General features: G+C 37.8%; 4 protein-coding genes across 4 annotated transcripts; 3 read left to right on the forward strand and 1 right to left on the reverse strand.

Annotated features, from left to right (window-relative positions):
* The first annotated feature begins 361 nt into the window (after window positions 1-361).
* LOC140153471 (cholesterol 24-hydroxylase-like) lies at window positions 362-22275 on the forward strand. Its single transcript, XM_072176232.1, has 12 exons — window positions 362-567; window positions 1891-1974; window positions 3824-3908; window positions 5373-5533; window positions 6202-6340; window positions 10468-10575; window positions 12284-12509; window positions 16076-16148; window positions 17450-17534; window positions 18155-18354; window positions 19264-19330; window positions 21726-22275. Exons 1-12 carry the CDS (start codon window positions 431-433, stop codon window positions 21861-21863), a joined length of 1503 nt encoding a protein of 500 aa, XP_072032333.1. The 5' UTR covers window positions 362-430; the 3' UTR covers window positions 21864-22275.
* A 7545-nt stretch (window positions 22276-29820) lies between these two features.
* LOC140153472 (uncharacterized) lies at window positions 29821-81773 on the reverse strand. The gene is made up of 19 exons (XM_072176233.1): window positions 81574-81773; window positions 64568-64772; window positions 63793-63953; window positions 62451-62748; window positions 61520-61605; window positions 60625-60744; window positions 58916-59033; window positions 57156-57331; window positions 55769-56014; window positions 54582-54790; window positions 52494-52631; window positions 51350-51490; window positions 42940-43168; window positions 40620-40818; window positions 37916-38122; window positions 35489-35683; window positions 34470-34624; window positions 33098-33314; window positions 29821-30627 (listed from the first exon to the last, which is right to left on the reverse strand). Exons 1-19 carry the CDS (start codon window positions 81733-81735, stop codon window positions 30488-30490), a joined length of 3402 nt encoding a protein of 1133 aa, XP_072032334.1. The 5' UTR covers window positions 81736-81773; the 3' UTR covers window positions 29821-30487.
* Window positions 81774-82050: 277 nt separating this feature from the next.
* On the forward strand, window positions 82051-99064 carry LOC140153474 (splicing regulator SDE2-like). Its single transcript, XM_072176234.1, has 7 exons — window positions 82051-82246; window positions 90773-90890; window positions 92977-93088; window positions 93875-94044; window positions 94849-94966; window positions 96203-96530; window positions 98681-99064. Exons 1-7 carry the CDS (start codon window positions 82142-82144, stop codon window positions 98903-98905), a joined length of 1176 nt encoding a protein of 391 aa, XP_072032335.1. The 5' UTR covers window positions 82051-82141; the 3' UTR covers window positions 98906-99064.
* Window positions 99065-111530: 12466 nt separating this feature from the next.
* LOC140152313 (glycoprotein-N-acetylgalactosamine 3-beta-galactosyltransferase 1-like) lies at window positions 111531-116788 on the forward strand. Its single transcript, XM_072174615.1, has 3 exons — window positions 111531-112222; window positions 114151-114836; window positions 116522-116788. Exons 1-3 carry the CDS (start codon window positions 112000-112002, stop codon window positions 116786-116788), a joined length of 1176 nt encoding a protein of 391 aa, XP_072030716.1. The 5' UTR covers window positions 111531-111999.
* Window positions 116789-124729: the final 7941 nt, after the last annotated feature.

Consider the following 124729-nt stretch of genomic DNA (forward strand, 5'->3'; position numbering starts at 1 on the left):
GTTCAGAAGTAAACACAGCCGATCACGACAGGCGATTGCATCAAAAATGTTGCTAAAATTACACTTCAGCAAAATTTTAGACTGTCCAAAATAGGTAAATCTTGCTTTTAAGGATACAGTTGACTCATTGAAATAACTTTCATCCAAATTTCAACATTACAGAATAAATAACCCACGGTGCAAAAAGGTTGACCCCCGAATGACCCTGATATGTTTTGAATTTGAGCTTGATTGGACCAATTTTGAAATTTGATCTTTGACCCCTAAACTTTTACCTTTGGGGTTATTTGTTTGTAACAATAGAATGTCGTAAGGATCATTTCTGTTTTTCTCATTACCATACTGAAATTTGTGATTTCATTTTATTTTGTTTTTCCGATAACCAGGAGTGGATTCTACTGGACATTAACTCAATATCACTCAACTCAAGATGGTTGTTGGACTTATTCTTAGTTATATCGCTGTGTTTATCATTGTTGGCTTGATGATAGCATTCTTGGCATTCACTGGATACATTTATTGGAACCGAAGAAAGTATGCTCATATACCATGTGTGCCAATGCCCAGGTGGGTAGAATGTAGGGCTGTCGTGTATAAAGCCATAATGTGTGATATGCTCCACAGCAACGCCCTCAATTTTTTTTGAATTTCTATTTTTTTGCACCATTGTAATGGCCATTGGTATACATAAATGCCCGGGTATCCCCTGTTTTATTCTGCAGCTCACCGATCGAGTGCTGCTATGTTGCCTGCATATCGAATCATTGAATAAGTGACTTGATGCATAAACTTTGTGTATATCGCTATTCATCTTATACATCTTGTTTGAACTATAAATATACGCATTGTAGGCACTGGAATAAAATACCAATTTTCTTCGTTTTACCTCATTTGTTTGGCTCAAAATTAAAAGAGGGCAATGTGATCAGTAGCTATCAGTGAAAACTAACATTTAAATAGGAATCTATTTTTTATGTAAATCACACATTATTGCTTTTTAAATGTGTGTACTGTAAACAGACAGGTGGCTCTTTAAACTTTTAGAAAATTTGATAAACAAAAACTATTGGAGGTCCAAAACAAAGGCTGGAACCCTTTTGAAAACAATTTGAAATTATTGAAAAAAGTGCACACCATATTTTTACTGGACTACATTTTAATAGTTTAAATTGTTTTTGTTTTTTTAAATTTTTAAATTTGGAAATTGACAGCGCTAGTAGAATGTATGCAGCTGGGGTTACAAGGCATGAACAAAACTAACAAATATCGTAATGCAGCATAATTTTTCTATGACCACTTCTTGTAAGAACTTTGGGAATAATTAAGTATTGGCTACCAAATTGATTTTTAATTGACCTGACAGTGTCAGTTTGTGAAATTTAAAGCTAAGATTTAGTGAGTCGTGAAAGTGATACAACATCATCAATATTGATTTGCAAAATTTGACAGTAGCAAGTCTGTTAAAATTTCAATTATGATGTAAATAATACCGGGGACCTGCATATATTGACATAAGTCATGTGTCCATGAAGTGAGTCAGTGACCCCATTATTTTTGGCAAATCCTACACCCAATGACTCCGTTTTTTTCAGTAGCCTACACTGAATGACCCCCTTTTTTTTGAACAATTGGTCCTCAAAATTGAAATTTCGGCATGCTTCACGCGCATTTTGAAAAGAAATAAAAGAGTTTTGTCTACTTTGTACTGTAATATTGGGTAAAAAGCTATTTTTGATTGTTAATGATGTGAAATTTTGGGCACTATACCATATCACCCCATTTTTGACCTTGCCCCCCCCCCCCCACCCCCGGAAATAATAGGCCATCTATAAGGATATCAATGCGCTGTCTGTCTGATTGTTTTTGTTTTGTTCATTATTCTTGCAACAGCTTCTATTTTGGACACATGAAATTGTTTAATAAAGCTATACATGGAGAAGATGACCTGTGTATTGATGCATTGATGTTTGAATGGTAAGTACCATGAGTCCACAATGTTTTTGTACATTCTATTAATTACCTCCACGACCCATTATTCAAAATTGCGCACTGTGATTTGTTGAAACGCATCACGTGAAAGACCATTAATTAACAATAAAGTGGCCAGGGCAATGAACTTTATGTTCTTCTCGCATAACAGTGATCGAACAGCAAAGCGCGATGCAGTATATTAGCGCCGTTACACATATCCACAAAGCATTACGCTTGGTTACATGTTCAATACTCGCTGTCAATTATGCTTTGACTATGCATACGCATTACACCTTGAGGTAAACAACTTCAAATATTTGGGCAAAAAGTGATATTTTTCTTTAAATCGCACTATTTTGTGGTAATAGAATAGAAGTAAAGGATGTAGCATTATCCTTTACACACAAATAATGTGTCCTCGGGAGTAAAAATGTTTAAATAATGGGTTCGGCTGCGCCTCACCCATTATTTTCGTTTTTACTGCCTTGGACACATTATTTGTGTGTAAAGGATAATGCATTACCCTTTATTTCTTAATTATAATACTTATTGGAAGAGAGGCACCATTTAGTGACTTCCAGATTTCCCATATCGCACCCCTGTTATTATACCATACCATATGGAAATATGTTACGGTACCTCATATACTGACGGTATACTCACTCGCAAACTTTTTCGGGTGTGTTGTCATGTAAACATAATGGTTTTGCTGAGTTTGCTTTGCCAATTCAGTGCAGGCTGCTATGCTGTATATTATCAACAAATTTGCAAACAAAAACAACAAAATGTTTGCCTACAAAAACAAAGAAGGTAACTAATGTTAAAAGTTATTTTGCTTCATCTATGATCTCATGGTGAGCTTGTTGGAGTCATTTGTAAGCCCACTCTTACTGTGCTTCAAATTTTGGTCTTTGTTTGGAATATACCCACATTTGCTCACCAATGAAAATGAAGTTAGCTTGATGCCCAACTGATTGACCAAAGTTGACTCATATGCACATAGTCTTGCTATTTTGTAGTGCAATATAACATGTTGCGTACTCAAATCTTGGGAGTCACTTGTATTTCAACAGTTATATTTCAATAGAATGCTACAATTCAGTCCTAAAAATGGCAAAAATGGTACCGGTATGAAAAACATTAAGCACATGTAATTTGTTTAGGGTGTGTTTTTACACAAAAGCAAAACCCCATAGGGTACTTTTTGAAAGCCTGTGTATACGGATAATTTACAAGTTGAAATACAAGTGAGCTCCAGTCAAGTTGACTTGCCCTTATCGACCAACCCAAAAGTCTGAAAAAACACCAGTGTCAACGTTTTTTTTCCCTCCAATGTCATATTTTGGTGTATAGTATTCAAAATATGTGTTTTATTTATGTTTTAAATGTGGTTTGTTTTGTTAATTTCGGCAGCGTAAACATATAGATCCCGGCCGCTGTGTATGTGTATATTCCATGCCCAGCACCGTTGAAACGAGTGAGTGTTGGTTGGTCTGTGTCTAAGGGTTATTCACATGGCATCCTGTAACAGACACAGGAATTACACTGTAACTTTAATGGGGAAATGTGGGATGGAAATTGTGTTCAGCCCCATGTCCTACATTAATTTGAATCGCATTATATCCATAGTATTTTCAATAAATACACGTCTGACTGAAGATGTTGAGCTGCAGAAAGTTCAAGCATTATCAAGTCCAAATGGACTATGGGATGCATTAGAATAAATTTGTTAAGTGCACAAACATAAAAATCTCTCAATACAAAGCATTACATGTGCATTACATCATATTTTGCAGAAATTTTGTTAGCCTAATGGGTTTTTTTTATTACTATCTTTTGTTTCATAAAATAGGTACAAGAAAACTGGCAGCCTAGTGTATTGTATGCATGTGCTACATGTGTCAATAGTAATTATCCTTGAGCCAAAAGCATTAAAGGTATGTGAGACCTCAGTGATTGTAACTATACTTTGATCAGCTCGTAATCGGCGGTCCTTATAACATCGCGGATTAATATGAAAATATTTTATTTTGAAAATTGCTTTTGTGACATCTTGCCAGAAGCATCACAAATTATTAATCCAAGTCTTATACTTTGCCTACTTTCTTTGACACACAAAATATAGACCAGACAGGTCAACTTAACGTGGGTCTACTTTTCGGCGTAGTGGGAAAAACCTAACATTTCCCGTCTATTACGAGCTGATCAAAGTATATGTATGTGATTTAACTGTCATTTTTAACTCGGAAGAAACAGCAAGGTATACATACCAATTAACTTGATGTAGGGACACAATTACACAGATAAACAGTAGGGGCACAAGTTAAGAGTCTTGTACAGCTGAGTGCGAGTCTTGAAAAAAATGTGGTCCTTCAGAGTGCCCCCTGACAAAAAATGAAAGAAAAAGTGCCCCTCTGACAAAAAATGAAAGAGAAAATCAGGAGGGCAAAGAAAAGAAAAGGGCAAGGAGCCCTTTTCTAACAAAAAATTCAGGGCCAAAATAGTGTAAAACACAAATTTTTTCCCACGCTATGCGTGCACATTGTAACAATAAAGCCCTTTTCAGCAAAAATAGTGTAAAATACCTTTTTTTTTTTTTTGTGTTACGCGCGCACATCATCCAAATAAAGCCTTTTTGGGAAGCTCAAGACATACAGTCTCTATGTATTGTATGACGAACTGCAATTTTTTTCGCCTGTGCCCCGAAATTTTATTTTTTCCCCAACCAAGAAAGCCGGCACGCCCCTCATGGATCGCCCGGGACTTGACATCATGTAACCCGGGATTTGACAGAAAATTTGTCCAGGGGTGCCAAATGTTGGCCAGGAACTGGTGGTATAAGATTGACGCCAGCTAAAGCCCCTGGAAATTGGGCGGGGACTTCAGCTGTGTGAGAGCCAGGGTTTGGTTGTAACTTACCAGGGTTTTTCCAATCAGCAAAATGGGCCGTGGTTTGCATTTAAAGGGGCATTTCGTGATCCACAGCCTCATCCCCCCACTTTTCTCAAAAAAAGGTGAGATTTTTATATCACTGGAAACCTCTGGCTACATAATGTTTATGTACAAAATATTTCTTGCAGATTAATTCGTTTTGCAAAGATATCGTGAAATTTGAATTTCGTTCTGGTGCACCAGAACGAAATTACAACGCATTGTCTATGGAGCAGTGTAATACACATAATCATGCATAACTCGCAAACGCAAAATCGGAATCAACTGAAATTTTGGGAATAGGCTTTTTTCGTGGATATGTACTGAAAAATGTCATAAAAAGAGGATGCTAGGATCACGTAAACACTCCTTTAAGGGCCAGGGTTGCTCTGCACTTGGTCATACTTGAGCTGGGATTTGCCATGGAAATATTAATAATCCACTGAGTATTATGAACTTGTTTGTTTCAGGCCATAATGCTGGATAAAAGGAATCCAAAGCCACCAGAATTCCATGTGTTTTTGCGAAATCTTTTTGGTCAGCGGCTTATGGGTAGGGGGCTGCTGACAGAACCAAACAATGAAGAATGGCATAAACGTAGGGTGATTTTAAACAAAGCCTTTCACCGCAGGTAAACAAATTTCTCACCCTTTTTTGTTTTTGTATTTTATACAGGGGAAGTCAGAAAGATCTGTACTCTTGAAAACTACTTTTTGAAAACTAGAATGGGCAGCACAGCAAAACTTGTGTGCTTTACTAAATTTATTAATCAGGTTTCAGATACTTATTTTGTGTGCGCATCTATTCATTTGTTTTCCCTGTTCTGTGATAAAGTATAATCTTGCAGTATAGCTCATCCAAGAGACTTCTAGCAAGGTAGAACCAAAGAGTACCGATTCATGTTTGCAGGTTGCTCATGGAGGGCAAATAGGGTACCTCTGAATAATGTTGCTATGCGCCGAGCAAACTATGATTTTAAGTAACTTCTTTGTAACATGCAAGCTTAAAATGTGCAATTTTGGACCTTTCCAAAAATGCTGGAGATACAATATTTCCCCACAATGAACGACAAACTAACATGGAAGATTTAATCCATGTTTTGATGCATGTCATCTTGATCAGCCTTCTCTATAGCCTTTCGGACTCACATAAATTGCAAAGCTCCACCAAAATCCATCACCAGACTTGATTTGATTTCTTGAATGTGTACAATAGTGCATACCTTTTTTATTGTATTATACTCTATTCCCTTTGTTTACAAGATATATTCATTATTACTATTTTGGCCATTTTTGTCAGATTTCTTAAAGATTTCATGGACCCATTCAATGCCAGCACTGAGCTGTTCCTTGATAAGTTATCTGAAAAAGCTGACGGGAAAACACCTATATCCATGGTAGAGCATCTTAACAGAGTGACACTTGATGTCATATCAAAGGTAATTTATTAAACACTATCAAAGGCTTCTTGACAGAAATTCCAAATTAACTCAGTAACTAAAGTTCCTTGTATCTGATCCAATTATACACTTACTTGTGAACGTTTCAACAACCACAGTTGCCTTTGTCAACACTTGATGAGGAATGACTGCAGTTACTGACAACCGACGCTAGAGGGATTTCCAGCGTGATTTTTGGGTTGCCAGTTGGTTTTCCTTTTAGGGATTTTCTTGGTCCCTGCTGATGGCAGTCCAACAGAGTGAACCAAAATGACATTATTTATTATTTACCCAGCAAACACAAAACGTTTTCGACATCATTCGCAAAAGGTTATAAAAGGTTGTCAGAAAATGTTTAAATGTCGGGTTATATAAAGGGTATATTAAGAGTATAAAACGTTTTCATAACCTTAAAAAACATTTTTGATAATCTACTGCTCAGCAAACAAAAATGTTTTACAGAAAATGTTTAAATGTCGGGTTATATAAAGGGTATAAAAACGTTTTAATAACATTCCAAAACATTCTTGAAAACTTGATACAAAACATTTTAAACAGAATGTTATTTTGGGGTTGAAAAAATATTTTGCGAAAAAATGTTTGCCCAAAATATTTTCAATAACGTTTTAAAAACGTTTTCATGACCTTTATATATCCCGACATTTAAATGTTATTAAAAGGTTTTGAAAAAAACATTTTAAGAACATTTCTGTGTTTGCTGGGTTCAAACATTTTAACATAATGTTATTTAAGTATTGACACAATATTTGGCAAAAATGTTTGTAAAAATAGTTTACAATAACAGTTTTTGAAAACATTTAAAAATATTGTTGTAGTGTGTTTTCATACAAAACATTTTAAAACGTTATCATGACCTTTATATAACCAGACATTTTAATGTTATTAAAACGTTTTTACCTAAACCAAAAGCCAAAATATAACTTACTTAAAACATTTTTAAAACGTTTTTGTGTTTGCTGGGTATCCCTGATTGTAAGTGGCCTTGGGCTGATGGCTGTCCAACAGAGTGAACCAAAATGACATTATTTATTATTCATCACTGATTGTAAGTGGCCTTGGGCTGATGGCTGTCCAACTGAGTGAACCAAAATGACATTATTACACAGCCGTGACGTTAGTCACGGCTGTGTCTTTTTTCTTACAGGTTCTTTCTTTCTTTCTTCTTTCTTCTTTCTTCTTCTTTCTTCTGTCAACCATTACATTTGCTCTAGCACTCACATGCTTACATCGATTTTGACCTAACTTCGTCACAATGATCATTGACCTTGCCCCTACATGTCACATGAAACTCGTGGGGTCAAAGGTCATGCTGGGAGTCACAGGGGTCAAAAACGTGATTTCAACTCAAAATGCACCTTCTCCTACAAATTACGAGGACAGTGACTTAACTTGCACACATGCATTGTAATTACCCAGTGTCTATAAGGTGTACACATATTTGGGGTCAAAGGTCATTAAGGGGTCACTTCCGCATAAAACGGAATACCTTCAAATTTTGTTATCAGCTCAGGAAAACATAGGACAGTAACGGTATGTTCACATTTGAATTGCAGTTACCCAATGTACATGTGGTATTTTTTATTTGGGGTCAAAAGGTCATTAAGGGGTCACTTCGGTTTAAAACAAAATACCTTTAAAATGCATCTTCTCCCACAAATTACGTAGGACAATGACACCACTTGCACACATGCATTGTTATTAACCAGTGTCAATGTGGTGTACACAGATTTTGGGTCAAAGGTCATTAAGGGGTCACATCCGGTATAAATCGAAATATCTTCAAAAAATTGTATAAACTAAGAAAAACATAGGAGAGTGATGATATGTTCACATATGAATTGTGTTTACCCAATGTATATATGGTATTTTTTTCATTTGGGGTCAAAGGTCATTAAGGGGTCACTTCCGGTTTAAAACAAAATACCTTTAAAATGCATCTTCTCCCACAAATTACGTAGGACAGTGATGCCACTTACACACATGCATTGTTATTACCCAGTGTCTATGGGGTGTGCACAGATTTGAGGTCAAAGGTCATTAAGGTGTCACTTCCGGTATAAAACGAAATAACTTCAAAAAACTTTATCAGCCAAGAAAAATATAGCACAGAGACGGTACATTCACTCATGAATTGATGTTACTCAGTGTTCACGTGGTATTTTTTATTTGGGGTAGAAGGTCATTAAGGGGTCACTTCCGGTCTGAGACATAAAAGCCTTCAAAATGCCCCTTCTGCCATAAATAACATGGCAAAGTGATGCCACGTGCACACATACGTTGACATTAGCCAATGTTTATGGGATTTTCATATATTTTGGGGTCAAATGTCATTAAGGGGTCACAAAACGGCTGTGTTCGTGGTCTTAGACCACAGCTAAGTCTAGTTTATTATTTATCACTGATTGCAAGTGGCCTTGGGCTGATGGCTGTCCAACAGAGTGAACCAAAATGACATTATTTATTATTTATCACTGATTGCAAGTGGCCTTGGGCTGATGGCTGTCCAACAGAGTGAACCAAAATGACATTATTTATTATTTATCACTGATTGTAAGTGGCCTTGGGCTGATGGCTGTCCAACTGAGTGAACCAAAATGACATTATTTATTATTTATCACTGATTGCAAGTGGCCTTGGGCTGATGGCTGTCCAACAGAGTGAACCAAAATGACATTATTTATTATTTATCACTGATTGCAAGTGGCCTTGGGCTGATGGCTGTCCAACAGAGTGAACCAAAATGACATTATTTATTATTTATCACTGATTGTAAGTGGCCTTGGGCTGATGGCTGTCCAACCGAGTGAAACAAAATGACGTTATTTATTATTTATCCCTGATTGTAAGTGGCCTTGGGCTGATGGCTGTCCAACAGAGTGAACCAAAATGACATTATTTATTATTTATCACTGATTGTAAGTGGCCTTGGGCTGATGGCTGTCCAATAGAGTGAACCAAAATGACATTATTTATTATTTATCACTGATTATTAGGCTATAGACAAATCCAATTTCACACACCTGAAATGGTGCGGCCTTGGCAGGGATTTTAAACTGCATTCCATCACCTGTGTTGCACATAAGGCTGGCATTTTACCCGTTTACCCGACCGAGATTACATTACCCGGGTAGGAAATACCCTCCCCTGGTACCCGAAATTCAAAAAAAATTGGAAAAAAAATTTCCTAGACCTAAATGCTAGGATCATTCATGGTTGACCTAAAAAAAAAAAAAAAAAAATCAAGATATTTTGTTATTTTTAATATGAAAATTGATAATTTGTATTCATGTCATAGTCTATTAATGATTTCAAAATGCATTCAAATTCAATACATTTTGAAATCATTAATAGACTATGACATGAATACAAATTATCAATTTTCATATAAAAAATAACAAAATATCTTGAAATTTTTTTTTTTTTTTTTTTTTTTTAGGTCAACCATGAATGATCCTGGCATTTAGGTCTAGGTCCAGAGACACTACAAAACCGAAAAATTTTTTTTTTTTTTTTTTTTTTTGAAATTTGGTACCAAGTTACCCGCCCAAAATTGCGGCGGGTACCCGGTACAAAATTACCCGAAAATGCCAGGCCTAGTTGCACATAGACAAAAGAATGATGAAAGTTCACAACACAATACAATTTAACATTGATTTCTATAGGGGGCTTTAATCCACCCAATTGGGCAGTCACAGCGCCAGTTTGGTGTGGAGGGGACCCAGTAATGGCCGAATGAATTCTGACCATCACTTGGATCGTTGGATTCGTCTATACAAATCGAAATATGTATGTATAAAGGAATACTGCTGCTAGGGTGGGTTTTCATGTTGTTACATTTGGTATTCAACATTATTTGTCAACAATATTTTGAGGGTAATTTCAGGGTCATCTGAGGTACAATAATGCAATATAAGAATTTTGGGATTTTTAGGAAATTTGAATGGAGAAAACAATGTACATGCCCAAGATAAATGCAAAAGCAGCCAACACCTGTGGTTCTCAAACCACCATGTTTACTTATTCATTCTTATAACCGTTGTCACAAAATTTCATTGAGAACAACCTTATCCTTATTCCACTTATTCCATTGATCTCATTATAAACAGGTTGCCTTTGATTTAGATCTTGGCATCATTGAAGATGAAAACTCTTTCTTCAACCAAACTGTGTTGATTGCATTTGAGGCTGCACTTGAAGGGTCATCAATGAGTTCAGTAAGTTTTTATTTTTATGTTTATATAAGTGCCATTCAGTGATTTAGTAAAAAGAAACACACCAAAAAAAAACCTAAAAAGAGTGCCTTAGCCTATTCCTGTGTCATCCATTTCTTTTGATGTCACTGACAGTCTTGGATAGAAGATATTGCAGAAGTAGCATTTGATTTCTTGAATGACAAGTAGAGTTGATTGTTGTCTGCATATTGATTAAATTTAAGCTTCTGATGGCTTAAGTTAATTAAGAGGCAATATGTACATAGTGCATAGTAAAGGGCCTAAGACAGACCCCTGTGGGACACCAAAGCATAAACATTAAGATGCAGAGATTGTGCAATATACAGAAATTGATTGAAGTCTACCTGTATGGTAAAAAACGTAGCCACTTAGGGCAGAGCCTTCGATATGAAAGTTTAACTTACACTAAAGCAATATTTCATAGTTGATGGTGTCAAAGATATATCCAGAAGAACAAGAAGAACAATTTGTCTAGGGTGGTGATGATATAATTATTATGTTCTTAGAGTAGTGCAGCCTCCATACTATGTAACTGTCTATAGGCAGACTGGGGTGCTTTAAGCAATGAGTTTTTGTTCAGGAAACCAGTGAGCCGAAATACTACAACCTTTTCAATTACTTTTGAAAGGAACATCAAATTTTCAAGATTTTTCTATCAAGTGTTTTTATGATATCATAATATGTGACATGATCTGGTTCATGGGGGCCAAAGGAGGCATTTTTGACGATTGAGTTAGAATGATTATTACCTTACACAAACATTAAGCTATCATATACTGAAAACACCAAAGCTCTAGCATACTTGGTTCTAAAGTTATGAAATTTTGTGATGTTTATTTTCTTATGTATTTTATTGTTTTTTACTCCACATTTTTGACTGTATGTATCTGAATTTCATATTTGTTGCCTTTGGCCCCCATGGACCAGATCGTGTCACATATGAGTGCAGCCTTCACAAAGTCAAGTTGTAATTAAGGATCACACAGACCATGTTTCACATTACGAGGGGTATCCAAAAGTTTTTGACATCACCCAGAAGTGAAAGAGCTATACCGATGAAATTTTGTCAGTGTAATCACTGGTCCTTATGTACATTATGGTCCAAAAATTGTCTTATAAGTATGTTTACTTTCTTTACAGGTGGCGCTAGATGGACAGTAGGCACATAACCTGCAAGATGGTGAAAATTGAGGCACGCAGCGTGATTAAGTTCCTGCATTTGAAGGGTTAGGCCTACAATGCTCAGAAAATCTATGATGAAATGAAAGCAATCTACGGTGATGATTGCCCATCACATGGCACTATTGCTTTTTGAAAAAGGAATTTCTAAACTGGCCACATGTCCCTCACAGATGAGCCAAGAAGTGGGCGTCCATCACTTACGGATGATGCGGCGGGATTGCGGCCACAGCAAAAAAACTCAAGAAAGTGGAGGATCTTATCATGAAAAGGTTATGCGCCTACTTCCCATCTAGCACCACCTGTGAAGAAAGTAAACATACTTATGAGACCATTTTTGGACCATAATGTACATAAGGACCAGTGATTACACTGACAAAATTTCATTGGTATAGCTGTGATGTCAAAAACTTTTGGATACCCCCTCGTATATGGTCAATTAGAATTTGTTTTTGATGGATTTATAAAAAAATACAAATAAAATTGAATCAACTGTTTGATTTTATCACAGAAATCTTGGAACAGCAGTTACAAGGAAGAGGTACGGAGAGCCATACGGACCATACGTGAAACAGGTAGAGAATGTCTAAGCAAGCGTATAGATGAGATGAACAGTGGCAAGGAAGTACAAGAAGACATCTTAACCTATATTATCAAATCATCACAGGAAGTGAAGGGTGATGATAGAGAAAAGATGGAGGTGATGATAGATGAATTCATTTTGTTTTTCTTCGCAGGTAGGTAGCTCAGTGCAAATACATCTACCGTAGACGCGTATTTCGTCAAATAGTCGGCCCCACCCTCAAATAAACGCCCCCACCACTTTTTTCAACCAAGATGTTTCAAAAATGCTGATATTTTCATGCTATCTTGTGTAGTAAGCTTACCAAGTTGCCCACATGGTCGATAATAGCGTCACTTTTTGGCGAAAATCTCGATTGGAAACCCGGAAGTGAAGCAGAAGTCAGTGTTTCTAGTTCATAGTTCATCATTTTAGCGTGAGTTTTAAGTTTATACCTAATGATTTTAACGGGAATTATCGTTCTAAAATTGACCTTGAATAAACGCCTCTTGGGAAAGTGTAACCTTCGGGCGTTTATTTGATTTAAATACTGTATTTACCAGTCTGGTCTGCAGTGGAAATACTTGAAATTGATGGAATCTCATCTCGGGTACTGAGTTATATTGTGTTTGAGGCTGGGTAATATTTTTCAATGCAGAGGGACACCATAATATGGGTGTGTATTTATAAGAACCTGCATAGTAATGGGTATATCATTTTAAAGGCCTCATCTTCAGGAGGATCATAAAAATCATCAAAACTTGGCACCTTTATTAGTTTTATACATGTAGATGTGTTAACAGAACCTGCTAGTGGTTAAGCTGAAAGCGGCCGGTATTTAAGACTAAATAAGACATTAGCATGTTAGGTAATAATGGGGTTTCAACTTTGTCAATACTTACTGCTGAGTCCTACACAACCAGATTCCTATTGCCTGCACAGGGCGTCACCAATTAGGTACTTGGCTGGTATTGTGCAGTACCAGGGGAGTACCAGTGCAGTACCTCTGCTGACGAAGCAGTAGCAGCAGTGGTACTGTGCATGTGCTCTGTGAGTACCAGACCAGTACCTTTGCAACAGTGTACCTGTGCAGGCAGCCCCAGTAAGAATCTGGTAGTGTAGTTTTTTGCCAAACTTTTCATTTCAAAAATACCTAATGACAGCTTCAGTGACTTATCCTTTACTTTTAGGCAGTTTATAAAAAATTGTTAAAGGTGAACCTCATTGAAAATAAAGTTATATATCAATGGAAAGCTTATGATGTCAGGATACTAAAAATTATTTTTTCTGATTTTTTTTATGGCCAATAAAGCTGAAAAATTAAAAAAAAGGAATGAATTTTTGGTCTTTTTTAAGGCGCCCAAAAAGCACCCAAATCAATCGTCTATGACCTTGAGAATGCTCGTGACGTAAGCTCAGGGTTCACAGTCACGTGATCCTACTCGGAAACATGTAAACAAGACTTGCTTCCTGTAGTTTGCAAGCTGCCCGGCAAGTCTGATTTTGACAATAAAGCTTGAAATTAGAGGAATCTTCAAGTTGCTAGTTCCTTCTATATATATTAGAAATAATAGAATTATTGTCAACACATACATTTTCCGTAACTTTTTGACAAAATCAGTCATAACTCTGGGTACTAAATTTAGTACGACCATGGTATAACTGGGTAATTGAGTTTGAATTTCGCGCTGGGATCAATCCCATGCGCAAATGCTTGCTGCTACCGTTCATGTCATGGACTGAATAAACATGATCGAATAACAAATTAAATACTTGTTTGTAACATTCCTATTCTTGATTCATTTTAAAATATCTGATTTAAAAAAATATCGTCTTGAAGTAATCAAAAAAATAATAAAAAAACGCCGATTTCATCAAATCCAGCCCATATGAAGGTTTTCATATTTAGCGCATTGCGGTAATACATTCTTTCCACACAATCGCGATTGAAAGAAACAGATACTCGGCAGATACTTTATTATAAAATAAATACAATTTAGGCTTAGTAGACCGTTATTTGATGGAATTCTGAAATCTGAATAAAATTAAAATATTGTCACTTGTGTCACGATTCTTTAATGATAGTACAATCAGTGTACGGTACTGAAAAAGTGAAACATTCATGTTTTATGGATTACCGAACACGATGCGTAAATTGCTGCTGGATGCTGAAGAAATGGCAGGGACGGATATGCACAAACACAGCGACTCGGTTCGGGGCTTCGTCCTCGTAGCACTTGCACTGTCAGGAGATTTTGATCAATCGTTCCCTTATATTTGGAACATTTACAGGAATAAATTTTGCTGATGAAGTAGCAATAAGTTGGAAATATCAGAATGTGAATATCAAATCGGTCATTTTGTCTGCAAGTACAGTACAGTCGCGGATACTGAACACTCGGCGTAGTGAGACTCAGTCAGTCACTGAGCTGAGCTCATCCGGTATATACGAGGTCGCCTATCATACATGACCGGCTATGACCGGTTGTAAAGCTAAGAAATAATTAAAAATCCTGTACATGTACCTTATTCTATGCCTTCATTTTCTCATTGTGATAAGTTCATCTCAACTTGGTGTGACGATCTGAACTGGTAGCACTAGCAGTTATTTTTGCAATCTGTTTTCATTCGCTGAATCTTCGCTCTTCGTGCTTTACTGTAATATTCCCTATGCATATCGTGGATGGCTTGGCCTATCCCAAATCACCCGCCAGCACTTTCCCCATTTTTAAATCCACACACTTTATTCAGGAACTTCATTCTTGATTTGATCATGATATTTCCTTCATGTTATTCTTATTTTATTGAAGATATTTTTCATGTAAAGTAAGTTGACAATGACTGAATTAGTGCATTGGCCCGATGCATGCCACAATAATACGGACATTGTGTTTACAATCAAACCGGAAGTAACTGTGTGTCCCTGTGCTGGCGTCATCATCGAAAGCACCCAATTTGAACGATTTCGTTTTGTAATTTAGGGGGGGTGCCAATATCCAATCTTTGCATGGAGATTATGTCTATCCTGGTGCGTTAGGCAAATAAAAAATATTCTTTTCTGCTTCCTGGCATCATAAGCTTTTCATTGATATATAACTTTATTTTCAATGAGGTTCACCTTTAACACTTTTTCTGGGATCACTGAATGAGCCTTTGATCAGTCAGAATTATTAAGTAAATTTTCACGGGAAAATTTTCTGGACACGTGACACCCATGGGCGCAGACATATTAGCATTATGGAATGTGACCCCGAGCACAGCGGGTGTTCTTCCAATGTATTTGAATAGGAAGAATTCTTCCTTTGAGGCAAAATAAGTGACTTATCGCAAGTTAATAATGTTATGGTAAGAGTTTCCGTAGATAAATATTTTTTACCGTACATAGATATTTTTGAAATTACGTTTTGATGATATTGTGAAAAATTAAGATAACATAATATTCAATAAATTTGCAATGCACAAATTTCTATCAAAATTGCGGTCAAAAATACTATTCCAATTCAAAATTACTAAGACTTGAATAGCGAGGTCACCGCCGGGGGTCAGAGATCAGGCTCGAGGTTACACTCACATTGATACGCATTGGTCATGTGTCCAGAAAATTTTCCCGTGAAAATTTACCTATTAATGTTGACTGTTGATACAGATGAGATGTTAATAGGCACTAATAAGTGATTTTTAGCCATTGATTTTGTTTTGGATTTTAAGCTTTATCATTGCTATTTGTGTGTATGTTTGCAGGTCAAGAGACTACAGCGAACCTGTTGTCATTTACAGTTCTAGTTTTGGGTCAACATCCAAAGATATTGAAAAGGTAACAACCCCTTATATGCAATTCATGTTCATTCTTTGAAAATGGCCCTTTTTTCGTGTTTTTCTGGTCATGCATGTGTATAGATTATGAAACTGCGGGCTTCATTTATAGATTTTTCTCATTATTGATGCCATTTTAAAGTAACAAACACTCAATATCTCATCCAACACAACAGTTGTGAGATCAGTTATGAGGCAGAGTAGATATACTCATGTGGATGATTGCATGGCCCATTCAGTGTGTGTGTGATGGGAGTCAGTGCTGCCGAGAGCCATTACAGGCCCGGGGGTAAAATGAACGCATGGGCCCTCTTTTTACAGGCCCCTGAGGTCTCTTTTCTTTGCTTTTATGGGCCCATTAAAGTATGCTTTCTTCATTTTTACGGACCCTCTCGGACCCCGGGCCCGGGGGTAATGCACCCCCCTTAACTGATGGGAGTCCACTTGATCAATAGAAGCTAGTGTGTGTGTGTCAGTCAGTCAACAATTATGTAAAGCTTTTGGTCAAAATTGGGTCACATGTGAACAGTTCAAATCCTATTGCAGCAATTATTTATAGGTTAATGAATGCGTATTACTTGTTGGGAGAGAAATTAGGTAAAATAACACATAAGTACGTTATTTTGTCTAATTTCTCAAGCAGTAAGTAATACGCATTTATTAACCTATTTCATACACCAGAAGAAAACAATATGTGATTTTTGCTGTTTTTTATAACAAATTATCACTAAAAATGGTGGAAAATAGAACCAAATATAAATGCATCAACCTGCCTGAACAATAAATCAAACTGCACGTAGTACATGGAGTGCACATTATACACAATCAATGCACTCTGCGTACTTTTCTAACCACTTTTCTGTTTGGCTGCTTTGAAATAAGAGTGTATGAATATGTTTTGATGAATCAAAGTGTGTGACTTAGATGTTTTACCCCCAATATTTATTGGGCTCACTATAAACATGCTCTATGATAAAATAGGTTGATGACAATAATTTAGTGGACTGCCCTGCGCCATGATTAAGGTGAAGGACACCGGTTCAAATCCTTTGTTTGGAGCCAATCAATAAAAGCATGCAGGGCCTATAGCTGCCTTTTATGTGGTGTTCACTACCCATATCTTCGGATGACCTCTCTGGGATCCCTATTTTATTTCTATGGGGGTACTCTTGCATAGTTTGGTCCTCATCATACACAACCCCTTTGGTAATCTTTGGGTATCTTTAACCAGCATGATTAGAAAAAACAATTTGTGTGTGGATTGTTGGTTGCATCATAATTGTTTCATGTATCACTTTGCAGGTTAAGAGAAGAAGTGAAGACAGTTGTTGGTGATAGAGTGAATATAACCTTTGATGATATCAACAGACTGGAGTACATGAATTTGGTAAGCTAAGCAACACGTTATTTCTGTGATCATATTGGGTCAAATTATGTTTTGGCAAAAAAATTTTTTTTTAATTAATTGCAAATTAAATCAATTTATTGTGCATGGTGCGAAAAAATCTATCAAATTTTATTATTATTTTCTTTTTAGAATCTTTTACCATACAAATGTCAAAATCTAAGAAAAATTGGAGCAAATGCACATATAAACCAGAAAAAACCCAGGAAAAACCAATACAGGGAGGGGTAGAAGCAGGAACTTTTATTCATTTTCTGTCACCACTGAGCTACACAGACTGTCCCTGATAAACAGGACTCAAGTCTGGTACTTATGGATATGAGCTGTCGGGGTAAACAGTACAAACAACACATTACATACCAGTGTACGACATCAATTAATGATGCTTACCCGCCAGCCTAATAATATATAATCATACAAACAAGGGAAGAGGCTTACGCATCATAAACTGGAACATGGAAACATTCAAACATTACAAACTAGCGCACATGATTACTACCATTTTTCTCTGTTTGTGAAACTAAAAGTAACCAAAGATGAAAGAAGCAATTGTGACTGCCTTATGCTATTATTATTTTTGTATACATGTATTATATATGCAGGTATTAAAGGAAACCTTGCGGCTCTGGGGACCTGCATCTGGCATAGCTCGTAAGGTAACCTATGACTGCAATATAGCTGGTTACAAAATCCCTGCAGGGACAATATGTCAATTCAATGGGTATGCTATGGCACGTATTGAGGAGTATTTCCAAAATGCTGAGAAATTTGACCCAGAGAGATTCAAAAGAGAAGAAGATATGTAAGTGCAAGAAACGAACAGAAATTTATGATATATTTGTAGATGGGATTCTTCTGAAAACTTGACTTTGATATATAGATGTGGCTAATATATGAGTGAACAGTAGCGTAGCCAGTGGGGGCAGGAGCATTGGTATATTGTAGGTTGTCGGAACATGACAGTCCCTGGTGAAATAAATTGGGGTCAACAAAAATCATAATTGATTCCTCTCCTTAAGGGTTTCGCTAGCGACGTTTTCACAGTATTTTTGTGGGACCTGAGAGCACATCAGATACACCAAATTCTGAATACTGCATTCTGAATTCAAGTAATATCCTTCTGATATCAAATAAATTTGATTTTTTGAAATTCGGAATATAATACAAATTTTATGACAATTATTAAAAAATGATATTTTTGACATTTAACGATCCTCAAAGTACACTTTATAAATCTAGTGATATGTACTTAAAGTGTATGTAGCTGGAATGAAAAGCCATTCATCATAGGAAAATGTTGACCTTTCGTAATGAAGATAAACATTTTTCCCCCAAAACACCTAAAAATGTTAGGTCTTCGATACGAAAGGTCAACATTTCATATGGACGAGTTTTCCTCCCAGCTACACACACTTTAAGTACATATCATTAGACTTGTAAAGTTTAATATAAAAAATATGAAAATATGAATTTTTAATAATTTGCCATAAAATTTGTATGTTATCGCAAATATCAAAGAATCTAAATTATTTGATATCAGAAGGACATTCCTCATATTCTCAATGCAATTTGGTGTGTCTGATGTGCTCTTAGGCCCCACAAAAAATACTGTGCAAAGGTGGGTGACCAACCTCTTAATACAAAAAAACTATTCACATAAGATCAAATTTTTATACATATAAAAGTAAATGTATATTTTCTTTTGTTGCAGGACTCCGCACACCTACTTTCCATTTTCCTTTGGACCCAAATCTTGTATTGGTCAACAATTTGCTATGGTAAGTCTCAATGAGAATACATGATCCTAGGTGTGCCAATAACATTGTACTTGCATCCATATGTACTTTGCAATGGGCTACTCCCAAACCTTTGTAATGCTCAAGCTTAAAGCTGCTAGTTATCATTCCCCCAATGTGACAGTCCAATATGGAGGATTTATCAGTGTTACATATATTCTGATTCTGATCTCTTTGATTGCAATTCAATTTGCATAGCAAGTTTGATCTATTAAAGGAGGATTTCGTGATCCTATCATCCTCTTTTTATGACATTTTTCAGTAGATATCCACGAAAAAAGCTTATTCCCAAAATTTCAGTTGATTCTGATTTTGCTTTTGTGAGTTATGCATGATTATGTGTATTACACTGCTCCATAGGCCACTGTTGTAATTTCGTTCTGGTATACCAGAACGAAATTCAAATTTGGTGATATTTTTGCCAAAACGAAAAAATCTGCAAGAAATATTTGGTACATAAACATTATGTAGCCAGGGGTATCCAGTGGTATAAAAATCTCAACTTTTTTTGAGAAAAGTGCGGGATGAGGCTGTGGATCACGAAATGCCCTTTTAATTGTGAAACAAAGTGTGGTACAATATAAAGATGTATGTTCTGATTACCATCCTGTTCATTTCATTATATTCCCTTGAAGGGGCATTTTACCTAAGGTCCTTGACCCGATCAACAGCCTCGTCCCCCATTTCTCTTTATAAAAACTGAGCTTATGATATATGTGACCATCCACCACGAAGTGGTAGTAATAAAGTCGGCCCTAGGTCATTTTCTGTTTATTGCAGATTGTAAAAGAGTGCACTTTTAGCTTTAAAATGACACCTCAACCAGCTTCATCGGACATCTTGAGGTGAAGTTATGGTTCATCAAAGGTCAAATTTCTAATATAGTTTACATAGAAATCCATATACTGTTTTTGATTGTATCTCAAAATGGAAAATGCCGACTTTACGACCAGTTTGTGGTGGATGGGCACATATTTATCCTATTATCCCAGTAAAAATTTAACGCCGAGATATTTTTCGTTATTAATGAAGTGAACAAAAACATGGTGAATTGTGGCAACCACACTGGAAGTGAATGTACCATCCTATGGGGCAGTCAGGAGCATTGCTATTTGCCTATTGCACGGTTCCGCCATATGCGGGGAGAGCCTCGAACTGGCAATAGACATGAAAGGAAGTATTACGTAACTTTATGCAATGTTATATGACTGGTTCATGCATGCTGCCAGATCAAGGCTCTTCTCGCATATGTGACCGTACAGCACGAATGAGCCGTAAATGTCCTCAATTGTATTCTGAGTTACAGTGTAAAATGGGCATGAAGGTCATATTCATAGGTACCTCAATTGGGTGCTACGTGTACCTCATTTAATGAGATACACGTAGCACCAAATTGAAATACCTATGGATATGACCTTCATGCCCATTTTACACTGTAACTCAGAATACAATTGAGGACATTTACGGCTCATTCGTGCTGTACGGTCACATATTGTGGAACCGTGCAATGGGTGAATACTTGTTTTTGCTTATTCATATCAAAACTGCTGGAGCAATACAACTCACAATTTGGAGCATGCTGTTAATGGTAGGCCTCAATGTAAGATAGAAAACAGAACATAAAAAATCGGACCACACCTCTGAAATATTGCAACACAAGTCGGACATAATCTGTGTATGTGCATGAGTAGAATTTAAGTCATTTTGTTTCCCCACATAAGTCAATATCAGATGTGTGTTCAGTGAAATGGTTGGTTAAAAGAATTTCAGTCAAAATGAACATCCCTGTAAGCAGGTGCCAGCACTAATTCATTTGAAATGGGCTGTCCCAGTTGAAATCCATACACCCCTATGGAAGACATATGACTTAAATCACCCACAATGGGAGTGTGAATTACAAATGGAGTCACCCATTCAGGTAACCCCATTTGAAATTTGTTCACACTCCCTGTATAAGGTCATGTCTTCCCTAGTAGGAATTTAACTGGAATAGCCCTCTATTATTACCATTTTGGGTGGTATTGCTTATAGCCTGTCTTATGTAGAAGCTACTCAAATAAGGTTATGCATATTTTTTAATGTCACTATGTATAGCAGAGATGCCAGTTAGTTTCACTCAAAAAACCTGGAAAGGGCATGTATGCAGGCCAAAAAGCCCCAAAACAGGCTGAAAATATATAAAAACACAGGAATTTGAACTCACAAAAAACCTGAATTCAGGTTAAAACCTGAAAACTGGCATCTCTGGTATAGGCACTAGACATCTGATATTTAGGAAATAATGCTGATGAAACTTAGGCCAGACACAAGTAACCTGGTGAAGGGGTCACCGTAGATAGCTTTTTTTGACAGTGTTCCTTCTTCTGTTTTGTTTCAGATTGAGGCGCGCCTTGTTCTCAGCAAATTCCTCCAGAGGTTTAAATTTGAATTAGTGCCAGGACAGAAATTCACAGTCATTCAAAAGATCACCTTAAAACCTAAGGAGGGATGTATGGTATATCTAACTGCCAAGTGAGCAGCAGTTCAACATTTTACTGCAAACTGTTTGCATCTACCAAGGGACGTAGGTAACATGTAAAAAGTGATGGGGTATATACAATTGTGCCTTACTATGAAAGTACTGGTTATCAACTGTGTCATGTTATATGCAACCACTGTATTGGGCTATTCCAATTGAAATTAACACTACCCCTGTGGAAGATTTAGCTAAAGTCTTCCATAGAGGGAGTATGAGTTTTGAATAGAATAGACAGTTGGATAACTTCCATTTGAAATACTCACTCCAGCTGTGGAAGATATAGGTAAAGCCATAATACAGGGGGAGTATAGGTTTCAAAATGATTAACTTTGACCAATTACATTTGAAAAACATACTCCCCTGTGGAAGATATTTCCAAAATCTTCCACAGGGGTAGTGTGGATTTTGAAAGGAATAGCCCATTGTTTGTAATAAATACCCCCTCTCCTGCAATGTTTCAATGACCAATATGCAAAAATATCCATGCCATATCATGTGAGCATGGCGTGAGTAAGCTTAAAACTGGCTGTCACAATCGCTAAATTGCCAGTGGCGGCCCCATGGGGGGGGAGGGGCATGGGGGAAAATGCTCCCCCAGTCAGAACTTGTTGCCCCCCCAGTAAAAATCTGAAATTACAAACAATTCCACTTTTTGCGGCAATTTTGCGCAAAATTTTGTGATTTTGCCCCCCTCAAATTCACTTTTCCCCCTCAATGCCCCCTGCAAACAAATTCCTGGTGCCGCCACTGTAAATTGCATGGAAAACCCTATTCTACCTTAAACTTCCATCCAGTTCATTGCCAAATCATGGTAGAATTTCACTAAGTAAATCACATTCTTGCTTAATAAAATGCACTTACAGATGTAATTTTGTAGTATTTACCACAATAATATGCTATTACATGGGCGCTGTCTGGATTTGAACCCAGAAACAAATTTTCGCTCTGATTTTTTATGTTTTTTCACTGAAAATTTGCTTCTCTTAATTATAATTAAGTAATTTCTAGTCTACGTATAAGGCTTGTTTTCACAAATTTATCAAAATTGTTGAGTACATAAATTGTATTGAGCATAAATTATAAAGTTACCATTAATGTTAAGCAATTCATGTGTCTATTAAAAGTAGACCCTTGAAAGATATTTTCAAAACGTTACATCTCACATATGTAATAGATTGCCAAAGTTATCCGTCACTATGTCTTGCACAGTTATTTTGAGAGCTTTTACCGTGACGTGTACAAACTTGAACGTGGCAAAAGTGGCCCAATTTGGGCGATTAAGTAAATTCGGCATAGCGCTTGAACCTTAACTAGGAAAGAAACCAGTTTAAGTTTTTCTGTTAGCCAAAATATTATTGATTCCACTGCAAATAACATTTATGCCACTGTTTTCTGAAAAGCAAAATTGCAATTGCATACTCATGAAAGTCAATTTTATGTGGTGCAAACATGATATGCGCGAATATGTCAAAAGTGACTCAACACATTTTCTGGACGAATTAATAAATTGCGCATAGCGCTTGAACCCAACCAAACTAGTAAAGAAACCAAGTAAAGTTTTTCTATTAGCCAAAATATTACTGATTCCACTGCATTGCTGTCATGACCCCTTTAATTTTTTTCAGGAAAGCAAAATTGCAACTGTATAATTATTTTTGTTACTGTATTTGCTTTTAAATCATATATGTATTTACTTAAAGGGGTACTACGCCCCTGGCCAATTTTTTGCCTATTTTTGCATTTTTCTCAAAAATTATATCACATTGGTGACAAGTAAGATATGTATATTATAGGGGCAAGGACTACAACTACTCTACTGAAAATTCAGCAACTCAAAGCAAGTAGTTATTGATTTATTGATCAAATATTGGTTTTCCCTCATTTTTGACTGTAACTCCATAACTGTTGTCACACAATGTCTGTGTTGAAATAAAATTTCCAGTGCAGTAGTTGTAGTCCTTGCCCCTATAATATACATATCTTTAATACTTGTCACCAATGCGCTATAATTTTGAGAAAATGCAAAATAGGCATAAAATTCGCCAGGGTGTATATACCCTTAACAAATTGTTATCAATTGCAATTTGAAAGATCTGCAAGTATGCACACTCTATGCAATAGATTAATGGACCAAAATATTGTAGAATTCTATCTACAAGCATGTATGCCTCTAATGAGAGTTTTTATGAGGAAGAGACAAAAGGCAGACACCCAGCACAAAAACATTACAATAGATTGGTCTTACAATAATACATGTTTGTACAACCGCCTGTATCACTAATATAGTTGCTTAAACTCCAAATAATATTTTAGTGGAGGGTATCTGCCTTATGTTAAAAACAAAAACCTTTTTGGAGACATATACCCTTGTAGGTGAAATTTGGGTCTTAAAATATATGTAATGTAAATGGACCCATCTCAAATTGACAGTAAAAAAATTAAAGCTCACAATTAGAATATTAGTCAAATTGTTGTTAAGAACTCGGGGGATTTCACTGATGTTTACAATGCATCTTTTTTAAGAAAGTCTTCAACACATTGTGCATCCATAGGATCTGTACGTGTTATGATTGGATGGACTTACAATGGGTTAAAGCTAGGACTTACAGCGGGCTGCTATTGGGGTATTCCAGTTGACATTACTTTAATCGTCCACACTAGCTGAATAGGTAACTCCATTTGAAATCTACACTCCCTCTGTGGGAGATTAAGGTCACATCTTCCAGGGGGGGGGGGTGGGGGGGATTTCAACTGGAATAGCCAATTGTTAGTCATTTGTAGCAGGTATCTCTATGGTCTAGCCATACACAAATGAAGCTTGTATAAATCAAACAAATAATCAGACAATTGGACTGAAGACAAAAGAAACACCGGTACTGAAATGAAAAAATAATAAGATGTAATGATATTTTTGTATTATTAAATATAAAGTGCAATTTGATATTGAAAAGAATCAACTGATAAAGTGTTGAGAGCATTTCTTTGATGCCTGACTACTAGTTGTGTGATTTGTAGATTTTTACGAACTTGTTGTAGACCTGTTTGTTTGTAATATGTTGGCAGCCAGAGGGTGAGAGTTCATAAGGTCAATGTGGGGTTGAGTGGTTACAACAATGCTCAATTTCATTTTTAAACGAATGCGTGTTTGTCAACCACAGCTTTAAATTTGTCAAGCATTATAATATCTCAACAATTGCCATCATATTCAATAGATTTATGACAGATTCTTAGTCAGTGGGAGTGGTCTAGTTCTTAGACACATAATCTGATTGGACAATCGCAAGATTTCATGTGTCATCTATCAGGCCTTCTATCGACCCCACGTCATCATGAGTGTTGATAACGCGTAACACGCTTGTAAAGGTGCGCGTATGTATCACATTGTATGCGTAGACTAGTGAGGAATATGCGCATGTACTAGCAGTACGCGCAACAGAATATGTGAAGTTGTAAACAAGTTTCGTTCATTTTATAATAAGGGGAGTTTTTATGACTGTTTGTTTTAATAAATAGTTATTAAAATAATATTTAACTGACTAAGAATGAGATTAACAATGGGAATTTTTGTTTTTACTATCCTCTACCTATGAAAGACGACAGGCAGGTCCAATATTTTTATCGTAGTGGATACCGGCTGCGCTGGCATCCACTACTCAAAATATTGGACCTGCCTGCCATCTATCACGCAGTAGAGGATAGTAAAAAGAAAAATTCCTATTGTTTATTCTCTAAATATATTTTATTTAAAATTGTAAACGTATTAACTCATATATTGTAGTATGACAATACATGAATAACATCATATAGAAAGCAAAATGGCTGTTAATGGTGCCTATTGTCTAGACCTCGGATACATCACTAGAATCGTGATGTATTTCTACTCGCCCTTCCCATAATTCAACTTTTCTTGGCTCGAGTTGATTTTGAGAATACCTACCATACAATTTCGATGACCAGCTCTCACAAAATGAGAAATAAAGTTGGCAAAATAACTTTCTGAGATATTCCAGATTTGAAATATATCCTTCAACTTTATACCAAACATGCAAGAATGGCTCCTTTTAGCCTCCAAAAATCAATATTTCCTCCTTAATTTCTTTTGTTTTCTATTTAATTTTTTCATGATCAATGAACTTTAGCTTCTGTAGTGTAATGGCGACTTTGTGCTCATTTTGTGGGAGCAAGTGATTGTGAGTTAATGCGTTCTGGCTCTCAACCCTCGATATGAATTAATGTCAACAGTATTTTAGAAGAGAGGATTAATAATCAACTAGTTCACCTGTTTATATTGTTTGATCCCCTGCATTGGTTTTAAATATCTCATTGGACCATGTCTTCAAAAGTATGCATAATACAAGTATTTATTTTAGAGCTAATTATTTTCTAATCGTCACAGCAATATCACAACCCCAAAAGTAAAATTTTGACATGTTTTGGGTTTTGTGGAAATGGGTCCCATTATCTTCTTTCTCTGTCATTAGAAGACTGTCATTAGAAGACAAACAAAACATTGAATTGCAACTTTCTTGAATTAAGGTTAACCCATTTAAGGGTAGACGAGGTATTGTTGGTCGAAGCAACCTAAAAATCTATTTTCATTATCTAGATCAATATATTGAAAATTAACACCTTGATGTTTTGCAAAAGTTCATTCTACAAATCGTATACTTTGCAAACTTGCTTAATTTGTTGTTGTTGATGAGTTATTTACATATTACAAAAGTGTTGTTGTTTCAGCCCTCTTTACAACGTAACTCAAGAACCGCAGCACCTATAAAAGTATATCTGTGATATTTTAGTTCTTCTACACGCTCGCTATGAATTGAGCAATGCAGTTTTTGCCAAAGCTCAATACCATTCGTAAGATGCTGTGAACTACCAAATCACAACAGTTTAAAATAATTAATAACCTTAAAGTCCACATTCCACCGTGGAAGATTTTGGAAATAATCTTCCACAGGGGGAGCATGAAGTTCAAATGGAATTAGCACATTAACCAATTCTATTTGAAACTCACCCTCCAGATTGAACCGTTCTCCAAATTGATCTGCCTAATGTGTTCATTCCATTTGAAATTCATACTCTCCATGTGGAAGCTATTTCTAACATATTCCACAAGGGTAGTGTGTATTTTAATGGAAGAGCCCATATTTATATCTGTCAAGACTGTAATGCCTTAAATATTCCCCAATAAAACTTCTGCAGTGTGACTCTTAGAACAGATTCTGTTCTCCTTACCAGAGAGTAAGATATCAGTAACTTATGAAGCTATTTTAGTAGGTTAGGCTGGTAATGAAAAGTGAATTGTTTGTTTGGGATTTGGCTAGCCAAATAGATTCATCATGAACATACAGATGATCGATCCGGTGTTGGCCGGTCCAGAATCGGTAGATCGGGGATCGGCCGATCTGGGATTGAATCGGTGTTGAATCTGGGACCCCCCTTAAGTTACCGATCTTCATGCTGCTCTGCCAAAAATATTTCAATCGACTTTCCAGTGGTCCCTTATGCAAGGAGGCTTTTTGTACACCTATTCCAGCAGAAAATAATATTTTTTATGTGTTTGGAGAAAATGAATTCCACCGTGAGGAAGAGATTAATTTGTCTGTGTAGCTGAGGGTGTGTAAGGAGGGAGATTAAGGGATGAATTCGTCTGTGTAGCTGTGTGATTAAGAGATGAATTTGTCTGTGTAGCTGGGTAAACTGAGGATGGACTAGAGCTGATTTGAAAATATTATAAAAATTTATATCTGAATTGGGATCGTATCGGACCAATGTGTGAATTTTGCAATCGGGAGATTGACACTACTGATCTTGGGCTGGATCAGCCAACACTAATTTACAGTCTACATTACTGAAAAAAAACACCACAACTTCAATAATAGTTACAGAATGTTAGTTTATTCTATTTCTGCAAACAATAATTTATCTGCATCTAACACAGTCAAATACATATAGTTGTATTTCTAAATGTGACATGATCTGGTCCATGGGACCAAAGGTGGCAAATTTGAAATCGAGATATAGGCAAGAATATGGAGTAAAAAACAATAAAATACATAAGAAAATGGACCTCACAAAACGTGATAACTTTAGAACCAAGTATGCTAGACCTTGGGTGCTTTCAGTATGATAGCCTAATGTTTGTGTAAGGTAATAATTATTGTAACTCAATTGTCAAAAATGCCTCCTTTGGCCCCCATGGAGCAGATCGTGTCACAAATAAACTATACCACACAAACACACAACTCTTCCCTATTCACACACCCACACCCCCATCACACATTGCAAAAACTTCCATGGAATCATCTAACCATTGGTAGTGACATCAAAATGTGTTTCTGTATGCCAGAGCCCTTGCACACAATCATACATAGTATGCAGACAGAGGATGATTTAAGCACTTCTCACCACACCACTGTGTTGACTTGCGGTTAGCACAGCTGTGTGAGTGAACATGACACCACTGCTCGCACATTGCATTGACGGGCATGGTTAAATTTGAATTTGGACTGATATATTTACAATAAAAAACGCATTCAAAATGCTAGTCGATTTCACATTTTATGTTACCTACAGAAGGTGTGAATTATCCTTTATGCATATGCACCACTTTTGTTCTAAAATCGACCAAGTAATAATGACACACGCACAGTTCTTAAACAACATCTTTTGCACAGAATTCAATGGGATTTGAAATTTAAGTGGCAGTTGAAACTCTAGTGATAACACGTTTGCAGTGCATGATGGGGCTTCCTTAAATCATCCTCTGGTATGCAGATAGCAGCACACATTTTTCACGGCTATGTGACGTAAAAAAATGCAGTGATGTCACTACCAATCTCAATGTAACAAACAATATAATTGTGTGTGGATTTTGACTTTATTAACTGGACTTTGTAATGCTGTCTCAAGTACAACAATCACACTCTGTACATGACATCCACACCTACTATGTTTGGCGTATAATTGGCAAAGACCCCAAACATTATGGAGATGATATAGAATCATAGTTGGGTGCAGCACCTAACAACTAAATATAAGCTGAACAAAGTATACATCCACTTTTGCACTTTCAATATTTTGGAAGACCTTTAAAGAATATCTCAGAAAAAATTTTGTTGCATATATTATGGACGGATTGTTAAAACCTGGAAAGACTTTTGGATGTAATAATAGCTGTACATTTCAAGAGATCAATTTAGATATAATTACATACCTGCCAACTGTCCTTATTTAATAGGAACAGTATGGATTCGCAAGAGAGGAGACAACACCATGAACAGAGACAAGGGGACATTCTTTCTGAGCCACATCTTTGATCCTCTGCTCAAGACCAACGTCAGAGACAGGAGTACTTCTGGTAAAACAATAACATCCGGCCGGGATTCCCGCTTCAAGCAGATGGATCAAAACAACATCAATCACTTTGAGAAAGCCAGAAGGTTTCTGGCCAAACTGTAGCAGAAAAAACATAAGTTTTTCCTTTGGTCTTGACAAAGAACTTTTATAATTAGCTGTTTAATCAACAGACCTGATGAACCTCTTCAGTCATAGAATAGCCCTATGCCTATGAGCAAAATGTGCCTGCCCAATTCACATTTTGAACAAGATTTATTTCTTTTGTCAATATGACAACAATATTTAGCAAACATAAATCACATTTATTTCGTGATCCTAGCATTCTCTTTTTATGACATTTGTCAGTAGATATCCACAAAAAAGGCTTATTCCCAAAATTTCAGTTGATTCCGACTTTGCGTTTGCGAGTTATGCATGATTATGTGTATTACACTGCTCCATAGACAATATCTTTGCTAAACAAATTAATCTGCAAGAAATATTTTGTACATAAGCATTATGTAGCTAGAGGTTTTCAATGATATAAAAATCTCAACTTTTTTTGAGAAAAGTGGGGGGATGATGCTGTGGATCACGAAATGCCCTTTTAATTTCTTTAGTCAAGATGACAACAATATATACACAGTATTTAGCAAACATAAATCATACACTTCTTGTTCACAGCTGATCAAATCAACCATAGTCAAATTAAATTACTACTATATATAGCACACACAATTCAAGGTGTTGAACATATCTTTATAACCTACTATAATCTGTATCCTCACCTTCCAAAGGAGATGACATACTTTCAGATTTTGACCCTCTGCACCAACATAAAGTTTTATTACGAGTACGCGCTGGTGAATTGCGATCGCGTAGAAGTGACAAGGTCGTCTACTATGCGCCGCGCCGACGACCAATGGGTCAACCGGCTTGTTGTCAAGTGCGTTGATCAGCCAATCAGCGTGATTGTTTATTTCTTCTGTGTGTACATTTGTCTATGCTTGGCGCACAGCTCGGACCACGGAAGTAATAAAAAATTAACTTTAGGTTAAGTTTTCTGTGCTCAGTGGATGGGCAGGTAAACATCTTGTTGGTTTTCATTGCAAATTTCTAGACTAACATACAGTCAGTGGATGATAGGCCAAGTTTCCATATTCTGCCTGGCTGAAAAGGATATTCCAAGATTATCCATTTCAACTTGACACAGGAAACAACCTTGATAGTGATACAGCGACTAGATGTGTATCAGTTGTTAATACACTTATCCATCCTATTCACAACCACATTTTGAATTTGAAGAAAGCCTGCATATCGGGGTCATCCACATTCTTGTTATTGACGCCAGCATATACATTTTTCAGTAATTCTGTCTTGAACTTAGAATCCAGGATCTCCACATACTTCTCCAGACAGCCTGAAATGACAATCAATGTTAGCAATTATTGTCACTGGTGATCTCATATATTCAAGGTAAATAAACTGGCCTCAAAAAGAAACTTATAATTTTTCACAAGGTCATATCTTAAAATCCTGTCTATAAAAATGAACAAAATTACACACAGGATTACTTCAATACTCTACTCTAAACACATGTCAGTAACCAAGCAGTTGTCCAACTGACACAACAGCAAAATGCACTGACATGGAACACCTTCCTGGACCACATTCACAGCCCAACAGATTTCTTTTGCTGGGTTCCAATTATTCGCCTGTGAATGTGGTCCCGGAAGCTGTTCCGTGTCAGTGTATTTTACTGTTGTGTCAGTTGGACAACTGCTTGGTTACTGACATGTGTTTAGAATAGAGTATTGAAGTGATCCTGTGTGTAATTTTTGTTAATGTACAGGGGAATAATTGGAACCTAGCAAAAGAAAAATCTGTTGGGCTGTGAATGTGGTCTAGGAAGGTGTTCCATGTCAGTGCATTTTGCTGTTGTGTCAGTTCGACAACTGTTTGGTTACTGACCAGTGTTTATAGGTTAAATACCACTAATAGGCCTGGGCGATACATTGAAATACGATGAGGAACTATTTGTTTTCATGGCATTCAAAAGACTGCATTAAAATCGCTGAAATTGATCAAGTTATATAGCCAAAAAATACTTTTTAGAGTTTGATGCTTCAAAATGGTACATTTTCTCTCATTATATGACATTTTTGATGTAATAGTACCAAAATTCACACGCACGGCTTCGGTTTTTAGTAAATAGTCGCCCTATCATATTGTAACTTTCAGCTTCGAGGGCGCACTGTCATTTTAAGGTGTTTAAAACAAGAAAAGTCTCAGGTCAACCTATGTTGAATTTTTGATCATTTGGCATCTAAATCATATAGTTTCACCTGATATTGGTGGCATTGAACTGTGAGAGTTCTGAATATGAGAAAATTCCACCCGAAATTTGGCATTTTGCCATTTTCCCATTGAAACCCGTGTAATACATAATTAGTGGTATTTAACCTTAGAATAGAGTATTGAAGTAATCCAGTGTGCAATTTTTGTTCAATTTTATGGAGAGGATTTTAAGATATGACCTTGTGAAAAATTATAAGTTTCTTTTTGAGGCCAGTTTATGCTATAATTGAAGACATTGATAAAAAGACTAGTTTGCGTCTGACGTCATCTGTCAATCAAACTCGATCATGGTTTGTTTAAAAGTGTCGTGATGATAATGAGTTGCTGAACGCGGCGGTAAAAGCTAAAAGGTCTTATTGTTAATTTTGCATCTTCAAACATACAAACCATCTCAAAAGTTCGGTCTTTATAGTAGGAAACTTTCTTTCCCGAAGGCACCATGTCAACAATGCATAGAAAAAATGCTTTTTGCCTTGTAAAAGTACATAATTTTTCCACATTTTCTGCTATTCCTTTTCTCCGATCGGCACCAGATAAATCGACCTTCCTTTTACGTGCTATTAACCAATCATGGATCGAAGGGAATTTGATTGACAGTGACGTCAGATGCAAACTAGTCTTTTTATCTCTGTCTTCAGTTATAATAAAAACATTGATGCAAATATATCATCAGGGCAGGAAGCAGCCACACCTGACCATGGTTTCAAAATATGTAACTCAAATCAGCATTTTTTTTTGGAGACTGAAATTTTCAAACATAATAGCTTTTGGAATCAATGAACAACATGTATGAGCCACTGCCCAAGAAATTGAGTATTTGCGATATTGATCAAGGCATTTTGTCTCACCCAAAGTCTACTTAATGATCAGTACTGAATTGATCATTGTCATTAAGAGCATTTTCTCAGGACACATTTTAACCATTTATGTCATTTATGTTTTTTAGTAAAATGAATACGGGATCCGAGAGAAGATTTGAAGCAATTATTAAGGACACCATATTCCATTTAAAATTTACACTACCCCTGTGGAAGATTTTAGAAATATCTGCTACAGGGGGAGAATGAATTTCAAAATTCAAGTAGACCTGCCTAATGTGCTCATTCCATTTGAAATTCATACTCCCCTGTGGCAGATATTTCCAAAATCTTCCACAGGGTAGTGTAAATTTTAAATGGAATACTGTAAAAGTCAATATTTTCGCGAGAAGATATTTTGAAGATTTTGTCAATTGCGCGAGAATTAAATTTTGCGGTTTTGATATTGATACAATAGAAACCTAATGCAAAAGGTTATTTTCGCGAGTTTTTATTTTCGCAATTTTATGTCCACTCGCGAATTTCGCGAAAATAAAAACCTCACAAAAATTTCTACTTTTACAGTAGCCCGTTATAGAATGAGAGCAATGCAGAGAGTAACCAATATCATTTTGTATTGTAAACATATTTTCATTTATATACAACTATGCTCTACAGCAAACTGATGCAAGAGTTTTATCAGTACTCATGAAAAATGTTCCTTCTTCAGCTTACCTATGCCCATAACTCGTCCCCAAGCAATCATATGTTTCTGTAGTTTTGGGTCATCAAACTGTTCATGCTTCATTAACAGTCGTACTATCTCTCCATGTAAGTAAGCATCATCAAATGAAGACGTCTCTTGGAATGGATACCTGGCATATACATCGACTGCTTTGAGTGGTTCACTCTTAATCATCAAGTCAGCAAGTTCTATATACGCATCATGGATCTATATCAAAATTCAATATGATACAAAAAAAATTAGCTAGAACAGAAGAATATTGCTTTTTTTTCTTCCATACTTGATTTTAATTTCAAGAGGGCAGCACGACATCAAAATTGCCAAAACAAGTTGTGTGCCGGTGAAAACAAACTGAATATTTGTAAAAAAATTGTACGTATTAGGGTAAATAAGGCTTGCGCATGCATGCAAAGTGCTTTTTGGTCAGTATGCACCAATGACTAATTGAAAATTTAGGCAAACAGTCTGGAATATGAGTTCTAATGATTTAGACTTTTAAGCAATTTTAAATGTTATTATTTTCTGTATTGCACAACTGGGTTACAAAGATCATTCCTACAAATAAAAGCTTATTTGACACAATCTTATCAAGCATCCTCTTATATTTAGGTTAAAGGGATGCATGTTCTGAATTTGTTTAATTACAGCTTCAGAACTATGCCAGTGACAGGTTTGAATTCGATGAAATAGTACACACTATAGGTTATTTTTTCTATCAATGTGAATTCTGGATGAATCATTCAGTGTTAGAAACTGTTTGCCTCCTGATGCCCAGGGTAGGGATTAGGGTAGGGTTTAGTGTAGGGCTGTCGTCAGCAAGCTTTTGGCTTGGCGACATGTCAGGAAAAGTCAATCCTGACGTCGACACGTTGTTGACAAAGACAACAAATCAGATCAACCAAATCGACCAACGGGAATTTAGCCCCTGGGAATCACGACAGTGCTGGGAATGATCATTCAAGATTTTGGTCGCGCTATGCTTGCTCATTAATATAAAATGCGCTCTCTAATAAGGGCAGTTTGGAAAAGATGGTCGAAGGAGACGATGCAGTGTTCCATTTTTGTTCTCTTATCTAATCTTTATTGCCAATGTGATATTATACAATTTTCTAAACCATTCTGAATCTTGCAAGCATCTGTTTCTGTGACTAAGATTAACCATATCATTATCTCATGACTCAATGGTGCATTGGTCGTATCATTGTACTTACACATGTCACCATAGTAATAACATCGTTATATAACATTTCTGATTCTTTGTCTCCCTTGATAGTGCCCTGGCTAAACCAAGCCTAGCTGGGTATGTCATACGATTCAATGGTGCATTGGTTGGTACCAATTATCTCATATCATTGTACTAACCTGTGGTGCCATAGTAATAACATCATTATATAACATTTCTGATTCTTTGTAGTCTTCTGTCTCCCTCGATAGTGCCCTGGCTAGACCAAGCCTTGCTGGGTATGTTATACGATTCAATGGCGCATTAGCTGGCACAGGTACACTAGGTTTTGAACCTAGAAACAATCAAACAAATAACCTCAAAAACAAATGAACTACCAAAAAACATAAGCATGTACATTGAAAATGCGAGAAGCACCAGCAGAAAAAAAAGGGCAAATCTTTGATAATTTCTTTATTTCCTGATAGTATTGCCAGCATTAAAATTTTTTTTTTTAAAGCGCAGTGATTTATAGTGCGCTACGCACAGGCACAACGCCTAGACGTAGATCCACAAGCCTCAGCACACTTTACTGTACAACTAGTATAGCTTGTAGTTTATAACACACATTTAGGAAAGTATACTATTGGTGGTAGTGACAGGTGTGAAAATCAGATGTATCACATAGTGATGGATGTCAATTGCAAATTGATCAAGAAATGAACATCAGGAAAATGCCAACAAACCGCCCTTGTATGCGTGCATGTTGATCTGCACGATTAACTTTATGTACACAATTTGATACTGCTACTAGCGAAATACGAACCAATGTGACCACCGAACTTGGTGCAAACCAGCTATAGCTATAATAGTCAGACAAGGGCCAAGCAGGACAATCTTGCCAGACACAACAATCTTGCATACACTATGACAATTCCAACTGTTCCAGTAATTGCCCTAATTTTAAAGAAGATTTGTAACAAAATTTTTGATGTTGATCAAAAAAGCTCAGGAGTACTGGTTATTCCTTCATGTAATTTTACACGAAATTAGGGTTAGGGTTAGTTTAGGGTTAGGATTAGGGTTAGGATTAGGGTTATGATTAGGATTAGGCTTAGGGTTAGGATTAGGGTTAGAGTTAGGATTAGCTTACACGAAATAATTACATGAAGGATCGACCAGAGTACTCTTCCAGTCAAACAGCCACAACAGTACTTACCAGCAGGTTGTTCTTGTTTGTTTCCTGGTTCAGGTGATTTAGTAGATGCAGTCTTAGCTGCAGACTTGCCACCTGTTGCTGGTGCGGTTTTAGTAGTACTTGATGTTTTACCAATTGCAACTTTACCACCTCTAGCTGCTGTACCACCCCTGGTGGCTGCAGCTGTACTTCCCCCTCTTGCTGTACCACCTCTTGCTGTGGAGACAATGAATAATGGAATTATCAATTTAATAAGTTTACTAAGTACATTACTGCAATGAGCCTAATTCTATATATATTTAACAATGATATTAAGGTACACTATTATGGACTGAATGATAAATCAGAAAGACTTATTTGGGCTAGTTTGTTCATACACATCATTATCAAAATATGTCTGGGGTTGATTTCACTATTACACCCCATCTTATCTTCAGTATCTTTCCAAGTGGCAAAGGATAGCGCCGAAAATACAGTATTCGCATGTAGCCAGACTTCTTATCAGTAACTGGGGCACATTTTACACAGTTTTTAGTTTGATGTGCGCGTGGTGGCAATAATTGCGTGCACAAGATTTTGTCACAAATTCCAGTTAGAAACAAGTGTATGCATGTACTGTATGCATGGATAAAGCAAAAACTCTATTGAAGCCATAATGTACTACCTTTTAATATATTTTTTTTTTCAAACATGATTTTTTGGCAAATTGTAACATACACACATGTCCCAACTTAAAATGGAATCAGCCAAATTTGTTGCGTTTGTAGGTCAATGGAGCAACAATAAGTCCCCCATTTCTTTTATTTTTATTATACATCTGGAATAGCCCATTAACCCTAACCCCCTAAGGGCTTTTTGGCGACGGGAAGGGAAAGAAGGAAAGAATAAAGAGAGAAAAGAAGGAAAGAAGTTGTTTGCTCTGGGTGGGATTCGAACCCGAGACCCCTCGCATGCCAAGCACTCGGTCGGCGACACTTTGCCACGGGTCTTGGGCTTCACTGGCCAGCGTAAACCGTGCCTATATATCACTTAGGGCGATTATTGCGTCATCACACCACGTGGGATGCATGCATGAACAGCGCATATATCGAGTATTATATACTTCATTAATATATTCTTGTTCATTGATAGGTTAAAAGTGGATCACATGACCAAAAATAGTTCTACCATCAGTACTCCTATCCGTAAATAGTACCTCTAAGCCGTAAATAGTATTTTCAATGTCCCGGATGAGCCGTAAATAGTACCTCCAAGTCAGTAAATAGTACTTTTGACCATGCCTTCAAGCGTATGCGCGCATTCGATGCGACGGAACAGTTCACGCACGCGAAACTGCTATAGCGCCATTTCGCTGCTGTAATTGGTTAGCCCGATTTTAGGCTATTCGATTTTTTGCAGGGTAGGTTGTGCTGAAATTGGTCGTGCTGTTCACTCAGGATAGAAGCGGGAGAGTCAAAACGCCAAATAATTTTCTTTTAACAAATCAATGAACAAAGAACATATTAATGAAGATATAAACAAATATATACTGCCTTTATTCGAAGTTCTGGTTAAATTATGGTCCTCGTTGAGATCTATTATACTATTTTCCTTCGGGCTGCGCCTCAGGAAAATAGTATTATTGATCTCACCTCGGGCCCATAGTTTTAACCAGAACCTCTCATGGCAGTATATATTTGTATAGTATTTTGTAGTATTCAGGCGGGTTAGGGTTAATGGGTAAATTTTCTCGGGAAAATTTTCTGGACACGTGACCAATGCCTATCAATGTGAGTGTAACCTCGAGCCTGATCCCTAACCCTCGGCAGTGACCTCGCTATTTAAGTCTTAGTAATTTTGAATTGGAATAGTATTCTTGGCCGCAATTTCGATAGAAATCTGTGCGTGGCTGATTTATTGAATATTATGCAAACTTAATTTCAAAAATATCTACCTACAGAAAAAAAAATTATCTATGGAAAACTCTTACCATAATATTATTAACTTGCAACAAATAACTTATTTTGCATCAGAGGGGGAATTCTTCCTATTCAAATACATTGGTAGACCACCCGCTGTGCACGGGGTCATATTCCATAATGTCTGCGGTGTCATGTGTCCAGAAAATTTTCCCGTGAAAATTAACCATTATTGTTGACTGCCAGAGATGAAAACAAGCACTGACTTCATTTCCTGAAACTACTTTCCTGAAAATATGTATTTCCTTATTTACTTTGTACAAGGAAGATCCAAGCAAAATTTCCTGAAATCAGGAAATTTCCTGAAGATTTACATCCCCATATACCTTGTTATTTTAGCTTAAAATAGACAGAAACCCATCCCGGCAGTTATTACTAATATTATTTCATCATTTTGGGTAAAGGATAACACGACTAAAATTGGACGGATATGGTACATTATGGCCTTATGGGCTAGTTTACCAGTTGAAATTCTCAATTTGAGTAGTACCTGTTCCCCTTGTTGCTCCTCTTGCAGGTGCACCCCTTGTTGGTGTCCCTCTAGTAGTCCCACCTCTAGCAGGACCACCCCTAGTTGGAGTCCCTCCTCTTCCTCTCCCAGTAGGTTGACCCTTTGATGCAGCAGGTGTTTTGGCTTTCTCTTCAGCTGCTTTCTTTTCTTTCTCCTTCTTCAACTTATCTTGCCACCAAGATGATTCTGAAAAATAAAACAAATCAACATCAACTACTTTTCTCACACTTCCTAAAACAGGCATAAACCACATCAGTCTGTGTGATCAATACAGTTGCTGTAATGTTTGTTGCCTGCCTGTGTGTTTATGATTGATAATTATCTAAATGAGACTGCTTAAATTTTTTTTGAACTAAGATGTCCGGGTCCGGGTGTATGAACTACTCAACTTCAGCAACTTTCTGTAAGATGTCTAAATTTTGAATTTGAAGAAGAACATCTTTAACTTTTCCATGAATCGTAAAGTTAAAAATGTCATAGTGTTTGTTTGTTTCCTTGGTTTTACATTTAACCTCTTTTATCCCTCACCACTTAACTTAAATGGTGGTCTTATCTCAGTCTGATATGCATAAAGTCATGAGCATAATATGCATAAGTGTCCTTCTCCAAAATTCTTCATGCTTCAAATAGTACTCGCTATAAAATTAATAACGCACATATGTGACCATCAGCCGCCATGCAGACGCTCTTAAAATTTTTCATCCATATGCCAGAAGTGACAGTTTTAAATTCACAGTTTTTAACAGATTTCCTGTCTAGTTTGACAATGGGCTGTTCCATATAAAATCCACACTACCCCTGTGAGTTTCAAATGGAGCTGCCTAATGTGCTCATTCTATTTCAAATTCATGCTCCCCCTGTGGAAGATATTTCTAAAATCTTCCACAGGGGGAGTGTGGATTTCAACTGGAATGGCCCAATTTACCCTTTCATGTCAGAGACCAACTGCTGATTGGTCTCTTAATTTTTTAAGAGGTACTAAAAACACTTCACTGTCGGAGGACCATCATGCGCATTTCCTAGGCTATTAAAGGTCAAATTATCAACGACGCGACCTTTGCAAAAATGACCGCGGCACTCTTGGTATGCTTAACGCGGATGTGTACTCTAGACATTGTTTCTTTCGCAAAATTGAGTTTTTTTGATATGTTTGTACTTTGTTATGTTTTTATAAATACAAGGAATACGAATCCAGATTTGTAAACTCCAACTGTAATATTTTAAGGATTTTATTTCCCTATTCCACTCGTGTTTGAAATTGAAAAGGAAAGAAAATCTTTGTTGTACCAGCAGGGTACACGCGTGCAAAACGCATCACGTTGCGTATCGCAAAATTTGTTAACGCACAAATACGCTTACGATACGCTGACGCTTATCTGCATGCTTGTGGCGCATCTTATGGAAACACCACGGAAGCACTGATTTCACAAAACCTAGTGGTCAAATGGCTCCTTTTTAGCTGTTAAAATGTGGGTTTTTTCAAGTTCTTTCCCCGATTTAAATATCAAGTTATGAATGGATTTCGCTCAAACTTCTCAAGGGCTGTGGATTAACCCGATGTTCCCGTAATATAAGGTAGAAAAGCAAAACTGCCGCATTCTCCCTGCGTAGATTCGATGAAAGTGCAAAATGTGACCACTTTAAACTTCAACGGCCATTATTTCAATGTTCATTTTCTCGGTAAAATGACGATTTAGGTACACGATAACTCAATAAATACAGCATCTATAGGTAAGCAAACATGATCATCGTAAAAAGCATGACCGACTCAAGAAACGGTTTTCTAATTTTTTATATTTTGGTCTATTTCCGATTTTAGGCATCATTTTGTGCAAATAGGCGTGTGTGAATTTCAAAAAGTTCAATTTGATGCCTTATATGGTCAATATCAAAAGGCCGATATCAAAAAAATTAAAAAAACGTTTTTGGAATGGAACCTCAAGATTGAGCTAAAAACAAAATAAAATATTTTGGAAAGAGTGTTTTTTTGTTATGATGTACCTAACAAATATTGCCAAAACTCACTTTTTTGTGATTTTCTTCATAATTGTTGTTTTTACCCCAAATCTGTATGTATATTAAGATTTATTGATGTCTTGCCCTTATAAAAATGTATACTTTTATATGTCTTGCGCTAATAATTACAAAGTTATTGCACTTTTACTACAAGCATGTCTGAGAGTACACAGCTGCCTTAATACCTTTCCAACGGAAAACTTCGAAATGTATCATATTATTGTAGCCAATCATCTTGAGCAATTTACAAATAAATTAGATTGACAATATCTTTACAATTCCCTACTTGATTTCCATTTAGCCACTCTTGTCATTAGGATATTCATGATTTTCATGTTTGACATACCTTTTAAATTTATTTTCATTGCTAAGGATTTACAACTGAGATATTTTCTGTCTTAACGCTTCAAACATCAATTTTTAGCCAGACAAGTAATTTCAACCTTATTCTATTAATTAGACTTTGTCCCTAATAGTGACATTGAAATCAAAGCTTTAATAATCATTTTAAAATGGTTACCTAGATATGCCAACAAATACAGGCCCTTTGTGGTGGGATGGCCACATATTCTGTAGATGCTTTTATTGTGTGCAATACAATTTCAAGCTGTTTCAGGGCATCACACCAAAGCTCCCATTCATTTTTAAAGGAATTTTTATTACTTACTACTAAGCTGTTCAGGTATGTGACCTCCTATACTAGGCTTTCCTTCTTGCTCAATACTAGCTCTGAAAGACAGCTTTGCTTCCTGTAATGAATCTTTAGCTCCATCAGGACTGTTGTCATACATAGCTAACTGTGATGTTCCTAACTGACATAAAGCTTGACTACTCCATGGCTGGGCTATCACACCTTTCTCACAGGTCTGTAAAAATTCAATAGAAATAATTATATCACTCATACATAAATTCTAGACAGTTCATTGGTTGATTACCATTTATCATTTTTACTATCAGCCTCTCCGTGTGATAGTCTTTTACCATCATAGTGCCTGCCGTAGTGCGCCAAGCCGTGCGCTGACTCTTAGACTCGCCGATTTAGTTATGGGGTGGATCCCAAAATGTGAAGTATATCATGGCAAAACATGGTGTTATGTTGATGAAAAAATGTATTTCCTACCTTAAATAGTATTTTAGTAATATAATTTATGTATGAGTGATATAAAACAAATATTAACTGTCTTAAATTGTGTAATGGTCAAAAATAATCACTCGGTGAAAGATGTATTGTTCCATTCCACTCGCCGTTCCGGCTCGTGGAATGTGGAATGGAACAATACATCTTTCACCTCGTGATTATATTTCGACCATCACACTCATAGACAGTTAATATCTGTATAATATTCTCTGATGTTAAAATATTATACAGTATTAATTGTATTGTAGAGGGGTGGTCAATATATTTGAAACCAAAATTCACTATGTAATGATACCTCAGATTTTCAACCAGCTGCTGGATTTTACTGTTAATTTTTATATAACAACCTATGATTATTTATTAATTAGTGCAGTATGGCTATCAATCAAATCACTATACAATATCATACAAGAACTTAACTTAAAATTACTACACTTTACTGTTAGCCAGTTGTGGTACAAAAGTTACCATAATTGTGTGAAGTCTTCAAACTATGTAACTTTTAATAAATATTATGGAATATTTCAGGGCACATGACACTTGAAAAACATCAGTAACAAAATGATATGACGCTCCTTCCCCTAATAACTCAGTCAAGAATGATTACACTCAAAATAAAATGGAACCTGCAGCACAATTCTCACAATATTTTGCTGATATAGGACAGGACTGTATAACTGGTGACCCAATTTAAACAATGCCTACTTTGAAGTTTGTGACAGCAAGTTTAGACTTACCAACCATCAATTTCCATGTTTTCCCTTGTTCATGTGGAAAATCAGCTGCCCCCACATACCCAACATTGATTGCTGGAGAAGGGGAGGCTTGTAATACTAGTAACGGGTTCAGCCTTCACACAAAAGAAAGCAGCATTTTGGAATGTCCAAAATAACTTAAATAAAGTTTAAACAGTCATACTTTTATTCAAGAGTTCAAACTGTTTTAGACCAGAATTGTAGATCATAAATTTACCCAGGCCCGTCGGAACCGCTACGGCCGGTACGGCCATGGCCTTACCACTTTTCAGCCTAAAAAAAAACAGTCCATATTTCACCTCATGGAAATATTACCATTGTACTCATAAACATTCAATATTTGTATAATATTGTATAAATATGATAACTTTATAGTTTCGGTGATTTTTGAATGGTTGATTTCACATTTTGTTTTATTTTTTGAGTGACTTTAATATGAATTTAGTATTGTATGTCTTATTCGAGAGAATTTTACGGTTGATCATTTTATTTTGAATGTCCTAGTTTTGAAGTTTAGTCCTATTAACTTGCCGTTGAAATTGTACTTCTCATTTTCAAAAGTGCTTGGGCTTCCAGGGGCTTCGCCCCCTTGAACCCCCATGAGGGGCTCTGACCCTTCAAACCCAGCTGGGTTTGTTCACCCCCAGACCCCCAATGTGGGCTGTACCACTTTTAATTTGCTTCCAACGGGCCTGAATTTACCAACTTAAAAGGGCATTTCGTGATTCACAGGCTCATCCCCCCACTTTTCTATTAAAAAAAGTAGAGATTTTTATACCACTGGAAACCTCTGGCTTTTGTACCAAAAATTTCTTGCAGATTAATTCGTTTAGCAAAGATATCGTCAAATTTGAATTTCGTTCTGGTATACCAGAACGAAATTATAACAGTGGCCTATGGAGCAGTGTACACATAATCATGCATAACTCGCAAACGCAAAATCGCAATCAACTGAAATTTTGGGAATAAGCTTTTTTTGTGGATATCTACTGAAAAATATCATAAAAAGAGGATGCTAGGGTCACGAAATCCTCCTTTAAATCAGACCTAGAAATCATGAAGAGCAGTTATTTTTAGCAATGTTGAAACCATACCTTTTCCTGTAACTTCAATATCTCTATGCTCTTAGGTAAAGTAGAACTAAGTATAAGTGCAGATAACCTCTGGCATCTCTGTGCTATCCATGTAGTGTTGCTAGTTTGTGTTTCAAGTAGCATTTCTAGAAGGTTTGCATGACAATCTAGCAGCACCCATTCCATTGATTGGTATGTATCTCCACGGGAGACAAGGGAACACAGGTTCTTAGAGGCTACCAAGGCAACACTGAAATGTCAACATTTATACAAATGTAATTATAAATAGAGGGGCATCCTATCTACTGTGTCCTAGTAGGACATCAGTCACTGTGACACATTTTTATTAAAATAATAAAAATGTCTCACATTAAGTGATGTTTTGCTAGGACACAGCAGACCACCTCTCTCTTTATACTGTTATTTACTTGGCCGGGAGACATTAATGAGAGTAGAAAATTATTATATATGTTTAACTGTACTTCAATTTGCTGGCAGATCCACTATGATCTATTGTGGCATGACATACAGACTGTATCAAATGATGGGACATGACTGCCACATCAACATGCAACATAGGATCCACATAATTTGTTGATTAATGTCAAAAAAATTATGATAATTTCAAGATCATATCGTGGGTTGAGAACCAGAAAGCATTAACTCAAGAAATGCCATTTAGAGGAAAACAAGTTTGAATACTTTTGCGAACTAAACCTATTTATATAACAATGTAAGAGCAAATTTTTTCTACGTTGACAAACTTTTGGACACGTCATCTCTTGGATTTTGCTACAAGTCTGGGAGATAGAAGCTATTGGGCCCCAATGCAAAAAAAGATATTTTAAAAATTCAGCATTCCTTTGTTGCCATGGTAATAGGCCTACCTTGTTTTTGTTGATTTTAGGTTAAAAAACACCATAATTCCTCTGATTTCACTCGTGAAAAAGTACAAACTTTGCAAAAACCGCACATAAAGGTGGTAGATATTTTGCCCAAACGGACTTCACAGTTGAGTAACCCTAGCAATTGTCTTACAATTACCCAATTTTAATAAGTCAGTGTTGCCAGATTGATACCCTGTTGCCACGCTGAAATTTCACATTTTCAGAAGTTGAAAAACAAGAATTTTCATGGTCAACTTTAAGTTCTTACACCCGCCCTCGAGGTGAATTATTTTTCTTCATTCTTGGTAAATATAACAATGACATTATGCCCTTTCAGGTGATAGAAGAAAAACTTTGGGCATATGCAGAATTACGGCATCACGTGACGTGTAAATAATGCGAACTGATTCAGTAGAAAAAACATGATAAATAGGCCTACATCTGCCTGATCCAATCCTAGTAATGTTGGCATTTAAATGTAGAATTTTGTTTCCAAAATTACATCTGAGATACTTTTAAAACCCAACCATGTTTATCAAAACAAAATGGATGACTTTAAGGTATATACTCCTGGTCATAAAAACCCCCATCTTGCACTACTTCGCTGAAAATGTTAATGGTGTTGCATTAGACCTGTTAAAAATGAGGGAAACACCACTAAGAAAATGAGAAATTCTCATATGGTTTTTTCTGCACCAGTTCTGCATGGGGAACAAGAATTAATTAGGTTAAAAGTCTGTAACCTGAGAATTTTAATGTGAGGGCGCTTTTTTCAAAATGGCCACCAAAATCCAATGTAAAGCAATTATACGGTTAAAATTGTCAGGTAATAGATATAATTGACCACAATTTGGATCAGTATTGATGGCAGTAATGTATAACTATGTCAAGGAATTAATGGGAAAGTGCCAAGAGGTCACAGTTGAGGGCGCTTTTCAAAATGACTGCCAAAACCAATGAAAACCATACATGATACGCTTAAAATGATCACTTCAGAGGTATAATTTACCCGATTTTGAATTAGTATTGTTGCCAGTAAGTATAAATAAGTCACAGAATTATTGGGAGGTACCAGAAGGTCACAGCTGAGGGCGCTTTTCAAAATGGTCGCCACAAGTTTATGAAAAACAAATAATTGTCACTTATGATGTATATAATTTATAATTTCCAGATTTTGGATGAGTATTGCTGGTAGTCAAGTATAAATAAGTCAAGGTATTAATAGGAAGGTACCAAGAGGTCACAGTTGAGGGCGGTTTTCAAAATAGCAGCCAAAATGAAGTTTGTTTCGGGGTCACCTCAGGAACCTAAAAAAGTTGGTTTGGTTCGGTTCGGGGGATGCAAAGGTAATGGTCCTTTTTTCTTGTTTTGGATCAAATATTTTGTAAAATAATTGAATTTGGTATCCTTGCTTTAAAAAGCTAGCACTAAAATTGGATTTTATGGCTCATCATCTACCAGTCACTGAGATAGTTGTCATTCAATAATGATATTACTGTCAGCCGGTCTTGATCTCGGTCTTGGACTGCCTGGTCTCAGTCTCAGTCTCGGATAGGCCGGTCTCGATTACAACATTGTTGTACACATTGTTGTTAGTGTTAGTGTTGTAGTCGAGATCGGCCTATCCGAGACCAAGACCGAGACCAGGCAGTCCGAGACCGAGACCAAGACCGAAACAGGCAGGTCCGAGACCGATACCGGGCTTCAAAATTAATGTCATAAATGATAAATATATAAATGATAACCATCTTGGTGACCGGTACATGATGAGCCATATGAATAAAATTTTAGAGCTAGCTTAAGGACACCAAAATTCAATTATTTTTTGGTCCCCACATATATGTGGGGCTTATGTTATCATCCAGATGGTTGCCTGGTTGTTTGTTTGTTACTTTGTTTGGCTGTCCGGGCGGAAGCAAATTCATTAATCCAATTTACAGCTCGAACGCACTCACCGATTCACTTCAAACTTGGTACAGTGATAGGATATGATGGCATGATGTGCTGTATAGTTTTGTGTCATGTAATTTGCATATTTATGAATATTAATGAGCTGATTTGCATATTTTGCACAATTTTTCATTAATCCACTCTGCATCTTAAACTCAATAACCGATCAACTTCAAACTTGGTTTGTTGATTTGACATGGTTGCCTGATGTGCTGTATAGTTTTGTGTCATGTTATTTGCATATTTATGAATATTAATGAGCTTATTTGCATATTTTGCCTACATTTTGCCTACGTTCTGCAGCTCCAACGCAATAACCGATCAACTTCAACCTTGGTATGGGGATAGGATATGGTAGCCTGATGTGCTGTATAGTTTTGTGTCATTTATGAATATTAATGAGCTTATTTGCATATTTTGCCTAAATTTTCATTAATCCACTCTGCAGCTTAAACGCAATAACCGATCAACTTCATTATTATGTTTTCAGGGTTATTAGGAGTTAAGAAAGCCTAATAATGATAATATTGGATGGCTTATTTCGCATGATACCATAACACGGATTCGTCATACAAATATCGAACTCGCCATTGGCTCGTCCGATATTTTTACGACTCATCCGATATGGTATGGTATCATGCTCAGCCATCCAATATTATATCAAACTTGGTTTGGTGATTTGATATGTTGGCCTGGATTGCTGTATAGATTTTTGTCATGTTATTTACATATTTATGAATATTGATAAGCTGATTTGCATATTTTGCACACATTTTCATAAATTCAATCTGCAGCTTAAATGCAATAACCGATCAACTTCTAACTTGGTATTGTGATAGTATATGGTGGCCTGATAAGCTGTATAGTTTTGTGTCATGTTATTTGCATATTTATGAATACCAATGAGCTTATTGCATATTGCTTATTATTTTTATTTATAAACCTTTGTTATCTACACACCTTTATGTGGGGTCACCTTAATTACGAACCGCGTAATTCTAGTTAAAACGTTTGATCCAAAACATGAGAAATATACTAGGGGAGCTAGGACCACCTCCTTTGCAACCCCCAACCGAACCAAACTAGCTGTCTTAGGTTCCTGAGGTGACCCCAAAACATACTTCATAGGATTTTGGCGGCTATTTTGAAAGCGCCCTCAACTGTGACCTTGGTATCTTCTTATTATTAATACCTTGACTTTTTTATCATAGGCTTAGGAACCGGGGGGCTTGGGGGGGGGGGGCTCACCCCTCAATAATTTTGGTGCGGCATCCTCGCACACCCCCAAGTGTGGCCCACACACAAATTTTCAACTTTCAGGCCCCCCCCCCCATGTTAAAAATCTTCCGAAGCTAATGTTTATACTTTACTGCCAGCAATTCTCGTCAAAATCTGGTAAATTATAGATCATAAGTGACCATTTTAACTGCATACATATGATTTTCATAAACTTTGGGCGGCCATTTTGGAAAGCGCCCTCAGCTGTGACTTTCTGGTACCTTCCTAATAATACTGTGACTTATTTATACTTACTGCCAACAATACTAATTCAAAATCTGGTAATTTATACCTCATAAGTGATCATTTTAAGCGTAGGCATATGATTTTCATTGGATTTTGGCAGCCATTTTGAAAAGCGCCCTCAACTGTGACCTCTTGGCACCTTCCAATTAATTCATTGACATAATTATACATTACTGCCATCAATACTAATCCAAATTGTTGTCAATTATACCTATTACCTGATTTTAACCGTATAATTGCTTTACATTGGAATTTGGTGGCCATTTTGAAAAAAGCGCCCTCACATTAAAATTCTCAGGTTACATACTCTTACCTCATACTTGTTCCCCATGCAAAACTGGTCTAGAAAAACCATATGAGAATCTCTCCTTTTCTTAGTGGGGCTTCCCTCATTTTTAACTGGTCTAATGCAACACCATTAACATTTTCATGTAAGTAGTGCAAGATGGGGAGTTTTTATGACCAGGAGTATATACCTTAAAGTCATCCATTTTGTTTTGATAAACATGGTTGGGTTTTAAAAGTATCTCAGATGTAATTTGGGCAACAAAACTCTACATTCAAACTCCAGCATTACTACGATTGGATCAGGCAGATGTATTTAGCATGTTTTTCTAATGAATCAGATCAAGCATTATTTACACGCCACGTGATGCCGTAATTCTGTATATGCCCAAAGTTTTTCTTCTATCACCTGAAAGGGCATAATGTCATTGTTATATTTACCAAGAATGAAGAAAAATAATTTACCTCGAGGGCGGGTGTAAGAACTTAAAGTTGACCATGAAAATTCTTGTTTTTTCAACTTCTGAAAATGTGAAATTTCAACGTGGCAACAGGGTATCAATCTGGCAACACTGACTTATTAAAATTGGGTAATTGTAAGACAATTGCTAGGGTTACTCAACTGTGAAGTCCGTTTGGGCAAAATATCTACCACCTTTATGTGCGGTTTTTGCAAAGTTTGTACTTTTTCACGAGTGAAATCAGAGAAATTATGGTGTTTTTTAACCTAAAATCAACAAAAACAAGGTAGGCCTGTTACCATGGCAACAAAGGAATGCTGAATTTTTAAAATATTTTTTTTGCATTGGGGCCCAATAGCTTCTATCTCCCAGACTTGGAGCAAAATCCAAGAGATGACGTGTCCAATAGTTTGTCAACGTAGAAAAAATTTGCTCGTAAGTGTCTGGTTTAATTTAACTCAAATTTGGTACTATGATAACTGAAAGTTGTATCCTATTTATTATAACAAATGTGACCGTCCATGACGAAATGCTCGTAAAGTCAGCCTCCGGTAAATTTTGTTTTATTTTGTGTTTAAAAATATATATCATAAGCTTCAAAATGATATCATTTGACTTCAAAACATATCCAGAAGCGGAGTTATGGTTTGTTGCACTTTGCTCCTTCAGCAAAAGGTACCTTATTTTGGTGCTACATATGTTTATTTTTCCACATTGCTGGTAATAAATATCAAACAGTCATAATTGGCAGTCACTTCATATCATTCCCATATGTCAACAAGCTTCAGGAATGTCCTCTCATTGTTAATTGTTGATTATCCCACCACCAGGATTTCACTTTAGCCAAAGCAAACAAAGACAAAAGGTATTTATGAATTCTATACATAGTTTAAGCTTATTATCCTCTTCAACAATAGGATTAATGATTGGTTTAAATGGTGTTTGACTGGCACTGGCAAAATGAGAAACATGTCGCACCAAATCGAGGTACATATGTATACAACCTTTATGCACATTTTGCACTGTAACTCAGAATACAATTTGCCGACTTTACGAGCATTTTGTGATGTACGGTCACAAATGTAAATTATGGTGAAGAATAGTGGAATTTAAGATACTCTTTAGAATTCCTTTAAGTGCTGAGTTACGTCTTTCTGGTGCTAACTGAAATCTATAATTTCTGAGTTACGGCTTCTAACTTTCAATGTTGTCAATGGTGAATGGAATATGTTATTATGATCTCTTTACAATTTAAGCCAATAACCATTCAATAATCTATTGCAGTTCTGTAACTATATTCAAAAAATGTACTTAAAGATGGATTAGTGTCAATTGTGTGCAATATTTCAACATAATTGTTAACCTCCAGTGACATGAAGCTTAAAAGGGCATTTCGTGATCCACAGCATCATCCCCCCCCCCACTTTTCTCAAAGAAAGTTGAGATTTTTATATCACTGGAAACCTCTGGCTACATAATGTTTATGTACAAAAAATTTCTTGCACATTATCCGTTTACCAAAGATATCGTGAAATTTGAATTTCGTTCTGGTATACAACACATTGTCTATGGAGCAGTGTAATACACATAATCATGCATAACTCGCAAACGCAAAATCGGAATCAACTTTTTGGGAATAAGCTTTTTTCGTGGATATCTACTGAAAAATGTCATAAAAAGAGGATGCTAGGATCACGAAATACTCCTTTAAATTGTGTCATCTTTGGAATGTACGGTACATATAATTGTGCAGGTCAGAAAGACTTATCTCAGTGTTTGACCAAATTGAGTTCAGGCTAGAAAACCTCAACTCACTGGCTAACTGCAATTGGCTAAGTAGAATTGTGTTATATCTGCAATATGAAGTTTGATTGGGTTTAAGTTTTATGATTGCAAGAATCTGTGGGCGCAGGCGATTATTTTGGTACCAAAATCTCAAAATGGCCAAAAAGTGAGTTAAGGGGGTACTACACCCCTGTGGTAAATTTGGGACTATTTTTGCATTTTCTCAAAAATAATAACACACTGGTAACAAAGTTATGTATATTATTGGGGCAAGAAACCAACTACTACACTGAAATTTCAGTGACTCAAGACAAGCGGTTCAGTATATATGATAGGAAACAAGGTACATTCTAGCGGTACCTCTTTTTTATCATAAATAACAAACCGCTTGTCTTGGGTCACTGAAATTCCAGTGTAGTAATTGGATTCCTTGCCCCTATAATATACATAACTTTTTTTTACCACTGTGTTATTAGTTTTTGAGAAACATGCAAAAATAGACACAAATTTATAGAGGGGTGTAGTACCCCCTTAAGGATTTCTGGTTCTGAACCCTCGATATGTTGCCTTTGGAAGATACAGGCTTTTCAATAAGGTCGTGTTCACACTATGCCTGTTTTGCCCTGGGTCCTGGGTACAACCCGGGTTAGACCCGGGTTGGTTATAAGTGTGAACAGGAAAAAACCTCAAAAAAATCGACCGGTCAATTTTTTTTTTTCAACCTAGGAAAGAGTAGGTTAAAACCGGGTCAAACCGGGTATGACCTGGTCAATTGTAGTGTGAACAGAAATTCACTGTTTGACCGCATTACTAGAAGTAAAGCGCAACCATTATCACCCCATTTCTATTGTGTCTGTCTGCACTGGGAAAAGGATGATTCAGTTCTTTGCCAATAAAATCAATAAACATCTATTCCTGAGATAAGAAAGTTATTTTCATGCAAACAAATTACTAGTATTATCGAATCAAGAAGTAACAATTATGTTTGTGAGTTTTAACCCAAAACAGAAGCAACTAGATAAATTACATAAGGTGGAATTAGAAAATAAAATTTAAAAAATTAGCATAGTTAGGCGGGAGCCTGTTATATATACCGGCAATGACAGAATATGTAGGCCTATACGCCTGCATCATCAGTAGGCTTAGGTAAAATAATCAACCCGGTCAATTTTCTTCATGAGAGTGGGTATAGTGTGAACAGAGATTTTTTGAACCCGGGACCCGGGTACAACCCGGATTAACTCGGGTCCCGGGTAAATAATTCATATGTGAACATGCCCTAAGTATCAAAACTGATGGGTACCAATGATGGTGATACAGACTGTATGCAATTGTGAGGGCATACTACTTCAAATCCAAACAGTTCTAATTTTTTCACTCAGTTTATTATATTGACAGTTGTCCTGAGTTTTACTGCTTCTACTAATTAATCTTCAAATTAATGTTAAATATAAAGTGTTAATATTAACCAAACATGGTCCGATTAAAAAAAATCTTGAAAAGTGCAGCTCATCAATTATTCCAAAGCTGCAGATTTACCTGTGATAGACATCTTGTACAGTCATGTATTTGTCTTGAGGTACCTTCTTCAGCAGACCACCCAGCTGGACACATCCTCGTAGCATCTGGACATTGGATTGTCTCCATAAATCTTCAGCATGGAGACAGAATTCTTTTGAACTGATGAAAAACAAAACAAAATCAAGCAATGAAACAAACACAAAACCAACTTATTTTAGTGGAGTTATTGCAGGTTTATTTGTTTAACAAACAGTGCTCCCCTATTACTAGCTGTAAAATGTAGGTGCACCTGTACAATATGACATGTTAATGTGTAGTGACAAAATGGTCCACTTTGCTGTGACACTTTACAACAACACTTCATTATAAAATAACAAGCCCAGATCCTTTAACAAGATGTGTGTACTTTTTTCTTGCCACTGATTCGCTGCTCAAGCAATCTGCTTGTAGTCAGCACAAGTATTTAATTAGGGATTCAATCATGTTTCACCGTTGTTCATCACCGATTAACAACGATGCGTCCACGTCGTCTGCGTGGTTTACTTCGCAAAGCTGCCCTCGCATGAAGTAAACCATGCAGACGCTGCTGACGCGAAGTTGTTAATCGGTGATGAACAACGGTGAAACATGATTGAATCCTTTCAACAACGAAACAAGCTAAAGATCGTCTAGTTCACATGATTCTTTCATTCGGAATATACGTTTGCCACTCAACCTTACACGAAGATCGATGATTTCTCTGTTGTAATCAGCAATAAAACTAAACAATAAAGCGGTAATGTTTAGCTGTTACTTTAATAACATATTTTAATATTTTAAAAGAAAGTGTTTATGCATAGGTTCCAGGCATGACAAATTTTACGCGCTCACACGTACGTGTAACCTTGCGTTCGCGTATACACTACTGGAAAAGTGTGGATTCATCACGGATTAACAACGATTGGCTCCTGTACAAAGGCATAGGAAGAGTTGTTGAATTGGACATACATGTCAGCAGAAGTATTTAATTGGACATGTATATCTTGTATACGGCAATTATACTTGAGATTTGAGTACACGTTTTAATAACATTTATTCCTATTATAACAAAATCATGTAGAGCAGTGCTTGAACCTGCAGTCAGTATTTTCACCATATGTTCAATAAATCCTATTATTTTTACCTGTCCTTGTCATTTTCAGCTTCTGCTGTGCCAAGTTGCAATACATGTTGTACACCATCATGTAGATATACAGCTGCCTCCTTGCTTCGACTCCCAGCTCCATCTTTTTGGAGGGCCAGTGCAAGTCCTAGATAAAATCTGACCAAAGTAAACCAAATTGTCAATTTAGCTAGGATATATCAATGCTTTACTCATTACTGTTAAGTAATGTAAACTAGCAAAATGAACATTAGCCAGGTAAATATTTCCTTGTTTGATTCAGTTCAGTTTCAACTTTTAATGTAGGCCTATTCCTTTGATAATGACACAGGTACAAGCCTGCCCCATATTTATCAAAATATTCTAGAAACTAGGTTGCACTGGGGTGGTTATGAGCAATACTTAATGGACAAGATGATTTTTGTGGATAAAATTGATCAAATGTATTCCCCCATAAAAACATTAATTCTTTGTAGCCTAGAATCTGCACCAGAAAACAACTCAAAGATCATCCATTATTATATAATACGAAGCTTTTAGCTACATCACAAATTTTTAATACTCCATGGTAACACCGTGCACGATATTTTAATACTGAATAGGCGTGCACTTGTAGTGCATTACGTGGCATACCTCGCATGCGGAGAGACCAAAGCAGGCATAATTGATTGAGTTAAAGGAGGATTTCGTGATCCTAGCATCCTCCTTTTACGGCATTTTTCAATAGATATCCACGAAAAAAGCTTATTTCTAAAATTTTAGTTGATTCCGATTTTGCGTTTGTGAGTTATGCATGATTATGTGTATTACACCCAGCAAACACAAAAACGTTTTAAAAACGTTTTAAATAAGTTATATTTTGGCGTTTGGTTTCGGTAAAACGTTTTAATAACATTAAAATGTCGGGTTATATAAAGGTCATGAAAACGTTTTAAAACGGATAGTATAAAAACACACTACAACAAAATGTTTTCAAAATGTTATTGTAAACTATTTTTTTTTTTTTTTTTTCCAAATGTTCTTAAAATGTATTTTTCAAAACGTTTTAATGACATTTAAATGTCGGGTTATATAAAGGTCATGAAAACGTTTTTAAAATGTTATTGCAAATATTTTGGGCAAACATTTTCCGAAAAATATTTTGTCAACCCCAAAATAACATTCTGTTTAGAATGTTTTGTATCAAGTTTTCAAAAATGTTTTTGGAACGTTATAAAAACGTTTTTATACCCTTTATATAACCCGACATTCAAACGTTTTCTATAAAACATTTTGTGTTTGCTGAGCAGTTTATTATCAAGAAATGTTTTTTAATGTTATAAAAACGTTTTATACCCTTAATATACCCTTTATATAACCCGACATTTAAACGTTGTCTAACAACCTTTTATAACCTTTTGCAAATGATGTCGAAAACGTTTTGTGTTTGCTGGGATGCTCCATAGACAATGTGTTGTAATTTCGTTCTGGTGCACCAGAACGAAATTCAAATTTAGCGATATATTTTTGCTAAACGAATTAATCTGCAAGAAATATTTGGTACATAAACATTATGTAGCCAGAGGTATCTAGTGGTGTAAAAATCTCAACTTTTTTTTGGGAAAAGTGGGGGATGAGGCTGTGGATCACGAAATGCCCCTTTAAGCAGTTTGTTGTTTTGTACCGCCAGCAAACACGATGAAAATGATTACACTAAACGACTGGATTCCAAATGGCACCAGCATGTTTAGTTTGATACTTTGGTACTCAAAGCGCATAGAAAAAGCTACATAATTATTATAAAATAATAATAATATTGGGTGGCTTTATTTCGGGTTGTATGAGAATATACTGCACTTGCCATGAATGATATTCAACTCGCCATTGATCTATATGCAATGATAATATCTTGTGATATTTTCAGGATGGTAAAGCAGCTCCAGTTCAATTCATATCCGGGCTCCCATTAATGCACATATGTGGTTCATATCCTTTTGCTAAATTCAGTTTTGTGACATCTTTACACATAACTATCTAGACAAACGATCTACTCAAGAGAAACAGTATGAGATTGAGGGGACAGACGAGGCAAAGAAAAATCAGTTGTTGTGAAAGAAACTTTACACTCACCTTGCCAAAATAAAGGTAGGTTTTAAACCAACTGCCAGCTGCAGTCTTTCTATTGCATCATCTGTGTTGCCTTGTAGTAGCGTTAGTCTGCCAACATGGATGTTATAGAGCACATTATTTTGGTCCAGTGATAAAGCATCCAGATATTTAAGATAAGCTTGGCCTAGTGGAGTCTCTTGATCTGCTGCTGCTTGAGCTGCTTTACCATCCTGAAAATATCACAAGATTTTATCATTGCATATAGATCAATGAATTCAGCCCCCGGGATTCAGCCAAGGAGTTTGTTGCTCCTAACTCCTCACTGTCATGTACATCTACCCAAGCCATTACCCAATCATGTTATCATAATCAGTTATACTGTCATATCCAAAGAATGGTGAAAATATATGTGTATTTGACCAGTGGGATACCATTCAGCATGTTCAACAGGAATAGAGGTTATCCACTTTACTCATGCGTGACTTCTAACAAAAGGCGCTGATTCCCGTAGTATTCCTCATTCAAACCAATTCAATGCACGACCTCAGAATTACCTGCATGACTTTGGCGGGCTATTTTGAAGCAGTCATGGTTGCACATGTAGGTACTTCTTTTGAAAGTCCTAAACAAGGTATAGCAGTCGCCTGTAGGATATGCAACTTATAGAACATGGATAACCTCTATTATGCAGTTATCATAATAGTTATTAGAATATGGTGATGCTGTGGTGCATCACTGATGAAACATTTCAATTATATATTGAATCAAGTTGCATTTGACAGGTCTGCTTGCTCAGAATTAATCTATTATTCATTCCTTCACAAGTTTTCAATAGTTTTCCAATTTAACCCCTGAGCACTACCTGCCGATCTAACATTGCCTCCAATTGGTCAATTACATGATATCTTCTCTTTAATCACCAATCAGAATGGAGCTTTGCAAATAATTCACCCCAATTTGTTGTGTGTGTGTGGTGAAATTATTCTAACAATGTTGCTGATTGGGCCAGTTGATAATGAAAACTTCTTTTTGGCCAATTGGCAGGTAGTTCTCATGTGGTTACGATATATATTGAAAAAAGTAAACAAGTGCACAAATCGATTGACACATTAGTTCTCTAGGGACCTATCGTGCTCATAATAACCATTTATGTGGCAAAATTCAGGATATGCTTACAGTTTAAAATTTAATCATATTACAGTAGGTACCTGTGTTGCCTGTTTCGATTTCCAGATGTACAAGTTCTGTACATAGTCTGCCTTGCCTGATTGTCCCTGATCCAACAAATACTTATATTCTTCATCTATGGCTTGTAGTTGACGTGATAAAGGAGCATTAGCTCCTGCTCCTCTCTGTTCACAAATGGCTTGGATATCATCCTCTTTACTGCTATCCTTAGCTGATTGACCTGTACCAATAGTCAAACCTCCAAAATTGTCATCTAAATCAGCATCCTAGAAATTAAACAAAGAGGAAAATGTCTTCAAAATAAGTTAATTTGATGATGCACTACTATTAGTTAAACCCATGAGAGCTTACTTTATCCAAATTTTTACTATATCATTTAGGGGCTGTGCAAATAATTATGAGCCTGGGGGAATATTTAAATGACATGCCAAAATGTCTTCCCCCCCCCCTGGCCTGCCAATTAATTGCTTGCCCCTCCCCCTCGGCCTTCCAAAAATCTTGGACCCCCTTTTTGGGTTCCCAATTTGCAAACTTTAAATGGTCTAGATATATAATGCAAGCGTAGCGAGCAGCCCAATTTTGCACATTTGAATGTTTGTAGTGTTTTTCTAAGCCTTTTTAGAGCGTGTTATTTAAAAGGTGCCCTGTAAATGTGTGTCAAAAATTCCTTCCCTCCCTCGGCCTACGAAAATTCCTTTCCCCCTTCTTGGCCTGCCAAAAAATCTTTGCCTGTACCAATTTTGCCCCCAGGGCTCATAATTATTGCACAGCCCCTTAGGGTTGCAATCTATAGTCAGTGCATTTAGCCAACTTACATGAAATATTATGCAACAGGAACTGCTCCCAAGTTATCTATCTCATGTATCAAGAAAACATCTATATCTAAAAATGCTTTCGTACACGTTCGGGTCGGCTTGATTCATTTTTCAGGCGGGTTGAAGCATTTATATTTGGTTCTATTTTCCAATATATTTAGTGATAATTTTGTTATAAAAATCACATATGAAATAGGTTAATGACTCGTCTACTGCACTCCCTTCTTCGGGCTCGTGTATTAGATGCATCAACATCAGCATGTGTGCATTATTTTGCCTAATTTATCTCCCAACAAGTAATATGCATTCATTAACCTATAATTCAATATTTACACCGGGGGTGTGAGAGTTTCAGATTCCCCCTTGTTTTCTCCATTTAAAACTTAACATTTCCCCCTCATGGTTCAAGTAAACAATTCAGATTCCTCCTTCAAGCCCCCCTCCCCCCCCAATTCGGATTCCCTCTTTAAAAACCCCAATCTCCCCACCATAAATATAGAATGGTCCCTTACGGGGCAAATATAAAGCAGTGGGTGATATCTCTGAGCTGTTTATTTATTGACTATTTCTTAGATCAAGATCATAAGCTTACATCTTTCTTGAGCCCGAACATATCTTGTGCATAATAATGCTCTTCTAGTATCAGTCCAAGTTGGAAATGAAGTTCAGCTTTCTTTGCATCTTTCTTGATGGCACAAGCAATGTTGATAGCAGCAGTGTTCAGTAAATCCAAAGGAGATTTCCCATCTTGAAATCTGCCTGCTTGACCTGTAAGAAAACAAAATAATACACAAACAAGTTAACTTTGAAGGAGTTCATTATATGTTGTTGAGGGGGCACAGAAATTTTTCAGGGATAAAATGAGGATGGCAAAGAGTATAAAGTATCAGAGTTTTGGAATTAAATCTAATACTGGAACTTACTTTTTTGCAACTGACGTTGCATCTGGAACCACCAGACTTCATCAGGCAACTGACCCGTTGGGCTGGTAATGTGATAGACGGCTAGGTTGTGACCAGCCCAACGGGTCAGTTGCTTGATGAAGTCTGGTGGTTCCAGATGCTACGTCAGTTGCAAAAAGTATGTTCCAGTATTAGATTTAATTCCAAAACTCTGTTTGAAACTACTGGATGACTAAGAACATTCACTCATTAGTATAAAGTATCATTAAAATGACTTAAAATGGGACAAAAAATTAACAAATGAGGATGACAATTTGACTTTGCCCTCCCCCTAAAATCCTGGCTACGCTACTACATGTAGTTGGGCGCAGCACCAGCAACTATATGGGTATTGCATGACTGCCTGTTGTGTGCTTTTGAGAATGTACACAAGCCCAAGGTGATAGTAACAAAAAAAATCTTCACCTATTATCATATTATGAGATGATCAAAGTATGGGTGATTGGCTAAAAAAAAAAAAAAATGCTGCACGGTCACATTTAATATTTGTGTAAACTTCTTTTATGGCTTCCCTTGTAACAGTAAGTCTAAAATGCCATTAGGTAAGAGATTCAACTAAAGATTTGTTTAAATATTTTGTGTGATTTGAGGGAAATTCTTAGCTATGGTTTATGAATATAGCCACTGAACTCCAGTGCATTAACCCTAATCAAACCAAACTACAAAAAACCTCAATTCACAAATCATCTGCAAGCATGGGTATCCCATGTGATATGATTGCATCATCAAGTGAACAGTCATATGTGATGCGATCAAGCAAAATGAGTCCGATGTCGGAAATATTGATTTTGAGATATAATCAATAATAGTATTCAACTTCCTTTGTATTCTATTGTTCTGAGCAGCACTAAAAGGACCATATCTCTGGAACCATAAGTCTAATTATGATGGGGGTTTCAGCAAAATAAAGCGCTGAGAATGTCTCATATAATGAGATTGAAAACTGAATTTTGATTTTGTTTGACATCGGACTCATTTTGCTTGATCGCATCACATATGGGCACGGAAAGCTTGGCTGGCCAAGGTAGACCCTGCAGCAAGGTATGACCGTGCATGTGCCTGGCATCCGAGGGGTCCCTGTTCCAAAATCACACAAAAGTTTTCTATTCTTCTTCCTTCCTTCTTTCCTGGAGTAGGCCTGGAGTGTTAGGGTTAAATCAGCCTGTATTGCCATGTATATCCCAACTTCAATAGTTTAGTCTGAAGCACAATGCTCTGGAGAAACTATGCCAAAGTTTTCTGGAAAATGACTTTAATGCAGATTGTCCAGGAGTGAAACTTTGGATTCTGGCTTTGTAGGTTAATTATAGCTTTACCAAGGTATGGACTTCAGCTGCAAATACTTCAACGTTGCTATTGCTTACGATTTATCACAAAGATTATAACTTACCATGTTTTGGTAGATTATCCCTGTAATCTTTTATGTGTTTCTTGGCTTCAGTTACCAGCTTGTCAATATTTGTTTCACCAACACCTTGACCGCTGAACTTCTTCTCCCAACTGTGTTCCTGTAAACCACAAAACACATGTAAAACTGTGATAAGACATACAAAGTCCAGGAAAGACTTACCTGACAAATTCAATACCTACTCACTTAATACTCACAACACCAATTGTGGTATGGAGGGAGTACTTTGGGTAATTTCACTAGCTCAGTCTCACAGGTCTATCTAAAGCTTCAAGAGCATAGAGAGAGCATGAGATTGACCCATTTCAACTGAATTCTACTTTTTGAGAATATGCTGACATGTTGAGTTTATTTTCTAAAAATTGGACATTTGTCCAAGAAATGCTGATTAAGACTGACTGGGTACTGATGTACATCAATCGTTTGAGTAGACCAGTTGATGTCCGGGAGATTCAGATCACTACTGATCCATACAACAGCACTGCGAAATTTGGTGGCAATTTCTTCAACATGGGAGCACATTTTTTCCAAGTACTTGGAATTGTTGTTCCACAATGAGAACAGTGTTTTTGTCAAGGGTAAGCTTCGCAAAATTTGACTCAATGTCTTCATCGGTTTCTATACGGTCAAACACATAATCTTTTCAGACAGCAAGTAAAACACCTCTGTATCCATCCTTACGATCTTTACGGATGACTTCATACGATGGTGGAAATATCTCGGAGCTACAGCCGGTACTGTTAAGCCAGGTCTCTGTGCCAATGATGATACTTGGTCATTATGTTGCCAATTTACTTTTTCTTATTTTTGACACTTTGGTTCATCAGAAGTTATAGTTTTTGAAGGTTACATTTAAAAATCACAAAATTATTTTGCATGTTAGTTATCCTGCAGATGTAACTTTGCTGCAATAACTGTATTTGGATTATGATACTTGGTCATTATGTTGCCAATTTACTTTTTCTTATTTTTGACACTTTGGTTCATCAGAAGTTATAGTTTTTGAAGGTTACATTTAAAAATCACAAAATTATTTTGCAAGTTAGTTATCCTGCAGATGTAACTTTGCTGCAATAACTGTATTTGGATTATGATTTATTAATGCTCTGCATTCAATGGAAAAAGTTAAACTTTTGAAATATTTTTCAAAATATCAAGATAAGCTACTGGATCAATACTAGGCTTGTTAGTACTCAATTTAATGCAATTTTCATGCTGATTCCAAATATGGTCATGAAAATTTACATTTATGAAATTTTTGAATTTTTAAAAAAAATTTGAAACTTGTCGTCTGCAGTCGACACCCGCGTGAAGAGAGTTAAGGTGGTACTACACCCCTTGATAAATTTGTGACTATTTCGGCATTTTTCTCAAAAAATTATAACACACTGATAACAAAAGTTATGTATATTATAGGGGTAAGGAATCCAGTTACTACACTGGAATTTCAGTGACTCAAGACAAGCGGTATGTTATTTATGATAAGAAAAGAGGTACCGCTAGAATGTTCCTCATTTCTGAACATATAAATGAACCAATTGTCTTGAATCACTGAAATTTCAGTGAAGTAATTGGATTCCTTGCCCCTATACTTTTGTAACCAGTGTGTAGTTATTTTTTGAGAAAAATGCAAAATTAGTCACAAAATTTATCAGGGGGTGTAGCACCACATTAAACTAGTATTGTCTTACTTTTACAGAATGTTTTATCTCTCTGTTAGTAAATTTACTGGTACACATTGAAGCTTTGTGCCAATCTCCTTCACTTTTCAGTAGTTTTCTGCTACAATCTTTGCAAGTATCACATTCTCCCTGTGAAAGAAAGTAAAAAATAATGTATAGGTCATATAGTACAGTTGCTAAGCCGAAGCATTGTGCATTTTGTGATAAAGGCATGAGAATATCCACACATGAAATACATGATCCAAGGTTCATTTTAAGATGTGGAGGCATTTTGGATTTGCGACCATACACTTATTGTGTGGAAACCTATAATGCTTTTATCACAAAGTGCACAATTGTAGCAAATTTGAGAGCTTGGCAAGCTGAACTCAGTTAAACTAGCTCAAAATTATTTCAGGATCACTGGGCTATATATCTGCTTTAACAGTGGATCTTCATTCTACCATGTGAAGGCATCAAAAGGTTCACTGTTGTGCAAGCTTAAAACATGCCAGCTTTTGTCAGGATTAACATCCTCAGAACAAAACGTTATTTTCCATGAATAAATCAGTGCATATTATAAATAGGTGTATTTGATCAAAAAAGAGCAGAGACAGATTTTGTCAAATAGCTCAAAATTATTTTCAGAATCACTGCGCTATATTATATATCTGCTTTAACAATGGGTCTTATCATGTGAAGCCTTGAAACATGGGTCGATTAGAAAATAATGGTGAAATAAGGGATTTCAGGGTGACAGTGGACTCAAATTAAGGGTCTTTTTGGTAGCACTCAGTACGTACCATAATGTATGAGTGCCAGAATTAATGATAAACTTGTGACAAAATATTTCCCACACTTTTATGGTACCTTCAAGTTTAATCAAAACTTCTTTCTGTTTACAAGTGTACAAAACTATACTCACAGCAACATCATCGTCTAATTTGGGCCTATGGCTGCACTTCTTAGCATGGGCACTGAGTTCACCATACTTAACCTTCTCTTGACAGCCTGCAAATAACAAAATATCAAACATTACCTTTACATGCAGTACGCACCTGTTCCTAAAATTTACTCTTAATACCATCTCCCACACAGGGGGTGTAAATTTCAAATGGAGTCACCTATTCAGGTAATCCCATTTGAAATTTATACTCCCTGTGGAAGATTAAGTTCATGTCTTCCATAGGGGTGTAACATCTGTGTATGGATATCAACTGGAATAGCTCAAGAGGTCCTCAGGATCAAATTTGGGATAGTCAAGATAAACTTCCACCACTCATTTTAAAATAAGGTTTGCTCCCTACCTATTAGTTGGGGGGGGGGGTAACTTGGATTATTTTTTTGGGGGTGTGCGTATGCCCAAGCTCTCGAACCCTTACCATATTTCAAGGGTAATTTCACCAAAAATAGGGACCCATGTCTAAGGATTTTCTGAAAATTGGGACCCATATCTAAGGATTTTCAGAAAATAAGGACCAATTGCAGCTTGAAAATAGTAAAAGCAACATGTTTTTCACACGTAGCATGGAAAATTTAAAAAGGAAACCCATGTCTAAGAATTTTTACTTCAAAACAGAGACCCATGTCTAAGGATTTTTTGTGGAAAACCTACCCATTTGGGCGGCACATCCCCATACCTGAGGAAGGTCAACAAAACATAACAATAATGGATTTCATAATGATTTTGAAGGTGGTCAGTTCCTAAATAATGGCTGAAATCAGTGTTTTAAAAGTTGCTTTATAATTCCAGATTGCAATGTGCAACCATATAATTATGATTAACTCTATCCAGTATACTTTGTATTCCTGATCATCACTCTGAACTTAAGTAGCCTACATAGTCAAAACCCTACCTGCATACTGATATATACACTGTACAATAGCTGCAGACATTTCAGCATCAAGTCCTGATTCACAGTTCTTCCACTCAGTCTCCAGAGGTGTCCCATCAAGAGGATCTTGCTTGGATGTCCTTGTCATTTCATCAATAAGAGGCTCTGTGAAGATGTGCTTAGGATCAGATCCCTTGATACTCACAGGTTTGTAGAATGGACCCAGAGTTATAGGACACTCATACTTCATAGCTAGAGTAGGATCTGTGAAGCTAACTAATCTACTGAGCCATTTACGTGTTACATTAATTGTGTACACCTGAAAACAAAACACATACAAAACATGATAGCTTAATAACTTTAAAAAATTATATCAGCATCCAATTTTTACTGTTATGTCTGATGGTCTTTCAGAGTATGAGAATCTGCTTGGGGACCATATAAAACGGGCATATACAATGACTCAATCTTAATTTCTTTTTCAGAGCTTAAAATGCTAAAAAGATGTCCAATCACTTTTTTGCCACTTGCTATTTTCAAATTTTCAAATACCGTAAAATTCCATCTACAAGCATATGCCTCTAAACGAGGCGTTTTTGATGAGAGAGACAAGAAGCAGACACTCTCCACAAGAACATTATTTGGAATTTTAACAACTATATTACTGATACAGGCGGCTGTACAAACACGTATTATTGTAAGACTGACGTTGTAATGTTTTTGGGGAGGGTATTGGCCTTTCGTCATAATGAACCTCGTTTAGAGGCACATTATGCTTCCCAATATGCTTGTAGAGTTCTACAGTATTCTGCATTACTTCCCAGGAAGTGAGTTTTGCCTGAGGCAATTTGTGGTTAAATGTTGATCCCTCACTACAAGAGTTATTACTGTCGTTTTGGTTGAAAAAGGAGGTGAGACATGATCAAATCTCTCCAGGTAACAAACCGTAATGTACGTTATAAATATGAAAGGGCTACTACAGGTAAATAAAGTCATTCTTGGCCAAGCTCGAACACTCGTAATGCTGGTGGCTCCGTGATAAACACATATGATCATAGCGTGGTACAGAAGAAAGCATGCACACGCTTTACATTGCATACACACTTAGTATGCTACATGGACGCAACAGGTATGTTCAAGTTTGGTGAAGAATTACTTAATTTACCTGTATTTTCTGAAGCTGAGATATGACGGTGGAGGTAGAACTTTTTGAATGACCCTCATACAGTTTCAATTAACACAAGAGGAGAAATATAATATTCAATTTTCTTTAACAAAGTGTACCACTATTATACCTCACATTATTATAACACTAAATAATGGCTCTTTTGATTTTGCCTGTACTACACAGCCCCTAAGTTACCTGTTTGTTGGAGCCGTCCGCAGATGTGACTTCAATATCCACAGCAGTATCTCCCACATTTAGACTGACCTCTGGATCACCACTGCATACCTTGACTCCAGTTTTCTTGTCAGGGGCTTTGGGTGTCACCTTAATGGAACTACAGCAACTTGGGACAATACCTGAAATTATATAACACAACAGTAATCCAGTCAGGTGAAAGAGTTCGGGGGAAATTCAATATGAAATGGATATATGTGTAGGGCTGGCACTTTCGCAGTAAGGGGCATTTGGTGAGAGCAAAATGTAAAAAATATAGGGTCATTGAGTGAGAGCATGATTTTTGTAGGGCTGGCACTTTCGCAGTAAGGGGCATTCGAGAGCAAACTGTGAAAAATATGGGGCCAGGTGAGAGCATGATTTTTAGCATTCAGTGAGAGCAAAATGTAAAAAATATGGGGTCATTGGTTGAGAACATGACCTTTTTATAAATGGAACCTTTGGGTGAGAGCCGAAACAACGCAGCAGAAACCTCGGAACATCGAATTTCTAGTTCTAAATGGCTTCAAATTTCTTTGTTTTTTTTCCAAATAAGTAACAAAATCAGTGATAAATGAAAGTTCAAATTGAAAAATAAGGGTCTTTGGGTGACAAGATCAAATGGAAAAATAGCAGGTCTTTGGGTGACAAATTCATGTATTCGTAAAAAAATATCCATGGGGTCTTTGGGGGACAGCGATGCTGAAAAATGGGGTCTTAACAGCCCTACATAATCTTAAAATTTCTTGACACTTACTAGTATATTCCAGTATCTCACTGTTAAACTCCGGCTGCAGTGATCCAGCTGAGAGTTGAATTGCTGTAAGTGAGGCATCTTTAGCTGAGAGTCTCTTGGCATGAATCTGGTATACCTTGGTAGTACCATCTTCTGCCGACACTTCTATCTTAATCACATTAACATCACCTTCCTTTAGAGGCAGTGTCTTGCTACCATCACTTCCCTGTGGATATAAACATATCATGCAAGATATACTAAAAATAGTGTGCATATGTCCACTGTTCAAAAATCGATGAAAGCTGGAAACCAAACCAAAACAACAAAATGACAACAAATGCCGGGAGGTACTACCTACCAACTGTGTACAAATCTCTTCTGAGCCAACTGACACAGTCTGGTGACAATGGCTCAGCATAGCCCAACAGCACCCCCAAATAACAGATATTGGAGCTGACAACATTCAAGAGTAAAATGGATGAAAGCTTCCTCTTTTTGTAAAGCAATCTAATGTTGTGAGAAATAAGAATCATTCGTAAAACAACAAATGACAACATTTACATGTATTTCATCTTGATTGGTGCCAACCATTCTCCATTTTATTAAGTGTTGTTTTGTTGTTTTTAAAAACCTTTAATTTGCTTTGATATATATGCTTTATTTTCCTTTCCTTTTTTGTTTGAACTGCAATTCCAGCTAATACTTTTTTGTAATTTTTAATGGTGAGCCACGATATTCAAATAATTGCATTTGGACTCAAAAACAACTTTTTAGGTGACTATAAATTCACAAGGCAATACGCTACAATCTGTTTCATGGTACCACACATATACGCTTTAGAAAGAGTGCCACTTGGACATTCTGAAAATTCTGAAAAGGGTGGGGTAGGTTCTGTCAATTGTTTTTTTGCAAGTTTAAAAAAACCCCGGGAATAAACCCTTAACAAGAGCACCAATGGCGCTGTGGCTCTGCGCTTTTTGGTGACAGTGAAAGTAATTGTTCTTGAGTCGATTGTGCAATGTGACAGATCACATTCAATGGGTACATCTGGTTGGTTGGTTGGTAGCTATCTCATTTGCAGAGCATACAAGAATACATCAATCAATTTAGGGAATTACTATTTAGCGACATGAATCGAATCTGGTGGAATTGATAGAAATGGGTCCAAATGGACCGAAACTGATCAAAATGTATCAAAATACATAAGCCAATGTCAAGAATAGTGTTGTCTGAATAAGGTTTTGGCTATAATTAATTAGTGACTGTACCCACAAAGTTTAATACCTATACGACAGTTTATACTAATTTGATCTCAGTTGACCCCAGGTGACCCTGAAATGGCCTTCCAAAACTTTGGCTCTAAATAGTGACTGTACCCACCAGGTTTCATGCCTATCCAACAGTTTTTACTCATTTGACCTCAGATAACCCCTGGTGACCCCAAAATGACCTTCCCAAAATGTGACTGCAAATGTTGACTGCATCCACCAAGTTTCATGCCCGTCCAAATGTTTTTACTAATTTGACTTCAGATGACCCTAGTGACCGAAATGATCTTCCACAAATTTGACTCCAAATGTTGACTGTACTCACAGTTTCACACCCATATGACAGCTGTTACTAAATTGACCTCAGATGACCCATGGTGACCCTGGAATGACCTTCCAAACATTTGGCTCTAAATGTTGACTGTACCTACCATGTTTCATGCCCATATAACAGTTTTTACTAATTTGACTTTAAATGACCCCTGGATAACCTCAGGTGACCCTGAAATGACCTTCCCAAAATGTAACTCCAAATGTTGACTGTACCCACCAAGTTTAATGCTCATCCGACAGTTTTTACTAATTTGACCTCAAATGACCCCTAGTGACCCCAAAATGACCTTCCAAAAATTTGACTCCAAATGTTGACTGTACCCACCAAGTTGCATGCCCATCCGACAGTTGTTATTAATTTGACCTCAAATGACCCCTGGTGACCCCAAAATGACCTTCCAAAAATTTGAATCCAAATGTTGACGGTATCACCATGTTTCATGCCCATACAAGTTTTTACTAATTTGACCTCAGATGACCCCTGGTGACCCCAAAATGACCTTCCCAAAATTTGGCTATAAATGTTGACAAAGTCCACAAAGTTTCATGCCCGTTCAAAAGTTTTTACTAATTTGACCTTAGATGACCACTGGTGACCCGAAATGACCTTCCACAAATTTTACTCCAAATGTTGACTGTACGAGGGCTGTCGAGTGCAGATCCGTCGGAACACGCTTTTCAATACGGAATAAATGCTAGCCTCATTGTGACATCATCCAAGCAGCAAAGTTCATTTCCCATTGAAAAAGCGTTATCCGACGGATCTGCAGACGACCATTCTGGTACCCACCAAGTTTCATGCCCATACGACAATTGTTACTAATTTGACCTCAGATGGCCCATGGTGACCCTGAAATGACCTTCCAAAAATTTGGCTCTAAATGTTAACAGTTTTTACTAATTTGACCTCAAATGACCCCTGGATGACCTCAGGTGACCCTGAAATGACCTCCCAAAATTGGGCTCTAACTGGTGACTACCCACCAAATGTCATGCCCATCCGACAGTTGTTACTAATTTGACCTCAGATGACCCCTGGTGACCCTGAAATGAGACTCCAAATGTTGATTGTATCCACCAAGTTTCATGCCCTTTTGACAGTTTCTACTAATTTGATCTCAGATGACCCTGGTGACCCCTGAAATGACCTTCCCCAAATTTGGCTCTAAATGTTGACTGTACCCACCAAGTTTCATGCCCATACGACAGTTTTTACTAATTTGACCTCAAATGACCCCCGGTGACCCCAAAATGACCTTCCCAAAATTTGGCTTCAAATGTTGACTGCACCCACCAAGTTTCATACCCATACGACAGTTTTTACTAATTTGACCTCAGATGACCCCCGGTGACCCCGAAATGACCTTCCAAAAATTGCAATGTGACAGATCACATTCAATGGGTACATCTGGTTGGTTGGTTGGTAGCTATCTCATTTGCAGAGCATACAAGAATACATCAATCAATTTAGGGAATTACTATTTAGCGACATGAATCGAATCTGGTGGAATTGGATAGAAATGGGTCCAAATGGACCGAAACTGATCAAAATGTATCAAAATACATAAGCCAATGTCAAGAATAGTGTTGTCTGAATAAGGTTTTGGCTATAATTAATTAGTGACTGTACCCACAAAGTTTAATACCTATCGACAGTTTATACTAATTTGATCTCAGTTGACCCCAGGTGACCCTGAAATGGCCTTCCAAAACTTTGGCTCTAAATAGTGACTGTACCCACCAGGTTTCATGCCTATCCAACAGTTTTTACTCATTTGACCTCAGATAACCCCTGGTGACCCCAAAATGACCTTCCAAAAATGTGACTGCAAATGTTGACTGCATCCACCAAGTTTCATGCCCGTCCAAATGTTTTTACTAATTTGACTTCAGATGACCCCTGGTGACCCGAAATGATCTTCCACAAATTTGACTCCAAATGTTGACTGTACTCACAGTTTCACACCCATATGACAGCTGTTACTAAATTGACCTCAGATGACCCATGGTGACCCTGGAATGACCTTCCAAACATTTGGCTCTAAATGTTGACTGTACCTACCATGTTTCATGCCCATATAACAGTTTTTACTAATTTGACTTTAAATGACCCCTGGATAACCTCAGGTGACCCTGAAATGACCTTCCCAAAATGTAACTCCAAATGTTGACTGTACCCACCAAGTTTAATGCTCATCCGACAGTTTTTACTAATTTGACCTCAAATGACCCCTAGTGACCCCAAAATGACCTTCCAAAAATTTGACTCCAAATGTTGACTGTACCCACCAAGTTGCATGCCCATCCGACAGTTGTTATTAATTTGACCTCAAATGACCCCTGGTGACCCCAAAATGACCTTCCAAAAATTTGAATCCAAATGTTGACGGTATCACCATGTTTCATGCCCATACAAGTTTTTACTAATTTGACCTCAGATGACCCCTGGTGACCCCAAAATGACCTTCCCAAAATTTGGCTATAAATGTTGACAAAGTCCACAAAGTTTCATGCCCGTTCAAAAGTTTTTACTAATTTGACCTTAGATGACCACTGGTGACCCGAAATGACCTTCCACAAATTTTACTCCAAATGTTGACTGTACGAGGGCTGTCGAGTGCAGATCCGTCGGAACACGCTTTTCAATACGGAATAAATGCTAGCCTCATTGTAACATCATCCAAGCAGCAAAGTTCATTTCCCATTGAAAAAGCGTTATCCGACGGATCTGCAGACGACCATTCTGGTACCCACCAAGTTTCATGCCCATACGACAATTGTTACTAATTTGACCTCAGATGGCCCATGGTGACCCTGAAATGACCTTCCAAAAATTTGACTCTAAATGTTAACAGATTTTACTAATTTGACCTCAAATGACCCCTGGATGACCTCAGGTGACCCTGAAATGACCTCCCAAAAATTGGGCTCTAAATGGTGACTACCCACCAAATGTCATGCCCATCCGACAGTTGTTACTAATTTGACCTCAGATGACCCCTGGTGACCCTGAAATGAGACTCCAAATGTTGATTGTATCCACCAAGTTTCATGCCCTTTTGACAGTTTCTACTAATTTGATCTCAGATGACCCCTGGTGACCCCGAAATGACCTTCCCCAAATTTGGCTCTAAATGTTGACTGTACCCACCAAGTTTCATGCCCATACGACAGTTTTACTAATTTGACCTCAAATGACCCCGGTGACCCCAAAATGACCTTCCCAAAATTTGGCTTCAAATGTTGACTGCACCCACCAAGTTTCATACCCATACGACAGTTTTTATTAATTTGACCTCAGATGACCCCGGTGACCCTGAAATGACCTTCCAAAAATTGCAATGTGACAGATCACATTCAATGGGTACATCTGGTTGGTTGGTTGGTAGCTATCTCATTTGCAGAGCATACAAGAATACATCAATCAATTTAGGGAATTACTATTTAGCGACATGAATCGAATCTGGTGGAATTGGATAGAAATGGGTCCAAATGGACCGAAACTGATCAAAATGTATCAAAATACATAAGCCAATGTCAAGAATAGTGTTGTCTGAATAAGGTTTTGGCTATAATTAATTAGTGACTGTACCCACAAAGTTTAATACCTATACGACAGTTTATACTAATTTGATCTCAGTTGACCCCAGGTGACCCTGAAATGGCCTTCCAAAACTTTGGCTCTAAATAGTGACTGTACCCACCAGGTTTCATGCCTATCCAACAGTTTTTACTCATTTGACCTCAGATAACCCCTGGTGACCCCAAAATGACCTTCCAAAAATGTGACTGCAAATGTTGACTGCATCCACCAAGTTTCATGCCCGTCCAAATGTTTTTACTAATTTGACCTCAGATGACCCCTGGTGACCCGAAATGACCTTCCACAAATTTGACTCCAAATGTTGACTGTACTCACAGTTTCACACCCATATGACAGCTGTTACTAAATTGACCTCAGATGACCCATGGTGACCCTGGAATGACCTTCCAAACATTTGGCTCTAAATGTTGACTGTACCTACCATGTTTCATGCCCATATAACAGTTTTTACTAATTTGACTTTAAATGACCCTGGATAACCTCAGGTGACCCTGAAATGACCTTCCCAAAATGTAACTCCAAATGTTGACTGTACCCACCAAGTTTAATGCTCATCCGACAGTTTTTACTAATTTGACCTCAAATGACCCCTAGTGACCCCAAAATGACCTTCCAAAAATTTGACTCCAAATGTTGACTGTACCCACCAAGTTGCATGCCCATCCGACAGTTGTTATTAATTTGACCTCAAATGACCCCTGGTGACCCCAAAATGACCTTCCAAAAATTTGAATCCAAATGTTGACGGTATCACCATGTTTCATGCCCATACAAGTTTTTACTAATTTGACCTCAGATGACCCCTGGTGACCCCAAAATGACCTTCCCAAAATTTGGCTATAAATGTTGACAAAGTCCACAAAGTTTCATGCCCGTTCAAAAGTTTTTACTAATTTGACCTTAGATGACCACTGGTGACCCGAAATGACCTTCCACAAATTTTACTCCAAATGTTGACTGTACGAGGGCTGTCGAGTGCAGATCCGTCGGAACACGCTTTTCAATACGGAATAAATGCTAGCCTCATTGTAACATCATCCAAGCAGCAAAGTTCATTTCCCATTGAAAAGCGTTATCCGACGGATCTGCAGACTTTCATTCTGGTACCCACCAAGTTTCATGCCCATACGACAATTGTTACTAATTTGACCTCAGATGGCCCATGGTGACCCTGAAATGACCTTCCAAAAATTTGACTCTAAATGTTAACAGTTTTTACTAATTTGACCTCAAATGACCCCTGGATGACCTCAGGTGACCCTGAAATGACCTCCCAAAAATTGGGCTCTAAATGGTGACTACCCACCAAATGTCATGCCCATCCGACAGTTGTTACTAATTTGACCTCAGATGACCCCTGGTGACCCTGAAATGAGACTCCAAATGTTGATTGTATCCACCAAGTTTCATGCCCTTTTGACAGTTTCTACTAATTTGATCTCAGATGACCCCTGGTGACCCCGAAATGACCTTCCCCAAATTTGGCTCTAAATGTTGACTGTACCCACCAAGTTTCATGCCCATACGACAGTTTTACTAATTTGACCTCAAATGACCCCCAGTGACCCCTGAAATGACCTTCCCAAAATTTGGCTTCAAATGTTGACTGCACCCACCAAGTTTCATACCCATACGACAGTTTTTACTAATTTGACCTCAGATGACCCCTGGTGACCCCGAAATGACCTTCCAAAAATTTGGCTCCAAATGTTGACTGTAGCTACCAAGTTTCATGCCCATCCGACAGTTTTTACTAATTTGACCTCAGATGACCTTTGGTGACCCCGAAATGACCTTCCAAAAATTTGACTCCAAATGTTGACTGTATCCACCAAGTTTCATGTCCATCCGACAGTTTTTACTAATTTGACCTCAGATGACCTCTGGTGACCCCAAAATGACCTTCACTAAATTTGGCTATAAATGTTGACTGTACCCACCCCAGTTTCATGCCCATACGACAGTTGTTACTAATTTCCAGAAGCAATCCGGTCAAATTATTTTTTTTTTTTGTAACTTTTTCTGATTGGGGAATATTTTTGTAAGTGATCCCCCCCAGGCTGTCATTGATTGCTTGACATTCCTTTTGATTTCTCTCAAAAACTTAGCTCATGATTAATATTGCACAGCCTAGAGCAAAACATTAAACTTGGCAACTTTCAATCAACATGATCAATGATTTCTGAAACCACTAATTTCAGTCACATTTTAATTCAATAATTATGTACATTTTATTTCAACTTTTCTATTTCTGCCACCCCCTTATGAATTATTCATTGTTCACTGTGATGACCTTGGGACCGTCCAATCAGAATCAACATGATCAATCAATACGCCGTAAGGTCATGACCTGTGTGGTGAAACCAAAATAAACAGCCAAAAATGGCGAAATTGGTCGACACAGTCGATGTCACATCAAATAAACCGTGGTCTTGAAGTCCTGGCCTAAAAACTATGTTGTTTTTCAGGAGAAAACATATTAATCTTTGATATTCTGAAGTATAAAATTGTTGGGCAAAGTGGAACATCATTTATTTAGACTGTTTTTGCTATAGAAAAATAGGAAAAATTTTCAATTTTGCGAAGAGGGGTAAATCCCATTGAAAATATAATTTTTCCTCAGAATCATGTCCACAATATGGTTTAATTTATTGTTTTTAACTATATTCTAACAATTAAATCTACAAAGAGCGTGACGAAATACGAACAGCTTGCATGACTTTTCGGTCCGTGTTCAGATAACAGGTACACTTGACTTGCCAAAGAAAAATAGTGCAATCCGTCTATTTCCGTCATCTTCTCACAACTTAAATTATACAGACCAAAATAATCTCTAGCACACACAGGGAACCAAGCAAAGCGATTGAAATTAGTCCCAAACAAAAATGTTTGGTAGACTCATAACCGGTGCGATCTTACCTTTCCGATGTTGATTAAGATACTTCTTGCATCGATCCCGAGATGCGGAAAAACCAATAGTCATTTTGTCCCACATAAATGAATAAATAACAAAAACCCCGATCCCCGGTGGACTCACCCAAAAGGTGACGTCACACCATATGATAAATCCCTTATCCGACTTGGGATCCCCTACCGGACCAAACTTGTAGGGGTGGCGGGGTCGGGATAATCAACATCGGAAAGGTAAGATCGCACCGGTTATGAGTCTACCAAACATTTTTGTTTGGGACTAGACTCAGTACACGGTCGATCTTACCGTTCCGATGTTGATTAAGATACTTCTTGCATCAACATCTGAAAGATCGATCTAGCAAGTAACCGACGGATGGAGGTACAAGATTGGTCAGCATCTGATCAGGGATGGGGAGCGGGTAACGATGGTTTTCGCGAGGTCAGAAATATTTTCCCCCAACGGTCGGGAAAACAAAAAAGACCACGCGATCACAGACATAAACCTCCTTACTTAATAAGTTTGGTGGTTAAGAATAGCGACACTGGTTCTTACCATGCTGAGTATTCTGTATAGTCTGAAAACCTGGTACCCGTACACCACCGTATTATGATCGCCCGAACAATGTCCCGGTAAACCTCCGCCCGTCTCTGATTACTAACGTAAGCGGAAGTATCGTAGAGAAGGGCGAAGGTGGCTTCCGGGACACCGCCTGCTAGATCTCCTCAAGGGACAACCGAGCGGTATACCCAAGATGATGAGATAGCTCGTGTCGAGTGGGTGGGTGGGACGCGAAACCTTCGCGATCCCCGGACCCCACCAACACCTGGACCAGCCATTGCGACAGCGGCTGGACCGAAAGGCTCTGTAAGGGTGATGAATGCGGTCGTGAGTCCCTCGCAAGGCTTGTGTTCGGAAGAAATAGTGCTGCAGCGCCTTATCGGACACCCCAGCCTATCTTTGGCTTCAGCCGAACCTTGCCCAACCCTGGGGATTGGAGAGGGACGAATGTCGGTATGCACCGCGCCGTTCAGTAGTCACGAGAACAGAGCGCCCGAAACAGTGTCGCTCCAGTGTTTGTGAACACGAAGCTAACCTCGAGACCGTGTGCAACTCAGCACCGCCGTCCGAAGCCAACGCCAAACCGGAAAGCCATCTTGAGAGTTATGTATTTAAGCGCCGCTTTTGGACGGAAGGTCAAAAGGGTGACCCTTAAAGTAATCTAAGACTGTGTTGGGATCCCTTAGGAGGATCACTTTCCTTTTGGTAGACACTCGTTGAACATACCGTCGAGGCGTAGACTAATAAGGTAACCATCGGTTATGATAGTCGACCCTCTCGAAACCTCGGTGAATGGAGAGGACAGCTGACTTATAGCTGGCCCCAGTGGCCCGCTGAAGTCTTGCTTGGAACTTTTCTGTCAGAAACTCCGGAACTAGCAGCACAGAGGCTCTAGCGGGAGAGCTATTTGTCTCATTGCACCAAGCGTAGTATGGAGCCAGACTCTGGCTATACGCACGGAGGGTAGACTTCCGTCTAGCCCGGCGATGAGAAAAACAGCTTCTGATGAAAAGTATCCCTCGCTGCTGCGTTCCTGGTAAGGGCCATGCAGCTAACTGCAGGTGCTCTAGTGATAGACTGGGTACCTCCGCTCCGGGCATCCGGAGTAGATCTGGTACCTCGGGGAGTGCCAGCGGCCTTGCCGCTAGCAGAATGACAATGCAGTCTTCCCACCCGATCTTAGTCACCACCCTCATGAGTAGTGAGATCGGAGGGACTGCATACGCTGTCATCCCCCCCCAGTCTATGGACAGAGCGTCCACGGTGAATGCTTGGGGGTCCGCGACCCTTGAGCAGTACACCGGCAGTGGATGATTGCGATGAGATGCGAACAGATCTTTCGAGGGGTGGTACATCCCCTTGAAGATCGTCTGAGCGACCTGCGGAGCAAGGGACCATTCTGCTGGTCCCGACACCCTTCCTCGTGACAGATTGTGCGCGAGGATGCTGGTGACGCCAGCGATGTGTATCGCTCTCATCGTAATCTGCCTGAACTTGCACCACCCTATCAGGTGTCGTGCATGCAGGCTCAATCGTGGTGGCCCGGAGTCCCCTTGTCTGTTGGGGTAGGCTACCACGGTTGTGTTATCCGTCAGGACAACGGTATGTGATTCCACGATCACCTCCTCGTGAGCGAGGGAGGTTGATGTGAAACTCTGTCTCTATGGCCCCCATAGGCCCGAGACGGAGTCTCCGTGGATGTGGACCCCCAGCCCCGCTTTTGGCGCTATGGTCGTACACACGTGACATACCGGGGTGCAGGAAACCTGACACCCTGGGTCAAATTGGGCTGATGGGTCCACCACCAGAGTTTCTCTCGCGCGATCTCCGACAACGGAACCGCGAGGGATATTGGTGACGACTGGGCCTGCAAGCAGGCTAGAAGGTGTAGTTGGGTAAGCCTAACGTAGAAACGGCAGTACAGTACGAGGTCTACCATACTGGCCATTAGGCCTACCACCTTCATCCATGCCACAGCGGGTTTTGCCCGAGACTCGGCCAAGAGTCAGGCACACCGCACCATGTTCGTCACCCGCTCGGGTGAGAGCACCGCTGAACCCCTCCGTGAGGGTGATCTGGGCCCCTACAAATAGTGGTGCAGACTCAGTACACCGGTCGATCTTACTGTGTGATCCCTGTCAGTAGTGCCCGACGCTGGGGGCCGTCTGACGGCACTACTGTGGACCTCTGAAATGTGCAGACGAATGTGGGGAGACTGGGTTGCCAGTCTGTAACCCCCACTCACCACTGACCATACCCAGGCACTCAAAGAGATGGTTTCCCACCTCTGGGTGAAAGCCATAAGCGGTCGTCCACTGGGAGATCCCCTGTGGAAAAACCGCTGAGCCCCCAGGAATGCTCTGCCTAGCTTCCCTTGGAAGAGCGCTTGCTCTTCTTCGGGCTTGCCAGCTGTTCCTGTGCTACCCTTGCGCCTCCCAGAAATGGGTGCTACAGAGGTAGTGGGCTCGGGTACTGTTGGTGGTGCACGGCCTGCTGAAGTCGGAGCTCCTACCCATGGTAAGGGCAGTTTCCGACTTCTTCAGAGTGCTCCCGTTGGTAGCTTCTTTGCACGGTCCTCCACCGTAGCGCAGAAGCATCCAAAGAGAAAAAGGACCCTGCCTTTCCATCGCGTTGAGCGATTGGAGTGGCAGGCCCCACCCCCCCGGCGCTGAGTGGACACCCTATGGGCTAGGCCCATGGAGCTCTCGTTGAGGCTGTTAGCACCGCTAATAGGCTCACCTCGCGGAAGAGCTCAGATGTTGTCTGAGCGTGATACGCTTGACGACATCTGGGTCCCTCTCGGATCCCCTCAGGTAGGTCCCGTGGTCCTCCGCGTTACACGCAGAGGCGTGCAAGCACGCGGCGTCAGCGCTCTCCTGAGCCCGACAGCCCTACGAGAGCTAGGCGTGAGGTTTGCCGGGACGGAGAGTGCAGGCGCCCCCTGTGAGGAAGCAGCAGCTGAGCATCATACTGCAAGGATCCCCTGGTCCTCTTCCATGGACTCCCCCTTAGGGGGTGTCCGGAGGAAGATCAGTGCTGTTGCTCCCCTCGGGGAGCAGCGGGGAAGGAGATTGTAGTGATGTCACTACCGGACTCAGCTTCCGACTCCTTTCCCTCGCCCACAGTATCCGTATCATGCTCCGATGATGACGGTAACTGAGGACGGGCATCTGAAAGCGGGTAAGAAGGCATAACCACTGTGTGGCTCGCCGACTACCTGCCAGCAGAAGAGGGAGTACTCCCGCAAGACCCTGAGGTATCCGCCATGGCACCACTGGGTCCGCATGCTCTCGCAGCCGTCGTCCTAGCGCTTAGCAGCACGGGCCTACCCTGATCAAGATCTGGGTTAGCCCCATGCCGGCTGGCCTGGTCAACAGCTGATGTTGGTACTGCGTGGCCCTCGCTAGGCGACACTTGCCACGGTGCTAGGCCGTGGAAGAAACACCCTGCGGCGGGTACCCCGGGGCATACCCAGCCGGCAGCTGACCCTGAAAGGATCCGCCACCAGGGTAACCCCATGGTACTGCAGTACCAGCACCGCCTCCCCCCCCCCCCCTTGTTGCCACAGAGACTTGTGGCGACCAAGGCGGGTGCTGCGGTACCGGTGCGGTATCAGCGTGGGTACCCTTGAGGGTTCCCAACTGTGGACCGCTGTACCCTCGCCACACTGCGTTCCCTGTTTGGGGATCAAGCTGTGTGCTGGCGTGGTACCGGCGCTGATACTAGCATGGGTACCCGTGAGGGTTCCGGCTGTGTACCGCTGTATGCGTGGTTCCAGCGTAGGTGCCCGTGAGGGCTCCGGCTGTGTACCACTGTACCCATGCCTCACTGCGTTCCCCGCAAGGGATCAAGCCGTGTGTATGGGTACCCGCTATACCGGCTGTCCCTTGGCTAGAGGGAGCTTGCCTAGTACCACGGGTAGCTGGCGTGCATACCCCGATCAATCACCTCGCCACCTGAATAGGCAGCGTCAATCAATGGAGCTATGCCCTGTTGATTTGACAGTGATCGATCAAGAGAGGGTAATTGACCCATTGGCGATAATGGATCACCCACGCTCCGCTGGCTCTCGAGGACATAAGTGGGTTGTTGATCAGCTAGGCTGTTCAAGCTACTTACTGTACCCTCTAGAGCTTCGCCCAAGGTCGCTGTGTGTGGCGGACCACTCACGGCAGCTATGGGCGGGTGCATAGCGGCTACCACTGAAGTCAAGCCGTAGCTCGTCTTTGTAGCTGCCACCGAATGCACCTGGGTCGCTGTCCCGTGAGAGACTGCAGCCCAACCCCTGAATAATCGCCAGCCAGTCCCTGTGGACAGCCAGCAGCTATTCTAGGGCCCAGGGTATCACTCGGCGGTCCCGCCATGGGAACGCTGCCGTGTGACAACCCCAGTTGGTTCTGCTAAGACTACACCCACAGCGTTAGCCGCGGTATCGTCTCTGCTGAACCCATGCATGCTAGGGGTCAACCCAGAAAATCCCGGGGTACCCTTGCTTGCGGCCCGGCGCTGGCTACTACTGTGGCTGTTTGAGCCCGTAGATATGCCTGCAACAGGCGGGTGTCCTCCTGCTAAAAACCCGTGAGGATTTTTGGCTAGAGGACTGGTATCCTCCTGCTACAAAACCCGCTAGGGTTTTCGCTGGTGGTTACCGCTCTGCTGCCTGCTACTTTGCTCCGACGTATAGTCAGTGCTTTCGCTGGCTGCTGAGCCTTTGGACGCGCTTAGCAGTCCCGAAGGAACGCCTGCTTGTCCGGGGACCGGAGCCCCCTTAAGCAGACCTGCCATGACCCATAGGGGCTGTCACAGCAGAATCTACCGTGATCGACTGGTATCCTCCTGCTGCAAAACCCGCTAGGGTTTTCGCTGGTGGTTACCGCTCTGCTGCCTGCTACTTTGCTCCGACGTATAGTCAGTGCTTTCGCTGGCTGCTGAGCCTTTGGACGCGCTTAGCAGTCCCCGAAGGAACCGCCTGCTTGTCCGGGACCGGAGCCCCTTAAGCAGACCTGCCATGACCCATAGGGGCTGTCACAGCAGAATCCACCGTGTCGACCTTACCAGTGCCCTTGGTAGATTTCTTCTTCGTCTTATGGCGATGATGGAGCCTATCCCAATCGTCAAGCTGGAACTCGGAGAGTCCTAAGCAAAAGAAAGACATCTAGAAGATCGTGAGCACTCCCTGTGGGTGAAACAGAGCGGGTGTGAGTCCCGCTCCGTCACCAGGGAAGGGCAAGCCCGACAGGGCCGAGGCGAAGCGAGGAGAAAGGGAGGGGGCACTACCCCCCAACACGCGACTCAAGCCCAGTAAGCAAACCTGAGCACGGAGGCTGGTCGCTAACGTTAGTGGTAAAGTAAGGACTGGCTATTAACTTTATTACTAAAATGTCAGCGGGTCCCTACCAATCCCCACCGTATGAATATCTGATTAACTCGTCTTATCGGACGGTAATGAAGACATAACGATAGAGTAATCACCCTAACATAGCAACAATAACCTACCGTACATGAAATACAATGTGTATGTACAAACATCTATTGTAACTTACAGGCTGCAATGGTTGTTTTACGTGGGAAACAAAATGAATGGCGTCAACGAGCGGCCATTTTGAATTGCTCGTGTGTCCCGTATACAAACGGAGGCACGATATGTAGCTAAGTTTTGGATCGTTTTTTGTCACTTTTTCGCCAGAAAATGCCGTCAAAACTATCCTCAGCCGAACAATACCGGTTTGGTTTTACCTAAGGTGTGAAACTACAACCGTATATCTCGCCTTGGTCGAGAAATTGATACACAGTGCTATGAACAATCGATAGGCACGTCTGTGTCAGTCGGAGACCAAGGAGGATAAGAGACGATCATATGGTGAGACGTCACCTTTTGGGTGAGTCCACCGGGGGATCGGGGGGTTTTTGTTATTTATTCATTTATGTGGGACAAAATGACTATTGGTTTTTCTGCATCTCGGGATCGATGCAAGAAGTATCTTAATCAACATCGGAAACGGTAAGATCGACCGGTGTACTGAGTCTGCTCGTTTCTCATGACCATTTCAGACTTTTCTTTCATAAAATAACTACTTTTCCCACCTCATTTCAACCCAATATGGAGTGCAATCGATTGAAAAATAACTTTTAGAAAGTTAGAACTCAATTTTAAAAGCATATATCGCACACAGAAATAACCTTAGCATAAAAAAGCACCATCGGAAGTGGCCGAAAAATTAAGCAAAATACACTGTCCACTTAACGCGATCACGATGGCTCGTCAAGCAAGCTTGGAGCCAAAAATCACAAAAAAAATTATCACGATGGTCTAATTCTTGATCATGAGAATCAACTTGGGTAGGCACAGATGTTTTTGTCAAGCGTACTATGCAAAGACCACACGCTTTCGGAGCCTGTATCTTGTGAGAATTGACCAATCATGGTCTTAGGTCGCACAAGCGTGTTGTTTTACAATCGACGAGGGTTTGAACCTTGGGCTTGCCTTAGGTGAAAATTCTCTTCTCTCCCAAAAAGTTCCTATGGTTGGGAATCCTTCAATTTAATTGTAGAATTTCTTCTCACCCCCATACACTGCTTAAACGTGCTGATTATAGGTAGTGTATGTGCGATGTCCATGATTCGGAAGTTACATAAAGCTGTTGTTCCCATGTACAGGTAGAGTCAAACCCTGTGCACGTTAAGTGTCAGAGCTATTCGAAAAGAGATGGGGGACCATGCCTGGTTCTGATATCTGCAATAAATCCTAGGTTCCAGGATCGTGCATAGGTAAACTGTGCACATTAAGCCTGTGCGACAATTTACTCAAATTGAGGTATGCTGTGCACGTAAGAAGAAGAAGAAATATGGCACTCTTTTGCTCTGATGTCGACCGACGCAGGCACTCTGTTAATGAGCAACGTCATACACACCCGGCATACACAGAGCTTTCAGCAATGCTCTGCACTGCTGACCGATGCTTTCTTTGATACATAATTGGCCAATCAGATTATCGGTTTTTTGTAATATGAGTGTCAAATCAGCCAATTAGATTAGAACCCCACTTCCATGGTAACACCAATGTATGCTTCTCAGTCAAAATGATATCTACGGACCAGTACCTTGGTCACTATTTTTTGTAGGTTTAACGAGAAAAACAAATGGCGATCCTGACTTTTAGACCACCCGTGCTATATAGGGCTCAAATATTACTATTTCATCAAGGTTTAATATTCTAACAAGCTTAAACTAAAAGTTTAATCTAAGGAGTCAAGCTTTAAACTATTTAAAGCAAAAATATCCAACAAGCTAAAAACAATTTTTTACCCGTTTTTCAACAAGCTAAAACCAATTTTTGAAAAGAAGCTTAAAACATCAATTTTTTCATCGTAAAAAGCATCTAAAAAATCTTTAAAAATACAGTGACCTACCTAATATTATTAATCTATGTTTCCGATGATATCCAAGAAGCTGAAATATTGTGAAAAAGGGCAGGGTTTTGAGTAATGAGGCAAATTACGGGGTAAAATACATTACGTTTTTCGAGAAATTCGCCATTTTGAATAAATGCAGAATTGTGTTACGCAGTATTAAACGATGTCAAATGCGCTTGAATATGCATGATACGCTAGCGTAAATTACCGTCAACACGAGCGTACATCAAGCGCTTGAAGTTGTGCTACGTGAAAACTTCGTAGCTGGCATCACCGGTTTTGTTACCAGCTCTTTTATGTCAAAAATAGCTATAAAAACGTGAATTTTGGAACAATATAAAGCTTGTTCGATGGAATAAAAGGTTTGTTTGTACAGTTGAAAACATGTTTAACCTTGTTGCGAAAGTTTAATATGATAAATTTGCCATTTGTACCTTATATAGCTCGGGTGGTCTAAAAGTCAGGATCGCCAGAATGAAGGCAATACAGTACACTCAATTTTAATGGCATAATTTAAGATTTGAATTTGTTTACTTAGTTTGTTTACCAGTAAACAAATGTTTTTAGCTATTAGATGAAAATAGAACATTATAAACAATTTCAAATTCAGAATGTGGTTTTAGTTCTGTAAATATCAACATGCCTGTGTACAAAAATGGTGTAAAGTTGTTTTCTTTAAACTTCCGTGGTCCGGTACGCACTGGTGAATTGCGATCGCGTAGAAGTGACAAGGTAAGCCTACTACGCTACCGCTACCAAGACCAATGGGTCAGCCGGCTTGTTGTCAAGTGCATTGATCAGCCAATCAGCGTGATTGTTTATTGCTTTTGTGTTTACGCTCGTGTACGCGATACGGACAGGCACGACCACGGAAGTTTAAAGAAAACAACTTTAACTGTAAGAAGTGTAAACAAGTGTACATGTGTATTTAAGCTTACCAAAATTTGGTAGCATGCGTTACTGTCACTGGTTAGACAGCTGATGGTAAGCTTGTCGACATCGCTAGCTACTGTTACGTTGTATTCTGTAGTATTACGGTGAAATTTAGGGCTCAAAGAACCTGGTTTTATAGACAATTTTTCCAAGTCACAGTCATCCATTTTTAAAGCAGCAGTCGACAGCGTCCTTAGCAGCGGCTCGGGGTCGAGATATCGAGAGGATTTATTTTGGTCTGGTGTCTTGACAAAAGTTATGCAAGTAATAAGTTTGACCTTATTTGTTTTATTAATCTATTAATCACTAAACGATAAATTAATATACATAATGAATCAAAATAAACTATTAATTGGAATACTTGTGTGCGTAAATACTATTATTTGAGTTTACAGGAGCCCCCTTCAATATTCGAGTTTGCAACCCCCTGAAACTTAAGTTCAAAGGTTAATTGGAAAAAGTCTGCAAGAGGGCGCTCTTTATAAACAAATTTCCAGCATTTTCGCTACACAAACGTAAAAACGTACGGTCCCACTGAAATAGTCCTCAAATATCAGTTTAAACCGTATTATTATGTCACTTTTTATTAAATCATATAATGGAGTGTTGCGATGTCAGTCTGTCTTAGACGTGGGCAGAAGTGGGAACGACTTAAAGCAAAATATAAGTGAAATTGAGGTAAGCTTAAATTTTATGTAGCCCTTCTTCTTCTTCCGTATTTAATTTAGTATCCCAGGCAAAACACATTTGCTAGTCAGCGAAATTCGCCTAGACCGGGGCCCAAACACAATGCATATTTACATAGAAATTTGAATTTTTTTCGAGAACAGGTCGGTGAAGGAAACCTACATAAATATGTTTTCTATACTTCACTTGACCCAAATATATGATTTTTTATGGGGATAATCAAGTCGTAGTCATACAGAAGTATGACTTGCCCACACAGGGTATAATCAAGGAATGCTGGACGGTTCGCACCCTTTCAATTTCGGACCCGTGCACTTTCGCCCTTTCTATTTCGCACCCGTGCACTTTCGCCCCTTTTTATACCGCTGGTATTGTGCTGCTGTCATGCTGTGAATTGATGCACGATCGATTGCTTGAACTCCCGGCAATGCGGCGTAGTATGTTTATAGTACTGGGCCGTCGGGCACAGCGCATGCACTTATCAAGTCATGATAAACCGGGAAGGAAGGAAAGAAAGGATATTTTAAAACAAAATAGAGGAACAATTTTTTTTTTCTCAGAATATATTACAGGCCAGATATTTTAGCAGCAGGCTTACCCAAAATAATGAAATAATTAGAATTCAATGATAAAAATAGTAATACCGGTAATAATAAATAGTAATAATAATAAATTTATATTTAATTATTAATTATAATATGTATAAAAAGAGGGGAAATTTGTTCCAACTGACGACCAAAGGATGGATCCAAAAGGATACAAGACTAGTGTCAACAAGCAATGGATAAAATTAAAAACAATGAAAGTATGACACAAAATCCAATGGGGGAGTAACACAAAACATATAAACAAAGGTAATTTAATAATATTATGATGATAATAATAATATGATAATAATAATAATAATAATAATAATAACACTGATAATAATATAAACAAAGTTAATTTATAAAAGTTAAAATATAATATGATGATAATAATAATAATATGATAATAATAAGAATAATAATGATAATAACAATGATAATAGGGGCTGTGCAATAATTACCCCCGGGTTAATTTCGAACGGCCCGCCAAAAATCGCTTGCCCCCTCTCGGCCTGCCAAAAAAATCGCCCCCCCTCGGCCCTCAAAAAATCTTTGCCCCCCTTACACATGCCAAATTTTTGGGATCCCAATTTTCAAACCTTAAATGGTCTAGATTATATGTTGCGAAAGCGGGCGAGCAGGATAATTTGCATATATTAAAGCGTTTCCGTACTGTTTTCCTAAGCATTTTAGAGCGTTTTATTTAAAAGGCACCACATGAATGTGTGCCATAAATCACTTGCCCCCCCCTCTCGGCTGGCTAAAAATTGCTTGCCTCCCCTTTCGGCTCGCGAAAAATGTCTTGCCCCCCAATTTTACCTTCCCCCCAGGGCTCATAATTATTGCACAGCCCCTAATAATAACAATGATGATAATAATAATAACAGTAATAATAACAATATTGAATAATAGTTATAATAATAAATTGAATATAGCGTTTCTGTGTTTAGTTGCAATTCATAATATTTGTAGCTAAGTTCCAAAATAAATACTTTAATGTGTAAGTGTAAGAAAGAAAAACAAAGAAAGAAAGAAAGAAGAAGAAGAAAGAAAGATAAAAAAAAAAAAAAAAAAAAAAAAAAAACCTAAATACAAAGAAATTAAGATGAACTGAACAAAATCTAATTGATAGAAATAAATTATTATGTGCAGCAACATCCAAAAACAAGACATGTTTTAAAAGACAAAGCAGCTTTCTTGATAAAAAAAAAAAAAGCACTAAAAAAAAAAAATAAAGAAAGAAAAGTCATCCCTTTACACGATCTTCTTTATTAATATCTAAGAAATAGATGCTATTACATTATTGACATCTTCGAGTTCAAACATCCTGCCTTAAAATTGTCGGCATAAAGTATTTAGCGGATTAAGATACCGCGTAAGATATGCCGTGGTGTTAATGAAGCATCGTCATAATGAGTCCGTGATTGACAGGCCGGTAAACAAAATGAATCATGAACATATAAATGTCAATCATTTACAATGCAGAATTGGATAGCATTTTTCCCCAAATTTGTTTATTTACTTATGTTATTTATTAAAACCATATTTATACAGGGTTACCCTTCAGATAAATCTGCTATTACAGGGGCCCTGTGTCATGAAAACAATATACATAACAATTTGTTGAATTATACATAGGCCCTATGTAAGAATTTTTTTTAAACATACCGTAAACATCAAAAAATCATACATCAATATATCAAAATTCATTAAAAGTATTTACATTTCTTTGTTTTATACAATTTACGCAACACTTTAGAAATATATATATTAAATTAATTAAGAACACAGACAAAATACATCATTCATTAAAAGACATAAAAGTTAAAACATTTGGCTCATTATTTACATTTCTCATTAAAACGAACAGAAAACTTTCCTGATTAATAATATTTTATATTTGTCAAAGAATATGGATGCAATTGTAATATTTCTCAATGTGCAGTCTTAACATATTGTTCAGTAAATAAATATCTTTGCATGCATGTATTTCTTGACAAGTTTATACCGGCATGCGTCATGAGGCCCGGGGCTTGTCAAGCAATCGATCGTCACTAGACATATGGCACTTTTGCGTGTCTGTTTACGGTACCATTGATTGAACCCACACCATACCCGGGCGCTTTCCGTAAGTCATTCATTACATAATGGGTTGAAGAAGTCACACCTTATGTATACAGTCACGCGACCAGCGTGGTCCGGAGACTTGTCAAGCAATCGATCCGCACGGGTATGTTCTGGGACAAATATATGCGTGCTACTGCCTAGTCACCTACCATTGCATTGATTGAACCCACTAGTGGGATACCCGCGCTTCGCGCGGGTCCCCGCTAGATGAGTAAATGGGAGCGTTCACTATAACAGGAAGAATTACTGGACAGGTAGAATCATCGAAAAGATACATTTTGATTTTTCGTTTCCATGTTATTTATTTATTTAAACCCGTTCCCATTTTTTTCTAAATCTGTTATTTGTTACATTTCCTTTAGCTTCATTTTTATTTGCTGCTTGTGATTTCCCGTTTCCATGTTTTTTATTTAACTCTGTTATCATTATTATAGCTTCTTTTTTTTCTTACACTAGTTCACCCGTTGCTGCGAGAGTAACTGATGGCAATGCTATTTGACCCCTGATGACTTTTTGACACGTTCTCCTCATCTTGAGGATTCTTTCTACCACTTTTAAGCCCAGTTGGGCATACTGACCCATATGACCTGTGACCTCGGTTTGATTTTGTTCATGCTCCCGTGATATGGAGAATTACTTTCACCAAGTTTTACCCGAAATCAGGCGAAGTTTAAAATGCAGCCCCTGGATGACATTTGACCTCGGATGACCTCGATTATATTTTTACTTGTTCCCCTCATATCAAGGATTCCACCCACCAAGTTTGAGCCCGATCGGACAAAGTTTGAAATTTGAACCCTCCGTAATGACCTTTGACCTCGGTTGACCTCTGATTTTATTTCGCGCATATACTCCCCTGGTATCAAGGATTCCACCCACCAAGCCTGAGCCCGATTGGACAAAGTTTGAAATTTGAACCCTCCGTAATGACCTTTGACCTCGGTTGATCTCGCATTTTATTTCGCGCATATATTCCCCTGGTATCAAGGATTCCACCCACCAAGTTTGAGCCCGATCGGACAAAGTTTGAAATGTGAACCCTCCGTAATGACCTTTGACCTCGGTTGACCTTGGATTTTATTTCGCGCATACATTCCCTCGTATCAAGGATTCCACCCACCAAGTTTGGGCCCGATCGGACAAAGTTTGAAATTTTGACCTTTGACCTTGACCTCCGGTGACCTTCAAAACCACCCGGTCAACATGCTTTTCCCGATACATATCCATATCCGAAATATCAGATCGATGCGTCGAAGCGCGGCGAAACGCATAGCCGGACAACCAGACAGACAGACAGACAGACAGACTTCGCTGGTTATTTTAGTATAGTAGATTTCCTGATTAGTTTCTTTCCTTCTTTGTTTCGTTCCCGTTTCATTTAGTTAATTTAACCCGTTGGCCTAATTACTCGTACCTCTTTTGCCATTTTAATTTCATTTTTCTTTATAGTATAGGTCTACCGCTTCATTTTGTTTATACAACACACATATTTTTCCCGTGATACGTCGTCTCAGAGCGTGTATGCGGACGTGTTCATCTTTATCATAATCCCGTGACCCGTCCATGTACCTTTTTGTCCTTTAATTTTTATTTATTTTTCCTTCTTTCTGTAATATCATGTCCACTGGTCTCTGGCTCGCAAGTCGCGTGGCTCTCGCGCCGTTCTGCTTACGCCGCGCATTGGCGTAGTCGCGATTACGCTCGTAGCGCCGACGCTGCTGCCTGCCAGCTGCAGTGACGCGCAGGCTGGTAACCGATTTTCATAACAAAAAACCCGTTTTTACCCATATTTTCACTGTTCTTGCAGCCAATTCTTGACCGATTTCAACCAAATAAAGTCGAGGCAATTTCCCGTATATTCCTCGATCTCCCGTATGAATTTGGCGACATGTGGATCGAAACTGACGGAGCCTTTTACATAAACCACATACATACACACACACACACAACATTCCCCTATTTATAGTAAGATGTCACGCCCGGCGCCACAGTACTAGTATACAAATATTGACTGCTATGAGGGCACAGTTAAAATTATAGGCCGGTGATGTCAAAACCATGACTATGCCGAAGCGAAGCTGAGGGCATAGTCATGGTTTTGACATCACCTCGGGCCTATAATTTTAACTGTGCCCCTCATAGCAGTCAATATTTGTTTTATATACCAAATCTTAAGATTCTTGTCATCTGTTTGGTTAAAAGCATCGATTTTGGGAAGAGAAATTAATAGTTTCAAGGCGAACGGCACAGATCATTACAATCTGCGATATCCGCGTAATTATAGCGTAGCGAAAAATTAACGCGTGTGTAATATCATTTTACGCTGGGAACAACGCACACGCAGAACTATGCCCGGGGAATAGTTACTTTTGCGGGCATAGTCAAAACTATGCCCGCTCTTTTAACCAATCAGATGACGGGAATCTTTAGATGAGGTATATAATGGCAGCTAATACTCGCGGTGAAGAAAGGTGGTGAAAGTCAGCACAGCATTATCTCAAAGCTGATGTCGGGCGTTTGTTTTGCTTGTGCGCATTTATCTTTGAGAAATTTGCTAAATATTTTTTCCCATTAGTTTCATGTCAAAGAAGCTCAATTGCAACATAAAGATGGGATAAAATTATAAATTGTAAGCCATCAAATTTTTGGCCATATCAATATTAGGCCCTATATAAATTTTACAAGCCATAAATAATTTAACACTAAATTATATAGCTATTAATAAAGTACTAATAAGGTAACATAATTCTAATAATAATAATAATAATATAATAATAATAATAATAGGCCTAATAATAATAATAATAATAATTATATAAAAATAATAAATAGGCCTAAAATAAAATAAATTAGAAATGAAATAAAATAAAATAGGCCTAAGTAAAATAAAATAACAAATCAAAAACATAATGAATACCAATCTTCAGTCGAAGCACATTGAATATATTGTAATAATATAGGCCTATTAAATTCAATCGAACCGGGGAGTCCATCAACATCCCGGGTAAACATACTATTTGCTTTTGTACACGCTGGACTCAATACCGGTACTGCAAACACAGACAATCAACACTAAACACCGGGACTATACAGTCAACCAATACTATACACATACAACACCCCACTGTACCGCCGGGAGTTGAAGCGATCGATCGTGCATCATCAATCAACAGCAGCACATTACCCGCGGTTTAAAAAGGGGGCGAAAGTGCACGGGTGCGAAATTGAAAGGGGGCGAAAGTGCACGGGTCCGAAATTGAAAGGGTGCGAACCGTCCTGTTTCCTAATCAAGTAGGTAACCTAGGCAAACCTTAGTTAACACATTTACTAATCAGCGAATTCGCCGAGACCGGGGCCCCAACACAATGCATATTTACATAGAAATTTGAATTTTTTCGAGAATAGGTGGGTGAAGGAAACCTACATAAATATGTTTTCTATACTTCACTTGACCCAAATATATGATTTTTATGGTGATAATCAAGTCGCACATGGAATTTTAGAGGATTTTGATAGCAGTTCCATTAAAAAAGCTGCCATCGCCATGAGACTAAGATCTAGAAACACCTCCGAAATGCCGTTTTGGGGAATTTTGCTAGCTGAATCTTTTTGATGAAAGTCAATCTTTGACAAGATGTAACTTTGCTACGGAAAGTGCTATGAAAAAAAAGGTTTTCAGTTTTGGCTTAGTTTACTCAAGGGCTTTAATTTGATATATAAAACGATGCAATTTGATGGCAAATTTGAATTCACCTAGGATACCTAAATCAAGTCGCACATGGAATTTTAGAGGGATTTTGATAGCAGTTCCATTAAAAAAGCTGCTATTGCCATGAGACTAAGATCTAGAAACACCCCTAAATGCTGTTTTGGGGAATTTTGCTAGCAGAATCTTTTTGATGAAAGTCAATCTTCGACAAGATGTAACTTTGTTACGGAAAGTGCTATGACAAAAATGTTTTCAGTTTTGGCTTTCTTTACTCAAGGGCTTTAATTTGATATGTAAAATGATGCAGTTTGATGGCAAATTTGAATTCACCTAGCATACCTATATTTAGTGCCTCCAGAACACGATCATACAACTACCAGAAATAAATATTTTGTTCTGGGTCTGATTATTTGGACTAAGTGCCTCCCTCATGTATGAGTATTATCTTCGCACTTGATTATTAGTTTCCTGTTTACCACCCGCGTACAAAATTGAAAATCTCAAAATAATTAATTATTTTATTTTTATTTCTAATTTTCTCCTTTAAAATAACTTTCAACTACTTCTACTTGCCATTTTCTGACTTTAAATAATAATCAACAATAATCATATAAATGATGAATGAACAAAGAATACAAGTTACAACTCCACCTTCACTTATTTATAAAATCAAATATATTGTTGTGAAATAAATAAATGCCCGCTCTAGTCAAAACGAGTCAATAGTTACTTGTAATTAAAAGTCACCTCGTCCCTTTTTCAAAATCTTTAACAGGAAACTAATAATCAAGTGCGAAGGGCCAAATGTACATGTAGGTATGAGAGGCAAACCTCAGTTAACACATTTGCTAGTCAGCCAAAATGGCCTAAGCCGGGGCTCAAACACAATATATATTTACATAGAACTTTGTTTCTTTCATCCATTCTTTCTCCTTTTCTTTCTTTCTCACTTCCCTGTCTTTGATATTTCTTCTCAATCTCCTATTGCTTCTTTCCTTCTCCCCTTGCCATTTCTTTCATTCTTTCTTTGTTTCTAATTCCCTTCCTTTGTTTCTTTCTCTTTCTTCCTCCTCCCCTTTCTTTCTTTCTCTTCCCTCAGGTATGATAGGGGGATTCACAGGCCATGTTTTGGCCATTTTCCTACATGGGATTTTCTAAATTTTCAAATTGATGGGGGGGGGGGAGGTATGTGTCTATGATCTACCGAAAAACGATAGCTTTAGACTCTAGCCTTGAAGTGTTGTGGAGTTCTTGAGTAAACGGTACCGGTAATTGACTTTTTCATGGAAATAATGACAGTTTGGGCTAAAATGACAAAGTGATGTGGGTGGGTGATGTAAAACTTGGAATCAACTTTTCAAGATCACCATTAAGGACCATCTCAATTAAACTTTATACAATCCAGTTATAGGCCTGCAGTTTGAACCAACTCTTGTGATGTGGGTACCATGAACCCGTTTATCATAAACATCTCAAAAAAAGTAACTGACCCCCCTTAAATAATGACAACTATTCAAAAACGGGTGATTGTATTACAAATCTGTAAAATGTGTTGGAAGCAGAATTTATTTCTGCACATTTTGACACCTCATTTGTAGCAATTGACTAAATATTGACGCTCACAGCGTACATTTAAATCAATGTAGCCCAAGATTTGAAAGTTGCAGTAAATTCTATTGATTTTGCAGTGTAATGGAAGGAAATCTGTGTAATGATATCTGAGTGTTTTTGTATTGTAAAAATTTGTATGTAAGTGCAACTTTCAAATCTGGACCTCACTACATATATTAAATTGACCGGTGTTTTGTTGTTTTCTGTGCTATCGTATCAAATGAGGTGTCAAAATGCGCAGAAATAAATTCTGCTTCCACTGCATTTTACAGATTTGTAATACAATAGCCGCTTTTTGAATAATGGCCATTATTTAAAGGGGGTTAGTTACTTTTTTTGAGATGTTTATTATAATAAAATAGCAGTATCGATCTCTGACCATGCATATGAAATACCAAGAAATCATACTTTCCATGTGAATAAGTTTGTTGTTTTGAATAAATGTGATTGTTGTGTTATTAATATTACTCGACTTCTTTTCAGGGCATTTCACTATGTGAAATAGTGTTGACATGTAATGGCAGACTGGTTGAAGATGATGACACCTTACATGAGAATTGTGTCTATCATGTAGGACTCACTCTCAAAGGAGGCAAAGGAGGTAGGTATGCCTTACGTCCTGCCAGCAAGACTTCAGTCTTTATCATAATGACATCTACAGACCTGAAGTCATGCAGCGGTATATAGGGATGCACTGTACGTTTAAGAAATCATAACTTCAAGCATCAAGAAATATACCTACCTTGTATTTGTCAGTTTTACCTCAGAGATGCTGTAGACCCTCTTTAGACACAGTGTAGAAACATCACAAGTAGAATGCTGCTCAATATGATAAATCCAAATCATGAAAATTAAGACAATTTGCAGAGCAATATTTTGACCACTTTTGCACTAAGTAAATTACTCCCATGCAGATTGCAGGTTTTGCCAACTCAAGGAATTTTGAACCCACCCAAAAGATGAGATCATTGTAGATCAATTATCTCAACTTTGTGAGTATAGACTAGTACACATGAGTAGGCCTACAGTGGGATTAAAATCATCAGTGCATGCCCAACCTCTGGTACAATGGGATTAAAATCATCAGTGCATGCCAAACTGTCCTTGAGAGAGTTCCTCAGCTACTTAGAGCCCAAAATGAGCCCACATATTGTGATGTTTCTTATTTGTGGAATAGATGTTAATAGAGGGAACTGTAACTCGGTATGCCGAGTTACAGTTACTGGAACTAGGTATGCCTTACACTACAGGCAACATTGAAAGACAAATAACGTGAAACCCAAACTCAAATTGTTATAGTTTAGATTAGTTTAATCTTTATTAACGTCACACTCTCACATAGAGACCAGCCAATTCTGAGTGACAAAACAATAATATTCAATACAAAGATATAGGTCAATTTAAAAGATAAATATTTAAATTGGAATCCTTATGAAAATGAATGTAACTTTAACTTATATATTTTATCAACTGATTAGCACAATTGTAGTCCAAAATAAACCTGAGAATATTTATTACTTTTACTGAGACTTGGCCTTATACTAGTCATAGGCTGTATAAGGGTGTAGTTGCAAACAGCTTAGGGTACCAGCTTATTTGATGCAGCTTGTTGGTCTGAGTAATTTGACACCAATTTTATTGAAATCGGCCAAAAATTGAGACAGTGCCGCCAAATAACGACACACAAGGGGGGGGGGTGGATTTGACCTTTATTTTCTAGTTTTAAGGGAATTTTATCACATTAAGGATTATGTAATGCATTTTTGGTATCTAAACATAGTTTTAGGTCCAGGAAGGTCATTTATGCACTTTGTGTCAAATGAAACTTTTACGTGTCCTTAAAATTAACGGTTTTGGGCAAAATTAGGCTGTGAGGGCGCTTTACCCTTTAGTGACCCCTTTCGCAGCCATTTTTTATTTTTAAGTTAATCATACTAGAGATAATCATTAATCATCCATATTCTGAAATTTTCAGTCATTTGTCACATTTGGTGTGACCGTGGCACTAATTTTTAATACAGGGTAACCTGCCCATAGCAATATACAGGGTCAACGAACTTTGTATCACATGTAAGTCAATGGAAGCGTCTCTACACATTTTCAAATGGTTACCACGCACATGTGAAATAAGGTTGAGCGTTCAAATTTGGACAGATGCTGTTATTTATCAGTAACTTTGATTTGATAATAAAAAATTATAAAATTTTAGTAGGGGGATACGTAACAGCTATTATGTTGAACAGCGCCCTCACATCCTAAATTAGCTCTTAAACTTGCATCAAAACATACGATTTGTGTAAAAATTGCATAAATATATCCAGGGGACCCAAAATCATGTAAATAGTCCTTAGAATCCAACAAACAGCAAAGAAAATGCCCATAATTGTCAAAATAGTGAAAAACAGGGGGTCCCAAGAAATCCCCCCCTTATCATGTAGTTTTTGGCCCGCACTGTCTCATTTTTCAACCGATTTTTTTTTAAAGGTGTCAAAATGCTCAGAAGGATTAGCTGCTTCAATTCAGCTAGTACCCTAAGCTTTTTCCAACATCACCCCTTTTTTTGGGCTGTACAGCCTATCACTACTTATACTCAATTCCTTACTTTGTTAATTTACTTTTCACAATGTATTTGGAAAAAATAAGTTGACATTTTTGATGTGTTATTATCATATATGTTTGTTTTGCAGGTTTTGGATCTATGTTACGTATGCTTGGTGCTCAAATTGAGAAGACAACTAACCATGAAGCTTGTAGAGATCTCAGTGGTAGAAGAATGAGAGATGTCAATAATGAAAAAAAGTAAGTGGAATAATTCATTGATCACTATGATACTGCTCAGTGCTAAATTGCCTCACATTTGGTTGTGATTTCATCCATGATAGTTGCATACCATGGCAAGGAAAAGGTGACTCTGCTTTCAATGTCTATAGGTGACCACGCTTTCAATGTTGCTGGCCCATGCCTTTGGAACTTGCTCCCTCTCCATATCCGCCTTTCACCCTCGGTCAATGTGTTCAAGAAATTGCTCAAGACTCAAGACTTATTTTTCTCAATGTTTTGGGGTTTTAAAATTGTTGATCATGTATGTTATCATGTTAATTGGGTCTTTTGGTGATGTATCATGTTGCTTTTTTTATGCTTATTGTTGTAAGTGATAATTTTGTTGTATAATTTATATTATTGTAATTTTTAATCATGATATTCGCTATTGTACAGCACTGCGGTAATTTTTTGATATAGTGCTCAATAAATGCTGTGATATTATTATTATTAAGGAAAGCAAACAGAATGATTAAGACTTCAATAGTGACAAATGTGTTAAGAAAGAAAATATCAAAGTCACTAAATAAATTCATTAAAATAAAGTCATCGCTCAGTATTCATTGTTGACTTCAATGTTAGATATTCCTCTTTTTTAATCATTAAAAAATGATGAATAATTCTGGTATACTCTGCACACAAGTATAACCCTAACCCTAAAACAGGGTAAACCAGAATTGTACCATATAGGAATACAGGGTGCGCAGGATAAATCAGAATTGTACCAAATTTTTTACAATATGTTATATGACTTAATTGTTATAGATTGGCCGAGTGGGTGAAGAACAAAGCTGATGCAGAGGCAGAGCGAGAGAAACGTCGGAGGGAGAAACTGGAGCGTATGGCAAGAGATCCAAAACATTACTTTGTAGACCCTAATTATGACCAGCAAAAACAAGCTGTGGCAGAGAGTTTAGAGGAAGCAGTTACCAAGGGTGAGTACCACACAGATCCTGGAAGTTGTTATAAGAATTAAGATCAAACGTATACTGTTACAAAAACATAAGTATTTCCTAAAAAAGAAACCGAGTATTTAAATCTGTGTGCATACATACACGCTATATAACAGCGTCGATGATTGGTAGATAGCAATGTTTATGTCTGGTTGTAAACAAGCCAAGCTACATTGTAGGACCCACGGACATTCGCAAGTCGGATCTACATACTATGCTCACATGCTATTTGTATGCAAAGCGCAAGCAATGTACGCGATGTTCACGCATACAAACACGATGGACTGAGCAAGTAAACATTTTCTCTCAATTGGTGACGGAAACTTTTAAAAAGGATAAGGTAAAGGTAACTTTGTAGTCTCAAATGAATGTATATTTAGTTGTGGAGGAAAATAACAGCACATAGCTGTGTATGTATGAATTAGGGGTTCATTCACCGATAAACAACGATCATACCCTCAATTCTATGAATGAACCCCGTTCATACATTCCCAAACATTCAGTGATTGTTTTTCATCAAATAATAACAAAAAATAAGATGTAAGATTATTAAAAACGCGATTTTTTCTATACCAAAATCGTCACGCTGAATCACACGCGCCGTTATATAGCACAAATGTATGAACAGGGTTCATTTTTATATTTTCACGACTAAACATTGTTTATTCCTTGGGCTAAAGCTCTTAGGCATAAGCAATCGTTTAGTCATGAAAATATTTGAATGAACCCATAAATCAGCAGCTTTTACTATTGTTAATCAATGTGTATTTTTATGTTCTTCAATAGGCATGGAGGCATCGGCTTCAACAAGTATAGGTGCATCAACATCCGGAGCGGCAGCATCGGTAAAGAGGAAAGGCGGAGTAAATGGAAACTCATCTTCTAGTAAGAAAAGATGCATGTGGTAAGACATATATATTTATTATTAATTGAGAACTACCTGCCGATTGGCCAAAAAGAAGTTTTCATTATCAATTGGATCAATCAGCAAAATTGTTAGAATAATTTCACCACACAAAAAAAATGGGGTGAATTATTTGCAAAGCTCCATTCTGATTGGTGATTAAAGTGAAGATATCATGTAATTGACCAATCAGTGGCAATGTTAGATCGGCAGGTAGTGCTCAGGGGGTTAAGTGGTACCTACTTTGTAACACTAAAGTGCGATGCCCTGTCAATATCGCCCCTTTAAAAAAAAAAAAAAGATGGTGATGTTGCTGTATGATGGCAACTTTTTTAACATGGATGTGTAGCAAGACCTCTCACCCGGGTCTGCCACACAAGGGAAAGAATGTACAGACCAAATATAGTCTGTTTCACCTCAAGTTGAGAGTGACGCCATGTTGGCTATCAAAGTGGCAAGTTTCCATGGGGCATATACACATGATTAGAAGGGCGATTTGTCCATACGCTGACGACCCAACTGTGTAAATGCAGTGATTCAAATCTGTCGCTACAAAATCAAAACATGATGTTACTATCAACTTGAGACGAGACACATTATAGTGTTTGTATGGTGTTTTGTGCATCAATCAACTCTTCATTTCAAGATACAGTACTTGCATTTTGTGTGTAGAGCTCATATTGAAATACCCTACCACGTTTTCACACAGAAAGAAGGCAGGATTCCCCTCGCTAAGCGCGCGCCTCAGGAAAGCTCGGTCATTAAACGGATGGATATGCATCAGTGATACACCCTGCCCAGGATTTTAACAAAAGAAGGCTAGCACAGGAAAGCTGCAGGATGGCGCACACCTTCCTGTGTAAGGGAATTTCAATATGAGCCTAAAAGATAGGCAAAACTCTCTTTTTCAGTAATGTTACAAATTACACATTTTGCTTCACCTGTGACACATTATAAGACTTGGGGTCCATTTCACTAAACTTTACGAAGCTTCGTAAGTGTTGAAATCGTTCGTAACTTACGACAAGTCGTAAATTCCATTTCACTAAACTTATTTACAAACGTACCCTTCGTAAGTAATAGGGATTTACTACAGGGACCTTTCGTAAAGTTACGTCTAGTATTGGGTATTCGTAACTTTACGAAAGGTTGCTTGAGTTACGAAGGGTTAAAAGTTTAGTGAAATGGACCCCAGGAAACATACCATGTACTAAACCTTATTATCTCTTTGTTTAGGATGGGAGTGGAAGATGAAAGTGATGATGATGATGAGGAAGAGGATGATGAAGATGACAATGAGACACACCAAGCTTTTCCGGAGGAATCACATTCATCAGAAGACATAACGAAAGAGGAAGGGAGCTCAGCAGCATCGTCTCCACCACAGATGTCATCATCTCCATCTGAAGTAGAGAAGGAAGATGAGGTCAGTGAAGACACAAAGGATTCGGAACAAGAGAGGAAAGCTGACAGTGAGACATCAAGTTCTAATAAAATCCAAGCAGATCAAAATGTCAGTGGTGAGAATACGTCCGAGAAAGTTCAGCAAGAGGCTGTACCAGAGGTAAATGAAAATAATTGGTGTATTTATCCAAGTAAAATAAATAAACTGGAAACATTTCTCCAAGATTTTGAGTGTTAGGTCAACTCCTATAGGAGCATTACATATACAATTATTAATTGCGATAATATGCATTCATAGTTAGCCTATCTTTTGAATAGCTTGCTTAATCCCAATTAAGGAGAGCGTATAAAAATCTAGGAGGGGGGCACTCTGTATTGACAAGTGGGTATCACCCGTGAACATGGACTTTCAAAAAGCACTCTAAAAAGTATTTTTGTCAGCTTAAAAATTCACCCTAATCAAGTATTATAATTAAAATTTTCTACCCTAAACAAGTAATTGCAGTTTTTGCACCCCTAAACAAGTAATCAGGTTTTTTTACACCCCTAAACAAGTAATCATATTTCACACCCTTATCAACAACTTATAACACCTTTCTTAACCCAGAGTGTTTTTTTTTTCTTGAGAAGCCATGTCAATCAGCGCACAGTCATAATACTTCAGTTTTATCAATCAAAACTTTTAAATTCCCTTAGAGGCAATTTTTTTCCACACAATCCTTTGACCCATACATCCGGGCTATGCAGAACTGTAACTATATAGAAGTTTATACAGGCTTGAATTTTACTGCATGAATGACCGTTTGCTGTGCATGGTGTTTCTCTAGACTACGCTATAATGATTTCATCTTTTAAGGGAATCCCCTTACGTCATAAATAAATTATGATAACACAAGTGTTTGTTTACACCAGACTCGTTTTATCTGCAAAGCTTTTTCTTTAATTTTAATTTAAAGGTAAATAAATGCAATACGTGATTATTTTAATGTTTAGCTCAAAATTTTAGAATACATTTAGGGCAAATTTTGTTGATTTCGTGAGACTTTCATGAAAATTTGTGGCGGGCGGAGGAGTCAATATTGGCCCTGAGTGCTGGGCGTAGATTGTGAGTCATGGACGGTCCTGCTCGACGTAGCTACAACCCTGCATTCCTTGTAGGCCTACATTTTTCAAGACATTTTCAGGGGTATTTTGCAAGACAAAATGGGGGACAAAATATACTTTGAACAGGGGAAAGTAAATGTTTCGGAGATGCTGACAATGGACCATAAACATGTAAGATCTTGTGTAGAAAATACACCCTTTTCCTGATTTTCATGGTTTTTAATACCCTAAGCATGTAACGCACTTAAACCTGCCCGATCATGAAAAAATACCCTAATTTATGTGCTTTTTGTTCATGGATGATACCCACTTGTCAATATAGACTGGCCCCCCCCTGTGATAAAAATTCAAAAGTATAGACCTTCCAGAATAGGAGTCGTTACTCTGAGTTTCACGCCATATAGCGATCAACAGACAACTGATGCGAGCCCCTGCACTAAAATAAAGCGTAGTGATTTATACTGCGCTACGCACAGGCACAACGCTTAAGGTCCGTTCATACTACCACCGCATTTGCGATGCGTTGCTTTGCGATGCGGTGCGAGCCCCTGCACTAAAATAAAGCGTAGTGATTTATACTGCGCTACGCACAGGCACAACGCTTAAGGTCCGTTCATACTACCACCGCATTTGCGATGCGTTGCTTTGCGATGCGGTGCGTTGTCGCACCGCATCTACTGCATTGCGATATCGCAATAAAGTTAAATACATTTTAACCTGGAAATGCGACGAGTTGCGTTGAGTTGCGGCAAAAGTAATCGATATATCGGCATCGCAAAGCAACACATCGCAAATGCGGTAGTAGTATGAACGAACCTTTAGACGTTGATGTACAAGCCTCAGCACACCAGAATGACAATACTACAATACTGTAGAATTCCATCTACAAGTGTATAATGCCTCTAAATGAGGGTTTTTTCAATGAAACATACAAAAGGCAGACACCTTCCTCAAAGCATACAATAGATTGGTCTTACAATAAATGTACAGCAGCAGCTGTCTGTATCGGTAACATAGTTGCTTCAAATAATGTTTTTGTGGAAGGTGTCTGCATTTTTGTCCGTTTGGTAAAAAAAAACCTCATTTAGAGATATATAATGCTTGTAGATGTAATTCTACAGTAAATGAAATCTCTTTCATTACAATTATTAAACTTCTGTAACATTAATGATATTTTAATAACTCATATTTTCATATTATTCACAGGATAATGGTCCAGTAGATTTATCAGAGTACACATCAGCATCAGATTTGGAGGTCGTTGGTCTAGAAAGACTGAAGACAGCACTCATGGATAGAGGGATCAAATGTGGAGGAACACTTCAGCAGCGAGCTGAAAGACTCTTTTCTGTTAAAGGACTATCACCTGAGCAAATTGACCCCTCTCTGAAAGCAAAACCAGCAAAAGGAAAGAAAAAAGGCAAAAAATAATGTGGAAAGGCTGTACTAAGCTGACATGATTGACAGGTTTCTGATTTAACTCCAGCTCCGTAACTTGGATTTGAATTAATCTGCATGTGTCAATGGTTGTGGTAATCTTTGAGAACATACAGTCATCACATTACTCCCTATTCCAGAAAAATACAGCACTATTTTTTTAGAATTAAAAAAATATTATCCTGTTTGCCAAATGAAACATAGCTAAATCCTAATCTTTTAGTTAGTCCTAACTGGCAATAAAAGTCAAATAAGTCAAATTTTAATATTTTTGAAATTTGAGGTAAAATGGTCCAAAAACATGCAATTTTGCATGTTTTCTTACAATTGCAGTGACAAAATTGTAAGACTTGGCACAACATCTTGAGTATAGGCTTAGAGTTAGCTCATAATTTTAATATTATATGTTATTTTTGCTAATTGGTTATGAAAAAGATTGGAAAATGTGTTTTGCCAAAATTATAATTTATAACTTGAAATTAGTCTTTGTTCAAGTCTTTGGGCCTGATTGTCACAGAATACAAAAAAGGTCGAAAACACCCTAAAAATGCATGTTTTTGGCCCTTATTTCCAAAAATTTACCAAACTTTAAAATTTGACTTTGCCAGTTAGGACTACCTAAAGGATTAGGATTAATTGAATAGATTCATCAGGTTTGTTCAGTAAATAAACATTTTGGATTTTTTGTTTGACAAAACCAAGTGAATACTCACTACAATATTTCGTCCTACTCGTCGGAGGACTTCATCAGGTATGACTGATATGGTCATCTGATCCACTTTCCCGGCAAACAAGTTTGAGTGATTTCCGGTTTTCCTTAGTCTCTTTTGCAGACTTCAGTAGTGGATCATAGACGTGACTTAAGAGGTATGTGCTTAAGCCACGGTATTGGCGGCGCTATGTCGACGACGTGTTAGAGATAGTAAAAGAAGGACAAGTACAAAACTTAACCGACCATCTGAACACCATAGATGAAACTGAGAGCATAAAATTTACTTTTGAAGAAGAGAAAAATGGCCAAATCCCATTTTTAGATACACTCATTGTTAGGAAACCAGACGGATCAGTTAAGCTATTAGTGTACCGCAAACCAACGCACACTGATCAGTACCTTAATTTCAAATCAGAACATCCTCTCCACCAAAAAATGGGTGTGATCAGAACATTATTCGACCGCATGAACTCTGTAGTAACAGAAGCGGAAGACAGAACCCAAGAAGAAGAGCGTGTACGTGCAGCCTTAAAAACTTGCGGCTACCCAGATTGGGCGATGGACAGAGTCAAAAACCAAATGCATAATATAAACAAAGATGCTGAAAAATCAAGATCAAAGAAAAGTAAGACCACTGAGGAAAAGAGCAAGGGTATGGTGGTCATCCCGACGTCAGCGGCCTTTCGGAGCGTATCCAAAGAGTCCTCAAGAAACATAAAGTTGACACGGCTATGAAACCCCACCGCACCCTCAAGCAAATTTTAGTCCATCCAAAAGACAAAGCGGGAGAAAGCAAAAACCGGTAACTGCATAGAGGAAATTGGTTGCAAGAATTGTGACCTCAGTGATGTAGGAGAAACTTCACGCATGTTAGGTACCAGGTTAGCTGAACACCAGGCAGAAGTCAAAAAAGGCGAGTGAGAAAAAAACACACCGCTCTGAAGCGAAAGACATCCGAAATGGAACAAACAAAATCAGCAATTTCAGATCATGTTGCACGGGCAAACCATGTTATAGACTGGGAAGAATCCAAGATCCTTGGACGGGAACACGATAAAAGGTCTAGAGAAGTGCGGGAAGCAATGGAAATAAGGAGGCGGGGCACCAAGACCCTAAACAGAGAGGAGGGCACATACCTCTTAAGTCACGTCTATGATCCACTACTGAAGTCTGCAAAAGAGACTAAGGAAAACCGGAAATCACTCAAACTTGTTTGCTGGGAAAGTGGATCAGATGACCATATCAGTCATACCTGATGAAGTCCTCCGACGAGTAGGACGAAATATTGTAGTGAGTATTCACTTGGTTTTGTCAAACAAAAATCCAAAATGTTTATTTGATTAGGATTAAGCTATGTTTCATTTGGCGAAACCAGATCATATTTTTTTAATCCAAAAAAATTAGTTTTCTGGATTGGGGGATAGATGAAATCAGACTTCACAAAATCCCCTGCCCGGCACCCCCCGGGTTAATCAAAACTTGACATTGGGCAACCAAAGTAACTGACACGTCAGTCCGGTGGGCAACTAGATTTAAAATTACGATATTTATAAACTTATGCAAACTGATTTTCCTACATGAACTATTATAAGACATGCCCACACTGCATGCTACATATTGTCTGGTGACATATCATGTACAAAGAGCAGGCAAAGTCCAATATCAAGTCAGGTTTCAGCGGACTTGCCAAACAGGCAAGTGAAAAATTTTAAATTCTGCGAGGCCTGAATAAAGTACAAGTTGCTTAACATCTGCTTGTTAAAATTCAACTAAATCAAGAAACTGAAATAGGTCTTAGTATCCACCATTATAGGGACTGTCATTTGTGACATTGCTATGGGAATATTTTTTAATAAAGTACAGGAGATACGGATAAAAAAGTAACATGCATGTTTGTAATTTATGGTCATTTGTAAGTGTAAGCAATGTCAGAGTCTCAAATGTGACCGTCCCACGGCGAATGAGCCGTAAATTCCTCCCGGTCAATTTTGTTTTATTTCGTGTTTAAAAATAAACATCATAAACTTAAAAATGGTATATCATTTGACTTCAAAGCGATATCCAGAAGCGGGGTTATGGTTTGTTAAACTTTGCTCCTTCAACAAAATTATAGCTTTTACGTTTTTACATGTGTCTCTTTTCCCACATTGCTGGCAATATATATCAAACAGTCATAATTGGCGGTCATTTCAAATCATCCCCAAGTCAACGAGGTTTAAGAAAGTTCTCTCATTGTTAATTGTTGGTTATGCATACCTGTACAAAATACAATGCCTGGTAACCCACCACTTGAACAGGATTTAGCAAAAGCAAACAAAGACCAGAGCTATTAAAAGTTCTATAGCGGGCCATCTAAGGTAGAACTTCAACAATAGGATTATTGATTAGTTTTTTGACTATCAAAATAAGGCGGATGTCGGGCCAGCAAGTTATCGATGAATACGACCTTCGTACACATTTTACACCGTAACACAGAATACAATTTAGGGAATTTATGGCTCGTTTGTGCTGCCGGGTCACAAATATGCAAATGTTGTGTATGTTGCCTCCTCCCATTCCAGAAAAATACAGCACTTATTTTTTTGGGTTTAAAAAAATATTATCAAGTTCTGTCAAATGAAACATAGCTCAATCCTAATCATTCACTTAGTCCTAACTGAAGGTAAAAGAAGTTCACAATTTTACTAATTTCTTGGGGAAAAAAAGAGCCAATTTTCGGCATGTTTTCTGACAATCGAGTCACAAAAATCAAAGACTTGGAACAAGTCTAAGTATTCAAAATCTTGAGTATATGCTGAAATTTTGCTCTAATTTTCACTTTTTTTGTGTTACTTTAATTTAATGGTTGGTTATAAGAATGAAGCATGTCTTTTCCAAAAATTAGAATGCATAAACTGAAATTAGTCTTTGTACAAGTCTTTGGGCTTGATTGTCATAGCATACTGAAAAACACCCTAAAAGCATGTTTTTGGCCATTATTTCAAAAATTGGCCAAATATTAAAATTTGACATTTACCGCTAGTTAGGACTAACTAAAGGATTAGGATTTATGTTTCATTTGGCAAAACAGGATAATAATTTTTTTTATTCAAAAAAATTAGTTCTGTATTTTTCTGGAATAGGGAGTAGTAATGGGACTATTTGTTTAAACGCAGGAAAGAAGCTCCATACTTTTGTCCTTGTGCATGTACATTAAGTGCTGAATTTGATTAGTACATGAGTATCTTTTATGACATGATAGAGGACAGTGTGTTTGACATCACAATACTTGCTGGAAGTTTAAGGTGGTACTACTGTGTAACATTCCCTGATAAATGTTGTGACTAATTTTGCGTTATTTATGATAAGAAAAGAGGTACTGCTAGAATGTACGTCATTTCTCAGGGGGGTGTAGTATCACCTTAAGGTTTTATTTTTAAGTGATTAGGGTAAGAATAATTGAACAAGAATAGCAATTTTTGTTCTTATAGAAAAATTATTAAATTTGTGTACATTGTGGAGCATTCAACTACGCTTGTTACTCTGCGACTAATCATGCTAATACACGAGTGTACAACGCTGCTCTATGCGTCCATATTGCGAGGTTATCTGCGTACAAACAGCTTACTACGCACAGCCACGCAAAGAGTATGTTCCACGATGTACACGAATTAAGTAATAGTATCCTTTATCATGTTAGGCCAAAAAAAAAAGGTTTGTCTCAAAGCTCACGAGAAATTTAAAAACAAATGCGAAATGCGAAGTGCAATTTTTTTTTTTTTTTTTTTATTCCCGACTTTTTTCATGGTCCTTGACCTTGACCTTGACCTATGCCATTCACTCCAACTGGGGGTTGAGTGGTGGCATCCGCATCACAATGTCCCGCCAAACTGTTCTGTCATCTGCTGTACGGCTGGCATTTACTATGGAGTTTAGGTCGGTTCTTTTGCAGTCAGCTAGCAGGCAGTCTCTCCACCTCTTTGGCGGTCTTCCTCTAGGTCTGACTCCCTGGATGTGACATTCAAAGGCCATCTTTGGAAGGCGTGAGGGAGGCATTCTCTGGACGTGGCCAAAATAATGCAGTCTCTTCCGGGTTATTCTGTCCAAGATGGAAAATTGCGGATGATGGTGTTTCGGATCCTGTCTCTCCGTGTAACTCCCATTATCTTCCTAAGGCACATCATCTCGAAAGTGAGCAGCCGATTCTCATCCTCTCTTTTCAATGTCCAGGTTTCTGCCCGGGGGGCCACTCAATACATATGTGTTGTCATCACCGAGCAGAAATCCACGGAAAGGGTACTTTTTCACGCATAGTCGCGGTCGGAATAGGGTAGCTATTTCATGCTACTTTGGGAAAAAGGGTATACATTTCAACAAAGGTCAGCGTTTAGGGTATGGATTTCACCATTTCACAGACATGAGGTCGGCGATTGAAGATATGGATTTGGAGGACATGAAGGGCCGGTTTATTGACCACCTTTTCTGGCATTTCTGGTCAGTGAAAAGGGTACCTTTTTATTGTGGGGGTGAAAATGGTGCCTAAATATTAGTGGTCAGTGAAAAGCCTCCCTTTATACAAGAAGGTCAGTGATTAGGGTAGATATTTTCACATGCTCGATATCCGTGTTTAGGGTGTGAAATTTGAGGGCCTGCTTGATGATGACAACACATAAAAGCATATAAGTGGCCCCCCTGGGGGTTTCTGCTCCGTAAAGCAATATTGACAAAACAAGGACCTTGTAAAGCTCAATTTTGGTGTTGGTTTGGATGTCCTTAGCAATCCAGATACTCTGTAGTCTCTGCACAGCTCCTAGGGCTTTGCCTATTCGAAGTTTAATATCTTCTGAGCAGGATCCTTTTTGGGTGATCTTTCCTCCCAGGTATGTGAACTCCTCTACCTGCAGAAGCTGGGTATTGTCAATTGTGATGTACAGATGGGTGTCTCCGTTGCATATGGCCTGGACTTCTGTTTTAGCAATATTTATTTTGAGTCCAAAAGCTGAGCTGCTTTGATGAATGAGGCTAACCAGTGTCTGGAGGTCTTCTTCACTGTTAGCAATTAGTGCAATGTCGTCTGCAAATCGTAAGTTGTTCACCACTTGTCCTTGGATGTTTACTCCTATGTTGGTATCGTGCAGGGCATACAACATAGTCATCTCCAGTAGGATGTTAAAAAGTTGGGGTGAGATTACACATCCTTGGCGAACTCCAACCAGGGTTGTAAACCAGTCTGTTAGTTCCCCATTTACTCTGACAGTACTTGCAGATTTATTGTAGAGAGCTTTCTGGAGACAGGTGATTTTGTTTGGGAAACCAAAGAAGCCAAGTGCCTTCCAAAGTCCTTCCTGCCACACTGAGTCGAAGGCTTTTTCGAAGTCGATGTAGCAACAGAAAAGGGCCTTCCTCATTTCAAGATGCTTCTCAACTATTTGCCTGAGGGTGAAGAGTTGGTCTATGGTTGAACGTCCTGGTCTAAATCCTGCTTGGGACTCTGATAGAATTTCTTCAGTTCTTTTCATGATTGGCGTTGTAGAATAAGTGTAATTACTTTGCATGCATGGCTAAGCAAGCTGATCCCTCGGTAGTTGCCGCAATCAAGCTTGTCTTTCTTCTTGTAAATTGGTGTGATGATAGCCCTCCCCCAGTCATCTGGGAAGATTTCGCTGTCCCATATTTTGGTGCATAGCATATGTAGGATTTCGATCCCTGCGCTCCCAGCTGCTTTGAGTTCTTCAGCTGTGATATTGTCATATCCGGGGCTTTGCCATCTGACATCTTTTAACAGCACTTTCAATTTCCTCTCGTAGGATGGCTGGTTCTTTCTTGCAGCTGGGCATCTGGGGAACACTTTGCGTTAGCTCCTCATCTGTTGGGTTCTTTTTATTGTATAGTTCTTGAAAGCTTTCTTTCCATCTATCCTTTACTTCCTCTGATTCAGTAAGAATCTGTCCATCTTTACTTTTGACGGTTTGCATTCTGATAGAGGCTTTTCTTGTAATTTTCTTGATGGTTGAGTACACTTCTTTTGACTTTGCTGCCTGATGTGCATTGTCAACTTTTTTGCAAAGGTCTTTGAGCCACTGATCTCGGCATCCCTTGACTTTTCTTTTTATTTCACGACTTAAGAAGTTGTATCTTCTTCTCTTGGTTGGGTCCTTTATTTTTCTTGCTTTGCTCTACGCCGTTCGTTTGCCAGTTGGATGACTTCCTCGCTAATCCATGGCTTTTCTTTGTGTCCTTTTTTTGTAGCCAAGGACTTTCTTGGCTGTTTCATTGAATGCTGTCTTGATTCCTTCCCACATAGTTTCAGTATCTGTGTCTGGTTGCTCCAGCAGTGGGGCAAATCTACCCCCTATTTCCACCTCATAGTTTTTCCTGTGTTCTGGGCTTTTTAGCCTGAAGATATCATATTGTTTCGGGTAATTTGGTTTCTATTTGGCATGGAATTTCAAGCGTAGATTTGTTATCACGAGTTGATGATCTGATCCAGGGGGAGCCGGCCAAGATTGGCTGAATGTTGACGTTGTCATTGGTTTTACACGTAAACACAAAAATGTCTCAAATTATTCCAAAACTGTACGTATGTTATTAAGCACTATTTTATCAGTCTAAATCCGTTGAGGTTCGCCAGTGAACCTCATTGTAAGTACTGTTTTTTGAATGTTTTGTATGAATAACGCACGGTATGTTTATGATATATACCTAAAATTTCCCCCATTGTGTATCACGGTTCGCGTGGTCTAATGGTAATGGGTCTCGCCTGCGGTGCATAGGGTCCCGAGATCGAGTCCCGCTCGCTCCCGGCTATAATTTTTTTTTTTCTTCACATTTATTTTGAATCCAAAAATATTTATTTTTATGTGAAAATTTATACATTCACTGAGAAATATATTTTGTGCATTTTTTTTCTGTACGTGGGCCAATAGAGCTAAAAACACAACTCTGCACGGGGCGTCCAATGTCCAGGCAGTGTTGCCGTCATATTGTCTGTTTTGTTTACGATATTGGCTGTTGCCACAGTGAATAATGTAGTCCACCATCGTCTGATCTGATCCTACATCTGTGCTAGGGAAGCTCCTCGCATTGGTTACAGAGGTCTTCCACCGGTTGCTGATAATAATTTTTCATGGTACTTTGAGAAAAAAAGTCTGATTTTCGCCGATTTTTTATGGAAAAAACTGAAAAAAAAAAAAAAAAAATTGAAATAAAAAAAATGTCCGCATTTCTTTTTTGTCAAATCATGCGATTTTACAAACCTTTTTTTCTTTGTGGCCTTACAGAAAATGGGCATGTCCAATATGTTATTGCTGTTTGGGCTGGCATGCACCACTCAAAAGCTTGGACATGCCTGCCTATCCAATGAAAGTAGATACTAAAAACAAAAATCTTTCAATGCCTAAATGAAGTTAACATACCAGAGGAGGATTTACAGAGAGAGCAAAATCTTTTCTCGAAAGCATTTTCCAGCCTGATGTGGCAGTGACGTCAAAGCGTTGAGGTAGCTGTAGCGTGCATCTATGCGGTGTCTGTAAGCGCTTGCATACGCATGCCAGCATTTTGGGCGAACACTAGCGATTTGTAGCTGCGCCTAATTAAATGCGTACTGACATCACTGGCAAATCAGGGTGGAAAATGCTTCATTAACATGAATAGCAACTGTAAATTACTCATATGAGGTGCGTCAGAGGAATCAAGGATTCTTACTATATATCGTCAGCCTGCTACGCTAATTGCCCAAGTCATTTTTTGTAATTTTGAGAACAAAGTACAAAATATGGTTCAAACATGCATTTAAACATATTTATTCACCAATCTTTGCACAAGAATTACAACTGATAATGATACAAATGAAAGGGAATAATTCGAAAAAATTAGGGTGATTACGTAACTGATGCATGCTTGAACCACATTTTGTTCTTTGCTCTCAAAATTACAAAAATGACTTAGGCAATTATCATAGCAGGCTGACGATATGGCTTCTTTGATACTGGCATCCATATTTGATAGGGCGCAGTCACTTAGTTGGTTTGTATAGAATGCCCAACAAAGTCAGCCTGGTATTTGTTTGAGCCATTTGTAATGCATATCATCAGATACATTTTATTTTTATTTTATTTGGTTTCCTCTGCAGGATTTTCTAGCAGAAGTAGCTGGGAGTATTAGTATTTGCCAGCGAAGTCCTACTTTAAAGCTAGTTTTCAATATTTCCATAAAAAATAGATTTGTATTTCTTTTCCCAAAAATGTCAGTTTTCACTGTCAAATATGTCCACTTTTAATTTTGACCTATACACAGTGTTTGCAAAGCAAAGAAAAACAGCATATTACCATAAAATTTCAATAAAAAGTATATATGCCTACATGTATTAACGAGTTGCTCTGACAAGAACAATTTTTAGGGTAGTTTGTTAAACTTTTTCATTTTTTTATGTTCATTTTCAAGAAATAAAGCTAAAATTCATATCCATATTCTGTGATTTGCATAAAGAATAGATTCCTTTTTTAATGTTAGTTTTCACTGATCAAATGAGGTAAAATGAAGGAACTTGCTATTTCATTCCAGTGCCTGTACAAATTGTTGCGAGGAGCATCACGCAGCTGGGATGTACGAGGGTCATTCAATAAGTTCTACCTGTTGGGTCATAACTTTTGTTTTGTTGAAGGTAGCTACTTGACAATTTGCATACATATAGCTCGTAATGTCACCTACAGGTGGTGAAAAAATGATGTCAAGACCAATTTCAGATTTTTGTAGGTGACCTGAAAACACAGTAAGATATGGTACACCGGAAACGGTGACGCATCTTTGAATATTGCACTTGAAAACATGCGTGCAGCCAATATCTGAAGCTTCCTCTTTATACAAAAAATCATATTAGTAACAATATAAATTTTGAATGAATATACACCTTACAGTCCAAAACATCATCTGTGACTGAAAAAGAAAAATTTTGATGGACAGAAATTACCCAGAATTCCAAGTTTTTGAGGGATATCTTGTAACATCTCAGGTAATGATAATCAGCATAGTGCCCATCCCTAGTCCCTACAGCGTGACTCTTCTAGCTGCGCTTTTAGATAAAAAAAACAAAAGTTAAAGCTACTATAACACATTTTTCAGTCAAAAAAGTAAATCTAATTCCCTTTGTGATCTAATGTGGTATTTTATTCCAAAGAAAGCGATATAATACCACCATTTTACACCATGTTTTATTAAAGTCAATAAACTGTGTTTGTGGTCATCTATACTAATTTTATTATACTGGCTATTTGTTCTATTAGTTTTGTGCATATTAATGTCCATCATGTTCAGTTTGTGGCAGCCTTTTAACCATTACATATAATTTTATGATTATTCTTGTGTTTTATACAGTTTTTACTGTATAACATCATGACAGAATGGAATAATTATGGTATCTTCAATACACTGTACTTGAGACGCCTTTGTAAATATTGTACATATTTTGACCGTTTCCGGTGAACCATATCTTACTGTGGTTTTCAGGTCAGCAACAAAAATCTGAACATGGTTTTGATATCATTTTTTCAACACCTGTAGGTGACATTACAAACTACATGTATGCAAATTTTCAAGTAGCTACCTTTAACAAAACAAAAGTTATGACCCAACAGGTAGAACTTTTTGAATGACCCTCGTATAAGGTGTACAACTAATAGCAATATGCACACAATTTAATGTAACTAATTCAATGATACATACACATGCGCTGACATTCACGAGACGTGTTAGCAAGCACTCGATCGGAGAACTCTGAATAACAGGAGATCTCCGGATTTAATATGAAAACTTAAATTTTACTCTAATTAACACGCTTCAGGCTTAGGGCTCATATTGAAATACCCTACCACGTTTTCACACAGAAAGAAGGCAGGATTCCCCTCGCTAAGCGTGCGCCTCAGGAAAGCTTGGTCATAAAACGGATGGATTATATGCATCAGTGATACACCCTACCCAGGATTTTAACAAAAGAAGGCTAGCGCAGGAAAGCTGCAGGATGGCGCACACCTTCCTGTGTAAGGGAATTTCAATATGAGCCCTTACTCTTCCACATGGTATTTTAGTACACCATGCACCACTGGGCATTATAATCATGCAAAAAGTGGAGATTAAAGAAAAATTGAGGGCATGGCTGTCTGGATTCAGTGGCGGCACCAGGAATTTTTACGGGGGGGGGCAAAGTGAATTTCAGTGGGGGAAATTGACGCAAAAAGTGGAAATTTACGTAATTTTGGGGGTTCACACATAAAAGTGGAAATTTACGTAATTTTGGGGGTTCACACATTATCACTCCAAATTTCATGTTATCCCTGACGGCTGTCAAAAAATGTGGACCAAAATAACATTTGCTAAAACGCAAAATCCATTTTGAACAATTTGCATTCTACATTCAACGTCCAGTGTATATTTTTTTTGAGTGACGTCAGATAGCATACGCTTGATATCACGCGCGTAATACACAAGGACTATGTCTGAAAGTAATGTGATATTTTAGTTTGCCTCTTATAGTACATCCCAAGCCCCAAAGTCTCATGCATGAATTTTGCTGTAAACAGTCAAGTTATTCCTGTAACCATCTTGGGTCTTCTATCGATAATTAAGGCAGCTGTGTACTCTCAGATATGCATGTAGTAAAAGTGCCATAACTTTTTATTATTTTTTTTTATAAAGGCAAGACATCAATGAATCTTAATATACATACAGATTTGGTGTAAAAACAACAATTATGAAGAAAATCACAATAAAAGTGAATTTTTGCAATTTATTTGGTACATGTATTGTATTTTCAAATTAATAACAGTGCTTTTTGGTAATCCTTGTTGAGAGATGATGCCCTTGTCAAGTGCATTTCCCCAGGATATTATTGCATACAGGTCATTGATTCCAAATGTGTTACACCTGTTGATTATCAATCATATTATTATATATCTGCATTGTATTACTAATTGAGTGAGTGACACTATGAAATAATACATAGATTATTGGTTGGCCTAAGTGAACCGCATGAAGCTGCATGACATTCAAAACACTTAACTTATCATCCTGACATCTGTTGAAAAAGTACCCATCAGCTGTATATTATAGTGGCTGTACTGTAGCAAATACTATACCATGTATACTTACTACTGTGCCCAATTCCAAAAAACACAGCATTTACACTCATGGGGTCTTCTTGGTTGGTGTATGGGAATGTGCCACGGTTTCGGGGTACCTTTTCAGCGATCTTGGTATATTGATGGGTGGGTCATCAGCGAAGACCAATAAACAATGAACTTAATTGGGTGCATTTGGACAAAAGTGCCCCTAAAAAGTACCTAATTCAGGCAAATATTGGGTGCCACTGCTTTTTTGTGTTTTGCATGTGATAAATTGCTGTGCCGATGGGTTGCTAAAAGTAGGATAGAGAAATGTACTGATCCTGATGAATTAATTAATGTAATGAATTCATTAATGTAGTGAATTAATTACCAAGTGAGGATTAAAGACCGCTGACCACAAAAAAATCCTTTACGATGCTATGTGTGGGATAATGTATAAGATACAAGAAAATAACAAAATAAATAAGGAATTAAAGGAGTATTTCGTGATCCTAGCATCCTCTATTTATGTCATTTTTCATTAGATATCCACGAAAAAAACCTATTCCCAAAATTTCAGTTGCTTCCGATTTTGCGTTCACGAGTTGATTATGTGTATTACACTGCTCCATAGACAATGCGTTGTAATTTCGTTCTGGTGCACCAGAACGAAATTCAAATTTCACGATATCTTTGCTAAACGAATTAATCTGCAAGAAATATTTTGTACATAAACATTATGTAGCCAGAGGTTTCCAGTGATATAAAAATCTCAACTTTTTTTGAGAAAAGTGGGGGATGAGGTTGTGGATCACGAAATGCCCCTTTAAGCTTCTAAAGTATATACTTTTCAGGATTTATGCTTGAGCCATTCATTTCTCACCAACATGTGGCTACCATCACCAGTGTGTTCCAATATCTGTGGTTACATACATTTACCAAAGACCTATATGTGACACGATCAAGGGAAATGAGTCGCATATTGCTAATATTGATTTTGAGATATTGGCAAAGAAAGTGTTAAAATTCTTTTGTTTTATATTGTTTTCAGTGATTGATAAATAGATGTAACTTCGCAAAGAAAAGTTGTATCAACATGGGGTTTTCAATTTCTGAAAGCTCTTAACGTCCTCTTTAAAAATGCATGTAAAACTCATTTTCGACCACGGTCGACATGTGACTTATTCCCCTTGATCATGTCGCATGCTATATGTACAGCTGCAACATTATATCATCCTGTATTTTTCTGTTACATTTTCTGTTAGATTCTGTATATATTTGCACCATATTGGCTTTGACAAATGGCTCCTGAAAGGAAAATAACAGTCTACTTATCTTACTTCATAATTTCATACTTGTGTGGTTTTATTATTACACTTTTTGCATTGAGATTTGAAATATTTGAGCAAAGGTGGTTAACTGATTTCTTAGATCCAAAGGGACATATTGGAATAGATGATAGCAATGCTGTTTCTCTTGATGAACAACAGGCATTCCTTTCTCACAAACATGAAAAGGGACTGGGTAAGTAAAAGAAACATCTTTCTCTCTTAAAGGAGTATTTCTTGATCCTAGCATCCTCTTTTTATGACATTTTTCAATTCTCGCTATTCGCAATAAGAGGCGCCGCCAGATTTTGCGATGTAATCGTGATGTATCATGGGAAAATCGTGATGTATCATGGGAAAAGGTCGACATCAAGTCCAGCATAATCTGAATATTACCATGCTATTACATAGGAACACGTGACAATATTTTTAGTTTGTCAATATAACGGTATTACACGCAAATCGATAGAGAAAAATTAATTGTGCACATTTCAAATCACATTATTAAGTATTATTGAGTATCGATTCGCGTGTAACACCTTTATTTTGACAAACTAAAAAATATTGTCACATGTTCCTATGTAATAGCATGGTAATATTCAGACATGGACTTGATGTCGACCTTTTCCCATGATACATCACGATTATATCGCAAACCGCTGGCGGCGCCCTTATTGCGAATAGCGAGAATTGATATCCACGAAAAAAGCTTATTCCCAAATTTTAGTTGATTCCGATTTTGCGTTTGCAAGTTATGCATGATTATGTGTATTACACTGCTCTATAGACAATGTGTTGTAATTTCGTTCTGGGTATTTTTCACTCTTAACTCTCTTTGTAGACCAATTGCACTATCTAATCAAGTGTTACTCCTAATGTACTGCCAAATGACATGTGTTTTATAATGTTTAGAATGAGATTTCAAACTGTTTTAGAGTGAACATTTTCAATCTTTTTTTCAACTGGAAAGGACTTGTCCCTAATTTTTTTGGGGGGGGGCATTGAGGGGTCAAAGTGAATTTCAGGGGAAAAAAGTGGAAATTTTCGTCATTTTGGGTTTTTACTGGGGGGGAGCAAGAGATGACTGAAGGGAATCAGCGGGGCTTATAACATCGCAGATTAATATCAAAAAATGAAAGAGAAAATCAGGAGGGCAAAGGAAAAGAAAAAGGGCAAGGAGCCCCTTTTCAACCAAAATTAAGCCTGATCATGGGACAAAATAGTTTAAAATACAAAATTTTTGCACGCTACGCGCGCACAATTTGTACTGATAAAGCCCTTTTCATCCTGATAATGGGCGAAAATAGTGTAAAATACCAAATTTTTGCGCGCGTCACAATAAAGCCTTTTTTGGAAGCTCGAAGACATAAGTCTTTATGTCTTGTATGATGCAACTAATTTTTTTATGTCTGTGCCCCCAAAAAATTTATTTTGCCCCCCCCCTTACCAAAAATGCTGGCTACGCCCCTGGTCGAAAGATAAAATAACAACAACAAAAAAAAACAACAAAAAAATTGACTGTCTGTTCCTCAATGCCAAAACCAAAATTGTTCCATCACAAGTGTAAGGCAATTTATATACATGCAGCCTTATGTTGAAGTTCATGCAATATAATATATTACATCATATATTGCATCATAAGTCAGGGCCTATGTTTCGTCTTGGTTTGCGAGAATCAAAATCCATCATAGTCACCGCACTTACTGTATGATACATTGAGAAAAGTTGATTCTCAGTGTTGTTCATCCAAGAAAGGTACATTTATTTGATCGTTCACATGTGAATGAAATATTATGAATGCAATTCATGAAAGTATGATCCGAGAAACAGAACATGACAAAATGAAATAAAAATATTTGAAGTTAAAGAATAGACAAAATCCACAGAAATTCATTATTTCGTCTTCAGTAGATAGTATCAACATGTTGAGTATATTTTACAGGTCAAGGGTCATATTTCTTGGAAATCAGTGCCAAAGAAAAAGTGTTTGATGGTACACTTAAACATAAATTTCATCTTAAAGTTGACCATTCTTTGTCATATAATTAAAGTATAAAAACTTATGAAAATAATAATAATAACAATTCACCTTTTTCTTTTCCTTGTATGTTTTTCTTTTTTCAGACCAGGATATTCTAGCAGATTTGCTATTTTCCAAAGTGCGAGTTCTATGCTGGGTCCCGACAAGTCCACAAAATTTGTACAAGAAGACCATTCATATCAAAGCAACATGGGCTAAACGATGTAACAAAATTTTATACATTAGTTCCGAAGTTGACCCTGAATTTCCTACAGTCCGTGTGGGGGCAAAAGAAGGCAGAAGATATCTATGGTATAAAACGAGACGTACTTTCCAATTACTTTATGATAAGTATTTAGATGATGCTGAATGGTTTATAAAGGCTGATGATGATACATACTTAATATTAGAAAACCTGAGATACTTTCTGTCAGGATATAACTCGTCACATCCAATTTATTTTGGTCGAAAATTCAAACTTTTTGTTAAACAGGGATATATGAGTGGTGGTGCTGGTTATGTAATCAGCAAAGCCGGGGTTAAGAATTTGGTAGAAATTGCATTTAAAAACTTTAAATTATGCAGACCTGCAGAATATCCTGGTGTTGCAGAAGATGCTGTAATTGGAAAGTGCCTACAGAAGGCAGGGGTCATAGCAGGAGACTCACGTGACAAACTTGGCCGTGATAGGTTTCATCCATTTACACCTCAACATCATCTAGTGCCTAGCTTTGGCCCTGTGAATAAAAAGTGGTGGTACTGGAAGTATGTTTTCTACAAGACATCAATGGTATGATGGTTTTTAAGGAATTTCAAAACTAACAAAAAAGCAAATAAGACAATGCAAACAAAACACAGAGCGGGTTGGCGTAGTAGTTGTTCCCACCACTGAGGTCCCGGGTTCCAGCCCTCGCCATGCCCAAGGACTGTGTGCACTTGGTTTATCTCGATTCCATGCTCGCTCTCACAGGTTTTCTCCAGAATCACTGGTTTCTTCCAGCTTCCAAAAAAATTGGTAATTGGTTGTTTGGTTATCAAAAACTTCCTTCACCCAATGGAATTCGGAGCTACACAGATAATTGGTAAATGTTACAATCTAAGTGCGGATAGGTCTGTGCCTGGTTTGGCCGCAACCTAGTTGATGCGATCAGATTGTGATGATTCGCCATGGCAGCGAAATTACAGTGCTTTGAGTCCTCCAAGATGTGGAAAAAGGTGTTATATAAATCCACAAAATAATTACAGTGAGGATTGGCAAATTTGTTCTCCTCCAGGCTAATTGCTATTTCAATTGAATTGAATTTTAGTCACTTTTTATTGCAAATGCATCAAATTGAAAATAATGTTGGTAATTTTTCATTTCAATGCATTAATTTGAATTGAATCATACATTGTAAAATTTAAATTGCAGACTATTTTAGCCTAAAATGTGGGTGAATTTTGCTATTTGATGAGCCAATGCATGTGCGGTGCTCAATATGTTGTAATTTTACCCTATTTTGGGCCAAAATACAGTGTTTTGGGGGCTAAAAAGGAATATCCACGATACATTTTTTCTTCTATTAGGATTTTTAAGTGGAAATTTAGCGAAAGTCATGTCCCAGGCTTCCAACGCCTATGATTGTAAAATTCTTATGCTGCCAATAGACATTCCTTTCACTGACACTTACACCCTCTGCTGACTCAATAATATGAAATTAATTTTTGACAAACCATGCTCCTCAACCTATAATATATATTGACCGGACTGTTCAAGATTCGACAATTCGAGTTACCTTCAATCCTTCTATTCTATTATATATATTTTGTTAATCTACCCTGGCATCAAATAATTACAAAAATGCTACACATTTTATGATTTGATACAGCTAGCTTACTTTGCGAATCAGCTTATTATACAGTAAGCCAAACAATTAAGGTACCAGTTATGTTCACCTCCTGTATATCCTAAACAAAGACAGATATGTCATAATTGGAACCAGCAGCCAATAGCTGCATCTTTTAGCTCGAATTTAAGACCTTATTCCTTGAAATTGTTCAAGAAATAAAAACACGGCAATCCCAAAACCCAAGGAAGATACCAATTTAAAAGTTGCAGTTTGCTGCATTAAATGCCCTATTGATTTGTACACAATGCGTTCGTGAACAAGAAAACTAGCGCTGCGCTTTCATTGATTAGCACGTTAAAACTAGCGTCGTGCTTTCATTGTTTAGAACACAAAAGTGCAACTTTTCATTTCCTTTCTTTATTATGTTTTAGACCACCGTTTCTTTAATTCTCAACCAAATTCAACAAATGAGGTCTTAAATCAGAGTTAAAGAGTACAAGTATTAGCTGCTTGTTTTAATTTTGACACATTTTTCGTTATTTAGGATATACAGGGGTGAACACAACTGGTACCTTAATTTTTTGGCTTACTGTATATTGCAGTAGGCATTAACTTCACTTTTTTTTTTTTTGTGGTTGTATTATAGGGTCCAGAATGTTGCTCTGATTACTCCATTTCATTCCACTATGTAAGTCCGGCTCTAATGTATCAGTTAGAATACCTGATATACCACATGAAACCCTTTGGAGTAGGCCATTATACCTGCCCTAATGAAGCTATACCAATTATAACCAAACTGATGGCTGGAGATGAGCTAAACAAAGCAGCAGTTGGACTAAACAAAGCAGCGGTTGGAGCAGGAGAGCAACGCAAAGGGCAAGAGGAAAAAGTGGAAAAAAATGAAGATCAGTAAAGATAAATTATAAAACTGTTGAATCAAGCAAGAAAAGTTACTGTACATACTGAGGTACTTTGTTGAAATATTGTTTTTTCATAAGAACACTCCAGCAATCAAAACATTTTGCCTTGGACTCACATAACTGCTTTTTGCATCCTTTGTGCATTGTTGTCTCTGTTCTCATTTTATATGGCATTTTGTTCCAATGTTTTTTCTTGCTTGTACTAAAGGACTCTAATGGAAATAAGCTTTTCCCAAGGCTTTTTGGGCTATCCTTGGTACTTGTGTTGGTTTGTAATTCATTATACATCATGTTCTGCAATCTCGATGTGCAATTTATTTTATTTTGTAAAATAGTACTGTAACTGTATTTTAGTTTGCATTTGTATGTATAAAGTACCGAATCAAATCAAATCATATCGTGTGGTGAGAGACGGCTACTGTTTTTATTTGTCTTTGGAAGGTCAATTTGAGTTTGTTTTAAATAAAAGCATGCGATTCATGCTTGATCATTATTTTTCTAACATATAAGGCATAATAATAATGTGATTACTGTAGTGTTCCTTTAATTATTTGCTATAAAAATATTCAGATATTAAGGTTCAAATTGTGCTCTGATATAGAGTAAATATAATATCGCTGACATTTTTTATCAAACCTCTTGGGATTCTTGCCCAAGTAATCCTGAAATACTAAGATTTGTATAAAACATTTTAATAACTTTCCAGAAAACATTTTCCAAAACTTGCGACAAAACATTTTTACATAATGTTAAGTGTTGACAAAATATTTTGTTTGCTATGAATGTTTTACAATTACGTTTTCACAACATTTTGTAAATGTTCTTGTATTGTTTTTTTGTTTTTTTAAGCAAAACGTGAAAAAATTTGCAATTTTACACCAAATCTAGGTGTTATCGAATGTGTGTGTATTTTTTTCTTCGAGTTGTCAGGACCCCTCCTGTCAGGCATGTCATTATGTAGCAAGATTGTATGAATGCTGTTTACCATAGATAGTGGGTATGGTCTGAATAAATGATATCTACAGTAGTATCTATAGTAGCATTTAGACTGCAATGCCTGCTTTCTGCAATAAATATCATCCAAACAATACCTGCTATCTACTGTAGATATCATTCAGACAACACCTGCTATCTACTGTAGATAGCATCCAGACAACACCTGCTATCTAGTGCAGATAGCATTCAGACAACACCTGCTATCTACTGTAGATAGCATTCAGACACCTGCTATCTACTGTAGATAGCATTCAGACAACACCTGCTATCTAGTGTAGATAGCATTCAGACAACACCTGCTATCTACCATAGATAGCATTCAGACAATACCTGCTGTCTACCGTAGATAGCATTTATACAACACCTGCTGTCTACCGTAGATAGCATTTATACAACACCTGCTGTCTACCGTAGATAGCATTTATATAACACCTACTGTCTACCGTAGATAGCATTTATACAACACCTGCTGTCTACCGTAGATAGCATTTATACAACACCTGCTGTCTACCGTAGATAGCATTTATACAACACCTACTGTCTACCGTAGATAGCATTTATACAACACCTGCTGTCTACCGTAGATAGCATTTATACAACACCTGCTGTCTACCGTAGATAGCATTCAGACAACACCTGCTATCTACCATAGATAGCATTCAGACAACACCTGCTGTCTACCGTAGATAGCATTTATACAACACCTGCTGTCTACCATAGATAGCATTTATACAACACCTGCTGTCTACCGTAGATAGCATTTATACAACACCTGCTGTCTACCGTAGATAGCATTTATTTATACAACACCTGCTGTCTACCGTAGATAGCATTTATACAACACCTGCTGTCTACCGTAGATAGCATTTATACAACACCTGCTGTCTACCGTAGATAGCATTCAGACAACACCTGCTATCTAGTGTAGATAGCATTCAGACAACACCTGCTATCTACCATAGATAGCATTCAGACAACACCTGCTGTCTACTATAGATAAGCATTCAGACAATACCTGTTATATACTTCATTAATATATTCTTGTTCATTGATTGGTTAAAAGCGGATCACATGACCAAAAATAGTTCTACCATCAGTACTCCTATCCGTAAATAGTACCTCTAAGCCGTAAATAGTATTTTCAATGTCCCGGATGAGCCGTAAATAGTACCTCCAAGCCGTAAATAGTACTTTTGACCATGCCTTCAAGGCGTGCGGCGCATTCGATGCGACGGAACAGTTCACGACGCTGAAACTGCCATAGCGTCATTTCAAGCGCTGCTGTAATTGGTTAGCCCGATTTTAGGCTATTCGATTTTTTGAAGGGTAGGTTGTGCATAAATTGGTTGTGCTGTTCACTCAGGATAGAAGCGGGAGAGTCAAAACGTCAAATGATTTTCTTTTAACAAATCAATGAACAAAGAACATATTAATGAAGTATATAAAACAAATATATACTGCCTTTATTGAAGTTCTGGTTAAAACTATGGTCCCTCGTTGAGATCAATTAATACTATTTTCCTTGGGGCTGCGCCCCTCAGGAAAATAGTACTATTGATCTCACCTCGGGCCCATAGTTTTAACCAGAACTTCTCATGGCAGTATATATTTGTATACTATCTACTAAAGATAGCAGTTGAGAAAAAGTAAGTTAACCAAAGTTTGGTCCAAACAGACATACTTTAACCAGAGGGGAATATTTTTTTTATAGCAAATTATTTTTCAATGCATAGATGTGATCGCATAAAATGCTACCTACAGTAGATAACAAGAATTGACTGAATGCTGCCTACAGTAGATAACAGGTATTGTCTGCATGCTGATCTATGGTGGATAGCAGGTATTGTCTAAATGCCATCTATGGTGGCATTCAGACAAATACGGTAGTTAGCAGGTAGTGTGTAAATCTTATATACGGTAGTTAGCAGGTAGTGTGTACATCGTATATACGGTAGATAGCAGGTATAGTGTAAATGCTACCTATGGTACACAGCAGGTATTGATTGTGTTAATGCTATCTGCGGCAGGTGTTGTATAAATGCTATCTATGGTAGATAGCAGGTATTGTGTAAATGCTATCTAATTAAATAACAGGCATTGTCTACTATCTACGGTAGACAGCAGATCTGCCTAAATGCTATCTACGGTAGACAGCAGGTCTGCCTAAATGCTATCTACGGTAGAGAGTAGGTGTTGTATAAATGCTATCTACGGTAGACAGCAGGTGTTGTATAAATGCTATCTACGGTAGATAGCAGGTATTGTATAAATGCTATCTAAATGCTATAAATGCTATCTATGGTAGATAGCAGATATTGTGTAAATGCTATCTATGGTAGATAGCAGTATTGTGTAAATGCTATCTATGGTAGATAGCTAGGTATTGTGTATAAATGCTATCTATGGTAGATAGCAGGTATTGTATAAATGCTATCTATGGTAGATAGCAGGTATTGTATAAATGCTATCTATGGTAGATAGCAGGTATTGTGTAAATGCTATCTATGGTAGATAGCAGGTATTGTATAAATGCTATCTATGGTAGATAGCAGGTATTGTATAAATGCTATCTATGGTAGATAGCAGGTATTGTATAAATGCTATCTATGGTAGATAGCAGGTATTGTATAAATGCTATCTATGGTAGATAGCAGGTATTGTATAAATGCTATCTATGGTAGATAGCAGGTATTGTATAAATGCTATCTATGGTAGATAGCAGGTATTGTATAAATGCTATCTATGGTAGATAGCAGGTATTGTATAAATGCTATCTATGGTAGATAGCAGGTATTGTATGTATAAATGCTATCTATGGTAGATAGCAGGTATTGTATAAATGCTATCTATGGTAGATAGCAGTATAAATGCTATCTATGGTAGATAGTATTGTATAAAATGCTATCTATGGTAGATAGCAGGTATTGTATAAATGCTATCTATGGTAGATAGCAGGTATTGTGTAAATGCTATCTATGGTAGATAGCAGGTATTGTATAAATGCTATCTATGGTAGATAGCAGGTATTGTGTAAATGCTATCTATGGTAGATAGATAGCAGGTATTGTATAAATGCTATCTATGGTAGATAGCAGGTATTGTGTAAATGCTATCTATGGTAGATAGCAGGTATTGTATAAATGCTATCTATGGTAGATAGCAGGTATTGTGTAAATGCTATCTATGTAGATAGATATTGTATAAAGCAGGTAGATTGTATAAATGCTATCTATGGTAGATGTATAAATGCTATCTATGGTAGATAGCAGGTATTGTGTAAATGCTATCTATGGTAGACGGCAGGTATTGTGTAAATGCTATCTAATTAAATAACAGGCGTGGTCTACTATCTATGGTTGACAGCAGGTCTACCTAAATGCTATCTACAGTAGAGAGTAGGTGTTGTATATATGCTATCTATGGTAGACGGCAGGTGTTGTATAAATGCTATCTATTGTAGATAGCAGGTGTTGTATAAATGCTATTTAATTAAATAACAGGCGTTGTCTACGGTAGACAGCAGGTCTACCTAAATGCTATCTGCAGTAGACAGCAGGTGTTGTATAAATGCTATCTACGGTAGATACCATCTACAGTAGACAGCAGGTATTGTCTCAGTTATCTATGGTAGACATGGTAGATAGCAGGAATTCATATACCTATAAATAAAGCTGTTTGGTTTGAAATTAATCACATTTTCGATGTTGTCCAAAGCATGAGAACCGTGATCAAATTTCACAAGGGATTGGATTGTGTGCACTTGTTCAACCATTAAAAATAACAAACTTACAAAATTTTCTTCATTTGTGTACTCAAATTTTTTAATAGTTTGCAAATGAAATTCAAAACATTTTTCAAGCCAAACAACAGATTTTTTTCTTACAGTTACAGACCATTTACTCATGTGTCAAATGAAACTCTTAACATATTTATCTCAAAATAGATTTCTCTTTTTATAGTCCAGCAGTAAGAGCCAGGTTAGATGATTTTGAACTGATTTATTGCTCTCTGGGGGGAATGAAGCTTTTCCCAACCTTGGGCAATTTGACAATTTTTAAGGTCAAGTTCACATAGGGGTAATAAATACTTAACCCATGCCAAAATATTCCTCTGGTCACACAGATTCAGAAAATGTATACCGTATTGTTCCTAATAAGCAGCCAGTCTATTAAACACCCACCCTCCCCCCATTTTTTTTTTTTTTTTTTTTTTCAAAATGAAAATTGAAAAAGCAGTCAAATGTACCATTATTTAAGTGCAAATATACATGAAAAGAATGTTAGATCATTCCTAGGTCTCACTGGATATTATAGGAAATTAATTTCTCATGATGATAAGCCATTCCTCCTGCAAACAGATGCATCTAAAACTGGAATGGGTGGTGTTATTTTGGTAATTTAATGTAAAAACGTACACACAAAAATTGATCCCAAATAAACGCCCAGCTTTCATGAAATGTCACGGCCCATGGGCGCTTATTAGGAACAATACAATAGTTATACCTATCTGCAACTTATCCTTCTCGAGTCACAAACAAAAATGTCAAAAGTTCAATTTTGGCCTTTAGGGGGTCAAAACAAAAAATGCTCTGATTTTGATGACAATGGTCTTATATTGTTTGTCCTGTCATGACAAATCAAATAAATTGTTTCCACATAGAATGACTCATTCTGGTGACGCAGAAAGATACGAGGGGCGGTCAAAAAGTTTGTAAAACAAGGTATGCTACACATACTTTGTCACACGGTAATGTTCAGGTTAGGCATTCCAATTTTTGGAAAACACATTTTCTAATATCTTTTATAATCAGATATCAAATTAACATAAATTTATGATGAGCAAACCTATACTCAAACTTTTGAATCCTTTGACTTGTGCCAATTTGATTTTTTATGACTGCAATTGTAAGAAAACATGCAAAATTGCATTTTTGTCCCATTTTACCTCAAATTGCAAATATATTGTAAAAAATGGAATAATATTATTTTAATCCCAAAAAATTAGTGCTGTATTTTTCTGGAATCAGGAGCAGGCTCAAAACATAACTGTGCTCCAATTCCACATGCTACCTTATTTACTCTCAATCAGGGGTAGCGCTAGGCTGCATTCGGGGGTCCCGATTTCACCAAAATACAGTTTGGACCCTATTTTTAAATTTTCTGCAAGTTCAGGGGTTCCTGCAGACCCCTTGTTTTTCAATCCAGCGCTACCACAGACATACTATTTATGCTGCATTTGTGCAACTCGGACTCACCAAACTCTACTACTTTTGAATTTTCGGGACTCTGGAGTGTTTTGTTCTAGCGCTACCCCTGCTCTCAATTTAAGATAGATCTTAACCCTTTTGATCAAACATGATCAATAAAAACAAGAGTTTATGAGGCTTAATGTTTTCAATAATATATTATTTTAAAAAGTTATTATGTACATTATTTACTTATAATAGGCTTAAATATCATTAAATGCAAGGCCTGGAACTAATTGCTTAAATATATACATAATAGAATAGACAGTTGTAAATTCAAGTTGCTTTATTATTAAACTATAAATTTTTTCCAATATATACACTTATTACAATACAAAGATTTATCACAAGTAATATAAATTATTAAATAATTCCATAAATATCATGTTTGTTTTTAATACATCATCATCCTTTTGCTGTGGAGCAGGTGACCACAAGTTTCCTCCAGCTACATCGGTCTTGAGCCATTGCTGATAGTTGACCTTGACTCTGCATGCTGTCCATATCCCCCAAAAGATACTGGATGTATTCCCAGAACATAGTTGCTGTCCGGGTTTCCTCTTGCCATGAGTTGGGACATAGAATGCATACTCTTTAACAGGCTCATCATCAGGCAAGCAGACTTTTTATATGCCCTACAAATTTCAGTTGATGAGTCCTGGCTTTCTCAACAAGTGGCGCTGTCTCTGTCAGATTGTAGTATATGGTATTCGTCTACTCTCTTGATGTTCAGCATAATACGCTAGCAGGATGTGCCAAATGAGTTGATTTTATTTTCCATATCCTTAGTGATAACCCATGCACATTCTAGTATAAAATAAATTAACACTATTTTACAACAAAGTCTCTTATAAACATTAACACATTGCGCATTTAAAAAAGTTTTTCAAACAATACAGCTCATACACATTTTTATCAAATTGAAATAGACTTTTAGTAAGTCAAATTACCAATAATTTGTAAACAAGTGAAGGATCTGACCTTTCTAATAAATCCATCCAAAGTCATATTTTTGAAAAGAACAAATGATTTGACATAACAAATTACTCATTGAAATGTAAGCACTTATTAAATTTTGCTCAAAACAGCATTCAATTTCATCAATTATTTGACAGTGTCCCTTATACCTGTACATTTTTGTTGCACTTCTAATGAGGACTGTTATAATTCAAGTTATAGACCCTGAAGGAAAACAGAAAAGTTTTTGGTACAAAAAGGGAGGTCCCCTGGTGAGGCCTGGTCAAACCAAGGGGTTAAACATACTGCAGTTACTGTTCATTTTCCTATACACAATACACAGTACTCTCACCATTGACGTGTGACCTCTACAAACAGTGTATGTTATTGGTATAGGGCATTGCCTAGTTGTGAAAAGCTGCTCATAAAACAGGAAAATTGCTATCTAAAAGCCAAAAAAATATTCTACTCATATACTTTTATACAGAGCAAGTGAAAAAAAAGGGGGGGGGTGGGCAGTATTAATAAGTAAAAAAGAAATCAGCAGAAAGAGGAAACCTTACAAGCTCATACAGGGTTTTAGCACATTTTACAAACCCACTTGGGTCCGTAGTATTTACAAAATTGATGTCCTTATCAACTATGTAATGTTACAAGATTGTGGAAACTTTATAAAGTAGAACTTATTCTAGATCTGTAGCAAAAGCAAAGTGATCAAATTGTCTGAAGTAAATTT

The sequence above is a fragment of the Amphiura filiformis genome, chromosome 5 (genome assembly GCF_039555335.1).
Source record: "Amphiura filiformis chromosome 5, Afil_fr2py, whole genome shotgun sequence".
Classification (NCBI taxonomy): Eukaryota; Metazoa; Echinodermata; class Ophiuroidea; order Amphilepidida; family Amphiuridae; genus Amphiura; species Amphiura filiformis.

Excerpts from the sequence above, each read along its gene's own strand:
- LOC140153471 (XM_072176232.1), top strand. The coding sequence starts at position 431 with ATGGTTGTTGGACTTATTCTTAGTTATATCGCTGTGTTTATCATTGTT. Across the intron at positions 5,534-6,201 it reads AACAAAGCCTTTCACCGCAG|ATTTCTTAAAGATTTCATGG; the intron begins GTAAACAAATTT and ends CATTTTTGTCAG. Across the intron at positions 16,149-17,449 it reads CATCCAAAGATATTGAAAAG|GTTAAGAGAAGAAGTGAAGA; the intron begins GTAACAACCCCT and ends ATCACTTTGCAG.
- LOC140153472 (XM_072176233.1), bottom strand. The coding sequence starts at position 81,735 with ATGGATGACTGTGACTTGGAAAAATTGTCTATAAAACCAGGTTCTTTG. Across the intron at positions 51,491-52,493 it reads GCTGAAAATGACAAGGACAG|TTCAAAAGAATTCTGTCTCC; the intron begins GTAAAAATAATA and ends GTTTTTCATCAG. Across the intron at positions 33,315-34,469 it reads TTATTACTATGGCACCACAG|ATCCATGATGCGTATATAGA; the intron begins GTTAGTACAATG and ends ATTTTGATATAG.
- LOC140153474 (XM_072176234.1), top strand. The coding sequence starts at position 82,142 with ATGTCACTTTTTATTAAATCATATAATGGAGTGTTGCGATGTCAGTCT. Across the intron at positions 90,891-92,976 it reads TCTCAAAGGAGGCAAAGGAG|GTTTTGGATCTATGTTACGT; the intron begins GTAGGTATGCCT and ends TTTGTTTTGCAG. Across the intron at positions 93,089-93,874 it reads GATGTCAATAATGAAAAAAA|ATTGGCCGAGTGGGTGAAGA; the intron begins GTAAGTGGAATA and ends TAATTGTTATAG.
- LOC140152313 (XM_072174615.1), top strand. The coding sequence starts at position 112,000 with ATGGCTCCTGAAAGGAAAATAACAGTCTACTTATCTTACTTCATAATT. Across the intron at positions 112,223-114,150 it reads CAAACATGAAAAGGGACTGG|ACCAGGATATTCTAGCAGAT; the intron begins GTAAGTAAAAGA and ends TTCTTTTTTCAG. Across the intron at positions 114,837-116,521 it reads TTTTCTACAAGACATCAATG|GGTCCAGAATGTTGCTCTGA; the intron begins GTATGATGGTTT and ends GTTGTATTATAG.